Source organism: Scyliorhinus torazame, chromosome 6 (genome assembly GCF_047496885.1).
Source record: "Scyliorhinus torazame isolate Kashiwa2021f chromosome 6, sScyTor2.1, whole genome shotgun sequence".
In the NCBI taxonomy this organism is placed as follows: Eukaryota; Metazoa; Chordata; class Chondrichthyes; order Carcharhiniformes; family Scyliorhinidae; genus Scyliorhinus; species Scyliorhinus torazame.
The window spans coordinates 189186051-189330229 of NC_092712.1; positions in this window are offsets into that span (position 1 = coordinate 189186051).

A 144179-nucleotide genomic window follows, 5' to 3' on the forward strand; every position below is an offset into this window, starting at 1 on the left:
TAACCTTACAACCCACACCCTCCACCCATCGCCACACCCCAAGGATACAGTAGGATAAAGCAACCGTGGACAAATCCCACAAACAATATTCAGCTTAACATAATACAATTTGTTTAATTTAGGATAATTGATGGTAAAAGAGCTCAAAGAATTTACTACCCTGTAAGCAGATAAAATGAGAAGGTTAACAGACAACATCATGAGTATCCGGGGAGGAAAGTCCAGGATTACAACTGAGGAACAAGGTGGTGATCGGATAGGCGGTCAACAACAACCTTGGCTCCTACAGAGTGGGAGACAGCCCAGCCAGCTCAGGCGACCCCCACCCCTCTCAGCCGACACCAGGAACAGGACCACACAGAACGAGGAGGTCGGAAGGCAAGACCTCAACACTAGGCTTTGAATTCAGGATTAAATGGGCTGCATCGAATCTGAGCTTCTTTCTGTCCAGATTGAGATTGCCAAAACATGGCAGTCAGTTCTCAAATTTGGCCGGGAACTTCACACCATTTCACCCGAGACAACAGGCTCAGCAGGGCTCCATATGGGTTCCCTCTCATCCTCGTCCGCACCTCTCAGGATGGACAACAGGGCCTCAACAATATGTCGGCAGGTTCTCCCCAAGAACAATGCTCTCTCTGTCGGGTGAACCTCCTGATGCATCACCGCTACCTTCATACAGACAGCTTACACTTACTGAAACTGCCTTTTGGCATCCCGCAACGAGAAGTCAAGCCATTCAGACGAATGAACAAAACCACTAGCAGCCATCATCCTCTGGTGAAGACCGTACTGTCAGGGCGGGAATCGCCCCAAAGATAGCTACGTCAGCAAAGACAAGGTTCCACCCCACCTTCTTTCAGTTCATCACACTGCAAGGTAAGAGTCCACAGACAGGAAGGAAATGAGTGACCAGCATGCACAGCAAAAGGACTAGGCAGGCTGTGCAGGAATATCCTATGGCTGTTCCTAACTGACGTTACATCATCAGTGGCCAGGAACCACACATCAGCACCTTCCATCCTGTGATTTAATCGTAGGAGGTTTTGCTATTGCCAGGAGACTAGCATGGGGCCTCTCCTGCGATTAATGGGTCCTGTCACTATAGTTCCCATCATGATGGGCAGTTTTAAGTCCAGCCCTAAGTGTCCAGATTAGGTAGAGGAGCAGAAGGATGTGGAGATATAGATATGCCTATCATTAATAATAGGACTCAGGCTACTCATGTCATAAAAATGCAAGCAAAGCATTTCAAAAGAGACAAAAAAGAGATTGAACTGAAAGGCAGAGAAATGATTTTAAACTTGTATGGAACCTTGCTTATACCACACCTCAAGTGCTGAACACAGTTCTGGGGCAGGATTCTCCGTTGGTTGGTTGGTGGCGCAGTGGTCAGCACTGCTGTCTAGGGCGCTGAGGACCCGGGTTTGATCCCCGCCCCGGGACGCTGTCTGTGTGGTGTTTGCACATTCTCCCCGTGTTTGCGTGGGTTTCGCCCCCACAACCCAAAAGATGTGCAGGTCATGTGGATTGGTTACGCTAAATTGCCTCTTAATTGGAAAAATAAATAAGTGGGTAATCTGAGTTTATAAAATAAAAGATTCTCCGTTGGCTGATGCCAAAATTGGGAAACGCGATTGGGCGAGGAATCGGTGCTGACGCCGAAATCTCGGCGGGCTCCGGTTTGACGGCAAATTGCAATTGTCCGCCACCTCAACAGTGGCGTCAATGCCGTCCGGAATGGACATACAGTAAACTCCGTTTGTATATCATTAGCGGATCTGACCCGATATTCTCTGGGTCCTCCGCGAGTCTCCGCCTCCGATGGGCCGAGCTCCCAATGCCGCGGTTCACTTGTGCTTTTAAAACCTGTGAAAGTGGCTGATAAGGGAGAGAGAGGAGGTAGGTTACGGAGAGGAGGGACTGTGGGCTGCCGGGCTGGATACTGGCCGGGCTGGCTGGGGTGGGGAGGCCCTGGCAAGACTGGGGGAATGGGCCATGTGGCCAGGGTGAGCCCCCGCGGGACTGGGGCAGTGTCCAGGCACGGACCACCATTGCCACGGCCTGCAAGGCAGCCATCTTGCTGCGCACCCACCTTTGACTTTGGTTCTGCAGTGTGACACCGGCTGTATGGGTGCCCCCACCCATCACCCTACACTCAGCCATACCGTCCCCCCTTACCGGCCGCCACCCGCTGGTGGGGCATCACGTGGCCCACTCAAAGGCAACACCCACCTTAGCCCGTACGGGGGCGCAGGACGGGGGCCTTGGAGCATACCACTGGGAACGGCAGTGCCATATGATGGAACCCCGGCATCAGGGATGGGCAGCAGGGCCAGAGGCCCCGACAATGCCGGGCAATGATGGGGCCAGCGGTACAGAGATAGGGGGGATCATGCGGGGGCAGAGCCCGCTGTGCCAACCAGGGCCACCATGTAGCCCCGTGGACCTGGTTGGGCACGGGGGTATGCACCATGTCAGTCTTTCACCCCCCTGCAGACTATGGATATTGGAATTCAACCAGCAATGTTGGCCTTCCTGCTCGTCACCGCAACCCTGGGGAGATCCTCTGGCTGTACGAGCTGGAGCTGCTCATGGAGGAGGAAGCTGCAGCAGCGGAGCGTGCCCCAGAGGAACAGGAGGCAACTGCCCAGAATGGAGAGCCGACCACCCAACAAGCTGAGGAGAAGGAGGTGCAAAGGTGGTGCCACATGAGGCCTTGCGTATACCGACGAACCTCTCATTCGAGGACTTGCCATACTGGGCATGCGGTTGAAGAGTCCAGCTAAGCAGGGAGACAGTGTGACATTTCTGTCAGATAATGGAACACCTGGCACCGCGAGGGTATCGGGGAGGACACCCGCTCCCGGTGGCCATCAAGGTGACAGCTGCCCTAAGCGTTTACACCATGGGATCTGTCGTGTTGGGTGTTCTGGTTCACAAACAAGCCAACAATGCTGGAAGTGGTGTAACGCTATTTTATTAACTGTTCAACTATGCTAACATACTGTAAACGTGGGTATAAGCAATACCAGCTTAACTGTGGACCCTTTCCTATCACTAGCTATGGTGAGGCACTCAGCACATGGTGAATGTCTGTGTTGCAGGCTGTGAGCTCTGTGCTCAGAGCTGGCTGCTGCTAGAATGAGCGGGAACTCTCCTGTCCCCTGTCTTTATAGTGCGTGTGCTCTCACTGGTGATTGGCTGCGGTGATATGTATGCTGGTTGGTCCTACTGCATGTCCATCAGTGTGTGTATGTGATTGCACCATAATGTACTGATGTATATTATGACATCCCCCTTTTTTATAAAGAACATGTGCCTATGTGAGAATAAATAATGTGTAATGAGTGTATCTGACCATGTGTGTGCAGTATTTACATAACTATGGACATGAGGCTAGTCTATATACACGGGAAGGTGCCTGGTGCAGAGAAAAGAAAAATAAGATATTACACCAACAACAAAACTAATAACAAATGCTTGCAACAAACTAGTTAAATGCTGAAACAGGATGAAAGAACAAAGCATTGAGTCCAACATTGTAAGGCTCATAAGTCAAGTCTCTGAGGTGGGCGACGAATTTGGGTTGACCACCTCAAGGGTGGGTCAGGAGCCACCGGCTGAGGATCGGGCCGGGCCACGGCCAAGTGAGGAGGATGCAGAGTATCCAGAAGCTCTACAAAGTCCAGGTCAGGGACAACAGGAGGGCGTGGCACCGGTGGAGGATCGCGTAGTGAGCGTGGAACCAGACGAAGGGCACGCTGATTGCGGCAGCGAATGGAGTCATCAGGCAGACGAACCAGGAATGAGCGGGGAGCCACCAGCCAAAGAACCACAGCAGTCGCAGACCAGCCACCCTCCGGAAGATGGATTTGGACGTTGTCACCTGGCGCCAGAGCAGGAAGGTCAGTCGCTCGAGCGTCATGCGCCGCCTTGTGCTGCGCGCGAGACTGTTGCATCCGCTGAAGGACTGGATCGTGGTCAAGGTCTGGGACGTGAATGGATGGCACAGTGGTCCTGAGGGTGCGACCCATAAGCAGCTGGGCTGGTGACAGGCCCGTGGACAGTGGAGCCGAGCGATAGGCCAGCAAGGCGAGGCAGAAGTCAGATCCTGCATCAGCAGCCTTGAAAGGGGACCTCTTTACGATGTGGACGCCCTTTTGCCATTTGACTGGGGGTGCAGGGGACTGGACGTCACATGTACAAATTTGTACCTGCTGGCGAAGTTAGACCATTCCTGGCTCGCGAAGCAGGGGCCATTGTCCAACATCACAGTGAGTGGGATGCCGTGACGAGCAAAGGTCTCTGCAGGCACGGATAACAGCCGATGACGTGATGTCGTGCAGGCGTACAACCTTGGGATAGCTGGAAAAATAATCAACTATGAGAACATAGTCCCTGCCGAGCGCATGGAACAGGTCCACACCAACCTTAGACCAAGGGGATGTGACCAAATCATGGGGCTGAAGGGTCTCCCGTGGTTGGGCCGGCTGGAACCGCTGACAGGTGTGGCAATTGAGCACATTTTTGGCAATGTCCTCATTTATGCCAGGCCAGTAGACAGCCTCTCGGGCCCTCCGTCGGCACTTCTCTACGCCGAGATGGCCCTCGTGCAGCTGCTCTAAAACCAGGTGATGCATGCTGTGTGGGATCACGATGCGGTCCAGCTTCAGGAGGACGCCATCAACGATTGCCAGATCATCTTGAATATTATAGAACTGCGGACATTGTCCCTTGAGCCATCCGTCAGTCATGTGGCGCATCACACGTTGTAGCAGGGGGTCAGCCACAGTCTCACGGCGAATGTGGTTTAGGCGTTCTTCCGTGGCCGGCAGATTGGTGGCCGTGAAGGCCACATGGGCGTCGACTTGGCAAACGAACCCCTCTGGGTCGGACAGAGTGGTGACTGCCCTGGACAGAGCGTCGGCTATGATCAGGTCCTTACCCGGTGTGTACACGAGCTGGAAATCGTATCTCCGGAGCTTGAGCAGAATGAGTTGTCGGCGAGGGGTCATGTCATTGAGGTCTTTTTGGATGATGCCGACCAGCAGGCGATGGTCGGTCTCCACAGTGAACTGGGGAAGGCCACACACGTAGTCATGGAACTTGTCGACACTGGTCAACAGGCCTAGGCACTCCTTCTCGATTTGCGCATAGCGCTGCTCTGTGGGGGTCATGGCCCGTGACACATAGGCAACAGGGGCCCATGACGAGGCGTCATCTCGTTGCAGGAGCACCGCCCCTATGCCAGATTGGCTAACGTCCGTTGATATTTTTGTCTCCCTTGCAGGATCGAAAAACGCCAATACCGGGGTGGTGGTCAGCTTCACCTTGAGCTCCTCCCATTCACACTGGTGGGCAGGAAGCCACTGGAAGTCCGTCGTCTTCCTAATTAGGTTGCGGAGAGCCGTGGTGTGGGAGGCGAGGTTAGGGATGAACTTTCCTAGGAAGTTGACCATTCCTAAGAACCGGAGCACCGCCTTCTTATCCGCTGGCTTCTGCATGGCCATGATGGCTGCCACCTTGTCCGCATCCGGCCGCACACCCAACCGGGAGATGTGGTCTCCTAACAACTTGAGTTCGGTCTGGCCAAAAGAACATTTGGCTCTGTTGAGGCGCAGGCCTTGGTCCCGTATTCGCTTAAAAACGCATTGGAGGCGACTGATATGCTCCTGTGGGGTGGTGGACCAGATGATGATATCGTCCACATAGACGCGCATACCCTCGATGCGGTCCATCATCTGCTCCATGATGCGGTGGAACACTTCAGATGCTGATATGATTCCAAATGGCATTCTATTGTAGCAGCACCTGCCAAATGGGGTGTTGAAAGTACACAGCTTTCTGCTGGACTTGTCTAATTGAATCTGCCAGAAGCCCTTTGATGCATCCAGCTTGGTGAATATGTCGGCTCGAGCCATCTCGCACGTGATCTCCTCACGCTTTTGGATAGGGTAATGCTCCCGCATGATGTTACTATTTAAATCCTTCGGGTCGATACAGATCCGGAGCTCGCCGGAAGGCTTCTTGACGCACACCATGGAACTGACCCAGTCAGTTGGTTCCGTCACTCTGGAAAGCACTCCTTGGTCCTGGAGGTCCTGCAGCTGCTGCTTGAGGTGGTCCTTGAGGGGTGCTGGGACTCTGCGAGGTGCATGAACCACAGGCATGGCGTCCTGTTTGAGCAGGATTTTGTATGTGTAGGGAAGTGTGCCCATGCCTTAGAAGACATCGCAATGTTGAGTGATGATGGCAGTTAGATGCGCCCTGAAGTCCGCAGATGATGGCAATTAGATGCGTCTTGGAAGTCAGACGTGTCCTCTGGAGAGAGGAAATGTATGCGCTGCACAAGGTTGAGGAGCTTGCACGCCTGTGCGCCTAACAGGGAGTCCTTTGAGGAACCCACGATCTCGAAGGGTAGGGTGACTTTTTGCGAGTTGTGTGTCACCTCGAGTTGGCATGACCCGGTGGCGGGGATGACGTTACCATTATAGTCGACCAGTTGGCAATTGGATGGAAGAATTGTTGGTTTGACCCCCAGGGTTTGAAATGCTGACCATGCGAGGAGATTGGCGGAAGCATCAGTGTCCAGACGGAATCTGATCTGGGATCGGTTGACCGTCAGGGTGGCACACCACTCGTCGTCCAGATCAATGCTGTGCACCAACAGCGGCTGGTGCTTTCGATTCGGGGACAGCCTGTTCTTGGTTATGACAACGACTCGAAAAGGCTCCCTGTCCTCGGTGTCACTGGTCTGCATGAAGTCAGAATCGAACTCGGTGAAGGTGGGTTGGATTGCCCGAACATTCCTGCGAGGCTGGTTAAATCGTTGCGAGTTTGCAGGCTGGGCTGCTCGACAGCAGGCAGCATAGTGGCCAAGCCTGCCACAGCGTAGGCACTGTCGCGATTTTGCAAGGCATTGCCGCTTTAAGTGGGCGGAGCCACAGTTGCCGCACGTCGTGACGTCAGTACGTTCGTTGCGCCACCGCGCATGCGTGGTACGGTCTTGCGTAGTGCGGGCCTGCGCATCGCGTTCCTCCACGTCACCGTCCCCTCATTTTGGCGCGTACAAGCACGGGAGGCCTCGGAAAGCGCGCAAAATGGCCGCCCTCCTCCAGACGGCGGCCCAGGAGGTGTTCGATCGTTTGGGCCCGTTCCGCCTCATGGGGCCCTTGCCGCGCCGTTTCAGCTGCCTGTATGTAGGAGTACCGGCTGGTGGCATTTTCATGCAGGACACAGGTCTCGATGGCATTCGCTAGGGTTAGTGGCTTAACTTTAAGGAGCTGCTGACGCAGGGTGTCCGACATGACCCCAAAAACAATCTGGTTGCGTATCATGGAGTCGGAGGTGGGCCCGTAGCCGCAGGATTGCGCGAGGATGCGGAGGTGTGTTAAATAGGATTGGAAAGGCTCGTCCTTACCCTGAAAGCACTGCTGGAACAGGTACCTTTCGAAGCTTTCGTTGACTTCAACACTGAAGTGTGTGTCGAATTTGAGGAGGACCGTCTTGTACTTGGTCTTGTCCTCGTCGTCCATGAATGTGAGGGAGTTAAAGATGTGGATGGCATGTTGCCCAGCCGTGGTGAGAAGAAGGGCTATCTTCCTGCTGTCCGATGCATTATCCCTGTCCGTGGCCTCGAGGAAGAGCTGGAAGCGCTGTTTGAATATCTTCCAATGTACCCCGAGATTGCCAGCGATGCGGAGCGGCGGCAGTGGGTTGATGTTCTCCATGCTGTAGGATGCCGGAATGCTGAGAAGTTGCAGGTAGGTCTCACAAGTGCTAGATTGCAGCCACTCCTTGTACCATGTCGTGTTGGGTGTTCTGGTTCACAAACAAGCCAACAATGCTGGAAGTGGTGTAACACTATTTTATTAACTGTTCAACTATGCTAACATACTGTAAACGTGGGTATAAGCAATACCAGCTTAACTGTGGACCCTTTCCTATCACTAGCTATGGTGAGGCACTCAGCACATGGTGAATGTCTGTGTTGCAGGCTGTGAGCTCTGTGCTCTGAGCTGGCTGCTGCTAGAATGAGTGGGAACTCTCCTGTCCCCTGTCTTTATAGTGCGTGTGCTTTCACTGGGGATTGGCTGCGGTGTTATATATGCTGGTTGGTCCTACTGCATGTCCATCAGTGTGTGTATGTGATTGCACCATAATGTACTGATGTATATTATGACAGGGTCCTTCCAGGCACCAAGTGGGAACCTGTCTCGAATACCACAGACTTCAGTGCACAGGTGCATCCGCGCTGACATTGAGGCCTTGTATGCCCAGTCAGCTCAATGGGCTGAGTTCCCAATGCCACGGTTCATCTATTTCAATGTGGACTAAGCCCACCAGAATGCCCGAGCAGAGAGTTTGCCGCCATTGCCGACTTTTCCCGTGTCCAGGGGGTGATCGACAGGGTGCATATCCCCCCTACAAGCACCGCCGAGGTGCTGCGGTGTTCTGGCACCACCCCTGCGGGAGTCACCAACAGGGGCCCCATCACCTCCTCCTCCCTCGGGTGCCCGATGGCCCCCGGGCTACTCCATGGGATGGGGTGCATGTAGCGGTATCCCCTGACATTCCTGCGCCACCTGGCACTGCCATTCCTGGAGGCCCGCTCTGGTCTCAACCAGGGTATGCATGCTTGCGGTCATGGAGCACAGGGTGTGTAACATTTCCATCTGGGACTGCAACACATCAGCCAGTGACTGCGCCATCTCCCTCTGGGACTGGGCCTTCTTTCTCTGTGTCTGCACCACGTCGGCCAGCGCCTAGGCAATGATGCCGACATTCCCAGCCATGGCCTGCTGTTACTGGGCCATGCTAAGGTGTGCCGCTGCGATTTCCACGTGGCTCTAGCACATGACTGACTGCCTGTGAGGTGGCAACCCTGTTCTGGGCCTTGGCCAGTGCCTGCACAGAATGCCCCAGGCCTTGGGCAAGCTGATCCATAGCCGCAACTCTCACCCCCAAAACCTCACTGCAGACGCCGCCCATGCAGTGGTGGTTTGGGTTACACGCATGGCCATTACCACCTCCTGCTCATGCACGCGGTTGGGCTCCTCCAACTGCACCTGCAGGTGTTGGATGCCTGCCGACAACCCCTCATGTAGCCCCTGGCTCTGTGACGGCATCTCACCCTGACGACAATCAATAGGACTGTCTGTTTCCGATGCCCAAAACCCATCTGGATGGTACCTAGCTCATGGGGTAGGCCTGCTTTCCGACAGTCCACCCCCTCAGGAGTTCCCACCTCCACCTGCTGTACTGGATCTGCTGTGTGGTGATCACCAGATAGTATCCCAGGAGCCTCTTCACTAAAATGCCCAACTGAGGTAAGCTTCTCTGGGTTGGTGGAGGGTGCTGTGATGGGAAATCAGTGTCATCCTCAGACTCGAGCTCCGGGGTGTTCTTAGTCTTGGGTCGAGGGCTGCCGTCCAAGCTGCTGTCCTCGTCACTGCTCGGCTCATGGGCAGGGCTCCGACTGTGGCACTGGCTGGGGGCGGGGGGACACCAGATGGGCCTGCCCCATTGCCAGCACATCCTGCAAGACACAAGACAAGATGCATGATTAGATCGGGGGCCGTGGGGCGTTGGGGGTGAGAGTGGTGTGGGGGTGAAGGTGAAGGTGAGGGTGTTGTGGGGGTTTTCTTGGGGGTGAGAGTAGTGTGGGGGTGGTGTTGAGGTGGGGGGGTGGGGAGTTGACACAGGAAACGTCAGTGTTAGACAGACCGACACATGCAGCCCAGATGGTGGGTAGCTGGTGGCCTCAGTTGCCAGAGCACCCGGCCATGGCAGCCGGTATGGGTACATGCATATTGGGCAGGGTGGGAATTCGGCCGCCCTCCGGGGTTGGGTTACCGGTGTGCGGGATGTGGGTTGGTGCCAGAGGCACAGTGCTATCCACTCACCCTGACTGCACTGAGGAGGTAGTGCATTTTTTACAGCACTGCTGGCGGGTTTGCACGCGGTTGCTCACGACACTGACCACCCCTGCCACTTACACTCAGGTATGGCGGACAGCGGCACCTGGCAGCCTCCTTCCCAGGCCAGAGTACAGGGTCAACTGCCTCCCCTCCAATGCGCCCAGGATTATCTCCAGTTCAACGTCGGTGAATATTGGGGCCGTTCTGCTTGCTGTAATCTTGTTGGCTGGGATGGTGTGTGTGTGGGAAATGAAGTGTGTATATGCAGCTGCAGCTTGTCAGCCTCCTGAGTGTCAATCGCAAAACTGGAAAATCCGGCACCGTTTCTCATTGGAATCGACTGTGTTCCACGTGGCACCGGTTCTAGTTCCTCAACAGTCGTTGAATCGATCGTTGAATTGAACCAGATGCGGTGTCAGCTTTGCTGTCGTGGAACTCCACAATCCTATCCGGAATCAACACTTAGTCTCAGGAACAGAGAATCCTGCCATACATCTCCATATTGTCAAAAGGATAAAGAGGCATTAGAGAAGTTGCAAAATCGATTGAGCCTGTGGAAGGATACCAAAATTGAGAGGTTGTTGTCGTGTTATTCATCCTGGGGTAACACGGACTGCAACACGATGCAGATAAACGATAAAGCATACACCAAACGTAGGCGTTGGTTCAATAAGATTTATTGAACTTCTGTAACAAAGCACACAGCTGCCAGTGGGTTGACTCTCTACTACTCTAAGTAAACTAACTCTAACTATCTAGACAAGGCTAGCTCTGATCCACGTGTAGAAGGTGTTGAATGATATGTACACCCTGACTGTCACTACAGTTGTCACCAGCGGAAAGAGGCAGAGTGCTGATGCCTCGTGTGTTTATTAGTTGGAAGCTCCCCTCTGGTGTTCTGTCTGGTGATTGGTTGTGTTCTGTTCTGTATGTTGATTGGCTCACCTGGGTGTCTGGCACTGCCTGCTTTTACCTCATGATGTGCATGGATGCATATTATGACAGTGTATCTGTTAGGAAATATCGAACAAACTGGGGCTTGAGCCCCCCAATAAGAGAAGACAAGTGGTGACAAGATTGCAAAAGGATTTGACCTGCTTAAATGTAAAGAACACGTTTCCACTTGTGGGTGAGAACACAACTCGAGGCCATATGAGATAGCGAGTAATACATTCAATGAGTATTTCAGGAGAAACTCCTTCAGCTGGAGAGTGGTGAGAATATGGAATTAATTGGCACAAGGCTGTAGCCATCTGGGATGGCCATGTCCCGGTTAGAAAATGGACACTTGCAAAGAATGCAGGGAAAATTGGACAATACTAAGAAACAAGCAGGTGCAAGCTCTGTCCGTTGATCAGAACCTTAAACTCTCAGACAGGACAGAAACTACCAAGCAATCTACATACTAATGAGCCATCTCCGGGGACAAAAGGGAAACATTTAGATACACAATGTTAAGGCAGACACCCCGACGCCAGAAGAGACTAAAACAAAGCAGACCAACAGTCACCAGGATACGCCCAGCGATCGGAACCACCCCTCTATTGGAGGAAGATCGATACGACTGATTGGGAAAGACCCAATTAATTGAGGCCAAGTTCAAGGCCTGCCCAAAAGTGCGCAAAGCCCTTTTAAGTATAAAAGATATTCCCCAAGGGAGAATCTTCCTCCTTTGGCTTTGGCTCTCAGCGAAGAGAGAGACCAGCCTAGCAGCTACAGCAGACCAAGTAAGTTCCAAGTCAACGCACACTACGAGATAGACGTTCCTAATTGCTACCCTGTAAACAGCTCAACCCAGCAGCCTCAGAACCGAGCAACGGCCATTGTTCCTCTGACTGAGTGGGCACCCGAAGCTAAGTATAGGCTTAAGTAATAGTGGTAGTTTGTAGAGTTTATACATGAGTAGATTTGACTGTGTGTAAAGAAATGAGCATTGCTTTTGAACTTACTAACTGGTGTATCGAGTCATTGATCATTATTCGGTTCTGAACCTTGTGGCGGTGTCGAAAGATACCTGGCGACTCTTGAGCAAACATAATTAAACAGAGCCAAATTTAGAGCCAACCAAAGAGAGCAACATTTACTGTCGACTCTGCTGGGACTCGATTTAGAAGTGGCCTAACCACTCCGAGAGAACCCAAAATTTGAGTTGAGAATCCAATTGGGAACAGAAAGAAAAACCCCAAGCGTTAAGAGCAGTACTGATCAAGCCTCTGCGATTCGAAAGTGTGTTAATGCATGCGGACAAACAGGGATATAAGATAGACCTGAGAGATTTTGTTGTGTAAAACTGTCGGGGGTTTTGTAGGCCGGAAATTAGCGTAAGCCGTACCCATGTTTACATCACCACTTTATCACCCCCAGTTCCAAATTCAGTAGAGAACCTAGATAGAGAAAATGGCAATGAAAGCAATGGAACGCCTTATGAACCCCCAGGAATTCAAGGTCGCAGCGACCAGTAAAGTAGGACAGTGTCCCGTTTGGGAAGATGAGATCAGGAAATATCTCAAAGGGAAAAGATGGCCCCTTTGGAGTGAATTCTGCAATAATGAGGAAACAGGACATACTTGGTGGTAGAACCTGTCAGAGATCCACAAGAAGAGCTTAGGGAAAACTCGCAAGCCGATGGCAATCGTGTCCTGTTTGGCACAATTGCGAGGCACAGAGGAGGTCGTTAGGACACTCTGTAGAGAGATAGAGAAGAGAGACAGAACCAGTGAGGTAGACATGAGTGAGGTAGAGAAGGAGAATCGAGATTTAAAAGAGCAGTTAGCAGCAAGGGGCAGAGAGGTGGATGATGCCAAGTGGGCACATCAGTCTTGTCTCGCGCATTTGAACAGTTTTCAGACACAATACGATAAGGCCTATCAGGACACGCAACGTGCGGTCTTGGTAAGACAAGAAACAGAATAGCAAGTTGAGAAATTACAGAAACAATGCAATGATTTAAAAGCATCCCTATGAGCACTCCATACTTCCACAACGGAACAAAGGCAGAGCTCCGTAGACCAAGCAAAGTGCCGGAAGCAAATTGCAGAATTGCAATCTCTGCTTTCCGTTCAAAATGGATTTCAAAGTACGTTCGGACCCCAATTAGATCAAGAAAACGGCCCCGACTGGCAGGAATTGAATGAGACTGCCCATAGATACGTACAGGGGACATGTACGCAGGAAAAACCCCAGAAAAGGAAAGTGCCCCAACCCCCAACCGAACAGGCAGAACACACCCCCATGAACCCTGGAACCATACACTGCAGGGCCGCAGGAGAAGGAGAAGCAGATTTCCTTTACACAATCCCGTTAACCGTGACCCAATTACGGGACGCGTGTGGAAAAATTACACCGTTCCTTCCCACTTCAGACCCCCACCAATTTTTCGCGAAAGTCAAACAACATGCTGCCATGTACGCCCTGGATGCAAAGGAGCAAGTGAAGCTCACAGTTGTAAGCCTCGACCCTTCAGTCATGGCAGCCCTTCCTGACCCACAGAATGTAGGATGAGGCACACTCCAAGAGATGCACACAGCGATCCTTGATGCGATCGGCTTTAACAGAGGAGACCCTGTAGAAGGCCTAAATAAGTGTAGGCAAAAGAAGACAGAGCACCCCACAGCGTTTGCTGGACATTTGTGGATTCACTTCACCGCAGTTTTTGGAGAGTTGGCCGCGCCCATTTGTCCCCAGATAATATGGCCAAATGGATCCGAATTCTAGTCTCCCACGCCACAGAAGCAGGACAAAAAGCTTGCGCAAATTATGACCCCTCAGATGAGGTCCACAGTGAAAAATGGGTTTTGAAGAGATTGTCCCGCGCTTGGGAGCAATCAATTGCAGGCAAAACCGCATTTATAACACCCGATGAAGAGCAGGCAGAGATGAACCCAGTTAAAGCACAGCAGAATCCCGCATGGGTAAATGAGGGCAGGAACAGCCCGCCCAAGCCCAAAGCTCAGGAATTTAACAACTGTGGACAGCTAGGACACTTTGCACGAGAGCGCAATGCGCCCCAGAAGCAGCAGAGAAGCCAACAGACAGGCACTCTAAACAGGAATAGGGCAAAGCCGATCCATAGCATTAGCGCCCGTTCAGAGAATGCAGACATGAACTGCACCAACTGACGGTGTTCGGGCTCCCCAACTTGGGTCTGCGACACCCTTTGGCACAAGTCCGGTAGACCGGTAGTAGCAGGCAAAGTCCAGGGACAACTCGTAGAATTTCTTTGGGACACAGGAGGGTCCCGCACCACACTCAATTCCTCCACGATGTTACAGTGAGACACGTTACCCACAACAGACACCATCACACTCAGCGGTTTTACAGGCCATTTACAACAGGGACACATCACAGCCCCTGTAGCAATACAAATAGGGAACATCACAACTCAGCACCCCGTAGTTTTGATCTGCCCCAGACAGCAGAACATATCCTTGGGATTGATTTCATGAGCTCCCAAAACCTTTCTTTAGACCCAGTTAACAAGTGTGTATGGAAAATGGCAAAGGCAGCACGAGCCCTCGCCACGCTCACAGTAGGAGAATACGTAAACAGGATTAGCTCAGTAGGAGACTTCTGGTTCGACCCTCGAGGCATTAGTGCAGACAAACTGTTTAGGGCAGTCCTGCAGGAACATAAAGCAGCATTTGCACAGCACAAGCACGACTGTGGCTTTGTGAACATTACAGGTCCCGACCCTAAACCCCTGAACCAGTATGGATTTACCCAGGAAACAGAGGGAGAAATCTCCAAAGTAATAGAGAGTTTGTTGGATCAAGGCGTACACGATCAGTAGCCTCCACAAACAACGCACCGATTTGGCCCGTCAGGAAACCTGATGGATCATGGCGACTGACCATTGATTACCGGGAACTGAACAAAGTAACCCTAGCAGCAGCCCCCACTGTAGCTACGAGTCCCGAGACCATGCTCAAACAGGGACTCCAGTCAAAAAAAAATTCGGTTTTGGACATTAGTAATGGCTTTTGGTCCATTCCATTGGCTAAAGCGTGCCAGTACAAATTCGCCTTTACATTCCAAGGGCAACAATACACGTGGACGTGCCTTCCACAACTCCCCCTCCATTTTCCACCGACAGCTGGCAAATGGTTTAGTAAAGTTTTCCCGCTCCGATTGTCTGGTCCAGTATGTAGACGACTTGTTACTACAGACGGACACAAAGGGAGAATACATTTCGCTTCTCGCCGAACTCCTAGCACTCCTAAAAGAACTTGGTTGTAAAGTCAACGCCAAAAAGGCCCAGATTCTGAAAGAAAAAGTGATTTACTTGGGAACAGTGATCACTCATGGTAAACACGAGATTGAGCACAAGAGAATTGACTCGATTGTCAAATTGCCCCTTCCCCATAATGTCTCAGCCCTCCAGTCATTTTTAGGACTGGTTGGTTACAGCCAAAATCATATTGACGGTTTTGCCACTAAAGCAGCGCCCCTTTCCGAACTTCACAAGAAGCAGGCAACTTGGGAATGGCTTCCACAGCATACAGATGCCGTGGACGCTTTAAAAAGAGCACTCAGCACAGCCCCCGCACTACAGGTCCCAGATCCACTTTCCCCGTACGCAATCAAAGTTGCGAGCACTGACCGAACCCTTTCGGCCGCCTCCTCCAAGAACGCCACGACCAGTTACGCCTCACGCGTGTTAGACCCTATGGAGCAAAGGCACCTGTGAAAGGCACCTGCTCACTGTTTTTTGGGCAGTACAATACTTCGCTTACATTACAGGTCTCAACCCCATCACCATCCTCAGAGAACACACACCGACACAGCTATTGTTAGACGGCCGACTTAAAGATGGCACAGTCAGCCAAATTCGCGCAGCCCGTTGGACCCTTCTTTTGCAGGGACGGGACATCACGGTAAAGAAAACCAAAACCCACACATTCCTTGCCGATAATTTGCAGTATGCAGGCACCCCTCATGAATGTGAGATCATCACCACAAAACACAACACAGGCCCATTTATTCCCAAGACACCTCCCAGGAAAACAGGTAGTACACCCCAGAGACCCCAGCCCATAGACACGTGCGCACCCCTGAGGATTTATGTGGATGGCTCATCCACAGTGTTAAATGGAGAGAGAATTACCGGTTGCGGTATATATGTAGAGGATGCACAGGGACGCGCTCTAGATGAAATTTCATTGATGTTGCCAGGACACTTTGTAACACCAGTTACAAAATGGACTCTTGCAAAGAATGCAGGGAAAATTGGACAATACTAAGAAACAAACAGGTGCAAGCTCTGTCCGTTGATTAGAACCTTAAACTCTCAGACAGGACAGAAACTGCTAAGCAATCTACATACTAATGAGCCATCTCCGGGGACAAAAGGGGAAACATTTAGATACACAATGTTAAGGCAGACACCCCCGCGCCAGAAGAGCCTAAAACAAAGCAGACCAACGGTCACTAGGACACGCCCAGCGATCAGGGAACCACCCCTCTATTGGAGGAAGATCGATACGACTGATTGGGAAAGACCCAATTAGTTGAGGCCAAGTTCAAGGCCTGCCCAAAAGTGCGCAAAGCCCTTTTTAGTATAAAAGGTATTCCCCAAGGGAGAATCCTCCTCCTTTGGCTTTGGCTCTCACCGAAGAGAGAGACCAGCCTAGCAGCTGCAGCAGACCAAGTAAGTCCCAAGTCAGCGCACGCTACGAGATAGACGCTCCTAGTTGTTACCCTGTAAACAGCTCAACCCAGCAGCCTCAGAACCGAGCAACGGCCATTGTTCCTCTGACTGAGTGGGTAGCCGAAGCTAAGTATAGGCTTTAGTAATAGTGTTAGTTTAGTTTGTAGAGTTTATCCATGAGTAGATTTGACTGTGTGTAAATAAATGAGCATTGCTTTTGAACTTACTAACTGGTGTATCGAGTCATTGATCAGTATTCGGTTCTGAACCTTGTGGCGGTGTCGAAAGATACCTGGCGACTCTTGAGTAAACGTAATTAAACAGAGCCAAATTAAGAGCCAACCAAAGAGGAGAGCAACAAGGCAGAGTTGAGGTAATAGCAAGGATGGATTCAAAGTGAAGTACGATAAAGAAATGAGGGAGAAAAGAATAAAATTATATGGAACTGGAATTAGGTAAAGAAGGGTGATCAAGACTTGCATGGAGCGTTAACGTGATACTGTTGAACCAAATGGCCTCTTTCTATGTTGTAAATATCTACAATGTACTGTGGACTGAATTATGCAGGCGCTATGGTCCCTGTCCCACCCTCAACTGAAATGTCGTGGGGGGGTGGGAGAGAGAGGCATTCAGGGAAATATCGACTAACCCTTGGCCATTTACTGGTCAACTGGCCATTAATAAACAGCAGGTGGTGTTTCCACTCCCGAGGGACAGAAAGTCCCATTCAGAGAACTGTGGTCAATCGCCAAACAGAGGCCGTTCTTGATGTAACATTAACACCAGTGGGAGTGTTGGTCACTGCTGGTACTGCACTCGGTCAATGTTGAGGTGAGCTGTGATGGATCGGAACTTTATCAGTGTTTAGGGGTCAATGAGGAGGGGGGGGAGGGTGCCAGGGTTTAAGATACCATCGGGGAGGGCAACATAGAAGGGAAGAGGGGAGGGGGGTGTTACACCTTGAGATGACCTTCCAATGTTCCCTGGATTCCCATCAAGGTGCAACCAGCCCTGGCTGCCACAATCCCCGGGGTAAATCTGCTGGATGGCTGATTGGCATGGGTCTCTCCTGCCACCAGTTAAATGTAAGCTGCCATGGGGTGAGGCTGTTAACAGGGCATAAATTGTCCACAGTGTCACAGTGGTTAGCACTGCTGCCTCACAACGCCAGGGACCTGGGTTCGATTCTGACCTTGGGTGACTGTGTGGAGTTTGTACTTTCTCCCCATGTCTGCGTGGGTTTTGTCTGGGTGCTCCGATTTCCTCCCACAGTCCATAGATGTGCCGGTTAGGTGGATTGACCATGCTAAATTGCCCCTTTGTGTCCAAAGGTTGGGTGGGATTACTGGGATAGGGCAGGGAGTGGGCCTAGTTGGGGCGCTCTTCCAGACGGTTGGTGCATACGCGATAGGCTGAATGGGCTCCTTCTACACTGTAGGAATTCAATAATTCTATGATTCTAAAAGCCTCAATTGACCCACTGGCAGGGAGGCTGCCTGATATCACTCTCACCATTGACATAATTGCACCCTCACTCCCCACCCTGTACTCTGCCTTCAAAGCAATTGTCATGGGGATGATAAATCCAGCCCCATAATGCTTTTCTCAACATATTTCAAGCAGGAATAAGGAGCCAAGCAATTTTTTATCATTTGTGTTTTAATCAGTTCTGTTTATTTATATTTGTGTACCAAGTACTAGGGCAGCACGGTAGCATAGTGGTTAGCACAATTGCTTCACAGCTCCAGGGTCCCAGGTTCGATTCCCGGCTTGGGTCACTGTCTGTGCGGAGTCTGCACATCCTCCCCGTGTGTGCGTGGGTTTCCTCCGGGTACTCCAGTTTCCTCCCACAGTCCAAAGATGTGCGGGTTAGGTGGATTGGCCTTGATAAATTGCCCTTAGTGTCCAAAATTGCCCTTAGTGTTGGCTGGGGTTGCTGGGTTATGGGGATAGGGTGGAGGTGTTGACCTTGGGTGGGGTGCTCTTTCCAAGAGCCGGTGCAGACTCGATGGGCCGAATGGCCTCCTTCTGCACTGTAAATTCTATGATAATCTATGAAGTGTTCAGGAAATTTCAGTTGAAACCAAGTTTTCATCCAGCACTTATAGCGTTGTTCAGTTGGCACACACTTTCACAGGAATACTTCCCCCAGATGGGATGGTCATGCAGTTCTACTTCAAAACAATTAAATACTTTAGGAACAAGAGTTACTGCATGGACTGTGCCATCCAAGCACTTATTCTCATGCAATTAAAGACTATAAAACATTTACAGAGCATTAAAAAAAACTAAAACTGTTAACTTGGAAAATTAGTCAAAGTTGAACATCAGTTTCAAAACCAGCTAGAATCATAGAATCCCTAGAGTGCAAAAGGAGGCCATTCAGCCCATCAAGTCTACACTGACCCTCGAAAAAAGCACCCTACCGAGGCCCAATACCCAGCCTAATCCCTGTAATCCCACCTAACCTTTGGACACTTAAGGGCAATTTTGCATGGCCGATCAACCTAACCTGCACATCTCAGTTGAAAAAGAATGATTGGGGAAATTGTCAATGTCCATTCAAAATGATGTGAAGTCAGTGCAACGCCAAGCAAAGCCAATGTCGGGAGGCTCCAACCCAGTTTGGGAGTTACCTGAATGCAGCTGGCAAGCTGCCAGTGCCAAATGGGCACTTGCTGCAGCTCAATGATTGAATGAGGCTGAAAACCCAACCTGCTCCCCAGGCTGAGCCATCAGTTCAGGTATGAAGCGAGATGCCTATGTCAAAGGTGGGAGAGCATTGGCTGGCAGCAGACCACAGTACTTTGGCTCATCCAGAATACTCATTGCTGTTTCTCATGCGCCTGCTGCCCCCCAGCCTTGCTGCTAAAATAAACAAGAGATTTGAGGCCCTTACTCAGAGCAGAAACAAAAATTGTCCTTTTAAGGAAGCTCATCACCACAGTAGATGCTTAACCCATTTGTACCTCAAACATCGTGTTGGATTGCTACAACTATGACAGATAAGACACTTAAAATGGTCCTCCTCACACAGCAAAACCAAGCATTGTGACCATTTTGAGGTCCACTTAGAATTCACAATACATGGGTCTTGGCTATCCAAGGAATGGCTAAGGTTCCTCCCCATCTTTTCTTCTGCTCATTGTCCATGTTTTCAGGAGGCACTGGTTGAAAATCACAGGTCATCAGCCTAAAACAGCCCTGATCACAAGGGAGTAAGTGTGAAATCAAGGAATTAACCTTGGAAAGTGTTGGGGGACATTGGCTTGTAATGCAAGCTGCAGATCTGCAAGATCATTACCTCTGTCCACAATTATTTTGGACAGCAGCTTTGTAATGATTTTATTATTATCATTTATATCTCCCCTAAAGCCGCATTCTTTCTCTTGAGGAGTGCAAAGTATTATGGATGCTGTAAACATGAAACAATGCTGGAAATATTCAGCAGATCTCCAACATCGGGGGAGAGAGAAATAGAGTGACCCTTCGTTCAAACATTTTTTTTCGACGAAAGCCTACCATCCTGAAATGTTAACTATTGTTTCATTGTTTGTTCCATTACTATGTCCTTTGCCTTGCACTGCCATCCCCTTTGTCATTAATCTCTCCGGCCTTCCATCCCTTCCTGGGGATGTTTTTTGTTCTTTCCTCACCTCCTCCCTTTCTGTGCCTCTTTACTTGTTTAAATCCTGCTATATCTTAAAGTTATTCACCCATTACCCTTATGCCCACTGACCTACACTGGCTCCCAGTTAAGAAATGCATCGATTTTAAAATTCTCATCCTAAATTCATGGTCTTGTCCCTCCTTTCTTTGCAATCACCTCCAACCCCACAACCCTTTGAGCTAACTCCGCTCCTCTAATTCTAGTTTCTTGACCAACCATTTTTACAATAATTCCACCAGTAGTAGCTGTCCCTAAACTCTGGAATACCCTCCCTAAACCTCTTCATATTTCTACCATTCTTTCCTCCTTTCTTCCCTGAGGAGGGAGCTGCGCTCTGAAAGCTAGTGATTCGAAACAAACCTGTTGGACTTTAACCTGGTGTTGTAAGACTGCTTACTGTGCCCACCCCAGTCCAACACCGGCATCTCCACATCATTCCTCCTTTGAGATTTTCCTTCAAAACATCCCGTAAGGACTCCATCCCAATCTCCCAGTTCCTTTGCCTCCGTCATAAATGATCCGATGATGTCACTTTCCAAAATGGTGCATAATCATGGTTTCCCATCCACTGTGGCTCTCAACCATGTCCGATTTATCTCCTGCACCTTCTCCTCCCTCCTAGAACCAGGATAGGGTCCCTCCTGTCCTCACTTTTAACCCCACCAGCCTCCGCATTCAAAGAATTATCCTCTGCCAGTTCCGCCAACTCCAGCATGATACCACCACAAAACATATCTTCCCCTCACTCCCCCTGTCAGCATTCCATAGGGACCGCTCTCTCTGGGATAGCCTGGTCCACTCCTCCGTCACCCACAACACATCACCCTCTTCCCAGGGCACTTTCCCATGCAATCGTAGAAGGTGCAACACCTGCCCCCTCCTCCCTGCTTTTCATCCAAGGGCCTAAACACTCTTTTCAGATGAGGCAATCCTTCACATGCACCTCCTTCAATCTGGTCTATTGCATTTGTTGCTCCCAAAGTGTTCTTTGCTACATTGGAGAGACTAAACACAGACTAGGTGATTGCTTTGCACAGCACCTTCGATCTGTTGGTTGCCATTTCAACATGTCATCCTGTTCTCTTGCCCACATGCCCGTCGTTGGCCTGCTGCAATGTTCCAATGAAGCCCAGCACAAATTTGGGGAATAGCACCTGACCTTCTGATTCGGCACATTACAACCTTCCGGACTTAACATTGAGTTCAACAACTTTAGACTGTGAACTCTCTCCTTCACCTTCTCCCCATTTTTATTCTATCAATTTATTTTCATTTCTTCCATCGATCTTCTTTTCCCTCACCATTGCCCCCACCTCCCCCCCCCTCCCCCTACCCCACCCCATTTGGGCCATCTGTTCCAGTTCCAGGTTGGGTTCTAGGTTGTCCTTTGAAACACTGCTCACCTATGTTCTGTCATTAACACATTCTGATCTCTTAATGTGCCCCTATCAGCAGTCATTACCTTCGCTATTTTGTCTTTCCGTCCATGACATCGTGGTCGATGTCCATCTATTGTTGGCCCTCTATCCAGTCCCAGAGCTCCACCGCACGCCCCCCCCCCCAATAAATTATAAATCTGATCCTATTTCCAGTTCTCTCCAGCTTTGACAGAGAGTCATCCAGATTTGAAATATTAGCTCCCTTCTCTCTCCACAGATGCCGTCAGACCTGCTGAGATTGTTCAGCACTTTCTGTTTGTGTTTCAGTTTCCGGCATCCGCAGTAATTTGCTTTTGTATAAATTCAGGTGTTGTTTTCCCAGTTCTTATGAAAAGTCATTGACCTGAAACATTGGGTGGGATTTTCCGGCACTTTCCGTTGGTGGGATCTTATGGTATCCACTGAAAGTGACTCGCCCATGTTGGGTTTGCACACAACGGGGTGGGCAAGTCATGCAAAATACTGTGGACATCGGCTGGTCTAAAAGATTCCACCACTGGACAGTAATGAGTCACCTCTGCTTCTGGAAAATCTAGCCTATTAACTCTGTTTCTATCTCCACAGAAGCTGCCGACTTGCTGAGTGTTTCCAGCGTTTTTTTTATAACAAAATTGCTGACTTTGACAATCAAGGTAAATTGGAAATAAAATTGTAGAATTCAATTGGGTCATTAATCATAAGGAATGGATATTAAGAACCATTTGAAAATGTTTGCATACAAGTTCTAAATTGCAACCATCTGATTGTTATTCTACTAGAATCGGGCTTTACAGACAGATATTTGATGATTTCTGCATTTCTTTTGTGGAATAAAGAAAAAACATTAAAAGATAGGTGAACATTGGCCATACATATATGAACTGCCCTTCCTAGGTCTTTATTCAAATACAGGGCACTACTGCGACATTATTTATTGGTGAATTGCAGCTCACAACAAATCTTCACCTTTCCTTTCCTACAATCACTTAAAATGAGAAGAATAAAAATATTGTACCAATTACATTTCATCAAGATTCACAAGGTTTTAAAAAGCCCCTTAGGCAGGTTTTGTTTGATTACCAAAGTATTTGCACAATTATCACAATAAAACATAATTTGATGCTGCTCTAAAGTCTCTGTATATTTGAATAATCCAGAGGTTAGGCCCTGTGACTCTGATCCTTGGCTACCAACCAGTGTTTTGTCTGATACTGTGGAGTGTCCAGTACACTGAAGGTGCTCAATCATGTTTAGTGCCTTACTGTGGAAACCGCTGAAACTAGAAAAAGGGGCTTACAAAGATGAATAGCTAATTAGTTCCACTTATGTTAGGTTCTCTGAATTGGGGTAATTATTTTGGAGACTTTGGATAATTTAATTACTATGTATTCTTCATAAATTGTGAATGAAAGACATTATGTAAAATTAAATAAATGAAAACCAATGGTAACAAAGATCTATAGTAATCATTTTAGTCTAAATTAATATGTTATGCGAGGGAAAGTTGTTTTTAATGGGTAGTTTAGATTACTGTCCTCCAAAAATAAAGATCATCAAAGAGTTTAAATATTATAGTGTCGGGTGATCGTCTTATTGTGTTTCTTTTGGGAGGGACTAAATTAGTGAGGGATGAAAATTATTTCCACAATTGTGTGGCATGATACATATGACAGGATGAATTTGATATACTTTATTTCCAAACTAAAGGTCTATTGTGGTTACAAGGACATAATGACCTGGCTTTTGCCATTGTAACAACGGCAAAACTGTCAGCATGCGCTGACAGTGACTTTTGGCATTTGCACATGTGAAATCCAAAGGTTTCGGCCTGTGATTCTCCACTTCTCCATAGGATACGCAGCTGAAGTCTCCACAGATGGAAATCATCTAGAAATCAGTGAGTTAATTAATGTTAACTTCCACTTCAATGCTATTATTCTTGGTATAAAATCCCTTCAAAAGGTTTTCCCATTTGGATGATGTTTCATTGGGATTTTAATTATTAATGAAAGAACCTCTCTGGCCTTGAAAAATTTATATTATATTTGCGGAATGCAAATGTTTCCATTCCCCAGGAATTGGGGCCAATCCTGAAGGTGGATGCACTCCTCTTGGTGGGGTGGGGAATGTTTGGGTGTCCAATCCTCAGGTCTGGCTGAGAATATCAAAGATTTAAAGGGAGGGATTTGAAGCTTAGGGAGGGATCAGATGCCCAGGGTGGTAGCGATTTGACGGGGCGGGGGGGATGTCATAACCTAGATCTTGCGGAAGTCAATGGCATCAAGAATCTGGTCTTCCCAGAATAATATGCGCTTCCCCACTAAAGGGGCGGTGCTACCTCGAGCTTCTGGTATAAAAACGGGCAATCTAGAACTGGCCGGCACTCACTCGGTTGGTTAGCACTTGCTTGGGCTCTCTGCTTGTACTTAGAAATAAATCTCCTGTTTACCCTTGTAACTCGGTGTGGATTCCAACCTTTCTGGCGGACCTAACAGGAGAGTTATGAAGGTCAGGGATAAATCGGAGGCATCAGACATAAATTAAAGGCCTCAGGGGGTGAGAGGCCTCATAAGAAAGGTCAAGAGAGATGTCCCAATGGTAGGATGGAGGTGAGGTGCCTGATCATGGGAGTGCCTAGGTAGGCACACAGGGTCCAACAGTCAAACATAAAGGCACTCACCTCCTCAATCTACTACTCCTTGTCTTTATTTAACTGTCAGGTTCCTGAAGCTCAGGAACCTGCAGTTAAATTTCAAATTGGGAATATGCCCATTGTAGTATTTAAAGTGCCAAGCTCACTTCTTTGGAAGGGATTGGCCCCGTCTCTGTTAACATTTAACATTGGAAGGTTGGAAACAGGTATGTTTTTGGTTTCCGGTTTCTAACACTTTAATCTCCCAGCCAACCCAAACCACCTGTGTTAATGTTAAAGTTCAGAGTCGTACTTCACAGAAGAGACCCTTCGGCTCATTGTGTCGGCACTGCCAAAACTACATTAAATCTCCACTAACCCCACTTTCCAGCACTTGGCCCATTGCCTTGAATGATATGATATTGTAAGTGCTCACCCACATACTTTTTAAAGGTTGTGAGATTTCCTGCTTCTACTGCCCTCCCAGGCAGTGCCTTCCAGACTTTCACCACTCTCTGGGTGAATTTTAAAAAAAGTCAAATCAACTCTAAACATTCTACTTCTCATCTTAAAATTATGCCCCCTCATTATTGACCCTTCAACTAAAGGGAAGAGCTGCTTCCTATCCACCTTGTCCATACCCCTCAAAATCTGACACACCTCAATCGGTCCCCCTCAGCCTTCTCTGCTGTAAAGAGAACTGTCATAATATCCACTCATGTATATCATGAGATGCAGACAGGCAGTGATTGACACACAGGATAACCAATGAACACACACGACACATAACAACCAATCACCAGACAGGACACCACCACTATAAAGCACACAGGGCATTAAGACTCTCCCTCTCCCTGCAGGACACAGCTACTGAGATAGTAAGCGTGCACAAGCCAGTGAGCACTATCACCATGAGGTAGAGAGTTAGTCTGGTCAAGCCAGTCGGAGGTTATCAGTTAGATTGATAGAGTGTCAACTCACAGTAGACTATGTACAGTAATCAGGAAGTTCAATAAAACAGTGTAGGGCCATCTCCTGTGTCAGAAGCCTGTTTCTAGTTTCACAGCAACCAGTGCAGTCAACGTTGAACCAACTTACTTAACACATCATGGTACCAGAGTGCTATTAATCCTAAAGAACCTACCTCGAGTGCATCTGCAACGACCAGCAAGCAGCCATCCAGCGGCATGGAAAACATCCAGCCTCCTTCGCAACTCCGGATCTCCGGCAACCTCGGCGCCAACTGGAAAGTCTTCAAACAAAAGTTCCTCCTGTACATCGAGGCCTCCGACCTCGAGGCAGCATCGGATGCCAGAAAGGTTTTGCTGTTCCTGTCGACTACGGGGGATCACGCCATCCACATCTGTAACTCGCTTACGTTTGCCCATGGCGAAGACAAGACAAAGTTCAAGACAGTTCTGCTGAAATTCGACAGCCACTGCGACATTGAGGTGAATGAGAGCTTTGAACGGTACATCTTCCAACAGAGGCTTCAGGGTAAGGATGAACATTTTCAGTTCTTCTTGACCCATCTCCGCATCCTAGCGCAGTCATGTAATTATGACTCGACGACTGATTCCATGATCCGGGATCAGATCGTTTTCGGGTCCAGTCCGACCCCCGCGGGTGCAGCTGCTCAAAATCAAACAGTTGACCCTCTCTGTTGCCTTCGAAACGTGCGTTGTCCATGAGCATGCCGGAAATCGCTACTCCCACATCAGGGCGGCAGAAACTGCAAAACTGGCCTCCCACGAGGCAGAAAGGGTGCAGGTCATAGCGAAAATTCAAGGCCTGAGCATCGAGGAGATTGGCCGCTTTGCGCGCTTTTCCCGGGTTCCCACGCATGCGCGCCACAACCGGATGGATGATGAGGCCGAAGACCTTGAGGTGCATGTGCGAACGCCGGCCGACCGCACTGCGCATGCGCGATGGCGCACAGAACGTGCTGATGTCAGCGTCATGACATGTTCGAATTGTGGCTCCGCCCATTTAAAGCGGCAATGTCCAGCCAAAGGCAGGCGATGTCTACAGTGTGGAAAGCCTGGCCACTACGCGGCCTTCTGCAGGTCTGCTCCACCGAACAACAGCCAGCAATCCCAGCTGCAGCGCAGACATGTCCGCTGCGTACAACAAGGCATGCAGGATTCTGATCCAGACAGCCCAACGGACCCCAATGCTGACTGCCTCGAGTCTCCATATCAGGTGGGCATCATCACCACACGCAAGTGGGTCTTTACCATGCCTGCCAACTGCCTTTCAGTCCTCAGTGTGGGTCCTGACGACGAGTGGTGTGCCGTCATCACGGACAACCAGTCTCGCATCTGATTTAAATTGGACACTGGCGCGTCTGCGAACCTCATATCACAGTCGGACTTCGACAGCATCCGACACCAACCTAGCATTCTTCCACCAGCCTGCCAGCTCCTTGATTACAATGGTAATGCCATAGCTGCCAGTGGGTCGTGTCAGCTAGGTGTTTCTCACAAGGAAGCCAAGGCGACGTTGAGGTTCGAGATCGTCCGGTCTGACAAGGCATCCCTGCTCGGTGCTCGTGCATGCAAACTCCTAAATCTGGTACAGCGAGTTCATGCCTTGTCCTCGACACCGACGACGGCCTCGCCCAATGCGAATCTCCAGGCTGAGATAGACGACATTCTCACACAATACCACGTGTGTTTGATGGGATGGGCACGCTCCCATATCGCTACAAGATATTGCTCAAGCCGAATGCCACCCCAGTCATCCATGCACCACGCCGGGTGCCGGCTCCTCACAAGGATCGTCTGAAAACGTAGGTCCGAGAGCTCCAAGTCCAGGGCATCATCTCAAAGGTCATGGAACCCACAGACTGGGTCAGCTTCATGGTCTGCATCAAGAAACCCTCTGGCGAACTCAGCATTTGCATTGATCCCAAAGACCTGAATCGCAATATCATGCGAGAGCATTACCCGATCCCGAAGCGTGAAGAATTGACCTGTGAGATGGTTCACGGCAAATTCTTTACCAAGCTGGAGGCCTCCCGTGGCTTCTAGCAAATTCAGCTGGATGAGTCCAGTCGGGAGCTGTGCACTTTTAACACTCCGTTCGGCAGGTTCTGCTACAACCGCATGCCTTTTGGTATCATATCAGCTTCCGAAGTATTTCATCGCATAATGGGGCAAATGATGGAGGGCATCGAGGGGGTGCGAGTCTATGTGAACGACGTGATCATCTGGTCCACGTGCCCGAGGATCACATTGCTCGCCTCAAACTGGGTTTCCAGAGGATTCATGAAAATGGCCTCCAGCTCAACAGGGCCAAATGCTCGTTTGGGCGGTCCTCTATCAAGTTTTTAGGTGACCACATTTCACAGCAAGGTGTGCAATCTGACGCCGACAAGGTGCTGGCAATCAATGCCATGAAGACACCAGAGGACAAAAGGGCGGTCCTCCGCTTCCTCAGGATGGTAAATTTTCTCGGAAAATTCATTCCAAACATGGCATCCCACACCACGGCCCTCCAGCATCTCGTTAAAAAGTCAACAGTGTTCCAGTGGCTTCCCGCACATCAAGCAGAGTGTCTTGAGCTGAAGGCGAAGCTCACCACAGCCCCAGTACTGCCGTTCTTTGATCCAACCAAGGATACCAAGATATCCACAGACGCAAGCCAGGACTGCATTGGGGCGGTGCTCCTCCAGCGAGACGACTCCTCGTCCTGGGCTCCAGTGGCATATGCCTCCAGGGCCATGACTCCGACCGAACAACAGTATGCCCAGATCGAAAAGGAGTGTCTGGGTCTCCTGACAGGAATAGTCAAGTTTCATGACTCCGTATACAGTCTGCCGAAGTTCACGGTGGAAACAGACCACAGGCCTTTAATCCACATAATCCAGAAGGATTTAAATGACATGACACCTCGGCTGCAGCGAATTCTCCTTCGTCTCTGCCGATATGACTTTGAACTCGTCTACACACTGGGCAAGGAGCTGATTGTCGCGGATGCCCTATCCCGATCCATCACCGTGCCATGTGAACCGGGCGACTTCATTCGCCACATCGAGGCACAGGTGCAGTTGTGTGGCAGCAACCTCCCAGCCACTGATGAACGAGTTGTTCAGATATGCGAAGAAACTGCCAAAGATCGTCTACTGCAGCACGTGATGCAACACCTTGCCCATGGCTGGCAAAAGCGGCAGTGCCCCCAGTTCTTCAACGTTAAGGACGAGTTAACGGTTGTTGAGGGGATCCTTCTTAAACTAGATAGAATCGTCATTCTCCAAAGCATGCAAGCCATGGTACTCCGACAGATCCATGAGGGTCACCTTGGGGTCGATGCAGAGCTCGGCAGGCAGTCTACTGGCCTGGCATCAGCTAGGTCTTTGCCAACACGGTCCTCAACTGCACAACATGCCAGAAATTTCAACCAGCTCAGCCCAAGGAAACACTGCAACAGCACGAGATCGTGACTTCTCCGTGGTCCAAGGTGGGGATAGGCCTCTTTCACGCAAATGGGTGTGATTACGTGCTCTTGGTCGACTACTTCTCCAGCTACCCTGAAGTGGTGAAACTGTCGGACCTTACGTCCAAGTCAGTGATTAAAGCCTGCAAAGAGTTGTTTGCTAGGCACGGCATACCACTCACAGTAATGAGTGACAACGGCCCATGTTTCTACAGCCAAGAGTGGTCCGACTTTGCACGATCCTACCACTTCAGTCACATCACATCCAGTCCCCATTACCCGCAATCAAACTGGAAGGCCGATAAAGAGGTCCATATTGTCAAACGGTTGCTGTGCAAGGCTGCAGACTCAGCCTCGGACTTCAACCTGGCGCTGTTGGCATACAGGGCAACCTCTCTGTCGACTGGTTTGTCTCCGGCGCAGCTGCTCATGAACCGCAACCTGAGGACAACTGCTCCAGCCATCCATGTTCCAGACCTTGACCGCCTCACAGTGAGGCAGAAAGTGCAGCAATCCAGGGACCAGCAGCAGGTCACGTATGACACTCATGCCAAGGATCTACCTGCGCTGGCTCCAGACGATGTTGTTCATGTCCAGTTGCCTGAGGGAGGTTGGTCAGCCCCAGCTATTGTCGTCAGGCAGGCTGCCCCCAGGTCCTTCGTTGTTCAAATGGCTGATGGCTCCTTTCTACGGCGCAACAGGAGGGCGCTACGAAAAGTTCCCTGCCCACCGCCTGGCCGCACTTCTCTGCATGTCATCATGCCTTCTCCGGACATCTCGCAACACGAGGCCACCGATCTGGCAGAGATCCCCCTCTCCATGAGGCCACAGGGCATTAAGACTCTCTCTCTACAGGACACAGCTGAGATAGTAAGAGTGCACAAAGCCAGTGAGCACTATCACCATGAGGTAGAGAGTTAGTCTGGTCAAGCCAGTAGGAGGTTATCAGTTAGATTGATAGAGTGTCAACTCACAGCAGACTATGTACAGCAATCAGGAAGTTCAATAAAACAGTGTTGGATTATCTCCTGTGTCAGAAGCCTGTTTCTAGTTTCACTGCATCCAGTTGCAGTCAACGTTGAACCAACTTACTTAACACATTAAGGACAACCAGAGCCTTTCCAGCCTCTCTTCATCGCTCAAATGCTTCATCACAGGCAATATTCAGATAAACCTCCTCTGCATCCTCTCCAGTGCAGGCACATCCTTCCTATAGTGAGGTGACCAGAACTGCACACAGTACTCCATCTGTGGCCTGAACAAAGTACAGCTTTGTACAGCTCCAACATAACCGTCTTGGTCTTATAATCAATGCCACAACTATAAAAGGTAAGTGTTCCGTATGCCTTGTTAACTATCCTATTCACCTGTCTTGCTGCCTTCAGAAATATGTGGACAAGTACCCTGATCCTGCTGTTCCTCTGAGAGTCCTAGTGCAGGGATTTTCAAAGTGCGGGTCGCGACCCGTGGGTGGGTCACAGGTGGGAGTCGGGAGGGTCATGGAGCGATCAGTCACGGTGTTCCCGCGGTGATCCTGATTGCAGAAGAAGCATCCAATGGCTGCTACCAACATTTAAATTGAGAATGGTGGCATTTACTGGCTTTAAAATGAGAATGAAATGAGGCTGTGTGCAGTCTTCTGACCATAAGTGGCATCAGTGAGCCCGTCAGTGCACCCTGCCCGTACACTTGATGTCAAACGGCCTGTATGTACGTGCTTTTGGTGCGAAATCATGGAGGATAGCTTCTTCCATTTTCTAGATGCTAGCAAGCAAGGTAAGTGAACTGTGAACATGGATCATTTTGTTACAAGGAAGGGATGGCCAGAGATGCAAATAAGCAATATACTTCCTTGTCAGGATCTTACATTTGAATCTTCAGTAGAGAGCTGCTCAGGAGGGGCCACAGCAGGAGAGAGCAGTGCTAGTGATAACTCTGTACAGAGGTCCAGGGTCTCTGGTGAATAGCCTACAAAGAAGAAATTTAACTCCAGAACAAAGCAGTACAAAAATTATTTCTGAAGGTATGGTTTTGTCAATTCTGGCAATGCAATTAAGGATGCAAACCCCAGGTGTATTATATGCAAGGAAGTATTGGCAAATGAGAGAAGAAATTTCAGATTTTGTAAGAAAAATAGTGGGTGAAAAATTCCATTTGGGGCTGCGACGCCAGACTCATTTATTAAAATGCAGTGATTACAAATGAAAAGACTACGCTGCCGTACCTGACCTGTGACAGCACGCTAAAAAACGCCAAAAGTTCATGTGTCTGTCACATTCTGGAGTAGCATCATCCAAAAGTATCCACTGCTGAGTAAAACAAGCATTTTGTTGCTCTTGCCCTTCACGACGACCTGCATATGCGAGGTTGGATTTTCCGTTTTCAGAGCAATGAAGATGGCACAAACGATCTGGCTGAACACAGCACTTGATGTGCGCATTGCCTTCTCCTCCTGTAAACCTGATTAAAGTGAGATCAATAGGACAAAGCAGGCTCCCCTTTTGCATTAAAGTTAAACAAACGTGACGTATATTGCAAATGGTGGCTGGCGTAGATCACGATGGTCAGCCGGCGTGAGTCCAGAAGGTTGGTCAATTGGCAAAAGTGGGGCCCGAGGAAAAAAGTTTGAAATACACTGTCCTAGTGTTCTGCCATTGATTGAATACTCCCTTGTCTTATTACTCCTTTCAAAGTACATCACATTGCACTTTTTTGGGTTAAATTCTATCTGCCACCGATTTGCCCATCTGACCAACCCGTCTATTTCTTCCTGCAACCTAAGACCTCTTTCCTCACTTTTAATCACCCAACTTGGATCCAACTTGACAAGATACCTTCAATCCTATGAGCTTTTACTTTGTTTATCAGTCTCCTATATGAGACCTTGTCAAAGGCTTTGCTGAACTCCATATAAACGAGATCAACGACATTACCCTCATCTACACATCAAATCATTTCTTCGAAAAATTCTATCAAATTTGCTAGGCATAACTGAGTTTAATTCCGGCCTTGGGTGACCGTGGTGTTTGCATGTTCTCCCGTGTCTGTGTGGGTTTCCTCCAGGTGCACGGCTTTCCTCCCACAGTCTTAAAAAGTGCAGGTTAAGTGGATTGGCCATGCTATATTGCACCTTAATGTCCAAACATGTGCAGGTTAGGTGGATTGGCCCTAATCAATGCGCAGGGGTACGGGGATAGGGCGGGGGAGTGTCCCTAGGTGTACCTCTTCCGGAGATTTAGTGCAGATTCGATGTGCCGAATGCCCTCCTTCAGCTCTGTAGGTATTCTATGGAAAACCGTCCCATTCATCGCTCCCCCAAAGACCCATTCCTCTCAATGGCCTGTGGCTGTCCCCAAATAGGCTCTCAATCTAACCTGTCGCTAGACGGGAAGCAAAGGAAACATTTTTAATGAGATTCTCCCATTCAAATAAATTGGGTCTCCCACTCTCTCTTCACCACCCAGAAATATTGGGGCCTTTGTTACCACTATCACGGCAAGCTAATTATTAAACATTTCCTAAGTGATTAATAGAAGATATTTTAAAGGAGTCAGGATTTGTAAAGTGTGTTCCACAATATCAACTTTCGTCATGGTGGCATAGTAGTTAGCACTGCTGCCTCACAGCTCCAGGGAGCTGGGTTCAATTAGTGTTTAGCACTGCTGCTTCACAGCACCAGGGTCCCAGGTTCAATTCCCGCTTGGGTCACTGTCTGTGCGGAGTCTGCACGTTCTCCCTGTGTCTGCGTGGGTTTCCTCTGGGTGCTCCAGTTTCCTCCCACAAGCCCCGAAAGACGTGCTGTTAGGTAATTTGGACATTCTGAATTCTCCCTCTGTATAGCCGAACAGGCACCGGAATGTGGCGACCAGGGGATTTTCATTGCAGTGTTAATGTAAGCCTACTTGTGATAATAATAAAGATTATTATTATAAAAGGTTAGGTGGGGTTACGGGGATAGGTTGGAGGCATGGGCCTAAGTAGGGTGTTTTTTCCAAGTGCCACCTCAGACATGATGGGCTGAATGGCTTCCTTCTGCACTGTAGGGATTCTAAGATTCTACGATTCCTATCGTCTCAGGTTTCAAAACTCCACCAGTTAGGTGGAGCTGGTCAAATAATGAATCCCTTGGCATGTCGCTGTTACTTTACTTTGGAAGCATTCTGATCATGATATCTCATACATTAGCAGTTTGGATTCTGCCAGGAACATTCAACTACTTACCTAATTACATCCTTGGTCCAAACATGGACAAAAAGCTGAACTCAAGAGGTAAGGTGCGAGTGACTGCCCGAGACCTCAATGTAACGTTTGAACAAGAATGGCACCAAGCAATCCTTGAAAAATTGAAGTTAATGGAAATGGGAGGAAATTCTCCATTAGCTGAAGTCATATCTAACACTAAGGAAGATGGATACAGCTGGTGGATGCCAATCATTTCAACCTCAGCACATTACTGCAGGAGTTCCTTAGGGTGGTACCTTAGGCCACTTGATGCTTCAGCAATTACTTCCCCTCATCATAAAGTCAGAGTGTGGATAATTACTGATTATCATAGAATTTACAGTGCAGAAGGAGGCCATTTGGCCCATCGAGTCCGCACCGGCTCTTGGAAAGAGCACCCTACCCAAGGTCAACACCTCCACTCTTTCCCCATAACCCAGCAACCCCAGCCAACACTAAGGGCAATTTTGGACACTAAGGGCAATTTATCATGGCCAATCCACCTAACCTGCACATCTTTGAACTGTGGGAGGAAACCGGAGCACCCGGAGGAAACCCACGTACACACGGGGAGAACGTGCAGACTCCTCACAGACAGTGACCCAAGCCGGGAATCGAACGTGGGACCCTGGAGCTGTGAAGCAATTGTGCGATCCACAATGCTACCGTGCTGATGATTGTACAATGGTCAGTACCATTTGTAACTCCTCAGATATAGAAGCAGTCTGTGCCCACTTGGTGCAAACCCTGACAATATTCAGGATTCAGCTGATAAGTGACAAGTACCACTCACACAAGTGCCAGTCAATGACTGTCTTCAATAAGAGAGTATCTAACCATTTCCCCTTGATGTTCAGCAGCAATACCCACTATCAACATCTGAGGGGCTACAATTGACAGGAATCTTAACCAAACCAAGCATTTAAATATTGTGGATGAAATTCTCTGTTTGGGAAAAGTCCATTGACCTCGGACGGCATTCTCCAGCCACGCCCACCCAGCGACAGGAGAATCCTGCCCAAGGTCAATGGACTTTCCATTGTTCGAATCTTTCCCATGGTAATCTTGCGACGGGCAGGGAGGAAGAATCCAGCCCCAAGTGTTGACTCTGGATCTGAATTGTATGCAGTTTGTGTTCCCATTGGGGGGCGCTATATGTGGAGCAATTCAGGACATATCAATGGGCCAGCACTCTGCTGGCGTGTGAGTTCCAAGCAATTCTTAGCCCACCAGATGTTCTGACTGCTGGGGCCAGAGTTATCACCAAAAAGCCTGGCAGCTGGAGCTGTTTTTACTTACCACACACTTACCACACACTCACTGCAGCCACCAAGATGGCTCAGAAAAGACCTGCTCCCCATGGTAATGAGTCTGAGGTGGACACACAGCTCCATGCTATTGAAGAGAGCAGGGACACTCTCTTCCCCAGTGTGGGCCACAGACTCAAGCCTGCCTTGGAGGTGGTGGCAGAGGCAGTCAGTGTTGCCAATCTCACAGGAGAAGACAGCTGGTGAGCGTCACTGGTGAGTCCTCTGTCCTGAAAGGCTGCAATATAGGTGTCCTCTGGGAGGGGTGAGCTCTGCCGACCCCCTGCTTCCTCTGCAATGTGGCAGCACTTCTGAAGAGTGCAAACAGCTGGTGGGCTCCTGATCGAGCTTGGCCCTTGATGATACAGCTGGAGTATGAGGGTGACCAGAGGGGCGGCCTGCATAGGCTCCCAGATGACCAGAAGCCTTCTGATCAATTGAAGGACACAGGCAGCACTCAGCAGTGTGAGCAGCCAAGAACCTGTAAGTAGCACCAAAGGGGTGCATTTAAAAGACAGACTACAGCACAGGTGGTCTGAGCCATGCCATTCCGATCCCGAGGGGGGTACGCCAAGTGCACAGACTTGGCACCAAGTCATCACTTGCTACTGTCCCCAGCCCAAGCAGCCATCCTCCAGCAAGCCCAACAGTTTTCAATGGTGTTTGAGTGTGTTTTATACCTTCCCGCATCCCCTCCGCAGCCATGACGCCCAGTGCACATTTGTAAATACTTGTAGTAATTCATACCTATGAAGCCTCCACCTGAGAAGAGAGGAGCATCGTGGATGGATGGAGTATACTGTGTCCAACCCGCTAATCACATTTAAATGCATGCAAATGCCGGTTTTGCATTCTGCTGATGGTGCTGGGCGCAAACCTCATTATCGCCACCTATGACTGGCTGCCCGATTCTCCGCCAAATCACAGTTCACGTTTGCAGCATCGCAAGTTGGAGCATTTCAGCCTGTGGCTACAAGACCAGGTCAGATGCGAGATATTCTATGGCAAGTAACTCACCTCCTGCCTCCCCAAAGCCTTTCCACCACCTAGAAGTCAGGAGTGTGTTGGAATATTCTGCATTTGCCTGGATGAGGGCAGCTCCAACAACACTCAAGAAGCTTGACACCATCCAGGACAAAGCAGCCTGCTGCAGTACTCCATCCATCACCCTAAACGCTCGCTCCTTCCACAACCAATGCACAGTGGCAGTAGTTCCATCTTCAAGATGGACTGCAGCAAGTTGCCAAGACTTCTTCAACAGCACCTTCCAAGCCCATGAGCTCTGCCACCTCGGGGAGCTGATGCTTGGTAACACCATCACCTGCAAGTTTATCTCCATTCACACACTATCCTCACTTGGAAATATATCACCGTTCCTTCACTGCCACTGGGTCAAAATCTTGGAACTCCCTTCCGAAGAGCACTGTGGGTATGCCTATGTCAAACAGATTGCAGCGGTTCAAGAAGGTAGTTCAACACCACCTTCTCGGGGGCAACTCATGATGGACAACAAATGCTGACCTAGCCAGTGATGCCCAAACCCCATGACTGAATTTTAAATTGATGGCACACAAGAAGGGCATTACACAGCTATGCAATGCACCTTACTGCATTCCCTTACATTTGGAAAGCACCTTGTTATAAGTGTCATAATATCCACTCATGTATATAATGAGATGCAGACAGGCAGTGATTGACACATAGGATGACCAGGATGACCAGTAAGCATACAACACAGCACAGCCAATCACCAGATAGGACACTACCACTATAAAGCCAGAGGGCACTAGGTTTCCCGTTCTCTCGGGACCCAGCCACTGAGACAGTCAGAGTCCACGAGCTAGCAAGCACAAACACCATGTGGTAGCTAGTAAGTCTGGTCAGGCTACTACAAGGTCACTAGTCAGTTCAGTATAGTGTCGACCCACAGCTGAATATGTACAGCAGTTCATCTAGTTGAATAAAACAGTGTTGGATCTTCCCCTGTGTTAGATGTCTGTTTCTAACTTCCCTGCATCGAGTGCAGTCCACATCGAACCAACCTGCCTAACACATCATGGTACCAGAGTGATATTGATCTTGACGGACCTACCTCGAGTGAATCAGCATCGACCAGCAAGCAGTCATCCAGCGAAATGGAAAACATCCAGTCTCCTCCGCATCTCCGGCAACTTCAGCGCCAACTGGAAAATCTTTAAGCAAAAGTTCCTCTTGTACATCGAGGCCTCCAACCTTGAGACAGCATCGGATGCCAGGAAGATCGCGCTATTTCTCTCCACTGCGGGGGACCACGCCATCCATATCAACAATTCGCTTACGTTCGCGAAGGCAAAACGAAATTCAAAACAGTCCTGCTGAAGTTCGACAGCCACTGCGACATTGAGGTGAATGAGAGCTTTGAACGGTTCATCTTCCAGCAGAGGATTCAGGGTAAGGATGAACCTTTTCAGTCCTTCTTGACCCATCTCCGCATCCTAGTGCAGTCATGTAACTATGACTCGACGGCTGATTCCATGATCCGGGATCAGATCGTTTTCGGGGTCCACTCCGACTCCCTGCGGCAGCAGCTCCTTAAAATCAAACAGTTGACCCTCTCTGTCGCTATCGAGACGTGCGTTGTCCATGAGCATGCCAAGAATCGTTACTCCCACATCAGGGCAGCAGAAACTGCAAAGCTGGCCTCCCACGAGGCAGAAAGGGTGCAGGCCATTGCACAGATACAGGGCCTGAGCATCGAGGACAGTGGCCGTTTCGCTCGCTTTTCTCGGATTCCTGTCCATGCGCGCCACGACCGAATGGGCGACGAGACCGAAAACCCGACTGCGCAGGTGCGTACGTCGGCCAACCGCACTGCGCATGCGCGATGGTGCATGGATCGCGCTGACGTCAGCATCATGACGTGTCCGAATTGTGGCTCAGCCCACTTAAAGCGGCAAAAGGACGCCGATGTCTCCAGTGTGGCAATTTTGGCCACTACGCAGCCCTCTGCAGATCCGCTCCACCGCTCAGCAGCCAGCGATCCCAGCTGCGGTGCAGAAGTATCCACTCAATACAACAAGGCATGCCAGATTCTGATCCCGACAGCCCAACGGACCCTGATGCTGACTGCCTCAAGTCTCCATATCGTGTGGGCATCATAACCACACATGAGCTGGCCTCCACCACACCTGTGCAATGCATCTTGACCCTCAGTGTGGATCCCGACGACGAGTGGTGTGCTGTCCTCACAGTTAACAAGGCTCGCATCCGATTTAAACTGGACACCGGCGCGTCTCCTAACCAGCGAGTCCACACCATGTCATCGTCACCGACGACGGCCTCGCCCGATGGAAATTTGCAAGCCGACATAGACAACATTATCACGCAGTGTATTCGATGGAATGGGCATGCGACCGTACCGATACGATATCTTGACAAATACATGAATAGGATGGGAATAGAGGGATACGGACCCAGGAAGTGTAGAAGATTGTAGTTTAGTTGGGCAGCATGGTCGGCATGGGTTTGGAGGGCTGAAGGGCCTGTTCCTGTGCTGTACTTGTCTTTGTTCTTTGTTCTTTGTTCTTTGATACAAAATACGACTCAAGCCGAATGCCACTCCTGTAATCCATGCACCAAGCCGGGTGCCGGCGCCCCTCAAGGATCGTCTAAAAAAACAACTACAGGACCTCCAAGACCAGGGCATCATCTCGAAGGTCATGGAGCCAACAGACTGGGTCAGCTCCATGGTCTGCGCAGAGAAGCCATCAGGGGAGCTCCGCATTTGCATTGATCCCAAGGATCTAAACCGCAACATCATGCGGGAGCACCACCCGATCCCGAAGCGTAAAGAGTTAACCAGTGAGATGGCTCATGCCAAATTCTTCACTAAGCTGGACGCCTCCCGGGGTTTTGGCAAATACAGCTGGATGCATCTAGTCGCAAGCTGTGCACGTTCAACACCCCGCTCGGCCGCTACTGTTACAACCGCATGCCTTTCGGTATCAAATCTGCCTCCGAAGTGTTTCATAGCATCATGGAGCAGATGATGGAGGGCATAGAGGGGGTACGAGTATACGTCGACGATGTGATCATCTGGTCCACAACGCCCCAGGAACACATCGCTCGCCTCAAGCAGATCTTCCAGCGGCTTCATGAACATGGTCTCCAGCTCAACAGGGCCAAGTGCTCATTTGGTCAATCTGAAATAAAGTTTCGAGGCGACCACATCTCGCGGCAGGATATGTAGCCAGACGCTGACAAGGTCTTGGCGATCAACGCCATGAAGACCCCGGAGGGCAAGAAGGCGGTCCTCCGCTTCCTCGGGATGGTCAACTTTCTCGGGAAATTCATTCCCAATATGGCATCCCACACCACGGCCCTCCTCCATCTCGTCAAGAAGTCAACGGAATTCCAGTGGCTGCCCACACATGAAGCAGAATGGCGTGAGCTGACAGCAAAGCTCACCACAGCCCCAGTTCTAGCGTTCTTCATCCCAACCAAGGAAACCAAGATATCAACTGATGCAAGCCAGGACGGCATTGGGGCGGTGCTCCTCCAGCGAGATGACTCCTCGTCCTGGGCTCCAGTGGCATATACCTCCAGGGCCATGACGCCCACTGAGCAACGGTACGCTCAGACTGAGAAGGAGTGTCTGGGTCTCCTGACAGGAATAGTCAAGTTTCGTGACTACGTTTACGGCCTGCCGAAATTCACAGTGGAAACGGACCACAGGCCTCTAGTCCATATAATCCAGAAGGATTTAAATGACATGACACCTCGGTTACAGCGAATTCTTCTTCGACTCTGCCGCTATGACTTCGAACTTGTCTACACGCTAGGCAAAGAGCTGATCATTGCAGGTGCCCTATCCCAGTCCATCACCACACCGTATGAACAAGGTGACTTCATCTACCACATAGAAGCGCACTTGCAATTGTGTGCCACCAACCTCCCAGCGTCTGACGAACGGGGGTCCAAATTCGTGAGGAAACGGTCAGGGATCCTTTACTGCAGCGTGTGATGCAGCACCTTACCCATGGCTGGCAGAAGGGACAATGTCCCCAATTCTTTAATGTTAAAGACGAGCTGACGGTTGTGGAGGGAATCCTTCTGAAACTCGACAGGATCATTATTCCTCAAAGCATGCAGGCTATGGTGCTGGGTCAACTCCATGAGGGTCACCTTGGAGTCGAGAAATGCTGACGCAGAGCTCGGGAGGCGGTTTACTGGCCGGGCATTAACCACGACATTGCTGACACGGTCCTCAACTGCCCCACCTGTCAGAAGTTTCAACCGGCTCAACCCAAGGAAACACTGCAACAGCACGAGATCGTGACCTCTCCATTGTCCAAAGTAGGTGTCGACCTTTTCCACGCCAAGGGGCGTGACTACATACTCCTGGTCGCCTACTTCTCCAGTTACCCAGAAGTGGTGAAACTGTCCGACCTCACGTCGAAGGCGGTCATTAAAGCCTGCAAAGAAACATTCGCCAGGCACGGGATACCGCTCACGGTAATGACAACAACGGTCCATGCTTTTACAGACAAGAATGGTCTGATTTTGCACAGTCCTACAACTTCCGTCACATTACCTCTGTAGTCACCTAAGTTGGTCACTTCCCGACTTAAAATGGAGAACCGCAAAGGCTGAAGGGAAATTCAGCCAACACAGGCAAAAACTAGCAGGTGCATGTTTACTGTGTATTAGACTCTGCAGAAACCCAGACAGCATCAATACAAGCAGCCATCTGCATAATAATCGAGCAGCCATCTACATAGTAATGAGTGATCCCCGGGAACAATCGAAATGTTTTAAGGTAAAGAAGGCCAAGCCAGACTCCTCGGCACCAGCAGGAGCCAACACAAAAGAGGTTAACGGACACTTAAAGACCGCCCAACGATCAGGGAACCGCTCCAGTATTGGAGAAATCGAACCAAGTGATTGGAACAAAATCCAATCACTTGAAACCAGGTACGGGGTCCTCCCTGAAGGGCGGGAAGCCCCGGGGGACTATAAAATAAAGCCCCAAGTTCAAATCACCCTTCTTGACAGGGTCACTCAGCAACGCAAAGCAACCCCTGAGAGTGAACTGTCCAGCGGCCTACAAACAAGTAAGTCTCAAGTCAATGCTTGCTATGAGATTGGTGCTCCTAGCTACCAGTCCATACCAGCTTTTGAATCCTGCAGACTCAGAACCCGAACAAAAGGCCATTTGTTCCCCTGACCTGGTGGGCCAATCTGAAGCTATGTATAGGGCTGTTAGTGATAGAAATAGCCTAGAAAGTAGAGTTTATGCATGAGTAGCGATTTACTGTGTATAATAAATGTGTATTGATTTGAATCTTACTAATTGGTGTGTTGAGTTATTGAGCATTACTTGAACTTGAACCTCATGGTGGTATCATAAAGATACCTGGCGACTCTAGAGCAAAGGTTATAAAACAGAGCCAATTGGACCAACCAAAAGTTAGCAACATATTACTGGCGACATCCTGCCGGGACCCGATCGAGAAGTGGCTTAACCACTCCGGGAGAACCCAAAATTTGAATTAGAAATCCAATTGGGAACAGAAAAACCACAAGTGTTCAAGCAGTTCTGATCAATCGTCATAATTCGGAAGTGTGTTAATGCATGCGTAACTAACAGGGCTATAAGGTAAACTGATAGATTTTTGTTGCGACAAAACTGTCGGAAGTTTGTATTTCGGAAAATAGCGAAAGCTGTACCCGTATTTACAGCACCGCCTTAATGCCCCTTGTTCCAAATTTCAAGAGAAGTATTCAGAGAGGAAAAATGGCAATGCAGGCAATGCAATGCCTCATGAACCCCGAAGAATTCGTGGTCGCAGCGACCAGCAGTAGAATAGGACAGTGTCCCGTTTGGGAAGAGGAAATCAGAAAGTACCTCAAAGGGAAAGGATAGCCCCTTTGGTGCGAATTCTGTGAAAATGAGGAAACATGTCCCGGGAGTATAGGACATACTTGGTGGGAGAACCTGAGCGACATTCACAAGAAGAGCTTAGGAAAAGCTCGCAAGCCGATGGCAAATGTGCCCTGTTTGGCACAATTGCGAGGCACAGAGGAGGTCGTTAAGACGCTCCGAAAAGAGATAGAAGGCATACATCGAAAGGTCGATGTCAGTGAGGTAGAGAAAGAGAACGTAGAGTTAAGGAGGTAGTTAGCAGCAAAGGATGGAGAGGTGGATGATGCCAAGAGGGCACACCAGTCTTGTCTGGCACACCTAAGCAGCTTCCAATCCCAGTACGAAAAGGCTTATCAGGACACGCAACGTGCAGTCCTGGTACGAGAGGAAACAGAGAAGCAGGTAGAGGCATTGCAAAGGCAGTGTAGTGACCTGAAGGCAGCGTTAAGAGCACTCCGTGCTGCCACCACAGAGCAAAGACAATGCTCATTAGACCACGCAAAATGCCGGAAGCAGATTGCAGAACTGCAATCTCTGCTTTCAGTTCAAAAAGGATTCCAGGAAACCTTTGGATCACAGTTAGGTAAGGAAGACGGCCCTGATTGGGAAGAACTGAGTGAGACAGCGCAGAGATATGTTCAGGGAACATGTGCGCAGGGAAAGCCCCAGAAGAGAATAGCGCCACAACCCCCCACAGAGCAGATAGTTCAGGCTCCAATGAACCCAGTCACCACCCACCGCACAGCCACATCGGACGACGCGGAATTTCTGTACACCACCCCCTTAACAGTGATCCAATTGCGGGACGTGTGCGATAAAATCAAACCGTTCCTCCCCACCTCAGACCCCCACCTCTTCTTTGCCAGGGTGAAACAGCAGGTTACCATGCACAGCCTGGACGTGCGTGAGCACGTGAAGCTCACAGTTTTGAGTTTAGACCCTTCGGTCGTAGCAGCCCTTCCCGACCCACAGAATGTAGGAGGAGGCACTCTTGCAGAAATGCATACCGCGATCCTAGACACAATCGGGTATAACAGGGGTGAACCCGTAGATGGCCTCAATAAGTGCAGGCAAAAGAAAACCGAGCACCCCACAGCGTTTGCTGGACGCTTGTGGATCCAGTTCGCAGCAGTTTTCGCAGACTTAGACTGTGCCCATTTGTCCCCAGACAACATGGCCAAATGGACCCGCACCCTTATCTCCCATGCCACAGAAACAGGACAAAAAGCTTGTGCCAATTATGATCCCTCAGAGGAGGCTCATAGTGAGAAATGGGTTGTAAAAAGATTGTCGCGCTCGTGGGAGCAATCTGTTCAAAACAAACCCACGAATAAAAATCCCGAAGAACAGCAGGCAGAAAGCAGACATACACACAGTTAAGGCACACCAGAACCCCGCATGGGTAAATGAAGGCAGGAACAACCCCCACAAAAGCCACAGGAGTGTAACAACTGTGGACAGTTGGGACACTTTGCAAGAGAATGCAATGCCCCACAAAAGCAACAGAGAGCCCAGCAGACAGGCACTCTAAATAAAACCAGGACAAAGCCAATACGTAGCGTTAGCACCCGTTCAGATCAGACGGACCTGAATGGAACGGACTGACGGTGTTTGGGCTCCCCCAATTGGGTCTGCGACACCCTTTGGGATAGGTCCGGCCGACCAGTAGTTGCAGCAAAGATACGGGGTCAGCCCATCGAGTTTCTCTGGGACACAGGAGGGTCCCGCACCACAATCAATTCCTCCACCATGTTTCAAAAGGACACGTGGCCCACTACAGCCACCATCACCCTCAGCGGCTTTACAGGCCACTCACAGCAGGGACACATCACAGCCCCTGTACCCATTCAAATCGGCAACATCACCACCAGGCACCCCATAGTTTTAGTTGATCTACCTCACACAACAGAACACATTTTAGGCATAGATTTTATGAATTCCCACAACCTATCCTTTGATCCAGTCAACCAATATGTTTGGAGAATGGCAAAATCTGCAAGAGCCCCCGCAACGTTCACAATAGGAGAATATGCAAATAAGATTAGCGCAGTAGGTGAATTTTGGTTTGACCCAAAGAACAAACAAAGAACAAAGAAATGTACAGCACAGGAACAGGCCCTTCGGCACCCCAAGCCCGTGCCGACCATGCTGCCCGACTAAACTACAATCTTCTACACTTCCTGGGTCCGTATCCCTCTATTCCCATCCTATTCATGTATTTGTCAAGATGCCCCTTAAATGTCACTATCGTCCCTGCTTCCACCACATCCTCCTGTAGCGAGTTCCAGGCACCCACTACCCTCTGCGTAAAAAACTTGCCTCGTACATCTACTCTAAACCTTGCCCCTCTCACCTTAAACCTATGCCCCCTAGTAATTGACCCCTCTACCCCGGGGGAAAGCCTCTGACTATCCAAACCAAACCCGACCACAATTAGCACAGACAAGCAGGTTAGGGCAGTTCTGCAGAAGCACAGGACAGCATTCTCGACCCACAAACACGACTGTGGCCGGATGACTGGTTCCGTTCTAATCACAGGACCTGACCCTAGACCCCAAAAGCAATACGGATTTCCCCAAGAGGCAGAGGAAGAAATCGCAAAAGTTATTGACAGCTTATTAGAGCAGGGTGTACTCAGATCAGTAGCCTCCATTAATAATGCCTCGATTTGGCCAGTGAGAAAGCCCGATGGATCATGGCGACTGACCATTGATTACCGGGAACTCAACAAAGTCACCCCCGCAGCAGCCCCCACGGTAGCAACAAGTCCCGAGACCATGCTCAAACAGGGACTCAACTCACAATACTTTATGGTTTTGGACGTCAGTAATGGATTCTGGTCCATTCCATATACAAAAGCGTGCCTGTACAAATTTGCCTTCACTTTTAAAAATCAGCCGTACACGTGGACGTGCCTTCCTCAAGGATTCCACAACTCCCCCTCCATTTTCCACCGACAGTTGGCAAATGGTTTGTCAAAATTTTCTCGCCCCGAATGACTGGTCCAGTATGTGGACGACCTATTACTGCAGACAGACACCAAGGCAGAGCACATCGAGCTTCTGGCCGAATTCCTGGAACTCCTACAGAAAATTGGTTGTAAAGTCAACCCCAAAAAGGCCCAGATTTTGGAAAACAAGGTGATATATTTGGGTACAATTATCACACATGGTAAACGCGAGATCGAGCATAAAATAATTGACTTGATTGCTAAATTGCCCCTTCCCCAGAACGTTACAGCCCTCCGGTTGTTTTTAGGACTGGTTGGCTATTGCCGAAACCACATTGACGGTTTCGCCAGCAAGGCAGCACCCCTCTCAGACCTCCTAAAGAAAGGAGCCCCCGGGAATGGCTTCCGCAGCATACGGATGCTGTGGACGCTTTGAAAAGAGCACTACAAGTTCCAGACCCGCTTTCCCCCTATGCGATAGAGGTAGCAAGCGTGCTCCTCCAGGAACGGCACGAACAGTTAAGGCCCGTGGCTTACGCCTCCAGAGTCTTAGATGCTGTGGAGCAGGGATTTTCAGCCTGTGAAAGACACTTGCTCGCAGTTTTTTGGGCAGTACAATATTTTTCATACATAACCGGACTAAACCCCATCACAATCCTGTCGGAACCCCCCCCCCCCAACTTTTACTGGACGGACGACTTAAGGACTGTACAGTCAGTCAAATAAGAGCAGCCAGATGGACCATTCTTTTGCAGGCACGGGACATCACTGTTAAAAGGACCAAGACCCACACTTTCTTAGCAGATAACCTACAGTACCCAGGCACCCCCCACGAATGTGAAATCATCTCACCGCACCACAACACAGGCCCCTTTATTGCAAAGACACCCCGCAGAAAGATAGGTAGTTCACCCCAGAGCCCCAAACACACAGACACGTGCAAACCCGTAAGAATATATGTGGATGGATCTTCCACAATATTAGAAGGGAAGCGCATAACAGGATGCGGCATTTATGTTGCGGATGCGCAGGGACGCACCCTAGAAGAAATCGCAATAAAACTTCAGGAACACTTAGGCGCGCAGGCAGCAGAACTAGCAGCCGTGGCATACATTGTAGAACACCCAGATTCCTTACCCAGCCCAGCAGACATATGCGCGGACAGCCTCTATGTCTGCAATAGCCTTACAGCATTCCTACCCCTGTGGAAAGCAAGAGGATTTGTTTCCGCAGATGGAAGACCCCTCCCCTCAGCCCCATTGCTCCATCACATTTTAGAAAAAGCACAGGGCAGGACTTTTGGAATAGTTAAAGTTCGTAGTCACCATCGTTCCTCCCCCCCTGGAAATGTAAAAGCCGACGCACTGGCAAAAGTAGGTTCCAGGCATGGATATTTTTGGACACCCCCCTGAAAGCGCACCAGTAAATGCAGTTCAGGTCTCGCAGACTAATATCGAGGATTTAGTGCAGGCACAGAAGCAGGATAGCAATCTCAGGGAGATTTTGAAAGGAAAATTTACGGCACCTTATGATAGGTGTAGAAATGCACTAACCACACATGACGGTGTGGTGTTAAAAGACACCCTTTATGTGGTTCCTGAACAGGACAGGAATCAGCTCATTTGTTTGTTCCATGACAGTCATGGACATCAGGGAATTGATCCCACTACAGCCCACCTCAGGCAGCTCTGTTCGTGGCCCAGTTTAAAAGAAGACGTAACGCACGACGTTGAGAATTGCCTTATCTGTGCTCAGAACAACCCGGACAGATACGTCAAGAAAGCTCAACTTAGTCACACCCGCCCCGTTAACGGCCCCTGGACTAACCTCCAGATCGCTTATATAGGACCATTGCCCCCTTGCAGGAATGGTTATAAGTATGTACTCGTTGTGATAGACACATTTACAAAATGAGTAGAGGCATTCCCATCCAGAACGAACATGGCAAAGACCACAGCCAAGATCTTAACCCACCACATCTTTATGAGATGGGGACTCCCCCGCAGCATTGAATCCGACCAAGGTTCCCATTTTACGGGACGTGTCATGAAGAACGTCCTCACGATATTTGGCATTACCCCAAAATTCCACATCGCGTACCACCCACAGTCGAGTGGTATAGTGAAGCGCATGAATCGGACCCTAAAAGCTACCCTCCGAAAAATGGTCCAGCAAAACAACACCACTTGGGATTCAGTCCTCCCTTTTGCGCTGATGTTTTTGCGAAATACTGTTTCAACATCTACAGGTTACACCCCACACACCCTCATGACCGGGCGCCCCATGAAAGGCACAGAATTGTTATTGGGATTAGATTTGACCCCCGAAGTGACGGCCCTCACACATGAGAAAGCAGTAGAACAAATGGTAGAGAATGTTAAAACGGCTCAGCTAGCAGCCGCGGTACGATTAGGCACATAAAAGAAACAGAGCAAGGCCTGTTTCGATAAGACAGTACATGCGACTGAGTTCAGTGTAGGACAGCAAGTCATGCTCTCCATATACAACCCCAGCACATTCCTGTCACCTAAGTATTCGGGTCCGTACTCCATTGCGGACAAAGTAAGCCCTTCCGTCTACAAAATAAAGTACCCCAATGGAAAGACTGCGTGGTTCCATATCAACCAGCTTAAGGCATATGGACCACAGTCGAACCACGCACATCATGTCATGCTCGATGCAGCAGACCACGCCCCACCCACAGCCAACGTAACCCTACCCTCTCCCAACACGTCCAGCCCAGCCACGGACTCAACCCCGACTCCACCCCCGAACTATAGACTTCGCCCCGAACGCCCACAGACAGCAGCAGCGACAGCGACTGTGACTCAGACAACAGCCACAGCACGTCTCCCTACTATCCCCATGCAACAGGACCCACAACCAGCGAATCTGACCACGATTCGAGTGATCCCTTCCTCATCACGTTCCTCAATAAACCCCACCAAAGACCACCGCCCTACAATTACGACCCCTTAATCTTTGGCACCGCGACAACTCATACAGGCTCATCCGGAACGATGAGATGGATCCCAAATCGCACCATGCAGCCCTATCCGCCCTGATACATCCCAGAGTTTGGCATCCGGGAGAAGATGACGACTTTGAGTCTGACTCCCAAAGCGAGAACCCCTTTGCGACCCTGTTCGCAACCGATAACTGAGGTGTCCAGATGATATTTTAAAAAGGAAGCGCTTGGGAGAAAACGGTGTCCTTTCTGATGGAACCTGCAGCATGTTGTTTAATGTTGTTTGTAGTGGTATTGTTAAATGTTGTTTGTAAGATCGGAAATTTTTTCCACGGCCCCACGCCTTATTTTTCGGCCAAAACCTCTGAGAACTTGCCAGCACGCTCATCAGCAGAAACCTCTGAGAGCTTGCCAAACCCTCGTTCATAACTGACCTTCTGGTTCGAAGGTAGAACCAATACGGCAACCCCCCCACGATGACTACATTTTTGCCCGTCTTGTCGGTTGCTCAGGCAGTGGAGAAATGGCATTGGGACCCGCCCTGCCTGAGAACCCCCCTCTGGTCAGCTACGCTTGGGTAGAGCACACATGACATTGGTCGCCGTCCTACCCGGGGATTCCACCCAAATCTTACCCGTCGCTGCCCATACGCACCTCATTTCGGCACTTTTGGTTCAAAAAGTTTTGTTTTGTTTTCAGGCGACCCTTAGGTTGCTAACTCTATGCTATTTACATCCTCAAACATTTGGATGGTAAATCGCTCAGCCTGCGAGAGGGCTCGCACTGTTTCAGTATTTGTTAAGTGTGTCCTGTCCAGAATATTCGGTTTAAAAAAAAGAGGGAGTCACACACGGTGACAAATTGCAAAGGGAGAATTGGCACTGAAGGACAGACATACTAATAGACAAAATATTAAACAAAGATAGTAACAGACACTATGCTTGATCTCACAGAACCCCAGAAGCTCCAGGAAAAGAGACGAAACGGAAAGGAAAGAAGAGAAGAGAAAGAAGAAGAACCATAAGGACATCCTCCGTGTTGCTCATCACCCTAATGAACATTTGATTTCTTGAGGATAGTTAGAGGTACCGTTTTTTAAATTTTGTAATGCATGTCCCTGTTTTGACATAGCGCCACTTAGAATATTAGTTAAAATTTTCTTGCATAGTTATGATCAGTATAGAGGCCATAGAAGAGTGCTCACCAGGTCAGGGAATGAAGACAACGCAGTTATGTGATCCTTCACGCTTCACGTTAGGATCACAAGGAGGGTGTGTAACCACCTGAGTTGGCCACTTCCCGACTTAAAATGGAGAACCCGCAAAGGCTGAAGGGAAATTCAGCCAACACAGGCAAAAACTAGCAGGTGCAAGTTTACTGTGTATTAGACTCTGCAGAAACCTAGACAGCCTCGATACAAGCAGCCATCTGCATAGTAATGTAGCAGCCATTTACATAGTAATGAGCGATCCCTGGGAACAATCGAAACATTTTAAGGTAAAAAGGCCAAGCCAGACTCCTCGGCGCCAGCAGGAGCCAACACAAAAGAGGTTAACGGACACTTAAAGACCACCCAACGATCAGGGAACCGCTCCAGCATTGGAGAAATCGAACCAAGTGATTGGAATAAAATCCAATCACTTGAAACCAGGTACAGGGTCCGCCCCGAAGGGTGGGAAGCCCCTGGGGACTATAAAGTAAAGACCCCAAGTTCAAATCGTCCTTCTTGACAGGGTCACTCAGAGAGTGAACTGTCCAGCGGCCTCCAAACAAATAAGTCTCAAGTCAACACTCTCTACGAGATAGGCGCCCCTAGCTACCAGTCCATACCAGCTTTTGAATCCTGCAGACTCAGGACCCGAAAGAAAGGCCATTTGTTCCCCTGACCTGGTGGGCCAGTCCGAAGCTAAGTATAGGCCTGTTAGTGATAGAAATAGCCTAGAAAGTAGAGTTTATGCATGAGTAGCGATTTACTGTGTATAATAAATGTGTATTGATTTGAATCTTACTAATTGGTGTGTTGAGTTATTGATCAGTACTTGAACGTGAACCTCGTGGCGATATCACAAAGATACCTGGCAACTCTAGAGCAAAGGTTATAAAACAGAGCCAATTGAACCAACCAAAAGTTAGCAACACCTCCAGTCCACACTACCCGCAATCAAATGGGAAGGCCGAGAAAGGGGTCCATATTGTCAAGCGGTTGCTGTGCAAAGCTGCAGTCTCAGGCTCTGACTTCAACCTGGCGATGCTGGCATACAGGGCAACCCCGCTGTCCACTGGGTTGTCTCCAGCGCAGATGCTCATGAATCGCACTCTGAGGACCACAGTTCCAGCCATCGATGTTCCAGACCTTAACCAGCTCACGGTACTACAAAAGGTGCAGCAGTCCCGGACCCAACAGAAGGCCACATATGATGCTCATGCCATGGATTTACCTGAGCTGGCTCCAGCCGATCATGCTCGTGTCCAGTTGCCTGAGGGCGGTTGGTCAGCCACAGTTGTTGTTGTCGAACAAGTTGCCCAGAGGTCTTTCATTGTTCGCATGGCTGATGGCTCCGTGCTACGGCGCAACAGACGGGCATTGCAAAGAGTTCCACGCCCACCACCTGACCGCAGTGATCTGCCGGCTATCATGCTTCCTCCGGACGTACCTTGCCACGAGGCCCCCGATCTGCGATCCTGCCGGCCCACGAGACCACCGCAGTGACAGCAATCCCACCTCTCCACATGCAGGCGGCTTCTAATCCACCTCTGCGACGATCGACAAGAATTCATCACCCGCCACAAAGACTGAATCTGTAGACTTAACTTTTGTAAATTTTGAGACTGAATCCATCGACTTAACTCTTGTAAATATTGTTCAGTTTGCCATGTATCTGCACTATCGACACCTTCCCATGTATATACGTTTGTTCAAATGCCATTTGTATATAGTCAGGCATATATATATATATATATACATACATACCTCAGTATTTATTTAACTCAAAAAAAAGGGGAGATGTCATAATATCCACTCATGTATATAATGAGATGCAGACAGGCAGTGATTGACACATAGGATGACCAGTAAGCATACAACACAGCACAGCCAATCACCAGACAGGACACTACCACTATAAAGCCAGAGGGCACTAGGTTTCCCGCTCTCTCGGGACCCAGCTACTGAGACAGTCAGAGTCCACGAGCTAGCAAGCACAAACACCATGCGGTAGCTAGTAAGTCTGGTCAGGCTACTACAAGGTCACTAGTCAGATCAGTATAGTGTCGACCCACAGCTGAATATGCACAGCAGTTCATCTAGTTGAATAAAACAGTGTTGGATCTTCCCCTGTGTTAGATGTCTGTTTCTAACTTCCCTGCATAGAGTGCAGTCCACATCGAACCAACCTGCCCAACACATCAATAAGCACCTGCTCTGAAAGATTAGTGAGAAAGAACTACGATTTAGTTTTTGATCTTGCCTATTCTTTCCCACTTTCACTCTGTTGAAGACATTGATTCCAGATAGAGTGGATGATCAAGTACATGTTACACTTCTCTATCCTTTAACCTGTGTAGATAAGGCTTTGGGCAATGTCCTGTGACTATTCAGATTGGCTAACTCACTCAGGATTATATGGAGAGTTTTCTGTAGACAGGGTAGATTCTAAAGTTTGAAAATAGCATTTATTTTCCAGGAAAAATAAATGTTGACACAGCTGTATATGTTATTAATCAGAGGTATATAAATGTTATCACAAAGGCAGACTTTTTGTTTCACTATACACTGCCTGCCTTCAACTTAGGCTGAGGTATCACATACAGCTGAATTATTTTAAATACAAATATCATTGTTCCGAACACAATTTCTGTTTCGATATGTTGATGTCAGAATTCTTTTCAGATTATGGAACTTGTGTCCTTAAGTTTTATATTCCAGCTGTTTGATATCAAGGCACGTTTTCAAACATACTCATTTTGTTTTTAGCTGTAATTCATTTTTAGTCTCTTTAAGTCCAAAGCCTCTAAAGTCTTGCTTGCAAATTTTGAAGGCAGGTAATTATTGTGTATGCTAAAACTAAAATAGTTCAAGTGATATGCAGAATGGGTTTTTTGGGTAAAGAAAATACCTTAAAAATTAAGATTGTCCCTCTTATCATCTTCTTTGCTCTCATGCTTAATTCACACTATTATCTGCTTCAAGCTTTGCACAGACTTTCAAATTCATCGACATCAAAAGCAATTCAAGGGATGAATTTAACCTGAATTCTAGCCAATAAACTTTGCTTTGGTGTTTTTAAGTACTGTAGCTCGTAAACATGTCTGCAGGCAAACCTTATCTATCGCAGTATTATTTCTTGCTTTGGAGTTGCTAACTGATTCTTTAACTAGAGAAGAGAGGAGGTCCTGTTGAAGAGGACAAATACATTCCCTCCCCCAACTCAATCTTCTAAAATGTTTCAATTTGGGCCTCTTAGCCTCAAAGATCAGCAGCCTAGTAAAGAAAATAGATTAAGACATTTGATAAATAGGAAGGAAATAATATTATCACAGCATGCCATCTGTAAGTGGACACCAGTGAAATGGGGGAAATCTGTATGCAAATAGAAACTCAATTACAGGAAGATTTTCCACTTGTCACAAATAATTGTATCCCTCTCAGCAACATTTGAAGTCCAACACAAGGGCAAGATTGTCTGCTCTTGTTGACCACAGACAGGAACTGGAGAGAACAGATTTTTTTAAAAAACTTTCTTTCTGGAAATTATTATAATCAGAACTACCAGCACAAATGACATGTGAAAGTTTCTCCAATGATTATTTTGCCTCACTCATCCCTCATTTGGCACTTTCTCGTCTTTTTAATAGGTCAGTTTGCAATTGATTGCTGATCACAATTACTGGGGCTGTCAGTCAATCGATTCCATGTCAGACATAGGCTGCTAAATCATATATTTTTGATTAGCGATCCCCTTGCTGACATTAAGACTTAGAATAAAACACAACCACTTCAGAATGTCAGCAGCTGGATGCAATACAAGACTGTTGGGTGTACGCAGTGCAGCAAACTAAAGCCTCCATCTCAATGCCGCATTTGACAGTACATAAAAAAGTATTCGATCCTCTCCCACTCTCACACAGACCAATTGAACATGGCCTGAGGGTAAGTGCTGAAAAGATATGTCAGCCAATGTTAGTGGAGTCTGCAGTCCCAATGTGCTCTGGAGTAAAGCCAGGCTGAGTCCCCCTCCCCCAGCTCGCTCTCCGCTTTGGCAAGCACGCAATTGTGAAAGCTATCTTTTCAAAGGGATCACAAAGAAGATTGCAACTAACAAAATAAAGCCAAAGTCTAATAAAAGGTCAATTAAAGCTATGCAACAGTGAGAATTTTATGAAATGAGTGTCCAAGGAAGGGACTATAAATTTACCCAACTTCCCTAGGCCCATAGGCTTTGAAGTTTCCGTGATACTGTTGCCGTTTCCGTGATACTGTTGCCATCTATAAAAGAGTTTATTTATAACCTGCATGTCTTATTTCTTTTCCCACCATATCAACAGGCTTTTCAAGATTTTTTGGAACTAGAGCTGCAAAAGCTGTTTTAAAGCCCTGTCAAGCTTTGCTATCCCCCTGAGGAGACCAACCATCAAACAGCCTGTTTGCTATGACAGGCCTTCATATGAAAGCATTCAGGGAACTGACAGCCCTGGTGCCAGCGGCATTGTAACTGAAAGTGGAGTTTAACTCTAAAAAAATAACATTAGCAAATCAACTTATAATTGGCTTCCCCTTTTCTCAGTCCTTTCTGTGAGTTCTCATCAAAGACAGTGTTAAGAAAATAAACCATGGCACCTTCCATGGAGAAACGCTTTAATTAACCTTTGGAAAAGCTATATTCCTACTTTAAGGCAAAAAAAATTTAAACTTTCCAGTTCTATTTGCTATAAAAGTGAATATTGCTACTTTTGATTGAATTGTATTCAGTTGCACCATTTTCAAAACTATAACAACCTGGACAGACTTGCATCATAATATAAAGAGGATGCATCAAATGCGGTCTGTTTTAAATTGCCTTGTTGCAGGCTAATTCTTCCCCTGTTAAAGTACTAACAAAGTATGACAGAGAAATTCTGGAGGACAATCATTCAATGCTAAGGCAAAAGGTGCACAATTTGTTGATAAATCAACAGCACTTTGGCAAAGAAAACATTCATTCATTTATAACAATACAGTATAAACAATTTCTGACTGCAAGAATGCATTGCCAGAGATTGTAAGATATAATTTATCTCCCAGAAATGGTCTGACCTTAAAACTTATGACCAACAAATTCTCAAGTGAGTTATGGTCACCACCATAAGTGGAATATAAATTGCACCCGAAAACCTGTCATCACATACTTTGTTTTCAGCTTACCCCTTATAATAATGAGAATGAGAAGACTTATAACAACTTTACCACATAAATAATAAGATAATTCAAAGTTTGGGTAATTTTATTGCACTGCTACTTTGAAGGCACTTTAAGCACTGCTAAAACTCATCCACACTTCGCTATAGCTGGAATGGGGATAAATAATTGCTGGTAGTCGATTAAAAGCCAATTTAGCTAATTGGAAGGGGGAGGATCCAACCTAATAAAGCAAAATAATTCTGAATGCCCGGCCACACCAGTGTTCAAAGCCATAAATTAATTATAGTTTACGATATTGGAAAACTTAATTATTTTTCAGGTTCTTGTGCAGGAATTTTTAAAACATAAAATGAGTTTTTATTTTACCTTGTTGAATTAAGATTAGAACAAACGTTTTGTCAATCAGAACTGCTGTGAGTGAGTTGGGGAGGATATTGAGGAGGGGTCATGGTGTGAGGTGCTCCGGAGGGTGAATGCGTCAACTTTGTGCACGAGGTTGTGGCTGGTACATTTGAAGGTGGTGTACAGGGCGCACCTCACAAGGGCAAGGATGAGCCAACTTTTTGAGGGGGTGGAGGATGTTTGTGAACGGTGGGGGGGGGGAGTGGGGGTGTGGGAGGGTGGGGGGGCCGGGGGGGAAGTGGGGGGGTGGGAGGGTGGGGGGGTGGGGGGGTGGGGGGGGGGCGGAGGGCGGGGGGGCAGGGGGTGCGTGCCCACTAATCACGTTTATATGTTTCGGTCCTGTCCAAAACTGGAGGGGTATTGGAGGGAGGTCTTTAAGGTAATCTCGAAGGTGGTGCATGTGAGACTCGAACCGGATCCCCTAGGAGCCATATTCAGTGTGTCGGATCGGCCGGTGTTGGAAGCGGGTGCAGAGGCAAGTGTCTTGACCTTCACCTCACTAATCGCCCGAAGGCAGATTCTGTGGGGGTGGAGGTCGGCTTCTCCACCCTGTGCCTCGGCGTGGTGGGGGCACCTGCTGGAGTTTGTAACGCTCGTGAAAGTAAAGTTCGAGTTGAGGGAAGGATGAAAGGGTTTGACAACTCATGGGCCTTGTTCATCATACATTTTCATGAATTGGATGACATCGAACATTCGGGGAGGGGGTTGGGAGGGGGGGTTGGAATGTATAAGTTATCGATGTTTCTTTTTCATTGGTGTTCTGTATTCAAAATGTTGGAAGCTGTTTGAGGGTGGGTAGGATGAGGGGTTTGTTGGCTGGGGGATTGTCATTGTATGTGTTGTTGTTGATTATCTGTTGTACATTTTGATGAAAATGTGAAAAAGGAGAATAAAAATATTTATTAAAAAAAAGAACTGCTGGGTGTGACGTTTTGGCTGACGTTGTGACTTGAAGCATTCAAGACTTTGGTTTAAAAAGTGAAAATTTGAACCTCGATCCAGACACCCTTAGGAAGTGGAGATTCATGCCACTTTAACCATGAACTCCCATTATGATGCTCATGGGTGTGGAACGCTCTCTCTAACATATGTGATGGAAGAGTCCATGACATCCATCTCATATGAGGACTAATGACTGTATTGCGGCTATAAAGATGGTTATAAACATTGGTCACACCAGGAACACTCTTCCAATCAAACTATTAATTAACTTTCTGATCCTTCCATGACTTCACACTGTTTCTCATGGGAAGAATGTGAAGGTATGAAAACTAAACCCAGATTTGTATGGAAACCTCCATGTGATTTAATGCAAAATGTATAATAGGGCAAGGGGGTGAATGTGAATTTGCATGATGTGTCTTGCAAATCCATGCTACAGCATGCCAAATCATCTGGCTCATTTGTGAGCTATCACTTATCACCCCGCCCAAGGCCTCCAACCACCTTAACTCCCCTAGTTACCCTCCCCCAATCCACCTGACCATACATCTCTGCAGAGTAGAAAAGGTGCACTCTCCACAGTTGTTCCCCTGTGAAACACCTGCTTCTAAAAAATCACGATTAAAATTTTTTCAAAACTCCTCCAAAGTTCAATGTCCTCACACTCCTCCCGGCTCATTGTCCGTCACAAACTCCATCAATTTCTCCAGCATCCTTGCCATGTACACACCGGCCTCTGCACCTTCAATTCCTTCAGGCACACCGACAATCCTGAGGTTTTTGGAGCGATTCTCCAGATATTCCACTTTCCCCCTCAGCATCTTCTGGCTCTCTCGCATCACTCCCATCTCTGCCACCAATGAGGCCAACTGGTTTTCATGCTCCCCCACTGCCTCTTCCACTTTCTGAATCGCCTGGCCCTGAGACTCCAGCCTCTGCTCCACTCAATCCCAGATTTAAGCAGTTCCACCACCTTGGCTAGGTCTTCCAGGGTCTTTTTACTCTGCAGCCAAAACGTATCATTGAGGAAGTCTATCAACTGCTCCATCGATCACTGGGCAGGCAGCACAGTCCCCTTGCCCTCCGCCATCTTATCCTGTGGCGCACCACAAAGGCTCTCCTGTTCCAGCAGCTCTTTCCTTCTTGCACCACTCCTGGTCCACCAACCACACCAGAGGAAGAAAACCTCCCCCGTGCACTCCTGCACCTTTTGCCCTCAAATGCTTTGACCCCCGAGTGAAAAATCCGCCTTGAGCGGGAGCCACTATATGTGTGACAGCTCACTCCATGGTCGTTAGCCAGAAGTCCGTGAAAGCCTTTTTTGAAAACCTCATTTGAGAAAGTAGCTAAACAATTGAATTGGCCAAATACCACGTGGGTATTGTTGGCGCAATCAAAATTGGGAGGGAGAGCGAGTGAAGTCTTTGCATCATTATCGGAGGAGATATCTAGGGATTCTGATGAGCTGAGAAAAGACATTTTAAGTGCAGATGAACGAGAGTCAGAAGCCTAAAGACAGAAGTTTAAAAATCTAAGGAAAGACCCAGGACATATATAGAATTTGAAAGAAACAAACAAAATAATTTTGATAGGTGGATAAAAGTACTACAAATAGGCCAAATGTATGAAGCTATTAGGGAAATGATTATTCTGGAGGAATTTAATTTTAATATAAATATTTGTATTGAATTTTACATTTATACACTATACAGGAGATGATTGAAATGGTTCTTATTTACAATTTACCTGTTTTTTCTTTTATTTGGCACCCCCTCTCCGCCCACCTTGTTCTACCCTGTACCCCAGACTGGGCAGGAGGTCGCCAACCACTGCCGCACGCCGGGCCTGGGTGCAGGTGGCAGATGCCTTGAGCGCCTTGGGCCCCACCGCATGGACGGATAGCAGTGCCACAAAAAACTGCGCAAACTCCTCAGGGCGGCCAGGGCGAATAGGCAGCACTGTCCCACTGGCACCAACCCCTGTCCACATACCCGTAACCACCCCCCCCCCCCCAACCCAGTGGGCTACCGAACTCCACCCACCGGCAGTGTATGCATTCCCCACCCTACACCTCATGCCAGCACCCATACCGGCCGCCATGACCAGGTATCCTAGACACGAAGGCCACCAGCTACACACCTCCTTTGCTGCATGCTTCCGACTGCTAACACTCTGTGCTTTCTGTGTCCAACAGCGAGGAAAAGGAAACGCACAGCGATGGAAGCCCTTGAACCGCAGCCCGAGACACCCCAGAGCACCAGTCCCAGGACGACACTGACTTCGCGACACAGCTATCTTGAACACCCTCCACCATCCCAGAGACATTCATCTCGGTTGGGCACCTTAGCAAAGAAGCTCCTGGGGCACTATCTGGTGTACATCACACGTGTGCTGTGGTACATCAGGTGGAGGGAGGAACCCTCTAGTGGGTGGATGATTGGAGGGCGGCCCGACCCCAGGGACTAGCTGCCGTCTGGACGGGTCTCGGACTTTTAGAAAGGGCAGTCCCATCGATTATGGAGATGCAGACACAGAGCCAGGGACTACATGACATGTTGTCGGCGAGCATCCACCACCTGCAGGTACAGTTGGAGGGATCCAACTGCGGGCAGGAGCAGGAGGTGATGCCGACCATGTGTGCCACCCAGGCCAGCACCACACGGGTGACATCCGCGGTGGAGGCCTTGAGGGCGAAGGTAACGGCCATGGGTCATGATGTCCAAGGCCTGGAGCACTCTGTGCGAGCGCTGGCCGAGGCACAGGACAAGGCAGCCATGTACCAGGGCCATCTGGACATTGCAGTGGTACTCCAGAGCGTGGTCCAGTCACAATGGGTGATGGATGAAGGCATCGGCAGCATTACCAAGGCACTGGCTGACCTGAGCCAGGCACAGAGGGAGGTGGCACAGTCACTGGCTGAAGTGGCACAGACCAAGAGGATGGTGGCACAGTCACTGGGTGATGTGGCACAGTCCCAGAGGGAGGTTGTCCTCTCTCTGTGCTCCATGGCTGCGAGCAGTGAGAGCCTGGTCGAGATGGGAACAGGCTGGCAGCGCTAGGTGGCGGGGGAGCTTCAGTTGTTAGCTGCGCTTGCACCCCATCCCAAGTAATAGTCCGGGGGCCATCGGGCTACCAAAGGGAGGAGAAGGTAATGGGGCCCGTGCCGGTGACTCCCCCAGGGGTGGTGTCAGAACACCGCAGCATCTTGGACTCCCCCCCCCCCCCCCCCCCCCCCCCCCCCCACCTGTTCCTGGTGCATCTTATGAGCGGTGGGCAGAACAGGGCAGCACAATGCCAACTTGGGACACCCGAGCAGCAGCTGGGCCCATCCAGGCCCTGTCGCCCCAGAAGACAGGTATCAAAGGGAACCCAGGTCACAAGGCAGGAACCACCTCCACTCCTGATGCACTGCCCGGGATCCACCTAGGCTGAACGTTAGAGCCCATAAGGCCGGAAAGGTAGACACCAGTTAAGTTGACATGGGTACAGGGCACAGTCTAGCGTTAGCGGCTAGGGCACAAACCTGTCCATAAATGTTCACTGTTTCACAATAAACACCTGTTTACAACGTTTCAACCTGGATTGATGTTCTGTCAAAAGGGTGTGCGGATGGGCTGGGCTGTGCTGGCTGCAGGGTGGGTGCTGAGGGAAGGGGCGGGGTAGATGCCGACTAGTAGCGCTGCTGAGGCTTCAGAGCTGCCAGCCCTCTGATTGGGTCCGAGCATCATGCACCTGCCCACTATAAAAGTGTCGAGCCAGTCCTGATGCCAGCAGGTGCAGGCTTCTGACTCACTTTTCACCCTGAATTTGGAGCCCTGACGCTTATGGTAAAATGCAGGCCTTTGTCTTTACTGACGTTGAACAGTACATAGAACAAGAGATATACAGAATCAAAACGATAGGGCAGCACGTTGGGCAGTGGTTAGCACTGCTGCCTCACGAAGCTGAGGACCAAGGTTCAAACCTGGCCCCGGGTCACTGTCCGTGTGGAGTTTGCACATTCTCCCCAGTGTCTGAGTGGGTCTCACCCCTACAGCCCAAAGATGTGCAGGATAAGTAGATTGGCCATGCTAAATTGCCCCTTAATTGGGTAAAAAATAATTGGGTACTCTAAAATTATTTTTAAAATCTCAGAATCAAAACGATAACAGATGCTGCCAGACCTGCTGAGTTTTTCCAGCATTTTCCATTTTTATTTCAGCTTACCAGCGCCCTCAGTATTTTGCTTTAAGTTAAGCTTCCAAATGACTTCAAAACAAGCCGGAAGATAATTTTCAGAAGCATTTATGAATGAATGTTTTGCATGAAAATTGTTTTCAATTTCTTCATTACTTCAGTTGGGTTAGCTCAGAAAAAGACAAAGGAAGTCGATTTCTGGGCACCTGGATTACCAAATAATCATTTTTTATGTAAAAATCTAATCCTGTACCATCTGCACTGCTGCAAAGCTCCCGCATACCCAAGGTCTCCTTGACCCCACTCTAAGTTGCGTGGCTGCACAGCAATCAAGAATATGCCCGGCATTGGACAAATAAGTTGTGCATCTGCAACCCCTTTAAGATGTGCACATGTGCAGCTGTGTGGCATTCTCAAAGGATCGCACATGGCAACAAATGCGACGAGTACAACAAAGGGAAATTAGAGGCAACATTGCAATTCAAACACATAACTCCCACTCCAATGCTGCTAAATATCAGGATATTCCTCTTGTGCTCACAAATCTTTGTTTTTAAATATTTTTATTCAAGGCATTTAACAAATATACACAGAATATCAGAAGAACAGCACATCAACCCAAGAAATAACCACAACCCTCCAACCCGCCTGACAAAAACACCCTGCCACATCCCACCTTGCCCATTTTAACCCCCCTACCCCCCTTGCTGACACCGCAATTCTCTTTGAAGATGGGGCGGTATGTGGCACAGTGGTTAGCACTGGGACTGCGGCGCTGAGGACCCGGGTTTGAATCCCTGCTCTGAGTCACTGTCCGTGTGGAGTTTGGACATTTTCCCCATGTCTGTGTGGGTTTCACCCCCACAACCCAAAGATGTGCAGGTTAGGTGGATTGGCCACGCTAAATTGCCCCTTAATTGGAAAAAAAATAATTGGGGGCTCTAAATTTTTTAAAAAATTTCTCTTTGAAGAAAAATCAATGAACGGTTTCCTCCTCTGGGTGAATCCCTCTACCGACCCCCGCAGAGCGAACGTAACCTTTTCCAACTTCAGGAATTCTGTCAGGTCACTCACTCACACCCCTGCTTTCAGCGGCTCCGAGTCCCGCCAGTAAAATCTGCCTCCAGGCTGCTAGGGAGGCAAAGGCCAATACATCGGCCTCTCTCCACACCTGGACCCCCGGGTCTTCCGACACATTAAATATCACCACCTCTGGACTTGGAACCAACTCCCCACCCAGCACCTCGGACACCAACTTCAAAAGTGTCTCCTGTAAAAACGCCACATCCGCTTTCACACTCTTTCGCCGGAATTCTCCAATCATGGGGCTATGTCCCCACGCCTGCCAGAAAACGGGCGCGAATCACTGCGGACTTTTTTCTAAAAAGTCCGGAGTTATTCTCCGACTTTAAGGGAGCTTGCATGGCCCCGGCGTGCGCCATGCAGCTCCTACTGCTGATACGAGGCCCTGCACTTCTGGCCGCGGGTCCGTACATGCACGCGGCGGCCGCCTGCGGAGCCGGCCCACTGTGTGGGTCCGCCATGTCGTGTGGGGTACCAAAGCAGGTAGGCCACCCCCCAGATTGTGCCCGCCCACCGACCGGTGGCCACCGATCATGTGCCTGGCCATCGTGGAGGCCAACCCCCCCCCCCCCTCCCCAGAGACTGATGGCCCCGGCCCCCCCACCAGGACAGCACCGCAGCTGCGATGCCGAGCTCCCGCCGGGTGGAACCATACGAGAACCACGCCAGTGGGAACTCGGCCGGTCGACCACGGAGAATCACCGTGGAGACCTCTTTCAACGGCCCCTGACCGGCGCCGCGCTGGCCACGCGCGCGACTGGCGGCGATTCTCCGTTCGCCGGAGAATCGCGCATTGGCGTCGCGGGTCCAATGCCCCATTCTCCTCCCCCGCGCCGGGCGCGATTTCGGCGTGGAGGCTCGGAGAATCCCAGCCATAGGGGCGTGAACACATGGGACCATTTAACTGGCCCATTCAACCTCCTCACATTCCATGTTAACAGCCTGGTCAAGGGGCTTCCCGCCCCCCCACCCCTGCTGATCAGACATATCCTTTTTTGAGCCAGCACCCGGCCCACACCACGCACCCCTCCAGATCTGCCCTAGATGTCCGCTGTCATGTTTCCCTTCCCAACTGCGCCACACCAACCACACCCATGTCAGTAACCCTCCCTTCCCCCAAGCACCATCAAACAAAGAACCAACCCCATCCACATTCCCCCCACGCCTTCGTTCTGACAACTCCCACTTACTCCTGCCAACTAGCCTGCCCAGCTAGCATGGCCGCCACCGGAGGTCTGTGCCCTCCAAAATGGCAGATTTCCCGACGGCGAGGGTCTCTCATGGTCTCATCCGTCGGGAACTCAGCATGGTGGCTGCGGACTCAGTCCAGAGCCTCCACAGTCGGGGGAGTGACGATTTGCAGGTCTTCGGGGCTGGGGGCACTGTGGGGGGGGGGGGGTCCAGCCAAAGGGGGGGGACACTATTTCACGTGCCGGGTCTGCGGGCTGCGTCCGCCATGAAGCACGGCATGGCCGCTGTAGGCCGTCGTGCACATGCTCGACCACGGACCCGGCAATTCTCTGGGCCGTTTCGGCAGCTGGTGCAGGGTGCTCTACACTTCCAGCGTGCTAGCCCCCAGTAAAATGGGGAATCAGTGGCCGTTTTGTACCAGCTTTTCTGGGTAAAGCGCCACCGTTCCCACACCGGCATGGGGACATAACTCTAGAATCGGGGAACCCAGCCCTATGTCTTATGGGGCTTGTGGGAGGAAACATTGAGCACCCGGAGGAAACCCACGCAGACACGGGGAGAACGTGCAGACTCCGCACATACAATGACCCAAGGCAGAAATTGAATCCGGGTCCCTGGCGCTGTGAAGCAACAGTGCTAACCACTGGGCTACTGTTTGATGGTGTCACTGGCGGGATGTCTGCCGTGCGAGGGCCACTGTGCCAGGTAGGGTGCCAACGGCCACGGTTCATGCATCCACCAGTCGGTGCATAATGCACAGCCCCCTGCTGTCCCTGCAGTGGAACAATGCCTCAGATGGTTTATAGAGTTGAGCCAACACCTGGTGGGCCATGGTCTGCTGAGCCACGCCCATCTTGTTGATGGGTCGGGTGGGGTCTGTGGGCCTGGGGGGAGGGTGTTGGCTGGGGTCACCCACATGGCCAGTGACGCTCTGCGCAACCATGTCCACGGTGAACAGTCAGTGGGTGTGCAGCTAGATAGCTGCCTGGCAGGCCGTGACAATTGTGGTCCGTGTCTGGGCACCCCATTTCCCGGGAGACAATCCGACCCCATGGCCCATCTTCTGGTCACCCCGCTACTCCCCTCCCCCCCCCCCCCCCGGCCCTGGCAGATGCCTTCCCAGCCAGCAGCATAACTGGCAGCCCACGGTTGTGCCTTTGGAAACATGTCTTACTTTGTCTCTCACCCTCAATAGCCACCGTACCTGTTACTCAATTTTAAATGCCAGAGAGTACACAGGAAACAGAGTTGTATGGAGAGACTGGAGTAGGTGACAACGTGGAGCTAGCTGTGAGTTTCACATAGCTAAATAGTTAGGTGCTTTCAATAAACACCACTGTTCAACATTACTTAATCTCTCAGTGAGACCTGGTGAACCCTTTTCCAGGGTTGCAGCTCATGAACATGTCCAGAACCAAAGAAGCTCGTGAAGGACCCAAAATCTGAAAAACTAAAGGACCAGCATGCTGACCTGACGGAAGTGCCCCTAAGCCGAAGGCATAGCTAGAGATCACTGAAAAAAAAGCTCCACTGCAGATGTGGAGGCTGGGGGATAGAAGAAAAATCTACTGTGCAGCTAAAGGGTCCCACCAGAGCACCAGGAGGGCCATTATAAATCCTTATTGTTTGCAGAGACAAGGGACCTCGCAAAGGTGAGCAAGAAATTCAGTTCTACGCCTGGACTAGTCTTGAAACATCTTCAGGCGATTAATTAGTGAGAGCACTCTGCTTCATTCATCACCATAGACAGCCCGGGTTCCAAGGTGATGTTTTCCATGTGGCAGCCGATCTCCATTTAAAAAAGCGAAGTTTAAAAACTTGACCAAAGCCAGTAATTACCTTTTAATCACCCTGACTTCCTCTAAAAATGTTCTAAAGGTCAAATCTTTGATTAAAAGACTTGCTGCAAAATCTAGATCCCTTTGAAATCGGATCTGTGATCACCGTGGGAGCCAGCCAAAACCCAACAAACACGGAAAGAAGCAGTGAAAACATTGGTTATTGCAATGCCATCTTTATTGGAGAAGCAACAGTCAAATCTATAGTCCCTATGCTGTAGACATCTATGGACAGTAAATCAACCCTACCATATCAATGTGGGCTCACACAAGGCCCAAACCAGATTCAAAATTGAATGCCATGGTGAGGAAAATTTTTAAGTTACCAATGTACAACAGGATTAAGTCGAAAGTCAGCGGGAGCTCAAGGCAATACATTTTTATACTTAAATAAAAGCAAAATAATGCGGATGTGGAAAATCTGAAATATAAACAGAAAATGCTGGAAATACTCAATTGCAGCAGTTGTGGAGGGAGAAAATAGAGTAAACATTTCAAGTCCAGCTCTGAAGAAAAGTCATATGGACTTATGGATAAAGGTAACTCCATTTTCTCTCTCCAAAGATGCTGTCAGACCTGCTGAGTTTTTCTAGCATTTTCTGTTTTTAAGTTTTTATACTTCTTTGGCGAAGTTGCTGATGAAGCAATCCGAATGTAAGACATTGATGAATCCTTAGCCAGTTTTGAGGAGATAGTAAAGGCCTTTGACAAATATGTAATGTTCAAGTGGTGGGATAAAATAACCCCAATAAAGCAATGAACGGGAAAAATACAATACCCAAGCAAACCACATGATGGTGACAGTCACATCTTGTGATGTGGTGCAGAAGTTAAAGAATTTAATGCAGAGGCCAAATCAGCCAGACCCCTCACACCCGGCTTAACTCTTCCAACTTCTGCCATCGGGCAGGAGAGACAAAAGTCTGAGAACACACACAACCAGATTCAAAATCAGCTTCTTCCCCACTATAACCAGACTCCTAAATGACCCTCTTATGGACAGACCTGGGGCGGGATTCTCCCCTACCCGTCAGGGCGGCTGTACCGGTGGCGAGGAGTGGCATGAACCACTCCGGCGTCGGAGTGCCCGGAAGGTGTGGAATCCTCCGCACCTTCAGGGGCTAGGCCAGCGGTGGTGGGGTTGGCGCCGTCCAACTGGCGCCGAAGGGCCTCCGCCAGCCGGCCCGAGTTGGCACATGCGCGGGAGTGCCAGCGTGTGCTAGCGTCATCCCAGCGCATGCGCAGGGGGGGTTCTTCTCCGTGCCGGCCATGGCGGAGATTGACAGCTGATGGCGCGGAGGGAAAGAGTGCCCCCACGGCACAGGCTCGCCCGCGGATCGGTGGGCACCAATCACGGGCCAGGCCACCATGGGGACACCCCCCGGGGCCAGATCCCCCCCCCCCCCCGCCCCCCCGAGGAATCTGCAGGCCGCCCGTAGAGCCAGGCCCCGCTGGTATGGAACTGGTTTGATTTACGCCGGCGGGACAGGCCGAAAACGGGCGGCCATTCGGCCCATCGCGGGGCGGAGAATCGCTGGGGGGCCACTGTCAGCGGCCACCGACCGGCGCGGCACAATTCCCGCACCTGCCAAAACCCCGGTGCCGGGGAATTCAGCAGCCGGCGTCGGGACGGGATTCACGCCGCCCCCCCCTGGCGGTGGGGTCAGAGAATCCCGCCCCAGATCTCTTCACACATCTCCTCTACTGAGTAGTACTGCACGGCATGCTTCATCCGATGCCTGTGTCTGTGTATTTACATTGTGTATTTATGTTTGCTCTGTTTTTTTTCATATATGGAATGATCTGTGTGCACTGTACGCAGAACAATGGTCGGGATTCTCCCATTCGGTGGCGGAGTGTCCACGCCGTCGGAAACGCCTCGACGGCATGAACGGGCCATTGGGAGTACCGATTCTGGCCCTTATAGGGGGCCAGCATGGTGCTGGAGTGGTTCACGCCAATCCAGCCTCCCATCCCGGCGCGAACTGTGCGCCGCAGTGGCACCGGCGCCCACTCGCGCATGCGCTGTGGCCTCCCTCAACGCGCCAGCCCCGACGCAACATAGCGCGAGAGTTCAGGGGCCGGCGAGGGAGAAAACAGGCCCGGGAATGAGAGGCTGGCCCGCCAATTGGTGGGCCCTGATCACAAGCCATGCTTCATAGGAGGCCCCCCCCACCGGGGTCGGAGCCCCCCTTAACCCCCCCCCCACCCACAGGCCGCCCCCCCGACCCTGCGCGCAGAGTTCCCGCCGGCTGCGACCAGGTGTGAACGGCGCCGGAGAGAATCTTTGCCTTTTAGAGCGGCCGCTCGGCCCATCCCCGGGCTGGGAGAATCCTGCCCAATATTTTTCAATGAACCCCGGTGTCAATAAACAAATCCAATCCAATCCAATCTTTTTCTTTTGGATTGGATTTGTTTATTGTCACGTATACTGAGGTACAGTGAAAAGTATTTTTCTGCGACCAGCTCAACAGATCATTAAGTAGGTGAAAAGAAAATACATAACAGAGCAACACACCGTACACATTGTAACGACATAATACCAACATCGGGTGAAGCATACTGGGGTGTAGTGTTAATCAGGTCGGTCCATAAGAGAGTTGTTTAAGAGTCTGGCTGTTTTTGAGTCTGTTCGTGCGTGTTCTCAGACTTTTGTATCTCCTGCCTGATGGAAGAAGTTGGAAGAGTGAGTAAGCCGGGTGGGAGAGGTCTTTGATTATGCTGCCCGCTTTCCCCAGGCAGCGGGAGGTGTAGATGGAGTCAATGGATGGGAGGCAGGTTTGTGTGATAGACTGGGCTGTGCTCACGACTCTCTGAAGTTTGTTGTGGTCTTGGGCCGAGCAGTTGCCATACCAGTCTGTGATGCAGCCCGATAGGATGCTTTCTTTTCTTTGATAAATTTAGTGCACCCAATTATTTTTTTTCCAATTAAGGGGCAATTTAGCATGGCCAATCCACCTAACCTGCACATCTTTGGGTTGTGGGGGTGAAACCCACGCAGACATGGGGAGAATGTGCAAACTCCACATGGACAATGACCTCGGGCCGGGATTCGAACCAGATAGATGCTTTCTATGGTGCATCTGTAAATGTTGGTAAGGGTTAATGTGGACATGCCAAATTTCTTTAGTTTCCTGAGGAAGTATAGGTGCTGTTGTGCTTTCTTGGTGGTAGCGTCGACATGGGTTGACCAGGACAGAATTTTGGAGATGTGTACCCCTAGGAATTTGAAGCTGCTAACCATCTCCACCTCAGCCCCATTGATGGTGACAGGGGTGTGTACAGTACTTTGCTTCCTGAAGACAATGATTAGCTCTTTAGTTTTGCTAGCATTGAGGAATAGATTGTTCTCTCTGCACCACTCCACTACATTCACTATCTCCCTCCTGTGTTCTAACTCGCCGTTATTCGAGATCCGGTCCACTGTTGTCGTATCGTCAGCAAACTAGTCGATGGAGTTGGAACCAAATTTTGCCACACAGTCGTGTGTGTACAAGGAGTATATTAGGGGGTTAAGTACACAGCCTTGCGTGGCCCCAGTATTGAGGACTATTGTGGAGGAGGTGTTGTTGTTTAATCTTACTGATTGTGGTCCGTGGGTTAGAAAGTCGAGGATATAGTTGCAGAATGAGGTGCCAAGTCCTAGGTTTTGAGCTTTGATATGAGCTTGGCTGGCAAGGCAGAGCTGTAGTCAATAAATAGGAGTCTGATGTAGGAGTCCTTGTTGTTGAGATGTTCTAGGGATGAGTATAGGACCAGGGAAATGGCATCTGCTGTGGACTGGTTGCGGCGGTGTGCGAATTGCAGTGGATCAAGGCGTTCTGGGAGTATGGAGGTAATGCGCTTCATGACCAACCTCTCGAAGCTCTTCATTACGACTGAAGTCAGGGCCACCAGACGGTAGTCATTGAGGCATGTTGCGTGATATTGCCTGTTCTTGTAGACTCGTAGAAGATTTTATTATCAGTTGTTATGTTTGTTGCTAATTTTCCCACACACTCCAATTGATCCCTCTTTATTATTTTTTTTAGCCACACTTTGCTGGTTTCGAAAATGTTCCCAATCTGCTGGGCTACCAAGAATCTTTGCAGCATTTTATGTATTTTGGATTGGATTTGTTTATTGTCACGTGTACCGAGGTACAGTGAAAAGTATTTTCCTGCGAGCAGCTCAACAGATCATTAAGTACATGCGAAGAAAAGGGAATAAAAAAAAATACATAGGAGGACAACACAAGGTATACAATTGGGGCGATTCTCCATTATTGGGCCCAAGAGTTTGCCCCGTCGTGAATGCCGTCGCGTTTCACGACGGCTCGAACCGGGTTTGGTTACGTCCGATTCTGGCCCCCCACAGGGGGCCAGCACGGCACTGGAGCGGTTCACACCGCTCCAGCCTCCGTGGGATTGGGCGAGCTCAATCCTGCGCATGCGCAGTTGGACCGCGCCATTCTGCGCATGCGCGGGGGACTTCTTTAGCGCGCCGTCCCCGACTCAAGATGGAGTCGGTGTTCAGGGGCCGGCCGCCCCAGAAAGTAGGCCGGGGGGGGGGGGGGGGGGCGGCCCGCCGATCAGTGGGTCCCAATCACGGGCTAGATCCCTTCGGAGGCCTCCCCGGTAAAGGAGCCCCCCCTCCTCCCCGCATTCTAGCGGCCCGCGGCCAGCGCCTGCCAGCGCGAATGGAGCCGATTCTCCGCACCTTGGAGAATCGCGTGCCGGCGCCGGGGCGCAGTTGCGGCGATTCTCCGGCCCGGCACAGGACTTGGAGAATCGCCCCAATGTAACTACGTAAGCACCGGCATCGGATGAAGCTTACAGGGTGTTGTGTTACTGAGGTCAGTCCATATGAGGGTCATTTAGGAGTCTGGTAACAGCGGGGAAGAAACTGTTTTTGAATCTGTTCGTGTGTGTTCTCAGACTTCTGTACCTCCTGCCCGATGGAAGAAGTTTTGAGAGTGAGTAAGCCGGGTGGGAGGAGTCTTTGATTATACTGCCCGCTTTCCCCAGGCAGCGGGAGGTGTAGATGGAGTCAATGGATGGGAGGCAGGTTTGTGTGATGGACTGGGCGGTGTTCACGACTCTCTGAAGTATCTTGCGGTCCTGGGCCGAGCAGTTGCCATACCAGGCTGTGATGCAGCCAGATCGGATGCTTTCTATGGTGCATCGGTAAAAGCTGGTAAGGGTTAATGTGGACATGCCAAATTTCCTTAGTTTCCTGAGGAAGTATAAAGAACAAAGAAATGTACAGCACAGGAACAGGCCCTTCGGCCCTCCAAGCCCGTGCCGACCATGCTGCCCGACTAGACTACAATCTTCTACACTTCCAGGGTCCGTATCCCTCTATTCCCATCCTATTCATGTATTTGTCAAGATGCCCCTTAAATGTCACTATCGTCCCTGCTTCCACCACCTCCTCCGGTAGCGTGTTCCAGGCACCCACTACCCTCTGCGTAAAAAACTTGCCTCGTACATCTACTCTAAACCTTGCCCCTCCCACCTTAAACCTATGCCCCCTAGTAATTGACCCCTCTACCCTGGGGAAAAGCCTCTGACTATCCACTCTGTCTATGCCCCTCATAATTTTATATACCTCTATCAGGTCTCCCCTCAACCTCCTTCGTTCCAGTGAGAACAAACCGAGTTTATTCAATTGCTCCTCATAGCTAATGCCCTCCATACCAGGCAAAATTCTGGTAAATCTCTTCTGCACCCTCTCTAAAGCCTCCACATCCTTCTGGTAGTGTGGCGACCAGAATTGAACACTATACTCCAAGTGTGGCCTAACTAAGGTTCTATACAGCTGCAACATGACTTGCCAATTCTTATACTCAATGCCCCGGCCAATGAAGGCAAGCATGCCGTATGCCTTCTTGACTACCTTCTCCACCTGTGTTGCCCCTTTCAATGACCTGTGGACCTGTACTCCTAGATCTCTTTGACTTTCAATACTCTTGAGGGTTGACCATTCACTGTATATTCCCTACCTGCATTAGACCTTCCAAAATGCATCACCTCACATTTGTCCGGATTAAACTCCATCTGCCATCTCTCCGCCCAAGTCTCCAGACAATCTAAATCCTGCTGTATCCTCCGACAGTCCTCATCGCTATCCGCAATTCCACCAACCTTTGTGTCGTCTGCAAACTTACTAATCAGACCAGTTACATTTTCCTCCAAATCATTTATATATACTACAAAGAGCAAAGGTCCCAGCACTGATCCCTGTGGAACACCACTGGTCACAGCCCTCCAATTAGAAAAGCATCTCTCCATTGCTACTCTCTGCCTTCTATGGCCTAGCCAGTTCTGTATCCACCTTGCCAGCTCACCCCTGATCCCGTGTGACTTCACCTTTTGTACTAGTCTACCATGAGGGACCTTGTCAAAGGCCTTACTGAAGTCCATATAGACAACATCTACTGCCCTACCTGCATCAATCATCTGAGTGACCTCAAAAAACTCTATCAAGTTCGTGAGACATGACCTCCCCTTCACAAAACCGTGCTGCCTCTCACTAATACGTCTATTTGCTTCCAAATGGGATTAGATCCTGTCTCGAAGAATTCTCTCCAGTAATTTCCCTACCACTGAAGTAAGGCTCACCGGCCTGTAGTTCCCGGGATTATCCTTGCTACCCTTCTTAAACAGAGGAACAACATTGGCTATTCTCCAGTCCTCCGGGACATCCCCTGAAGACAGCGAGGATCCAAAGATTTCTGTCAAGGCTTCAGCAATTTCCTCTCCAGCCTCCTTCAGTATTCTGGGGTAGATCCCATCAGGCCCTGGGGACTTATCTACCTTAATATTTTTTAAGACACCCAACACCTCGTCTTTTTGGATCACAATGTGACCCAGGCTATCTACACCCCCTTCTCCAGACTCAACATCTACCAATTCCTTCTCTTTGGTGAATACTGATGCAAAGTATTCATTTAGTACCTCGCCCATTTCCTCTGGCTCCACACATAGATTCCCTTGCCTATCCTTCAGTGGGCCAACCCTTTCCCTGGCTACCCTCTTGCTTTTTATGTACGTGTAAAAAGCCTTGGGATTTTCCTTAACCCTATTTGCCAATGACTTTTCGTGACCCCTTCTAGCCCTGCTGACTCCTTGCTTAAGTTCCTTCCTACTTTCCTTGTATTCCACGCAGGCTTCGTCTGTTCCCAGCCTTTTAGCCCTGACAAATGCCTCCTTTTTCTTTTTGACGAGGCCTACAATATCACTTGTCATCCAAGGTTCCCGAAAATAACCGTATTTATCTTTCTTCCTCACAGGAACATGCCGGTCCTGTATTCCTTTCAACTGCCACTTGAAAGCCTCCCACATGTCAGATGTTGATTTGCCCTCAAACATCCGCCCCCAATCTATGTTCTTCAGTTCCCGCCTAATATTGTTATAATTAGCCTTCCCCCAATTTAGCACATTCATCCTCGGACCACTCTTATCCTTGTCCACCAGTACTTTAAAACTTACTGAATTGTGGTCACTGTTACCGAAATGCTCCCCTACTGAAACATCTACCACCTGGCCGGGCTCATTCCCCAATACCAGGTCCAGTACCGCCCCTTCCCTAGTTGGACTGTCTACATATTGTTTTAAGAAGCCCTCCTGGATGCTCCTTACAAACTCCGTCCCGTCTAAGCCCCTGGCACTAAGTGAGTCCCAGTCAATATTGGGGAAGTTGAAGTCTCCCATCACCACAACCCTGTTACATAGAATTTACAGTGCAGAAGGAGGCCATTCGGCCCATCGAGTCTGCACCAGCTCTTGGAAAGAGCACCCTACCCAAGTCCACACCTCCACCCCATCCCCATAACCCAGAAACCCCACCCAGCACTAAGGGCAATTTTGGACACTAAGGGCAATTTAGCATAGCCAATCCACCTAACCTGCACATCTTTGGACTGTGGGAGGAAACCGGAGCACCCGGAGGAAACCCACGCAGACACGGGGAGAACGTGCAAACTCCGCACAGACAGTGACCCAGCGGGGAATCGAACCTGGGACCCTGGAGCTGTGAAGCAATTGTGCTAACCACCATGCTACCATGCTGCCCTGTTGTTTTTACTCTTTTCCAAAATCTGTCTACCTATCTGCTCCTCTATCTCCCGCTGGCTGTTGGGAGGCCTGTAGTATACCCCCAACATTGTGACTGCACCCTTCTTATTCCTGATCTCTACCCATATAGCCTCACTGCCCTCTGAGGTGTCCTCTCGCAGTACAGCTGTGATATTCTCCCGAACAAGTAGCGCAATTCCACCTCCCCTTTTACATCCCCCTCTATCCCACCTGAAACATCTAAATCCTGGAACGTTTAGCTGCCAATCCTGCCCTTCCCTCAACCAGGTCTCTGTAATGGCAACAACATCATAGTTCCAAGTACTAATCCAAGCTCTAAGTTCATCTGCCTAACCCGTAATGCTCCTTGCATTAAAACATATGCACTTCAGGCCACCAGACCCGCTGTGTTCAGCAACTTCTCCCCGTCTGCTCTGCCTCAGAGCCACACTGTCCCTATTCCCTAGTTCTCCCTCAATGCTCTCACCTTCTGACCTATTGCTCCCGTGCCCACCCCCCTGCCATACTAGTTTAAACCCTCCCGTGTGACACTAGCAAACCTCGCGGCCAGGATATTTATGCCTCTCCGGTTTAGATGCAACCCGTCCTTCTTATACAGGTCACATCTGCCCCGGAAGAGCTCCCAGTGGTCCAGATAATGGAAACCCTCTCTCCTACACCAGCTGTTTAGCCACATGTTTATCTGCTCTATCTTCCTATTTCTAGCCTCACTGGCACGTGGCACAGGGAGTAATCCCGAGATTACAACCCTCGAGGTCCTGTCTTTTAACTTTCTGCCTAGCTCCCTGAACTCCTGCTGCAGGACCTCATGCCCCTTCCTGCCTATGTCGTTAGTACCAATATGTACAACGACCTCTGCCTGTTTGCCCCCCCCCCCCTTCAGGATGCCCTCTACCCGTTCGGAGACATCCTGGACCCTGGCACCAGGGAGGCAACACACCATCCTGGAGTCTCTTTCACGTCCACAGAAGCGCCTATCTGTGCCCCTGACTATAGAGTCCCCTATTACTATTACTCTTCTGCGCTTTGACCCTCCCTTCTGAACATCAGAGCCAGCCGTGGTGCCACTGCTCTGGCTGCTGCTGTTTTCCCCTGATAGGCTATCCCCCCCGACAGTATCCAAAGGGGTATATCTGTTCGAGAGGGGGACAACCACAGGGGATTCCTGCACTGACTGCCTGCCCTTTCTGGTGGTCACCCATTTCTCTGCCTGCACCTTGGGTGTGACCACATTTACATAACTGCGATCTATGACGCTTTCCGCCACCTGCATGCTCCTAAGTGCATCCAATTGCTGCTCCAACCGAACCATGCGGTCTGTGAGGAGCTCCAGTTGGGTGCACTTTCTGCAGATGAAGCCATCCGGGACGCTGGAAGCCTCCCGGACCTGCCACATCTCACAGTCAGAGCACAGCACCCCTCTAACTGACATTGCGTCAATTAATTAAAATTAAAATTTGTCTTTTTTTAAATAATTTTTTTTTTTTAAATTTCAAAGTTACTGTCAACTATCTGTTTCCTAGCACTAGATTTCTAATAGAAATGCGATAGCTAACTATAGTACTCTCCGATCTCTGGCTTAGATATCCCTCTAAATTATAATTAAGTTATTATGTTTAATTAGTTACCAAATACTCACATTTTTTTAAAATTTAGGGTAGAATCCCAACGCTGCTGTTGTGCTTTCTTGGTGGTAGCGTCGATGTGGGTGGACCAGGACAGATTTTTGGAGAAATGCACCCCATGGAATTTGAAACTGCTAACCATCTCCACCTCGGCCCTGTTGATGCTGACAGGGGTGTGTACAGTACTTTGCTTCCTGAAGTCAATGACCAGCTCTTTAGTTTTGCTGGCATTAAGAGAGAGATTGTTGTCGCTGCACCACTCCACTAGGTTCTCCCTCCTGTATTCGGACTCGTCGTTATTCGAGATCCGGCCCACCATGGTCGTATCGTCAGCAAACATGTAGGTGGAGTTGGAACCAAATTTTGCCACGCAGTCATGTGTGTACAGGGAGTAGAGTAGGGGGCTAAGTATGCAGCCTTGCGGGGCCCCGGTATTGAGGATTATTGTGGAGGAGGTGTTGTTGTTCATTCTTACTGATTGTGGTCTGTTGGTCAGAAAATCGAGGATCCAGTTCCAGAGTGGGGAGCCAAGTCCTAGGTTTTGGAGCTTTGATATGAGCTTGGATGGGATTATGGTGTTGAAGGCGGAGCTGTAGTCAATAAATAGGAGGCTGATGTAGAAGTCCATGTTGTCGAGATGCTCTGGGGATGAGTGTAGGGCCAGGGAAATGGCGTCTGCTATGGACCGGTTGCGACGCTATGCGAATTGCAATGGATCAAGGCGTTCTGGGAGTATGGAGGTGATGCGCTTCATGATCAACCTCTTGAAGCACTTCATTATGACTGAAGTCAGGGCCACCTGACAGTAGTCATTGAGGGACATTACCTGGTTATTCTTTGGCACCGGTATAATGGTAGTGTTCTTGAAGCAGGTGGGGACCTCGGAGTGGAGTAGGGACAGATTAAAGATGTCCGCGAACACCTCTGCCAGCTGGTCCGTGCAGGCTCTGAGTGCATGACCAGGGATCCCGTCCGAGCCCGTCGATTTCCGAGGGTTCACTTTCAGGAAGGCTGATCTGACTTTGGAAGCTGTGATGGTGGGTATGGGTGAGTTATGGGCTGCTGGGGCACTCGACAGCGGATTGTTGGTTACCTGCTCGAACCGAGCATAGAATGCATTGAGTTCATCGGGGAGGGGTGCGCTGCTGCCGGAGATACTGCTCGGCTTCGCTTTGTAGCCCGTTATGTTGTTTAGTCCTTGTCACAATCGCTGAGAGTCTGCCTGTGAGTCTAGCTTGGTTTGATATTCTCTCTTGGCATCCCGGATTGTTTTGCGGAGGTCGTACCTGGATTTCTTGAATAGATCAAGGTTATCTGACTTGAACGCCTCAGATCTGTCCTTCAGTAGGGAGTCAATCTCGTGATTGAGCCATGGTTTCCAGTTGGGGAACGTACGTACTGCTTTTTTGGGCACGCAGTCGTCCACACATTTGCTGATGAAGTCTGTGATGGTGGTGGCATACTCATTTAAGTTGGTCGCTGAGTTCTTAAATATGGACCAGTCCACTGTCTCTAAGCAGCCACGTAAGAGCTCTTCTGTTTCCTCGGACCAGCACTGCACGGCCTTCTTAGCTGGATTCTCCCGCTTGAGTTTCTGCTTGTATGCCGGGAGAAGGTGCTTGTGGTCTGATTTCCCAAAGTGCGGTCGGGGGATGGAACGGTAGGTGCCCTTGAATTTTGAGTAGCAGTGGTCAAGAGTGTTGTCACCCCTGGTGGGACAGGAGATGTGCTGGTGGAATTTTGGCAGTCCACTCTTGAGGTTGGCCTTGTTGGAGTCTCAGGCCACGATGAACAAGGCCTCCGGGTGTTCTGTTTCGTAGTTGTTTATAACTGTGTACAGTTCATCCAGGGCCTTCCTCACTTCTACCTGGGGGTGGGATGTAGACTGCTGTGATAATGGCTGAAGTGAACTCTCGTGGAAGATAGTATGGGCGGCACTTCACAGTCAGGTATTCCAGGTCCAGGGAGCAGTAGGTCGCCAGGGTCGCCACATCCAAGCACCAGGAGGAGTTGATGAGGTGGCAAACCCCTCCACCCTTCGCTTTGCCTGATGACGCGGTGCGATCCGCCCGGTGAATTGAGAAGCCTTCAGGTTCTATGGCAGAGTCCGGAGAGGCGGGGGTGAGTCATGTCTCTGTGAAACAGAGCACACAGCAGTCTCTTACTTCCCTCTGAGAGGTAAGTCTGGCGTTAAGTTCATCCAGCTTGTTTTCGATCACTTGGACAATTGCCAGGAGTCTGCTGGGGAGAGGGGTCTTGAAGCCACGTTGCTTCAGTCTAACCTGCAGACCACCACATTTCCCTCGCTTCCTTGGTCGGCGGCTGTGGCTGGATGATTCTGGGATCCGATGGGAGAGTCTGACTTTGTGAAGGTAGGTGGTTGCGTCTGGTGGGGTCCAGGGCACTGGTTACGTTTCTGGGGTCGCGTCTGGCAGGGTCCCGGGCGAGGTTGCTAGGGGGGCATGTTTACGATCAGGATGGGTCCCGGCGTTCTGTGGGCACGTGAATACCTTGCAGCGCGTTCGGGTCCTCGCGCGGGGTCTCTACCACTTTGGGTGTCCTGGGTCGTGGGCAGGGGCTTCCTGAGGCAGGTTGGGCTGAGTCCTGTGGTCTGCTCCCTCCCTGGGCGCTCCTGGGATCGGGTCTTGAAGTAGGCCCAGTCGGGCCTCCACGTGGATTTTTCTTTCCTCCAGCTCCAGGTAGGTCGGGTTGCTGGGTGGGCCTCCCCGGGTCGGGTTGGTGGGCGGGTCGCTCGAGGTCGAGTTGGGCCGGGTCTCGCCGTCGGGGGTCGGGAGCTCCAGGGACTGGGCCGGGCGATCCGGGGGATGGCGTCAGTTGTTAGGCCGGATTGGGAGCTTCGAGGTCCGGGTGGGCTCCAAATCGAGGTCGGGGCTTCACTTCCGGTTTGGGCCCGATCCACTTCCAGGTCGTGGAGGTCAGGTCGGGTCAGGTCAAAAGGTCTCCACGGGCCTCGGAGGATGTTCAAGCCTGCAAGAAAAGATAAAATGTTGGTAATAATGTTAGTCTTAGAATTAAATTTTAAAAGATTATAATGAGTATAAGTTAAGTAAAAAGTGGATCTGTTGCGGAGAGCTCGCAGAGAGTCGCCTCACTCCGGCGCCATCTAGAGGATCCTAGATTTTCTCTCAATTTATACCATTGTAATGACACCCTGGGAAATTTAGTGGACAATTCCAGAACAATTGTCTCTGAGTCATAACATGAGTGAATTATCCAATAATTCTTGTAAGAATTTCCAAGATCTTTGGCCCTTAGCTGCCCAATAATTACAGTCAACAGGTTTGTAAATTAAATCATAATTACTGTTTATTTATAATAGGAATAATGATGAAATATGCAGTAAATGCAACTGGATAACAACAGGGATAACTATTACCCCCGTTAACTGTTTCACCCTCTGCCCCCACACACAAGGTAGATAAATACAGAGGGGGGGGGGGGGGATGGGGGGAGTGGTAAAAATAATAAGGTTGAAGGTCAAAAGTCAAGAGTCTTTGTTTCAGGTGGTAGATCTTTCAGTAGATTCAAAATCAGGGGCGTCATTCTTCGACCCCCTGCCGGGTCGGAGAATGGCCGTTGGCCGCCGTGAATCCCGCCCCCGCCGAAGTCTCCAGTACCGGAGATTGGGCGGGGGCGGGAATCGGGCCGCGCCGGTTGGCGGGACCCCCCGCTCAATTCTCCGTAAATCAAAGCTGGTATTTACCGGCGGGACCAGGCGGCGTGGGCGGGCTCCGGGGTCCTGGGGGGTGCCCCCACGGTGGCCTGGCCCACGATCGGGGCCCACCGATCCGCGGGCAGGCCTGTGCCGTGGGGACACTTTTTCCCTTCCGCCTCTGCCACGGTCTCCACCATGGCGGAGGCGGAGGTGACTCTCCCCACTGCGCATGCGCGGGAAACTGTCGGCGGCCGCTGACGCTCCCGCGCATGCGCCGCATTTCCGCGCCGGCTGGCGGGGCACCAAACGCCATTTCCGCCAGCTGGCGGGGCTAAAATCCCTCCGGCGTCGGCCAAGCCCCTCAATGTTGGGGCTCGGCCCCCAAAGATGCGGAGCATTCCGCACCTTTGGGCCGGAGCGATGACCGTCTGATTGGCGCCGTTTTTGGCGCCAGTCGGCGGACATCGCGCCGTTGGGGGAGAATTTCGCCCCAGCTTCTTACCCGCTGTTACCAGACTCCTAAATGATGCTCTTACGGGCTGATCTGATCTCTAAATACAGGGGGGGGGGAGGGGGGGGGGGGGAGTGGTCAAAATAATAAGGTTGAAGGTCAAAAGTCAAGAGTCTTTGCTTCAGGTGGTGGATCTTTCAGTAGATTCAAAATCAGCTTCTTACCCGCTGTTACCAGACTCCTAAATGATGCTCTTATGGGCTGATCTGATCTCTTCACACATCTTCTCTACGGAGTGGTACAACACTCCTGTATGCTTCACCCAATGCCTGTGTCTATGAATTTACATTGTGTATTTATGTTTGCCCCATGTTTTTTTCATGTTTGGAATGACCTGTCTGAATTGTATGCAGAACAATATTTTTCACTGTACCTCGATTCATGTGACAATAATCAAATCCAATCCAAAGCAATCTTTTTGAATATACCTACACATGGATCTTTTTGAATATACCGATACATTATCCAAATTGCAGCAGGAGCAGGAAGTGCTAATGAATCAGAACGGTTTGTTGAATGCAGAATGAGAATCCAAAACTGATTAAGTTATGGAACGATTAGCAAATGCAGAGCTATTAAGCACAGATTGATTCCCACGGATAATGGCCAGCATGGAGCCCCTCCATTGGTGGGGAACCTGGACCTAGGCACGCTGTGTTTCTCTGTACGTCTGTCACTGGCTCTGCTGTTCCACTCACACTCTCTCTGTTAATAACCCCCTGCTCCTCTCACACTCTCTCTCTGTTAATGAACCCCTGCTCCTCTCACTCTCTCTGTTAATGACCCACTGCTCCTCTCACTCTCTCTCTCTGTTAATGACCCACTGCTCCTCTCACTCTCTCTCTGTTAATGACCCACTGCTCCTCTCACTCTCTCTCTGTTAATGACCCACTGCTCCTCTCACTCTCTCTCTCTGTTAATGACCCACTGCTCCTCTCACTCTCTCTCTGTTAATGACCCACTGCCCCTCTCACACTCTGTGTTAATGACCCACTGCCCCTCTCACTCTCTCTCTCTGTTAATGACCCACTGCTCCTCTCACAATCTCAGTGTTAATGACCCACTGCTCCTCTCACAATCTCAGTGTTAATGACCCACTGCTCCTCTCACTCTCTCTCTTTGTTAATGACTCACTGCTCCTCTCACTCTCTGTTAATGACCCACTGCTCCTCTCACTCTCTCTCTTTGTTAATGACTCACTGCTCCTCTCACACTCTCTGTTAATGACCCACTGCTCCTCTCACACTCTCTCTGTTAATGACACCCTGCTCCTCTCACACTCTCTCTCTGTTAATGACCCACTGCTCCTCTCACTCTCTCTCTGTTAATGACCCACTGCTCCTCTCACTCTCTCTCTCTGTTAATGACCCACTGCTCCTCTCACTCTCTCTCTGTTAATGACCCACTGCCCCTCTCACACTCTGTGTTAATGACCCACTGCCCCTCTCACTCTCTCTCTCTGTTAATGACCCACTGCTCCTCTCACAATCTCAGTGTTAATGACCCACTGCTCCTCTCACAATCTCAGTGTTAATGACCCACTGCTCCTCTCACTCTCTCTCTTTGTTAATGACTCACTGCTCCTCTCACTCTCTGTTAATGACCCACTGCTCCTCTCACTCTCTCTCTTTGTTAATGACTCACTGCTCCTCTCACACTCTCTGTTAATGACCCACTGCTCCTCTCACTCTCTCTGTGTTAATGACTCACTGCTCCTCTCACACTCTCTCTGTTAATGACCCACTGTCCTCTCACTCTCTCTCTCTGTTAATGACCCACTGCTCCTCTCACTCTCTCTCTGTTAATGACCCACTGTCCTCTCACTCTCTCTCTCTGTTAATGACTCACTGCTCCTCTCACACTCTCTCTGTGTTAATGACTCACTGCTCCTCTCACTCTCTCTCTGTTAATGACCCACTGGTCCTCTCACTCACTCTCTCTGTTAATGACCCACTGTTCCTCTCACACTCTCTCTGTTAATGACCCACTGCTCCTCTCACACTCTCTCCGTTAATGACCCACTGCTCCTCTCACACTCTCTCCGTTAATGACCCACTGCTCCTCTCACACTCTCTCCGTTAATGACCCACTGCTCCTCTCTCACTCTTTCAGTGTTCATGACCCACTGCTCCTCTCACACTCTCTCCATTAATAACTCACTGCTCCTCTCACACTCTCTCTGTGAATGACCCACTGCTCCTCTAACACTCTCTCTGTGTTAATGATCCACTGCTCCTCTCACACTCTCTGTGTTAATGACTCACTGCTCCTCTCACACTCTCTCTGTTAATGACCCACTGCTCCTCTCACTCTCTCTCTCTCTGTTAATGACCCACTGCTCCTCTCACTCTCTCTCTCTCTGTTAATGATCCACTGCTCCTCTCACACTCTCTCTGTGTTAATGACCCACTGCTCCTCTCACTCTCTCTGTGTTAATGACCCACTGCTCCTCTCACACTCTCTCCGTTAATGATCCACTGCTCCTCTCACAATCTCTCTGTGTTAATGACCCACTGCTCCTCTCACTCTCTCTCCCTCTGTTAATGACCCACTGCTCCTCTCACTCTCTCTCTCTCTGATAATGACCCACTGCTCCTCTCACTCTCTCTCTCTCTGTTAATGACCCACTGCTCCTCTCACACTCTCGCTCTCTGTGTTAATGAGCCATTGCTCCTCTCACACTCTTTCTGTGAATGACCCACTGCTCCTCTTACACTCTGTGTTAATGACTCACTGCTCCTCTCACACTCTCTCTGTTAATGACCCACTGCTCCTCTCACTCTCTCTCTCTCTGTTAATGATCCACTGCTCCTCTCACACTCTCTGTGTTAATGACCCACTGCTCCTCTCACTCTCTCTGTGTTAATGACCCACTGCTCCTCTCACACTCTCTCCGTTAATGATCCACTGCTCCTCTCACACTCTCTCTGTTAATGACCCACTGCTCCTCGCACTCACTCTCTCTGTGTTAATGACCCACTGCTCCTCTCACACTCTCTCTGTTACTAACCCCCTGCTCCTCTCACAATCTCTCTGTGTTAATGACCCACTGCTCCTCTCACTCTCTCTCTGATAATGACCCACTGCTCCTCTCACACTCTCGCTCTCTGTGTTAATGAGCCATTGCTCCTCTCACACTCTTTCTGTGAATGACCCACTGCTCCTCTAACACTCTCTGTGTTAATGACCCACTGCTCCTCTCTCACTCTCTCTCTGTTAATGACCCACTGCTCCTCTCACACTCTCTCTCTGTTAATGACCCATTGCTCCTTTCACACTCTCATTGTTAATGACCCACTGTGTAGCACTGTCAATGTGACTCGAGGCAGGTTGAGGTAATGTCAATTGAAGGCTTTATTAAGCAGAACTTTATCCCCAGCAGCATGGTTCCATAATGCAACTGCTGAGGGAAATGGAGGGAAAAACTGGGTTCTTATACCGGCATTTCTGGGTGGAGTCCAGTAGGTGGCAGATCCTATCAGGACCTGGCATCCCTCCACCAATAGCCTGTCGACACGTGGTGTACCGTATTACCCCTAATACATACCACCACACACTGCTCCTCTCACTCTCTCTGTTTATGATGCACTGCTACTCTCACTTTCTCTCTGGTAATGACCCACTGCTCCTCTCACTCTCTCTCCTTCTGTTAAGGACCCACTGCTCCTCTCACTCTCTCTCCCTGTTAATGACCCACTGCTCCTCTCACACTCTCTCTCTGTTAATGACCCACTGCTCCTCTCACACTCTCTGTTAATGACCCACTGCTCCTTTCACACACTCTCTGTTAATGACCCACTGCTCCTTTCACACTCTCAGTGTTAATGACCCACTGTTCCTCACACTCTCTCTCAGGGTTAATGACCCATTGCTCCTCTCACTCTCTCTCTGGTCATGACCCACTGTTCCTCTCACAATCTGTCCGGTAATGACCCACTGGTAATCTCACCCTCTCTCTCTGATAATGATCCACTGCTCCGCTCACTCTCTCTCTCTGTTAATAACCCACTGCTCCTCTCACACTCTCTATGTTACTGACCCTCTGTTCCTCCCACAATCTGTCCGGTAATGACCCACTGGTAAACTCACCCTCTCTCTCTGTTAATGACCCACTGCTCCTATCACACTCTCTCTGTTAATGACCCACTGCTCCTCTCTCTCTCTGTTAATGATCCACTGCTCCTCTCACAGTGTTCATGACCCACTGCTCCTCTCACTCTCTCTCTCTGTTAATGACCCACTGCTCCTCTCACACTTTCTCTGTGTTAATGACCCACTGCTCCTCTCACACTCTCTCTGTTAATGACCCACTGCTCCTTGTCTTGTTGGGTGTTCCAATACACAAACGAACCAACATGGTTCAACTCTTTTTTATTATTCTGTACAATAATAACTATTAACTTCTGTCTGTGGTTCGTACTTCACCAGCTAACCTGTGGACCCAGCCCTAGCACTATCTTAGAGAGGCACTCAGCACATGGTGTATGTCTGAGAGGCAATCTGTGAGCTCTGTGCTCTGAGCTATCTCCTGGTAGAATGAGCTGGGAACTGTGGTGTTCCCTGTATTATAGTGCGTGTGCTCCACTGGTGATTGGCTGCGATATTGTGTGTGTGTTGGTTGGTCCAGGTACCTGTCCATCAATGTGTATGTTTTATTGCACCATGATATGTTAATGTGGATATCCTGACATCCCCCCCTTTTCACAAGGATATGTGCCTACATGGTAATAAATATTGGTGTGTACTGATGCATCTGAGTATGTGTGCGCAATATTTACAACATGTACATGAGGCTAAACTATATACATAGGAAGGTGTCAGGTGTAACAGAGCAACGAAGTTGTACCACTAACAAAACAAGTGCAATCATCAAATATCAAAAGAGAACTTCTGGAACGACAAGAAAGAAACAAGTTAGCAGTATTGTAAAACAATTCAGTGAGTCCAATGTGCAAACAGGCTCATAAGACCAGTCTATTAGGTGGGCGACGAATTCGGGTTGACCGCCTCAAGGGCGGGTCAGGATCCACTGGCTGAGGAATGGGCCTGGCCACAGGCGAGAGAGGAATCGGCAGAGTGGCAGGAAGCTCCACAAAGTCGACATCAGGAACAACAGGAGGACGTGGCACCGCTGCACAATCACGTCGCGAGTGAGGAAGCAGCCGGATGGCCCGCCGATTGCACCGGTGAATGGAGCCATCAGGCAGGCGAACCAGTAACGAGCGGTGAACCACGCGGCGGAGAACCTTGACGGTAGCTACCTGTCCATCAATGTGTGTGTGTGATTGCACCATGATATGTTAATGTGGATATCATGACACTCCTCTCACTCTCTCTCTGTTAATAACCCACTGCTCCTCTCACTCTCTCTGTTAATGACCCACTGCTCCTCTCACTCTCGATCACTTGGACGATTGCCAGGAGTCTGCTGGGGAGAGGGGTCTTGAAACCACGTTGCTTCAGTCTAACCTGCAGACCACCACATTTCCCTCGCTTCCTTGGTCGGCGGCTGTGGCTGGATGATTCTGGGATCCGATGGGAGAAGTCTGACTTGGTGGAAGGTAGGTGGTTGCGTCTGGTGGGGTCCAGGGCACTGGTTACGTTTCTGGGGTCGCGTCTGGCACTCTCTCTGTTAATGACCCACTGCTCCTCTCACTCTCTCTGTTAATGACCCTCTGCTCCTCTCACACTGTTAATGACCCACTGCTCCACTCACTGTCTCTGTTAATGACCCACTGTTCCTCTCACACTGTTAATGACCCACTGCTCCTCTCACAGTCTGTGTTAATGACCCACTACTCCTCTCACACTCTGTTAATGACCCTCTGCTTCTCTCTCTCGCTCTCTGTTAATGACCCACTGCTCCTCTCACACTGTTACAAACCCACTGCTCCTCTCACACATTTAATGACCCACTGCTCCTCTTTCTCTGTTAATGACCCACTGCTCCTCTCACACTATGTTAATGACCCCCTGCTCCTCTCACTCCCTCTGTGAATGGCCCACTGCTCCTCTCACACTCGCTCTCTGTTAATGACCCACTGCTCCTCTCACACACTGTTAATGACCCCCTGCTCCTCTCACACTCTCTCTGTTAATGACCCACTGCTCCTCTCACACTCTCTCTCTGTTAATGACCCACTTCTCCTCTCACACTGTGTTAATGACCCACTGCTCCTCTCACACTCTCTCTCTGTTAATGACCCACTGCTCCTCTCACACTCTGTTAATGACCCACTGCTCCTCTCTCTCTGTTAATGACCCACTGCTCCTCTCACTCCCTCTCTGTTAATGACCCACTGCTCCTCTCACACTCTCTCTGTTAATGACCCACTGCTCCTCTCACTCCCTCTCTGTTAATGACCCACTGCTCCTCTCACACTGTCTCTGTTAATGACCCACTGCTCCTCTCACTCCCTCTCTGTTAATGACCCACTGCTAATCTCACACTCTGTTAATGACCCACTGCTCCTCTTTCTCTGTTAATGACCCACTGCTCCTCCCACTGTGTTAATGACCCCCTGCTCCTCTCACTCCCTCTGTGAATGACCCACTGCTCCTCTCAATCTCTCTTTGTTAATGACCCACTGCCCCTCTCACACTGAGTTAATGACACACTGCTCCTCTCACACTCTCTGTTAATGCTCCACTGCTCCTCACACTCTGTTAATGACCCACTGCTCCTCTCACTCTCACTGTGTTAATGACCCCCTGCTCCTCTCACTCTCGCTCTCTGTTAATGACCCACTGCTCCTCTCACACTCTCTCTGTTAATGACCCACTGCTCCTCTCACTCTCACTGTGTTAATGACCCCCTGCTCCTCTCACACTCTGTTAATGACCCACTGCTCCTCTCACACTCTCTCTGTTAATGACCCACTGCTCCTCTCACACTCTCTGTTAATGACCCACTGCTCCTCTCACTCCCTCTCTGTTAATGACCCACTGCTCCTCTCACACTGTCTCTGTTAATGACCCACTGCTCCTCTCACTCCCTCTCTGTTAATGACCCACTGCTCCTCTCACACTGTCTCTGTTAATGACCCACTGCTCCTCTCACTCCCTCTCTGTTAATGACCCACTGCTCCTCTCACACTCTCTGTTAATGACCCACTGCCCCTCTCACACTCTGTTAATGACCCACTGCTCCTCTCTCTCTCTCTCTCTGTTAATGACACCCTGCTCCTCTCACACACTCTCTCTGTTAATGACACCCTGCTCCCCTCACACACTCTCTCTTTTAATGACCCACTGCTCCTCTCACTCTCTCTGTTAATGACCCACTGCTTCTCTCACACTGTGTTAATGACCCACTGCTCCTCTCACTCTCTCCCTGATAATGACCCACTGCTCCTTTCACACCCTCTCTGTTAATGATCCCCTGCTCCTCTCTTTCTGTTAATGACCCACTGCTCCTCTCACACCCTCTGCTAATGACCCACTGTTCCTCTCTCTCTCTCTCTCTCTGTTAATGACCCACTGCTAATTTCACTCTCTCTCTGTTAATGACCCACTGCTCCTCTCACTCTGTTAATAACACCCTGCTCCTCTCACACACTCTCTCTTTTAATGACCCACTGCTCCTCTCACTCTCTCTATTAATGACCCACTGCTTCTCTAACACTCTCTCTGTTAATGACCCACTGTTCCTCTCTTTCTCTCTCTCTGTTAATGACCCACTGCTCCCCTCACTCCCTCTCTGTTAATGACCCACTGCTCCTCTCAGTCTCTCTGTTAATGACCCACTGCTCCTCTCACACCCTCTGTTAATGACCCACTGCTCCTCTCACACCCTCTGTTAATGACCCACTGCTCCTCTCACTCTCTCCTTGTTAATGACCCCCTGCTCCTCTCACTGTTAATGACCCACTGCTCCTCTCACTCTCTCCCTGTTAATGACCCCCTGCTCCTCTCACTCTCTGTTAATGACCCGCTGCTCCTCTCACTCTCTCTCTGTTAATGACCCACTGCTAATGTTACTCTCCCTGTTAATGACCCCCTGCTCCTCTCACACTCTCTCCCTGTTAATGACCCCCTGCTCCTCTCACACTCTTTGTTAATGACCTACTGCTCCCCTCACACTCTCTGTTAATGACCCACTGCTCCTCTCTCTCTCTGTTAATGAGCCACTGCTCCCCTCACTCCCTCTCTGTTAATGACCCACTGCTCCTCTCAGTCTCTCTGTTAATGACCCACTGCTCCTCTCACACCCTCTGTTAATGACCCACTGCTCCTCTCACACCCTCTGTTAATGACCCACTGCTCCTCTCACTCTCTCCTTGTTAATGACCCCCTGCTCCTCTCACTGTTAATGACCCACTGCTCCTCTCGCACCCTGTTAATGACCCACTGCTCCTCTAACTCTCTCTGTTAATGACCCACTGCTAATCTTACTCTCCCTGTTAATGACCCCCTGCTCCTCTCACTCTCTGTTAATGACCCGCTGCTCCTCTCACTCTCTCTCTGTTAATGACCCACTGCTAATGTTACTCTCCCTGTTAATGACCCCCTGCTGCTCTCACACTCTCTCCCTGTTAATGACCCCCTGCTCCTCTCACTCTCTGTTAATGACCCGCTGCTCCTCTCACTCTCTCTCTGTTAATGACCCACTGCTAATGTTACTCTCCCTGTTAATGACCCCCTGCTGCTCTCACACTCTCTCCCTGTTAATGACCCCCTGCTCCTCTCACACTCTTTGTTAATGACCCACTGCTCCCCTCACACTCTCTGTTAATGACCCACTGCTCCTCTCTCTCTCTGTTAATGACCCACTGCTCCTCTCACACTCTCTCCCTGTTAATGACCCACTTGCTCCTCTCTCTCTGTTAATGGCCCCCTGCTCCTCTCACTCCCTCTGTGAATGACCCACTGCTCCTCTCACTCTCTCTCTGTTAATGACCCACTGCTCCTCTCACACTCTGTTAATGACCCACTGCTCCTCACACTCTGTTAATGACCCACTGCTCCTCTCTCTCTCTCTCTCTGCACTAATGAACCACTGCTTCTCTCACTCTCACCGTTAATGACCCACTGCCCCTCTCACTCTCACTGTGTTAATGACCCCCTGCTCCTCTCACTCTGTTAATGACCCACTGCTTCTCTCACTCTCACTGTGTTAATGACCCCCTGCTCCTCTCTCTCGCTCTCTGTTAGTGACCCACTGCTCCTCTCACTCTGTTAATGACCCCCTCCTCCTCTCACTCTCTCTCTCTCTGTTAATGACCCCTTTGCTCCTCTCACTCCCTCTGTGAATGACCCACTGTTCCTCTCACTCGCTCTCTGTTAATGACCCACTGCCCTGCTCACTCTCTCTTTGTTAATGACCCACTGCTCCTCTCACACTGTTAATGACCCACTGCTCCTCTCACTGTCTCTCTTAATGACCCACTTTTCCTCTCACACTCTGTTAATGACCCACCGTTCCTCTCACACTGTTAATGACCCTCTGCTCCTCTCACTCTCTCTCTCTCTGTTAATGACACACTGCTCCTCTCTCACCCTCTCTTAGTGACCCACTGCTCCTCTCACTCTCTCTGTTAATGGTCCTCTGCTCCACTCACTCTCTGTTAATGACCCCCTGCTCCTCTCACTCCCTGTGAATGACCCACTGTTCCTCTCACACTCTCTCTGTTGCTAACCCAATGCTCCTCACACACTCTCTCTGTTAATGACCCACTGTTCCTCTCTCTCTCTGTGTTAATGACCCACTGCTCCTCACACTCTCTCTCTGTTAATGACCCACTGCTCATCTCACTCTCTCTCTGTTAATGACCCACTACTCCTCTCACTCCCTCTGTTAATGACCCACTGCTCCTCTCACACTGTCTCTGTTAATGACCCACTGCTCCTCTCACTCCCTCTCTGTTAATGACCCACTGCTAATCTCACACTCTGTTAATGACCCACTGCTCTTCTCACTCCCTCTCTGTTAATGACCCACTGCTCCTCTCACTCTCTCTGTTAATGACCCACTGCCCCTCTCACACTCTGTTAATGACCCACTGCTCCTCTCACTCTCTCTCTCTCTGTTAATGACACCCTGCTCCTCTCACACACTCTCTCTGTTAATGACACCCTGCTCCTCTCACACACTCTCTCTTTTAATGACCCACTGCTCCTCTCACTCTCTCTGTTAATGACCCACTGCTTCTCTCACACTGTGTTAATGACCCGCTGCTCCTCTCACTCTCTCTCTGTTAATGACCCACTGCTAATGTTACTCTCCCTGTTAATGACCCCCTGCTCCTCTCACACTCTCTCCCTGTTGTTAATGACCCCCTGCTCCTCTCACACTCTTTGTTAATGACCCACTGCTCCCCTCACTCTCTGTTAATGACCCACTGCTCCTCTCTCTCTCTGTTAATGACCCACTGCTCCGCTCACACTCTCTCCCTGTTAATGACCCACTGCTCTTCTCTCTCTCTGTTAATGGCCCCCTGCTCCTCTCACTCCCTCTGTGAATGACCCACTGCTCCTCTCACACTCTCTCTGTTAATGACCCACTGTTCCCCTCACACTGTCTCTGTTAAAGAATCACTGCTCCTCTCACTCTCTCTCTCTGTTAATGACCCACTGCTCCTCTCTCTCTCACTGTGTTAATGACCCCCTGCTCCTCTCACTCTCTGTTAATGACCCACTGCTCCTCTCACACTCTCTCTGTGAATGACCCACTGCTTCTCTCACTCTCACTGTGTTAATGACCCACTGCTCCTCTCACTCTCACTGTGTTAATGACCCCCTGCTCCTCTCACTCTCTGTTAATGACCCACTGCTCCTCTCACACTCTCTCTGTTAATGACCCACTGCTTCTCTCACTCTCACTGTGTTAATGACCCACTGCTCCTCTCACTCTCTCTGTTAATGATCCACTGCTTCTCTCACTCTCACTGTGTTAATGACCCCCTGCTCCTCTCTCTCGCTCTCGGTTAGTGACCCACTGCTCCTCTCACTCTCTCTCTCTCTGTTAATGACCCCTTTGCTCCTCTCAATCCCTCTGTGAATGACCCACTGTTCCTCTCACTCCCTCTCTGTTAATGACCCACTGCTCTGCTCACTCTCTCTTTGTTAATGACCCACTGCTCCTTTCACTGTCTCTCTTAATGACCCACTTTTCCTCTCACACTCTGTGAATGACCCACCGTTCCTCTCACACTGTTAATGACCCTCTGCTCCTCTCACTCTCTCTCTCTCTGTTAATGACACACTGCTCCTCTCTCACCCTCTCTTAGTGACCCACTGCTCCTCTCACTCTCTCTGTTAATGGTCCTCTGCTCCACTCTCATTCTCTCTCTGTTAATGACACCCTGCTCCTCTCTCACTCTCTATCTGTTAATGACCCACTGTTCCTCTCACACTCTCTGTTGCTAACCCAATGCTCCTCACACACTCTCTGTTAATGACCCACTGCTCCTCACACTCTCTCTCTGTTAATGACCCACTGCTCCTCTCACTATCTCTCTGTTAATGACCCACTGCTCCTCTCACTCCCTCTCTGTTAATGACCCACTGCTCCTCTCACACTGTCTCTGTTAATGACCCACTGCTCCTCTCACTCCCTCTCTGTTAATGACCCACTGCTAATCTCACACTCTGTTAATGACCCACTGCTCTTCTCACTCCCTCTCTGTTAATGACCCACTGCTCCTCTCACTCTCTCTGTTAATGACCCACTGCCCCTCTCACACTCTGTTAATGACCCACTGCTCCTCTCACTCTCTCTCTCTCTGTTAATGACACCCTGCTCCTCTCACACACTCTCTCTTTTAATGACCCACTGCTCCTCTCACTCTCTCTGTTAATGACCCACTGCTTCTCTCACACTGTGTTAATGACCCACTGCTCCTTTCACACCCTCTGTTAATGATCCCCTGCTCCTCTCTTTCTGTTAATGACCCACTGCTCCTCTCACACCTTCTGTTAATGACCCACTGTTCCTCTCTCTCTCTGTGTTAATGACCCACTGCTCCTCTCACACTCTCTCTGTTACTGACCCACTGATCCTCTCACACTCTCTCTCTGTTAATGACCCACTGCTAATTTCACTCTCTCTCTGTTAATGACCCACTGCTCCTCTCACTCTCTCTCTCTGTTAATGACACCCTGCTCCTCTCACACACTCTCTCTTTTAATGACCCACTGCTCCGCTCACTCTCTCTATTAATGACCCACTGCTTCTCTCACACTGTGTTAATGACCCACTGCTCCTCTCACTCTCTCCCTGTTAATGACCCACTGCTCCTTTCACACCCTCTGTTAATGACCCATTGCTCCTCTCACACCCTATGTTAATGACCCACTGTTCCTCTCTCTCTCTCTCTCTGTTAATGACCCACTGCTAATTTCACTCTCTCTCTGTTAATGACTCACTGCTCCCCTCACTCCCTCTCTGTTAATGACCCACTGCTCCTCTCACACCCTCTGTTAATGACCCACTGCTCCTCTCACACCCTCTGTTAATGACCCACTGCTCCTCTCACTCTCTCCTTGTTAATGACCCCCTGCTCCTCTCACTGTTAATGACCCACTGCTCCTCTCTCTCTCTGTTAATGACCCACTGCTCCCCTCACTCCCTCTGTTAATGACCCACTGCTCCTCTCAGTCTCTCTGTTAATGACCCACTGCTCCTCTCACACCCTCTGTTAATGACCCACTGCTCCTCTCACACCCTCTGTTAATGACCCACTGCTCCTCTCACTCTCTCCTTGTTAATGACCCCCTCTCACTGTTAATGACCCACTGCTCCTCTCACTCTCTCTCTGTTAATGACCCACTGCTCCTCTCGCACCCTCTTAATGACCCACTGCTCCTCGAACTCTCTCTGTTAATGACCCACTGCTAATCTTACTCTCCCTGTTAATGACCCCCTGCTCCTCTCACTCTCTCCCTGTTAATGACCCCCTGCTCCTCTCACTCTGTTAATGACCCGCTGCTCCTCTCACTCTCTCTCTGTTAATGACCCACTGCTAATGTTACTCTCCCTGTTAATGACCCCCTGCTCCTCTCACACTCTCTCCCTGTTAATGACCCCCTGCTCCTCTCACACTCTTTGTTAATGACCCACTGCTCCCCTCACACTCTCTGTTAATGACCCACTGCTCCTCTCTCTCTCTGTTAATGACCCCCTGCTCCTCTCACTCCCTCTGTGAATGACCCACTGCTTCTCTCACTCTCTCTTTGTTAATGACCCACTGCCCCTCTCACACTCTCTCTGTTAATGACCCACTGTTCCCCTCACACTGTCTCTGTTAAAGAATCACTGCTCCTCTCACTCTCTCTGTTAATGACCCACTGCTCCTCTCACACTCTTGTTAATGACCCACTGCTCCTCACACTCTCTGTTAATGACCCACTGCTCCTCTCTCTCTGCACTAATGAACCACTGCTTCTCTCACTCTCACCGTTAATGACCCACTGCCCCTCTCACTCTCACTGTGTTAATGACCCCCTGCTCCTCTCACTCTCGCTCTCTGTTAATGACCCACTGCTCCTCTCACACTCTCTCTGTTAATGACCCACTGCTTCTCTCACTCTCACTGTGTTAATGACCCACTGCTCCTCTCACTCTCTCTGTTAATGACCCACTGCTTCTCTCACTCTCACTGTGTTAATTACCCCCTGCTCCTCTCTCTCGCTCTCTGTTAGTGACCCACTGCTCCTCTCACTCTGTTAATGACCCCCTCCTCCTCTCACTCTCTCTCTCTCTGTTAATGACCCCTTTGCTCCTCTCACTCCCTCTGTGAATGACCCACTGTTCCTCTCACTCCCTCTCTGTTAATGACCCACTGCTCTGCTCACTCTCTCTTTGTTAATGACCCACTGCTCCTCTCACACTGTTAATGACCCACTGCTCCTCTCACTGTCTCTCTTAATGACCCACTTTTCCTCTCACACTCTGTTAATGACCCACCGTTCCTCACACTGTTAATGACCCTCTGCTCCTCTCACTCTCTCTCTCTCTGTTAATGACACACTGCTCCTCTCTCACCCTCTCTTAGTGACCCACTGCTCCTCTCACTCTCTCTGTTAATGGTCCTCTGCTCCACTCACTCTCTGTTAATGACCCCCTGCTCCTCTCACTCCCTCTGTGAATGACCCACTGCTCCTCTCTCACTCTCTATCTGTTAATGACCCACTGTTCCTCTCACACTCTCTGTTGCTAACCCAATGCTCCTCACACACTCTCTCTGTTAATGACCCACTGCTCCTCACACTCTCTCTCTGTTAATGACCCACTGCTCCTCTCACTCTCTCTCTGTTAATGACCCACTGCTCCTCTCACTCTCTGTTAATGACCCACTGCTCCTCTCACTCTCTCTGTTAATGACCCACTGCTCCACTCTCTCTGTTCATGACCCACTGTTCCGCTCACAGTCTGTGTTAATGACCCACTGCCCCTCTCACTCTCTCTCTGTTAATGACCCACTGCTCCTCTCACACCCTGTTAGTGACCCACTGCTCCTCTCACACTGTTAATGACCCACTGCTAATCTCACTCTCTCTCTGTTAATGACCCACTGCTCCTCTCACTCTTTCTCTCTGTTAATGACCCACTGCTCCTCACATTCTCTGTTAATGACCCACTGCTCCTCTCACTCCCTCTCTGTTAATGACCCACTGCTCCTCTCACTCTCTCTCTGTTAATGACCCACTGCTCCTCTCACACTCTGTAAATGACCCACTGCTCCTCTCACTCTGTGTTAATGACCCACTGCTCCTCTCACACACTGTTAATGACCCCCTGCTCCTCTCACACTCTCTCTGTTAATGACCCACTGCCCCTCTCACTCTCTCTCTGTTAATGACCCACTGCTCCTCTCACACTCGCTCTCTGTTAATGACCCACTGCTCCTCTCACACACTGTTAATGACCCCCTGCTCCTCTCACACTCTCTCTGTTAATGACCCACTGCCCCTCTCACTCTGTTAATGACCCACTGCCCCTCAATCTCTGTTAATGACCCACTGCCCCTCTCACACTTTTGTTAATGACCCACTGCTCCTCTCACACTGTTAATGACCCACTGCTCCTCTTTCTCTGTTAATGACCCACTGCTCCTCCCACTCTGTTAATGAACCCCTGCTCCTCTCTCTCTGTGTTAATGACCCACTGCTCCTCTCACTCTCTGTTAATGACCCACTGTTCCTCTCGCACTCTCTCTGTTAATGACCCACTGCTCCTCTCACACCCTCTGTTAATGACCCACTGCTCCTCTCACTCCCTCTGTTAATGACCCACTGCTCCTCTCACTCTCTCTCTCTCTGTTAATGACACCCTGCTCCTCTCACACACTCTCTCTTTTAATGACCCACTGCTCCTCTCACTCTCTCTGTTAATCACCCACTGCTTCTCTCACACTGTGTTAATGACCCACTGCTCCTCTCACTCTCTCCCTGTTAATGACCCACTGCTCCTTTCGCACCCTCTCTGTTAATGACCCATTGCTCCTCTCACACTCTCTCTCTCTGTTAATGATCCCCTGCTCCTCTCTTTCTGTTAATGACCCACTGCTCCTCTCACACCCTATGTTAATGACCCACTGTTCCTCTCTCTCTCTCTGTGTTAATGACCCACTGCTCCTCTCACACTCTCTGTTACTAACCCACTGCTCCTCTCACACTCTCTCTCTCTGTTAATGACCCACTGCTAATTTCACTCTCTCTCTGTTAATGACCCACTGCTCCTCTCACTCTCTCTCTGTTAATGACCCACTGCTCCTCTCACACACTCTCTCTTTTAATGACCCACTGCTCCTCTCACTCTCTCCTTGTTAATGACCCCCTGCTCCTCTCACTCTCTGTTAATGACCCATTGCTCCTCTCACTCCCTCTCTATTAATGACCCACTGCTCCTCTCACTCTCTCTCTCTCTGTTAATGACACCCTGCTCCTCTCTTTCTGTTAATGACCTACTGCTCCTCTCACACCCTATGTTAATGACCCACTGTTCCTCTCACACCCTCTGTTAATGACCCACTGCTCCTCTCACACCCTCTGTTAATGACCCACTGCTCCTCTCACTCTCTCCTTGTTAATGACCCCCTGCTCCTCTCACTCTCTGTTAATGACCCACTGCTCCTCTCACTCTCTCTCTGTTAATGACCCACTGCTCCTCTCGCACCCTGTTAATGACCCACTGCTCCTCTCACTCTCTCTGTTAATGACCCACTGCTAATCTTACTCTCCCTGTTAATGACCCCCTGCTCCTCTCACACTCAGTGTTAATGAGCCACTGCTCCTCTCACTCTCTCCCTGTTAATGACCCCCTGCTCCTCTCACTCTCTGTTAATGACCCGCTGCTCCTCTCACTCTCTCTCTGTTAATGACCCTTTGCTAATGTTACTCTCCCTGTTAATGACCCCCTGCTCCTCTCACACTCTCTCCCTGTTAATGACCCCCTGCTCCTCTCACACTCTTTGTTAATGACCCACTGCTCCCCTCACACTCTCTCTGTTAATGACCCACTGCTCCTCTCTCTCTCTGTTAATGACCCACTGCTCCTCTCTCACTCTCTCCCTGTTAATGACCCACTGCTCCTCTCACACTCTCTCCCTGTTAATGACCCACTGCTCCTCTCTCTCTCTGTTAATGACCCACTGCTCCTCTCACTCTCTGTTAATGACCCCCTGCTCCTCTCACTCTCTCCCTGTTAATGACCCCCTGCTCCTCTCACACTCTGTTAATGACCCACTGCTCCTCTCTCTCTCTGTTAATGACCCACTGCTCCTCTCTCACTCTCTCCCTGTTAATGACCCACTGCTCCTCTCACACTCTGTCCCTGTTAATGACCCACTGCTCCTCTCTCTCTCTGTTAATGACCCACTGCTCCTCTCACTCTCTGTTAATGACCCCCTGCTCCTCTCACTCTCTCCCTGTTAATGACCCCCTGCTCCTCTCACACTGTGTTAATGACCCACTGCTCCTCTCACTGTCTCTCTGTTAATGACCTACTGCTCATCTCACACTCTGTTCATGACCCACTGCTCCTCTCACTCTCTCTCTGTTAATGACCTACTGCTCATCTCACACTCTCTCCCTGTTAATGACCCACTGCTCCTCTCACTCTCTTTTAATGACCCCCTGCTCCTCTCACTCTCTCCCTGTTAATGACCCACTGCTCCTCTCACTCTCTGTTAATGACCCACTGCTCCTCTCACTCTCTCTCTGTTAATGACCCACTGCTAATCGTACTCTTCCCTGTTAATGACCCACTGCTCCTCTCACTGTCTCTCTGTTAATGACCTACTGCTCATCTCACACTCTGTTAATGACCCACTGCTCCTCTCACTCTCTCTCTGTTAATGACCTACTGCTCATCTCACACTCTCTCCCTGTTAATGACCCCCTGCTCCTCTCACTCTCTCCCTGTTAATGACCCACTGCTCCTCTCACTTTCTGTTAATGACCCCCTGCTCCTCTCTCACTCTCTCCCTGTTAATGACCCACTGCTCCTCTCACTCTCTTCCTGTTAATGACCCACTGCTAATCTTACTCTCTCCCTGTTAATGACCCCCTGCTCCTCTGACACTCTCAGTGTTAATGACCTACTGCTCCTCTTCCACTCTCTCCCTGTTAATGACCCACTGCTCCTCTCACTCTCTGTTAATGACCCCCTGCTCCTCTCAGACTCTCTCCCTGTTAATGATCCACTGCTCCTCTCACTCTCTGTTAATGACCCACTGCTAATCTTACTCTCCCCCTGTTAATGACCCCCTGCTCCTCTCTCACTCTCTCCCCGTAATGACCCCTGCACCTCCCACACTCTCACTGTTAATGACCCACTGCTCCTCTCACACTCTCTCACTGTTAATACTTAGATACATAAATACATCGAAGATCGGAGCAGGAGGAGGCCTTTTGGCCCTTCGAGCCAGCTCCGCCATTCATCACGATCATGGCTGATCATTCAACTCAATAGCCTAATTCTGCTTTCTCTCCAAAGACTTTGATCCCATTCTCTCCAAGTGTTATATCCAGCTGTTGAATATATTCAAAGTGTTAGCATCAACTACTTCCTGTGGTAATGAATTCCACAGTCTCACTACTCTTTTTGTGAATAAGTGTCTCCTTATCTCTGTCCGAAATGGTTTACCCTGAATCCTCAGTCTGTGACCTCTGGTTCTGGACACACCTATCACTGGTAACATCTTGCCTGAATCTACCCTGTGTAGTCCTGTTAGAATGTTATAAGTCTCTATCAGATCCCCCCCTCATTCTTCTGAACTTCAGCGAGAACAATCGCAACCTAATCAATCTCTCCTCATATGACAGTCCCGCCATCCCTGGAATCAGTCTGGTAAACCTTCGCTGCATTCCCTGGAGAGCAAGAACATCCTTCCTCAGAGAAGGAGACCAAAACTGTGCACAATACTCCAAGTGTGTCCTCACCAAGGCCCTGTATAATTGCAGCAACATATCTCTGCTTCTATACTCAAAACCTCTTGCAATGAAGGCCAACATACCATTAGCCCTCTTTACCGCCTGCTGCACCTGCATGCTTACCTTCAGTGACTGATGCACAAGGACACCCAGGTCCCGCTGCACACTTCCCTCTCCCAATTTACAACCATTCAGGCAGTACTCTGCCTTCCTGTTTTTGCTTCCAAAATGAATAACCTCACACTTATCCAAATTATACTACAACTGCCATCGGTTTGCCCACTCACCCAACCTGTCCAGGTCTTGCTGTAGGATCCCTGCATCCTTGTCGCAATTCATCCTCCCACCTAATTAGGTATCATCTGCAAACTTTGAGAGGTTAAATTTTGTTCCATCATCCAAATCATTAATATATATATATATAATCGGAGTGACATGAGCTACCCTCCAATCTGCAGGGACAGTTCCAGAGTCTATAGAATCCCAGAAGATGACCACCAATGCATCCACTATTTCCAGAGCCACTTCCTTAAGCACTCTGGGATGCAGATTCTCAGGCCCTGGGGATTTATCTGCCTTCAATCCCATCAGTTTTCCCAGCACCATTTCTCTACTAATGTTGATCTCCCTCAGTTCTTCCCTCTCACTAAACCTTTCATTCTCCAACATTTCTGGGATCTGATTTGTGTCCTCATTTGTGAAGACAGAACCAAAGTATGTATTTAATTGCTCCGCCATTTCTTTGTCCCTTATCATGCATTCCCCTTTTTCTGTCTGCAGTGGGCCTCCATTTCTCTTCACCAATCTCTTTCTCTTCACATATCTGTAGAAACTCTTAGTGTCAGTCTTTATGTTCCCTGCAAGCTTCCTTTCGTACTGTACGTTCCCCTTCTTAAGCAATCCCTTTGTCCTACTTTGCTGAATTCTAAACTGCTCCCAATCCTCAGACCTATTATTTTTCTTGGCCAATCTGTATGCTTCTTCCTTGGATCGGGTGCTATTTCTAATTTCCCTTGTAAGCCATGGATTGGCTCTCTTACCCCCTTTGCTTTTGTGCCAGACAGGAATTGCTGTAGTTCCTCCATGCGTCCCTTGAGTGTTTGCCATTGTCCATCCCTTCAAGTAACTGTCCCCAATCTATCAAGGCCAACTCATGCTCCATATCCTCATAGTTCCCTTTATTAAGATTCAGCCACCCTAGTCTCCGAATCAACTACTGCACTCTCCACCTTGATAAAAAAAATTGATCATGTTATGGTCGCTCATTCCCAAGGGGTCTCGTACAGCCAGATTGGCAATAATTCCCTTTTCATTACACAGTACCCAGTCTAAGATGGCCTGCTCTCTAGGTGGTTCCTTCACATATTGGTCAAGAAAACCATCCCGTATACACTCCAGGAATTCCTCCTCTACGGCATTGTGGCTGATTTGATTTGCCCAATCTATGTGAAGATTAAAATCACCCATAATTACCGATATTCCCTTATTATCCATCACTAATTTCTTGTTTAATGCCATTCCCAATGTCAGCACTGCAGTTTGGGGGTCTATATATGACACCCACTAATGTTTTTTGTCCCTTGGTATTTCTCAACTCGACCCATACAGATTCCACATTGTCAGAGCTAATATCCTTTCTCACTATTGTGTTAATTTCCTCTTTCACCAGCAGTGCCACTCCACCACCTTTTCTTTTCTGCCTGTCCTTCCTAAATACTGAAAACCCTGGGACATTCAGTTCCCATCCCCCTGCAGCCATGTCTCCGTAATCCCAATTATATCAGACCCATTTATATCTATCTGTGCGATTAGTTCATCCACTTTATTGCAAATGCTCCGTGCATTCAGGCAAAGAGCCTTTGAGTTTGTCTTTTTCACAATGCTTGTCTTGTTCCCAATATTTTTCTCCACTGCCCTGTTTGAATTTTGTCTTTGGTTTCTCTGCCTATCACTTTTCTTATTCCCTTTTCTACCTTTTGCTTTTGTCCTTGCTCCCTCTTTCTCTGACTCCTTGCATAGGTTCCCATCCCCCTGGCATTTTAGTTTAAACCCTCCCCAACTGCTCTAGCAAATAGCCCACCTAGGACATCAGTTCCAGTCCTGCCCAGGTGTAACCCGTCCAGTTTGTACAGGTACCACTTCCCCCAGAACCGGTCCCAATGCCCCAGGAATCTGAAACCCTCCCCCTGACACCATCTCTTCAGCCACATGTTCATCCGATATATCCTGTCATTTCTACTCTGACTAGCACGTGGCACCGGTAGTAATCCTGAGATCACTACCTTCGAGGTTCGATTTCTTAACTCCCTTCCTAACTCCCTGTATTCTGCCTTTAGGACCTCATCCCTTTTTTTAACCTATGTCGTTTGTACCGATGTGTACCATGACCACTGGCTGTTCACCCTACCCCTCCAGAATGTCCTGTACCAGCTCTGCGACATCCTTGACACTAGCACCAGTGAGGCAACATACCATCGTGGAGTCTTGTTTGCGGCCACAGAAACGCCTGTCTATTCCCCTAACAATTGAATCCCCTGTAACTATTGCACTGTCACACTTATCACCCCTCCCCTCTGCAGCAGAACCAACCATGGTGCCATGGGTTTGGCTTTTGCTGTTTTCCCCTGAGAGGCCATTCCGCTCAACAGTATTCAAAATGGTATATCTGTTCTGCAGGGGAATGGCCACAGGAGATTCCTGCACTACCTGCCTCGCTCTCTTGCTCTCTTGGTGGTCACCCATTCCCTTCCTGCCTGTGGAGTCTGAGCCTGCGGTGTGACCACCTCTCTGTATGTGCTATCCACGATGCTCTCCGACCCGCGGATGCTCCACAGTGTCTCCAGCCGCCGCTCCAGCTCTGAAACTCGAGCTTCCAGTAGCTGTAACTGGAGACACTTCCTGCACACATGCTGACCCTGGGGACTGGAACTGTCCCCAGCCTGCCACATGGAGCAAGAGGAGCAGACAATGCCGTGGAGCTGTCCTGCCATGAGTTATTCCTTTAAATTAAACTTTTGAAATTTAACTTTGGAAAATTGTTTTGGGGTCAGATTAAATCCAATCCCCGTACACTATTTAATTGGATAAATTGAGTATTTATCCCTCTTGATCTGACAACAAATTAAAAATAGTTATTTAATGACCCGCTGCCCCTCTCACACTCTGTGTTAATGACCCACTGCTCCACTCATACTCATTCGCTCTTAATAGCCGTGCTGCTCTTCTTGCCCTTTCTTACTTTTATTCTACGTATATTTCAAGTAATTCTGTTAACTGAGAAAGTCCCATTTCCGTCACATTCTTCAGAGAGCATGGTAGGATCCTGCAAAATCAGTCGTCATGATGGTTTACCCCTTATGCTGAGTTGTTAATTGATGGGACAACTCTACAACAATGTCCCCAGGTGACGCAATGCTTTTATACCATAATCAGAAGCCACATTTTAAAACAGCAGATATCATTCTGTGAGGCTGTTTTTTAATTAAATATATGAGTTATTTTTCCTTTCCTTGATAATTTGTTCAAACCTATTGCTTCCAAATGTTACCAAGTCTTTTCCTTTGTATTTTTTACATTGATTCCAGATAAAGTTGAGATGGATATTTTTGTAATTGGGTCTCATTGAGGGTTTCTTTAAATCTCAAATGCCTCCAACTTAATTAATCATCTGAATCATGGGTTTGTTTCACTTTAGATTCTGGTTTGGTTGAGCTATTTACTGTAAATAATTTGCACCATCAATAATATCAGACTCTACCTCCCATTTGCTCTGTATGTTGTTCTGTTTCTTCACATTCCAAAGTATTGATTAACCACATAGAATTTATAAGCATTTGAGGGGTTTGTGGGTCGATGTGGTTGAAATTATGACGTAATTTTATTAAAGTGATGCACAGCTCTTCTGCAGTCATTACTTTGGCTTAATTTCTCTTTCAAAGACTTCCAGAAGAAACGCCCTTATTTTTAAATGAAATTGTACATCAGCTTGTTAAGAAGAAAGTATGAAGCCGAAAATAAAGGCCCTTCCAAGGCACTCATTCCATCAGCCTTTCCAAGGACAGCAGCGAAGGATGCATCAGGAACTCACAACACTGCAAGTTGTTTTGTTGTGTCTCTCGGAGGATGCTGCCATTTATTTGTAATGGTGGTGACCAAATAAGTGGTTGAAGACTGTGCTAGAATCTTTTACCATAAAGACCACTGGGGGCAGTTTCAGTTCAAAACACTTTCAGAGAGTGACCTAATGCCCTTTTCATTGGATAGTTGAGGAGGAATAGAATGTCTCCCCTCTTTTCCCACTTCTCAATTGATCATAGCAGCTGCAGGATTCTCCCGCTGCAGGCTATGTCCTCCCGCTGGAGTTGAATTGCATCTGATTTGTGCTCCCAAGAAGCGATTTCCAATCCTTTGCCTTTGCGAGGTATCCCCGAGGAAATCCCACCATCGGGCCACCATTTTGAGCAGGTGGTCTGATAGGGAAGTTCCTTGGTGGGGCTCCCATCCCCCCACAATGTTATTTATCCTCCCCTCGTGATTTTCTGGGTCACCACCTGCCCCCCCATCCCCCAGTGTGGGGGGGTATGTGCTTTCCACTCATCTCCCTTCACCGTTGAGTGACTTTGAAGTGGCCCAGGGGTTGCCAATCAAAGCTTGGTGTTTATAAACATTGCAATTAGTTTCACAGCTGACCATCTCAACGTTACTCAACCGTGAAGGGAGATGAATAGAACAATGTAGACAGCTGTGTGTGTGTGAAAGCTGTCAATCACAGCCTAGTGAAATCAATATCAAAGAGAAGTGAATGGCTTGCAGATCAAAGATCCGAGGTTTTAAAAAAAAAATTCATTTACGGGATATGAGAATCGCTGGTTAGGCCAGCACTTATTGCCCAACCCTAGTTCCCTTCAGAAGGTGGTAGTGAGTTGCCTTCTTGAACCGCTGCTGTCCCTGAGGTGTAGGTGTACCCACTGTGCTGTTAGGGAGGGAGTTCCAGGATTTTGACCCAGCGACAGTGAAGGTACAGCGATATATTTCCAAGTTGCGGTGGTGAGTGGCTTGGTGGTGTTTCCAGGTATCTGCTCCTCTTAATAAAAGCAAATTATTACAGATGCTGGAATCTGAAACCAAAAGAGAAGATGCTGGAAAATATCAGCAGGTCTGGCAGCATCTGTAAGGCAAGAAACGAGTGAATGTTTTGAGTCCAGATGACCCTTTGTCAAAATTAAAAGTATAGAAAGTGGGAGATATTTATACTGTTGGGTGAGGGAATGAAAGATGAGTCATAACCATAGAAACCAAGGGAAAAGAGTGCAAATGGCAGTCCCCAGAGAAAATAAAAGGTATGAATGGCCAAACAACAGAGAAATTAAAATCAGAGGATAAGCTGTGACAGATGTAGATGTGCGGGGGGGGGGGGGGGGGGGGGGGAGGTACATGGGTGGGAGAGAGGTAAAATGAGAAAAAAGGAGGAAGGGGAAGCAAAGGGTGGAAAAGGTAAGCTTTGCACAAGTGAAGTTCGACACAGCCTGAGTGAGTGAGACAGCCAGAGTGGGGATTGGAATTTGGCAATTTGGAACAGTGTGGTAATTCGGTGCAGAGTGGGAGGAGGTGCTTTTTTCCCCTTTTTGTTTTGTTTTCTTTCTTCTGGCTTTGTTACTGTTAATGTGCAGGGAGAGACCCAGAGAGCATCCTGGGAAGGTAAGTGATACAAAGACCTTTTCAAATTGTGCGCGTGTGTGGGGGGGGGGGGGGGGGGGTGCGGAGCTGAAGTGACATCATAGTAAAGCTGAGACCTGATTGGCTGGTAGGGAATCTGTTAAATTTGAAAAAGAAAACATTGAAAAAAAACTAATTAAAACATATTTATTAACTAGATAGAGGAGTAACTAAACCTGAGGGCAGAGATTAGTATTTAGCATTTAATTTACAGTAAAAATCTAGCACCGGTGCCATGTAGTTAATTGTAACTTAATCTAACAATAATTTAATTATTTATTTTAAATTAATTAACTGACATTTAAATGTCACTCAGCGGGGTGCAGTGCTCTAACTGTGAGATGTAACAGAACTGTGAAGCTTCCAGTGTTCCGATTGATTACGTCTGCAGCAAGTGTAACCAATGGCAGCTCCTCACAGGCCACGTGGTTCGGTTGGAGTCGCAGTTGGATGCACTTAAGAGCATGCAGGTGGCAGAAAGCATTGTGGGTAGGAGTTATAGAGATGTGGTCACACCCAAGGTACAGGCAGACAGATGGGTGACTGCGAGAAAGGGCAGGCAGTCAGCGCAGGAACCCCCTGTGGCTGCCCCCTCTCTAACAGGTATACTGTTTTAGATACAGTTGACGGGGGTAGCCTATCAGGGGAAAACAAGAGCAGGAAGAGCGGTGAGGTCCTGAAGAAGGAGTTGAGGGAGTTAGGCAGTAAGCTAAAAAGCAGGACCTCTAGGGTTGTAATCTCAGGATTATTCCCTGTGCCACGTGCCCGTGAGGCTAGACATAGGATGATAGTGCAGCTAAACACGTGGCTAAACTGATGATGTAGGAGGTAGGGTTTCAGATTTCTGGACCATTGGGATCTCTTCTGGGGGAGGTGGGACCTGTACAAGAAGGACCGGTTGCATCTAAACTGGAGGGGCATCGATATTCTGGCTGGGATGTTTGCTAGAGTTACTCGGGAGGATTTAAACTAGTATGGCAGGAGGGTGGGAACCAGAGTGTGAGCTCAGAAGGTGTAATACTGAAGGGGAAATAGATAACAAAAATAAGAGAACAACATCACCCTCAGGCAGATCAAAAAAGGTGACAAGTGTGAGAAGATCAATGCAGGATTGAGGGTGTTGTAAGTAATTGCACGCAATATATGGAACAAGGTAAATGAGCTTGTTGCGAACATTGAAATTGGCCGGAAAACTGTTGAGGGCATCACAGAGATGAGGCTCCAAGGGGATCAGGGCTGGGATCTAAATATACAAGGATATGTGTCCTATTGAAAGGACCGGCAGATGGGCAAAGAGGGGCGGGGTTGCACTGTTAGTGAGGTATGAAGTTAAATCGATAGCAAGGAACAATATAGGATCAGAAGGCATAGAATCTCTGTGGGTAGAGTTGAGGAATCGCAAAGGTAAAAAGACCCTGATGGGAGTTACGTACAGGCCCCTTAGCAGTAGTCAGGGTGTGGGGCAGAAAATAAATCAGGAGATAGAAAAGGCAATATTACAATAATCATGGGGAACTTCAATATGCAGATGGACCGAGAAAATCAGGTTGGTAGTGGATCCCAAGAAAAGGAATTTGTGGAATGTCTAAGAGATGTTTTTTTGGAGCAGCTTGTGACAGAGCCTACTAGGGATTCGGCAATTCTGGATTTAGTGATGTGTAATGAGGTAGACTTGATTAGGAAACTTAAGGTGAAGGAAACCTAAGGGAGCAGTGACCACAATAAGATAGGATTTACCTGCAGTTTGAGAGGGAGAAGCTGCAATCAGATGTAACGGTATTACAATTAAAAAAGGGTAACTACAAAGACATGAGGGAGGAGCTGGCCAGAGCTGATTGGAAAAGAAGACTAGCTGAGGAGATTGTGGAGGCATTGGTGGTGATCTTTCAAGAATCACTGAAGGCAGGAAGGGTTCCAGAAGACTGGAAAGTGGCTAATGTAACACCACTGTTTAAAAAGGGAGGGAGGCAGAAGATGGGAAATTATAGGCCAAAGACGGGAAATTATAGGCCGGTTAGCCTGACTTCGGTCATTGGTAAGATTTTTGAGTCCATTATTAAAGATGAGATCGTGAAGTACCAGGAAGTGCATGATAAAATAGGACTGAGTCAGCACGGCTTCGTCAAGGGGAGGTCATGTTTGACAAATCTGTTCGAGTTCTTTGAGGAGGTAACAAGGAAGTTAGACAAAGGAGAACCAGTGGACATGATTTATTTAGATTTCCAGAAGACCTATGTCAAGATGCTGCATAGGAGACTGTTAAATAAGTTAAGAGCCCATGGTGTTAAGGGTAAGATCCTGGCATGGGTAGAGGGTTGGCTGACTGGCAGAAGGCAGAGAGTGGGGATAAAAGTGTATTTTTCAGGATGGCAGTCGGTGACTAGTGGTGTGCCTCAGTGGTCGGTGCTGGGACCTCATCTTTTCACAATATACATTAATGATCTGGAAGAAGGAACTGAAGGCACTGTTGCTAAGTTTGCAGATGATACAAAGATTTGTAAGGGACAGGCAGTATTGAGGAAGCAGGTGGGCTGCAGAATGACTTGGACTGGCTAGGAGAGTGGGCAAAGAAGTGGCAGATGGAATACAATGTGGAAAAGTTTGAGGTTATGCACTTTGGAAGGAGAAATGGAGACATAGACTATTTTATAAATGGGGAGATGCTTAGGAAATCAGAAACAAAGAGACTTGGGAGTCCTTGTTCATGATTCTCTTAAGATTAACGTGCAGGTTCAGTGGGCAGTTAGGAAGGCAATTGTAATGTTAACATTGAGATGGCTAGAATACAAGAGCATCTCATGTTGAGATGGCTAGAATACAAGAGCAGGGATGTACTTCTGAAGCTGTATAAGGCTCTGGTGAGACCCCATTTGGAGTATTGTGAGCTGTTTTGGGCCCCGTATCTAAGGAAGGATATGTTGGCCTTGGAAAGGGTCCAGAGGTGGTTCACAAGAATGATCCATGGAATGAACAGCTTGTCGTATGAGGAACCGTTGAGGTCTCTGGGTCTGTACTCGTTGGAGTTTAGAAGGATGAGGGGGGATCTAATTGAAAGTTACAGGATACTGCGAGGCCTGGATAGAGTGGACGTGGAGAGTATGTTTCCACTTGTAGGAAAAACTAGAAGCAGAGGACACAATCTCAGACTAAAGGGACGCTCCTTTAAAACAGAGATGAGGAGCAATTTCTTCAGCCAGAGGGTAGTGAATCTGTGGAACTCTTTGCCACTGAAGGCTGTGGAGGCCAAATCACTGAGTGTCTTTAAGATAGGTTCTTGATTTTAAAAACAAATATTTTTATTCTTCTCCTTTTTCACATTTTCTCCCACATTTACACCCCTCAACGATAAACAATAATCAGCAAGATATGTCAATCCCCATAATAACAACGATCCCATCGCCCACCAACCCCCAAACATCAGCCCGCATGTTTACATAAACAAATGACAAAAAGGAATCAGGGATTACCCATAGTCACCCTTAATCTACACAGCCCCCCCCCCCCAACTAATGTTCGATGTTATCCAGTTCTTGAAAGTGCATAATAAATAGTGCCCATGACTTGTAGAACCCCTCCGAGCTTCCCCTCAGTTCGAACTTAACCTTCTCAAGGGTCAAATATTCCAACAGGTCCCCCCGCCACGCCAGGGCACTGGGTGGAGAGGCTGCTCTCCATCCCAGCAGGATCCGCCTTCGGGCGATCAACGAGGTGAAGGCTATGATATCTGCCTCCGCTCCCGTTTCCAACCCTGGCTGGTCCGACACCCCGAATATGGCCTCCTGGGGACCCGGGTCCAGTTTCACATGCACCACCTTGGAAATTACCCTAAACACCTCCTTCCAGTACTCCCCTAGCTTTAGACAGGACCAAAACATATGAACGTGATTCGCGGGGGCCCCCTCGCAACGCTCACACACATCCTCTACTCCTTCAAAAAATCGGCTCATCCTCGCCCTCGTGAGGTGCGCTCTATATACCACCTTCAGCTGTATCAGACCCAACCTCACACATGAGGTGGAGGCATTCACTCTCCGGTGCACCTCACACCAGACCCCCTCCTCTATAACCTCTCCCAGCTCTTCCTCCCACTTTGCTTTGATCCCTTCCAGTGGTGCCTTATCCACTTCCAGAATAGCTCCGTACACCGCTGACACTGCGCCCTTCTCCTGTCCCTTGTCGTCAACACCTCCTCCAGCAATGGGGAGGCCGGTTCCTCTGGGAAGCTCTGGATCTCCTTCCTGGCAAAATCCCGAACCTGCATGTACCTAAACACGTCTCCATGCTCTAGCCCATACTTCGCTTCCAGCTCCCTCAATCCTGCAAACCGACCCCAAATAAACTAATCTTTTAGCGTCTTAATCCCTTCTCTTCCCATTTCCGAAAACTTCCATCCCACCTCCCTGGCTCAAATCTGTGGTTCCCCTGAATCGTCATTTCCCTTGACCCTAAACCCAACCTGAAGTGTTGGCGAAACTGCCTCCAGATTTTCAATGAAGCTATTATTACCGGACTCACTGAATATTTCCCCGGAGTAATCGGGAGTGGCGCTGTTGCAAGTGCCTTCAGCCCCAACCCCCTGCACAAACTCTCCTCCATTCTGACCCACTGAGAATCCACCCCTCTGACCCAGCTCCGCACTTTCTCCACGTTCGCCGCCCAGTAGTAGTACAACAGGTTCGGGAGACCCAAACCCCCTGCCTGCCTTCCCCTCTGTAGCAGCACCTTTCTCACTCTGGCTACCTTCCCTCCCCATATGAATGAGGTAATCCTTGCCTCAATCTCCCTGAAAAAAGACTTTGGCAGGAAAATCGGTAGGCATTGAAAAATAAACAGGAATCACTGCAACACATTCATTTTAACCGCCTGTACCCGACCCGCCAGTGACAGAGGAAGACCGTCCCACCTTGCCAGATCAGCTTTCACTCTCCCCACCAAACTAGTGATGTTGTACCTGCGAAGCCTCCCCCATTCCCGGGCAACCTGCACCCCCAGATACCTAAAATGAGTCCCTGCTCTACGGAATGGCAGCCCCCCTACCCCTGCCCCCACCCCCGGCCGAGACACCACAAAGTACTCACTCTTGTCCAGGTTCAACTTGTACCCCGAGAAAGACCCAAATACCCGCAGTAGCTCCAATATTCCTCCTATCGACGCACCCGGCTCCGACACATACAGCAGCAAGTTGTCGGCATATAAGGACACCCTATGCTCTATCCCCCCCCCTCCCTTTCCATGCTCCCGAACTTCTCAATGCGATGGCCAACGGCTCAATCGCAAGTGCAAACAGGAGGGGGGACATAGGACATCCCTGTCTCGTCCCACGGTGGAGAGAAAAGTATCTCGAACTGATGTTATTTGTGCCGACACTCGCCTTCGATTCCTTATATAATAGCTTTACCCAGTTCACAAATCTTGGTCCAATCCCAAACCGCTCCAGCACTGCCATCAGGTACCCCCATTCTACCCGATCAAACGGCTTCTCGGCGTCCAATGCCACAACTACCTCTGTTTCCTTTCTTTCCGCCGGTGCCATAACAACGTTCAAAACCCTCCTAATGTTCGAAAACAGCTGCCTCTCTTTCACGAACCCCGTCTGATCCTCCCCTATCACCTTCGGAAGGCACTCCTCCAGCCTACCCGCCAGTACCTTCGCCAATACCTTTACGTCCACATTCAGAAGTGATATGGGCCGATACGACCCACACTCCGTCGGATCCTTATCTTTTTTTAGTAACAGGGCAATTGATGCCTGCCCCAAGGTTTGCGGCAACACCCCCTTCCCTATCACCTCCTCAAACATCCCCACCATCAGGGGTGCCAACCTATCCTTAAATTTTTTATAATATTCCACCGGAAACCCATCCGGCCCTGCCACCTTCCCCGACAGCATCCTCCCAATCGCATCCTTTATCTCCTGCTCCACTATTGCTCCTTCTAATGTAGCTCTGTCCCCCTCCCCTAGCCTCGGGTACTCCAACCCATCTAGAAATTCCTGCATCTCACGGTCTCCCCCGAGTGGCTCTGACTTGTACAACCTCTCATAAAACTCCTCAAAAACCTTGTCAATCAGCACTGGGGCCACCACCAACTTCCCTGCCCTATCCTTCACCTGAAGAATTTCCCTTGCCGCTGCCTCCCTCCGGAGCTGACCTGCCTTATCTCCATGTTCATAAACTGCACTCCTTGCTCGTCTCGGTTGGCGCACCGCCTTCCTGGTGGACAGTCGGTCGAAGCTCGCCTGTAGTTCCTTCCTTTTTTCCAGCTTCGCCGGGTCCCCATCCTCTGCATACCTCCTATCTACCTACAGCATCTCATCTATTACCCTCTGCCACTCCAACCTCTCCTCTTTATCCACCCTGGCCTTAAACGAAATTACCTCACCTCTCACCACCGCCTTTAGAGTCTCCCAGACGACTGCCTTCGACACCTCACCCGTACAATTGAAACCTACATATTTCTTCATTACCTTTTCAATTTTCTCACAGAACACTTGGTTCCCCAAAAGCCCCACATCCAGTTTCCACCCCGGTCTCTGCGCTGCCCCCTTCTCCAGCACCATATCCACCCAATGTGGAGAGTGATTTGACACTGCAATTGCAGAGTATTCCGACCCCTTAACCCCAGCCAGCAAAGCCTTCCCCACCACAAAAAAGTCGATCCGCGAGTCTACCTTATGGACCACTGAGAAAAACGAATACTCCCGTTCCCTTGGGTGCAGGAACCTCCAAGTGTCCACCCCTCCCATTTCCACCATTAGCCCAGCCAGCGCCTTCGCCCCCCCTGATGGGACCAGCGAGCGCGGCCGTGATCTGTCCAACCTTGGCTCCTGCACCAAGTTCCAGTCCCCCTCCCCCCCCCAATCAGCTCATGCGTGTCCAAGTCGGGAATAGCCCCAAACACCTTCCTCGCGAATCCCACATCGTCCCAATTGGGACCGTATACACTTAACAGCGCCACTAATGTCCCCTCCAGTGCCCCTGTCACAATCACATATCTACCCCACTGATCTGCCACAACCTTCTCCATCTGGAAGCGTACCCTTTTGCTGACCAGCACCGCTACCCCTCGAGCCCTTCCATCAAATCCGGAGTGAAACATTTGGCTAACCCAGCCCTTTTTAAGTCTCACCTGGTCCTTCACCCTCAAGTGAGTCTCCTGCAGCATTGCGACATCGGCTTTCAAACTTTTAAGATGTGCAAGCACCCTTGACCTCTTGACCGGACCTCTTAGCCCTCTCACGTTCCACGTGATCATCCTTACTGGGGGTCTCTCACCCCCCCCCCCTTTCTTATCCACCATCACCATACCACCGGGCCCTGCCCCATAAGCCTGACCTGCCCCTGTCCATTGTTAACATTGAACCCCTTCCCCCCCTCCCAAGAACCCCCCCTACAAAAACATCCCCCAACATCCATCCCTCCACCCCCTCTTGCTCGCCTCGTAGGCCCATTGAAGCCTGCTATCCAGGCTCCAATGTCCGCAGTCCTCCTCTCACCTCACCCCCATTCACTAACTGACTTTAGTTAGCTAGCGCGGGTGGCTCCCCCCGCCAAGACCTCTCGCCCCCTTCCACCCAGTCCCAGAGAAAGAAACCAGATAGGTTCTTGATTAATAAGGGGATTGGGATGATGGGGAGAAGTCAGGAAATGAAATGAAAATCGCTTATTGTCACAAGTCGGCTTCAAATGAAGTTACTGTGAAAAGCCCCTAGTCACCACATTCCGGCACCTGTTCGGGGAGGCTGGTTCGGGAATTGAACCGTGCTGCTGGCCTGCTTTAGTCTGCTTTAAAAGCCAGCGATTTAGCCCCTGTGCTAAACCAGCCAGAATGGAAATGAGAAAAATATCAGCCATGATTGAATGGCAAAGCAGACTCGATGGGCCGAGTGGTTTAATTCTGCTCCTATGTCTTATGGTCTTATGGTAAGGAAAGGGGGGATAAGATAGGGGGAAAGAGTGGGGGAAAAATATATATAAGAAAGGCAAGAAAGAAATAAAAGTTAAAAGAGAGTTAAAATGAAATGGAATGAAAACAAAAGGGTCGAGGTGGGGTAGAGCTACTCACCTGAAGTTGTTGAATGATGTTGAGACCGGAAGGCCGTAGCGTGCCTAACCGAAAGATGAGATGCTGTTCCTCCAGTTTGCATAGAGCTTCATTGGAACATTGCAGTAGGCCAAGGACAGGCATGTGGGCATGGGAGCAGGGTCTGGTGTTAAAATGTCAAACAACGGAAATTCAGGGTCTTGAATGCACACAGACCGAAGCTGCTCGGCAAAGCAATCACCCAATCGATGTTTGGTCTCTCCGATATAGAGGAGACAACATTGGGAGCAGCGAATGCAATAGACCAAATTGAAAGAGGTGCAAGTGAAACGGTGCGTAACCTGGATTAAGAGTTTTGGGCCTCCGTGCCCACTTCTTTGGGAAAGAGTCCTCCCCTCGTTTCACAGATCCTTTCTTTTTTTTTAATAAATAATTTTTATTAGGATTTTCACAAAATATCAACAACAGAATGAAAAAGAAACCCAATAGAATTAAATACAAAGCAAAGTAAAACAACCCCCGTGCCCCCCTCCCCCTGTACATAAATAATAAATTAACACCCCGAGTTAACACAAAGCAACCATACAAATATATACACCCCCTCAGATCCCCCAGGGTAAAGAAACAAAAATAAAACTGCCTCCCCTTTACGAATCCCGTCTGGTCTTCGTGGATCACCTACGGCACACAATCCTCAATTCTCGTGGCTAAGACCTTCGCCAGCACTTTGGCATCTACATTTAACCACAAAATCGGCCTGTAAGACCCACACTGCAGGGGATCCTTGTCCCGCTTCAGGATCAAGGAGATCAGTGCCCGGGACCAGCCTCTCCCTCTCCCTCTGCTCTCTCCTCTCCTTGTAGGCCCTAATGGAGATCAGCTCTCCCCTAACCACCGCCTTCAGCGCCTCCCATACCATCCCCACTCGGACCTCCCCGTTATCGTTGGCCTCCAGGTATCTCTCGATGCTTCCTTGGACCCGCTCACTACCCTCCTCGTCCGCCAACAGCCCCACATCCAAGTGCCACAACGGGCGCTGGTCCCTCTCCTCCCCCAGCTCTAGGTCTACCCAATGCGGGGCGTGGTCCGAAATGGCTATCGCCGAGTACTCGGTATCCTCTACTCTCGCTATCAGCGTCCTACTCATAATAAAGAAGTCGATCCGGAAATAAGCCTTATGAACATGCGAGAAGAATGAAAATTCCCGAGCCGCGGCCTTGCAAATCTCCAAGGGTCCACCCCTCCCATCTGGTCCATAAACCCCCTCAGCACCTTAGCCGCCGCCGGCTTCCTACCCATCCTAGACCTGGAGCGATCCAGTGCCGGATCCAACACCGTGTTAAAGTCCCCCCTCCATTATCAGGCCCCCCACTTCCAAGTCCGGATCCGACCCAACATGCGGCGCATAAATCCCGCATTGTCCCAGTTTGGGGCATACACATTGACCAGCACCACCCTCGCCCCTTGCAGCTTACCACTTACCATTACGTACCTGCCGCCATTGTCTGTCACAATGCTCAACGCCTCGAACGACACCCTCTTTCCCACCAAGATCGCCACCCCCCGATTTTTGGCATCCAACCCTGAGTGAAGAACCTGACCTACCCACCCCTTCCTCAATCTTACCTGGTCTGCCACCTTCAGGTGTGTCTCCTGGAGCATGACCACACCCACCTTCAGCCCCTTCAGGTGCGCGAACACCCGGGCCCTCTTGACCGGCCCGTTCAGTTCCCTGATATTCCAGGTTATCAGCCGGATCGGGGGGCTACCCGCCCCGCCGACTAGCCCTGACCCCTCCTTGGCCAGCCACGCGCCCGCACCCCACGCCCGGCCCATTCCCCACAGCGGCAGACCCCCGTCCCAAACCCCTCTACTCGCTCCAGCTCCCCCTTGACCATAGCAGCAGCAACCCGTTTTCCCCCTCCCCCCCACGCCAGCTCGGATCCCTCCTAGCTGCTTTACTCCCCCCATTGCACTCCCGCAAGTCAGCTGACTCCTGCTGACCCCTGCTACTCCCGCCTCTCTTTCGACTCCTCCCATTGTGGGACATACCCTCCTCCTCCATTACCCATCCACAGGCTCTCTGCCTCCCCCTTCTATCCCAAGCGTGGGAAACAACCCTCGCTTCCCCGCCCCAGCCCCGCCCCCTCCAGCCTTCAGCGCAGGAAAAAGCCCGCGCTTTCCACCTGCCCGGCCCTGCTACCTCTGTCGCCGCTCCTTTTACAGGCCCAGTCCCCTCACCCCCGACTCGGGCCTCCCCCTCCCCCGCGGGGCCCCATCCCCCGTACTGGCCATCCACCCCTACTCCATTTACTTACCCCCCTCCAAAAGCCCACCCGACAGACCCAACCAAAACAGTGCCCAACCCACCCTAACCACCCTTATCGAACCAAACAGAAATAAGAGCAAAGAACCCCCCTCAAAGTGTAACACCCCAACAGCAATCCCCGACCACCCATCCCGACCCTCAGTTTATGTCCAGTTTCTCGGCCTGAACAAAGGCCCACGCCTCCGCCGGAGACTCAGAATAATGGTGCCGGTCCTTGTAGGTGACCCACAGCCGCGCCGGCTGCAGCATGCCAAACTTCACCCCCTTTCTGTGCAGCCTTCGCCCGATTGTACCCAGCCCTCTTCTTCGCCACCTCCCCACTCCAGTCCTGGTATATTCGAACCTCCGCATTCTCCCACCTGCTGCTCCTCTCCTACTTGGCCCACCTGAGCACGCACTCCCGATCAGCGAACCGATGAAACCTCACCAGCACCGCCCGCGGCGGCTCGCTAGACTTGGGCCTCCTCGCCAGCACTCTATGGCCCCCTTCCAGCTCCAGGGCCCCCTGGAAGGACCCCGCTCCCATCAGCGAGTTTAGCATGGTGACCACATAGGCCCCCACGTCTGACGCCTCCAGCCCCTCCGGGAGGCCCAGAATCCGCAAATTCTTCCGCCTCGACCGATCCTCCATCTCCTCGAACCGTTCCTGCCATTTCTTGTGGAGTGCCTCGCAAGCCTCCACCTTTACCGCCAGGCCTAAGATCTCATCCTCGTTGTCGGAGACCTTTTGTCGGACCTCGCGGATCGCCACCCCCTGGGCCGTCTGGGTCTCCAGCAGCTTGTCGATAGAAGCCTTCATCGGTTCCAGCAGGTCCGCTTTAATCTCCCTAAAGCAGCGCTGGATAACCTCCTGCTGCTCCTGCGCCCACTGCATCCACGCTGCCTGGTCCCCGCCCACCGCCATTTTGCTCCTCCTCCCTCGCACCTTCTTTGGTTTTTTAGTCGCCCCGCTCCTGGTCCAAGCCATACACTGTCGGGGAACTATTGCGATCTCCTTCCCACACCGGGAAACGTTGAAAAAATGCCGTTAGGGCTCTGAAAAGAGCCCAAAAGTCAGTTTTTAGCAGGAGCTGCCGAATGTGCGACTTAGCTCCGCATAGCCGCAACCGGAAGTCTCCCACAGATCCTTTCATGTGCCTCCAACATTCTGCCTCCAATTTGACACCCCTGCCGGGTTAATTACCTGCCCTCGATTTTTTTGTTGCGAACTGTTGACGGGACATCGGCCATCTTAGTTTTTCTGTCCCCCTCACCATTTCCAATCTCTGTTCTTACAAAGAGATTGGGAGGGTGAGGAATGAGAGAAGTAGGGTGCTTTCTGCTCTTCACTCTGTCAGGTCCAACCCCAACTTTCTCATCAAACCTGCTGACAAAGGGGATGCTGTTGTCATCTGGCGCACTGACCTCTACCTTGCAGAGGTTGAGCGCCAACTCTCAGATACTTCCTCCTACCTCCCCCTGGACCATGACCAGACCACTGAACTTCAAGCCATTATCTCCAGTACCATTAGCGACCTAATTTCCTCCGGATGCCTTCCCCCTACGGCTTCCAACCTCATAGTCTCCCAACCCCAGCCGAATGCCCTTAAAATCTCCATAATCCCTCCAATTCTGCCCGCCAGGTGCAAGATATATAACAAATAGTCCACATATAGCGAGACTCGATGCTTGGCATCCCCCGCTCAATCCTTTTCCAACCCCTCGATGCCCTGAGCGCACTGCCAATGGCTCCATCATCAAGACAAAAAGCAACAGGGAGAGCGAGCACCCCGTCTCTTCCCACGATGTAGCCCGAAGTATCCTTAACTCATCCAGTTCATCTGAATGCTTGGCACCGGTGCACTGTACAACAGCCGGACCCATTCCACAAACACACCTGGATAATTTTCCACATTGCTAGATAGATGCCAGTGCTGTAACTGTACTGGAACATCTTGGTTAGGGGTGTGGCAGGTTCTGGCGCATGTCTTCAGTGCGTTTGTCGGAATATTGTTAGGGTCCATAGCCTTTGCAGTATCCAATGCATTCAGCCATTTCACGATATCATGTGGAGTGAATCGTATTGTCTGAAGCCTGACATCTGTGATACTGTGGGCCTCCAGAGGAGACCGAGATGGATCATTCACTTGGCATTTCTGGCTGAAGATTGTTGTGACTGCTTCAGCCTTGTCTTTTTCACTGATGTGCTGGGATCCTCCATCATTGAGGATGAGGATATTTGTGGAGCCTCCTCCTCCAGTGAATTGTCCACCACCATTCACATCTGGACATGGCAGGACTGCAGAGCTTAGATCTGATGGGTTTGTTGCACAATTGCTTAGTTCTGTCTATTATTTACTGCTTATACTGTTTGGCACCCTAGTAGTCCTGTGTTGTAGCTTCACCAGGTTGACACCTTATTTTTAGGTATTCTTGTCTTGCTCCTCACATGCTCTCCTGTATTCTTCATTGAACCAGGGTTGATTCCCTGGCTTGGTGGTAATGGTAGAGTTGGGGGATTTGCTGGGCCATAGGTTACAGATTGTGATTGAATTTTATACAATTCTGCTGTTGCTAATGGCCTACAGTGCCTCATGGATGCTATGTCTTGAGTTGCTAGATCTGTTCAAAGTATATCCCAGTTAGAATGGTGTAGTGCCACACAACCTGACTGACTAATTTTCTCTTTCCAGGAATTGAATTAGTAAGGATAAACAACAACACCTCTCCATGATAGTCCTCAATACCGGGGCCTCGCAAGGCTGCAGATTTAGCCACCTACTACATTCCCTATACACACATGATCGGGTGGCAAACTATGACTCCAACTCCATCTGTAAGTTTGCTGATGACACAACTGTAGTGGATTGGATCTTGAACAACAAAGAGTCAGAGTACAGGGGGGAGATAGAGAACCTAGTGGCGTGGTGTAACGACAACAATCTCTCCCTCAATGTCAGAAAAACTAAAGAGCTGGTCATTGACTTCAGGAAGCAAAGTATCGGACACAACTCTGTCTACATCAATGGTACTGAGGTGGAGATGGTTGACAGCTTCAAATTCACCAACAATTTGTCCTAGTTCACCCACATCGACGCTACGACCAAGAAAGCACAACAGCGCCTATACTTTCTCAGGAAACGAAGGAAATTTTGCATGTCCACATTGACTCTTACCAATTTTTACAGATGCACCAGAGAAAGCATCCTATCTGGCTGCATCGTAGCCTGGGTTGTGTCATGGGCAAGGCGTTTTCAGAACCCCAAAATGTATCATGGAGTTCAACCCTTTAATGTATTTGTTGCTTTTCCTAGCACACGGCTTTTTCCCTAGGTGTGGGATTACAATTATGGACACGTGGGTTTTTAAACACAAAACACTGTTTATTCCATGAACTCAACTTAACATCGTGAATAAACATTGGATCTCTTAACACCCCTTACTTCAAAGATAACTCAGAAAATATTGCAACAGTAAATAATTCCTTAAAATGTTCCTTCAAACTTCCAAGAGACTTAACACCTTTAAACAAATCAGGTTAAAGGATATATATATTTTCTGTAGAATGGCAGAGATATATTAGCTTGGTTGACTTCAGCTCCAGCACCTTTCTTTCTTCCTGCAGCTCTCTGGAAACACACAGACACACACCAACTGCTTTTTCCAACTGCAAAACTAAACTGCGAAATGGCTGACCTGACCTCAGCTCCACCCACTCTCTGACATCACTGTTTTCTTAAAGGTACATTGCTTAAACATCCATGTCTTAAAGGTACCCTCACATGACAGTTGGCAGCTGCAAAGGTGTACACTTCTGTGAGAAAAATTAAAATAACCTCAACAAATCTAGTATGATGCCTCTGGCAGGCCAACCATCAATCCCTTTCCCCATTTTCCCAGACCTGCCTTCCCGTCCTCCACCCAACATGCCTTGCCCACACAACCCAGTCGCGGACATGTGCCCGGGGCTGGGGTCCATTCCCTGGCTGTTCGGAGGTTGGCTGTTGCATCTCTAGTGTTGCCTCCCCAGTGTTCAAGCATAGTGTCCATGCACCAAGGTGCGATTGCAATGCTAAGCAATGAGACACACATGCTACATGGCCCACCCACCAATGGCAATCCACTTGGGATGTGTAAACTGTGCACTTAACCATGATTGCAAATTACTTATTTGCAATAGACTTCAGCCGCACGGCCAGAGGCCTCCGCGGTCAGTGGGAGTTATGGGTGATCGGTGGGCAGGCATGCAGGGTCTAGTGTGGCCCCCTAGTACGGGAACACACGGTACAAGGGTTGGCATGAGACATCCGCGCTCCACCCAAACACCCGCAGGGCCTCCCCCAGCCCCGATAACCCCAGCAGCCCCCCCCCCCCCTCCCATGGTGGCCCACCCCCAACCAGGGCTGCAGTCCCTGCTCCTCCCCAACCCCGAGCACCGGAGCAGCATGCCCAGTGTCACCAGGCTCTTTGCCAGTGAGCGAAGATAACCGCTCACCTCCTCGGCTTTCTGCGGAAGCCCATCTACCAAGTTCATGTTTTTCAAAAGGCGTATTAATCAGCGCCAGCGTGACCACTTGCTGGGGAGGCCGCTGAATGACAGGGGACCATTGGATATGAAGTGGCTCCCGTCAATTGTATGGAAATAGGGCTTAAGTGGCGATAATTGATTTCTTGCCATGCTAAGGCGTGATCCCGATTTCACCTACAGGACCGGGTCGGTTGCATCGCAAACGGTTTGGTGCCTGGCGCGGTTCCCATTTTCTGCCTCTCCCGCTATTCACCAGCCTTGGCATTGGCATGAGAGCGGGTGGAGAATCGTGCCCATTCGCAACAAAATAGCACAGTAAAAACAACAGCAAAGTATCAAGATTTCATTCTCTGCAACCGTTCAAATTTGTTTTTTAAAATTGAAGTGACAGTATTACATGCTAGGAATTGGCAGAATATCAAGCATCATAACACCACAGGCCTTACCTCAACTGCTGTAGAACATACAGTTCCCCAACAGTAAGTAAAAATATTTTTTAAAATCAGCAAGAAAATACATTAAAGCTAACAGCTGTCACATGCCTCACTTCATAAAATTTTCAAATGTCATGTCAAAAAAAGATTCCTTCATCCAAATGAAATGTGTTACAGGGTAAAATCTTCATTGCTGTAAAATAATAAGCTGGGGGTAACTTCGAGCTAATTTTTCATGTGTAGGCATTTGAATCTGTTGACTAACACATGCACAGCAAAAGATACAGAAGCCAAAAATCTGTTGAGATGTGCCTCCCAACGTAAATGCCAGGGTTCATTCCACTGAGACCTCCCAGCTGGATGCAGGGGCAGCGAGAACTCCCATTATTTGAACAGTAGGTGCCCATGCCACCCGATGACTGCTCACAAAACTTACCTCAATGGTTGTAGAAAGGGAACTTGCCAGAGGAAGGACATTTCAAAACCCTTGTTTCATATTGAAAATGACTTTATTTCTTGAGTGATTTAAAACCACGAGATAAGACTGAACAACGGGGCGGCACGTGGCACAGTGGTTAGCACTGGGACTGCGGCGCTGAGGACCCGGGTTTGAATCTTGGCCCTGGGTCACTGTCCGTGTGGAGTTTGCACATTCTCCCTGTGTCTGCGTGGGTTTCATCCCTACAACCCAAAGATGTGCTGGTTAGGTGGATTGGCCATGCTAAATTGCCCCTTAATTGGGAAAAAAAATAATTAGGTGCTCTAAATTTAAAAAAAAAGGCTGAACAACCGCATTTCAAAAGACTTCAACAGCAACTTCCAAGATGGTACTGTGGTGTTGAGCGTTCTGACACACAGATGAGCCAACACAGTTGTATTTGGTACAACGCTGTTTTATTCAAATTTACTATCTACAGTTTTGTCTTGATACTCTGCAGTGGGGACTCCCTGTCTGTGATGTTAAAACAGGTCTTGTCGTTGTCCTTGTCCCCAGATCTACTGCCCACCAGGTGTCATGTTTGTCCTTTTATACTGTCCCTGTCTTTGTCTGTGATTGGTTGTGGTGTTGTGTGTTCTGATTTGTCTGTTGGTGTGTCTATCATGATGTGTGTGTTTGAATATCATGACATCCCCCCTTTTTACAAAGATATGTGCCTATGTGGTTATAAATATAATCATGGGTAGTGAGTGCATCTAAGAGTGTGTTGTGTACAGCATGTGCATATGACGTAACTATTTACATGGGGCGATGTCGGGTGCGTCATGCTAACGAGGTTGTACCATAACAAAACATGAATGCGAAAAAAAACTTTGAATAGTGGTCCGGTCAAACGATATCTGGAACGATAAACAACAACAGGTTATAATACAGTAGTGTTTAACTTTTTAAACGTATGAACAGTGTTATAAGTCCAGTCTAATGGGTGTGCGACGAATTCGGGTTGACCGTTAGGGTGGCACTCCACTCATCGGCCGGATTGATGGCGTTGACCCTGTTTACATCGATGACGGAAACCCGGAAGGCATCCTGGTCATCTGCATCATTTAGCTGGAAGTCTTGATGCGTGGGCTGGACGGTCCTGACGTGTCTGCGAGGTTGTCGGAGATGTGTAGGATCCATGGGTTGAGCCGCACGACAGTAGGCAGCATAGTGGCCTATCTTGCCACATCGGAGGCACTGTCGGTTTTTAGCAGGACATTGCCCTTTTAAGTGTACAGCTCCACAGTTGCCGCACGTCATGACGTCACGGCGTTCGTTGCGCCACTGCGCATGCGCAGTGCGATCTTGCATTGGGCGCGCCTGCGCGGTGCGTCCCTCGATGTTGCCGTTGGTTTTGGCGCGCACAAGCGCGGGAGACCACGAAAAGCGCGGGAAGCGGCCGCTCTCGTCGGGGCCGCGGATCGGGAGATAATCGATGGCCTGGGTGCGTTCGGCGTCGTGGGCGGCCTGGCTTGCCGATTCGACGGCTGGGGACCCCCTCCGTGCCAATTCGGACGCCTGAAATCGGGTAAAACGGCTGGTTGCATTCTCGTGGAGGACACAGGCTTCCACTGCAGACGCTAAGGTGAGGCTTTTGATTTTAAGAAGCTGCTGGCGTAGGCCACTGGAGGCAACGCCAAAAACAATCTGGTCCCTGATCATGGACTCTGAGGCGTTGCCGTAACCGCAGGACTGCGCTAGAATTCGGAGGTGCGTCAAAAAGGGTTGAAAAAGCTCCTCCTTACCTTGCAGGCGTTGCTGAAAGAGATATCTTTCAAAACTTTCATTCACTTCAACATTAAAGTGCTGGTCTAGCTTGAGGATGACTGTGTCATACTTGGATTGGTTTTCGCCTTCTTCGAACACCAGTGAGTTGAAGACATCGATGGCGTGCTGACCTGCGTAGGAGAGGAACATTGCAATCTTTGTTTTGTCCGAGGCACTCTGTTTCTCGTTGGCTCGGATGTACAGGTCGAATTGCTGCTTGAAGAGCTTCCAATTGGCACCAAGGTTCCCCGCGACTTGCAATGGCTGTGGTTTATTGGTGAGGTCCATGTCCAGAATGGCAGGTTAGTCGGCAGGTATCGATCCACTCCTGTACCATGTGGTGTTGGGCGTTCTGACACACAGATGAGCCAACACAGTTGTATTTGGTACAACGCTGTTTTATTCAAATTTACTATCTACAGTTTTGTCTTGATATTCTGCACGTGGGGACTCCCTGTCTGTGATGTTAAAACAGGTCTTGTCGTTGTCCTTGTCCCCAGATCTACTGCCCACCAGGTGTCGTGTTTGTCCTTTTATACTGTCCCTGTCTTTGTCTGTGATTGGTTGTGGTGTTGTGTGTTCTGATTTGTCTGTTGGTGTGTCTATCATGATTTGTGTGTTTGAATATCATGACAGGTACAAGTTTCAAGAAACTGCTTTACTCCAGGCCAGTCTGAAGAAGAAGGGAGGCAGTCTGAGCGTAAGACCAGAAAGACCCCCCGAGTGCACTTTCTGTCCAGCCATCCTGAACGCTTGTGCACTGCCTGCTGTTTGACCATCCACACACCACTGATAGTATCTTCAGATTCAACCCAGAAACTGCTGACCCCAGGATAAAAGATAGAGATCATCCATCAACATCTTTAAAACATCTCGATGTAGAATCTGGAAAAGCCATCGAGACCAGTCTGAAACCATCCAAATCATCAATCCACAATATCCATGTACTACTGACCTAATGGGACTCTTACACAATTTAATCTACCCTTCCACTCTGTAACTTACATCTGAGTGTGTCTGTGTGTGAACTCTTGAATGCAAGTATGAGTGAGAATTGGAGTATTATTTTTAGATCAGTTGGTAAGAATAAATCCTATTTCTTTTTCATACAAAAACTTACAAGAAAACCTGTCTGTGTCTGTGTATTTTACAGCCACAGAACTTAAACAGTTAAACACTCACTGACTTGGCAAGTTAATCATTTTCAATGATTGTCTGCCTCACGCCGCCGGTAGTGGAGTTCCCAATGCGGTGGAGAATCCAGCGTCGGTGAGAAAACAGGGGAGCTGATCCATTTCTAACGCTCCGGCCCCCCCACAGATGTCAGGATCGAGATTCGCAGCCTGCGCCAATGGCAGGTTGCAAATGGGTCATTAAGACTCATTTGCATCCTATTACCGGGCCGGGCACCCTATTCTCCGGTCCTCTTGGGCTGGAAATCACGTGGGCGAGGATTGGTGCTGGTGTTAACAAGTGTGGTCCTGACGTGATGGACCTTATAGTGGGCCAAGGGAGTAACTCTTGAAGTGAGTTGCCCCCAAAGTCCATCAGAGGGCCACCCTACCTGCACCAACCCTCCTGCCCCTCCCCCACCTGAGATAATTAAAGAGACCCCCCTACAGAGATGTCCTAAATAACGAGACCCCCACAGGCCCCCTAAATAAAGAGAAACTCAGCGACCCCCTAAATCAAGAGACCCCCACAAGCCCCTAAGTAAACAGACCCTCCCAACAGAGCCCCCCCACAGCCCCCTAACTAAAGAGAACCCAATAGACCCCCTAAATCAAGAGACCCCAACAAGCCCCCTAAGTAAAGAGAACCCCAGAGACCTCCTAAATAAAGAGAGTAGGTTTGAGTAATACTTTCTTGATTGTAGCATTGATGTGGGTGGACCAGGACAGATTGTTGGTGATGTGCACACCTAGGAATTTGAAACTGCAAGCAGCTCCACCTCAGCACAATTGATGAAGACAGGGGCATGTAAGATACTTTGCGTCCTGAAGTCAATGACCAACTCCTTAGTTTTGCTGACATTGAGAGAGAGCTTGTTGTTGTTCTAGGTTCTCTATCTCCCTCCTGTTGTTCGAGATCCGACCTACTATGGTCATGCCATCAGCAAACCTGTAGATAGAGTTGGAGCCACATTTTGCCACTGTCGGGAGTATAGTAGTGGGCTAAGTACGCAGCCTTGCAGGGCCCCGGTATTGAGGACTGTCATGGAGAGGTGTTGTTGTTTATCCTTACTGATTGTGGTCTATGGATAGGGAAGTCGAGGATCCAGTTGCAGAGGGAGGAGCCAAGTCCTAGGTTTTGGAGTTTTTAAATGAGCCTGGCTGTGATTACGTTGGAGGTGTAGTCATTGAATAGGAGTCTGACATAGGAATTCTTGTAGTCAAGATGCTCCAATCCCTGGTGTAGGGCCAGGAGATGGCATCTGCTGCGGACCCGTTGTGGTGGCATGTGAATTGCAGTGGATCCAGGCATTCTGTAAGATAAATGTGGAGTAAAAACCTGGGTTTGAGTAGCTGGCAAACAACCTTAAGATAATTACCATTCAAAGATGATCCCTGTTTACTTAAAGGGGTTCAACCTTTGAAAACTACAAAATACAGGTGGTTCTCTCTTAGTTTTGTAATGGAGCAAACGATGTGGTAAGATTATAATTTCCCCATTAGAGTTAAATGTTATTCATATAAGATCCCCGCATGTAAGCAAAGACAGCATGGAGACAGCCCGCTCCATATCAGCCCACCCACAACCATAAATGCATTGCGGGTGGACTAAATAGGCTGCCTGTTGGACTTCCACTCCTTACTGGGGAGGAGGTTTCATCCTCACGAGCTGCCGACTGATCCACCCCCCTTCTCACTGCCTCCATCCTTATTATGGGGGTTAGCTCGGGGGTGGACAGGCTGGTGATGGAGTTGACATCTATTGTATTTTATGTGTCCCCACACCAAAGTCACGCTGGGTGGAGCACGCATAATCCAGCAATTTATCAGTTCATTTGGCTGGAATTTCACTTTGGTTTGCTAAACTTCAGATCTCTGGGGCTGGGGAGGTCTTGGCGTCTCAAATGTTAGACTGTATCTACTGGCTTCACACCTTAGATTCATAAGGGATTGAGTTAGGAAGGATCCTACATCAATTTGGCTTGATATTGAGCAGTCCAGTTTGCTTACCCTATACAGGTTTTGCTATTTTATGGAGACATTAAGGCAGGTTCTGCTAAACGTGATCATCCTATTATTATTCCTACTCTTAGAGCCTGTAGATTGATCCACCAGCTAGAAGGGAGATCTAAACTGACTTCTCTCTCTCCCATCCAGATCAGTCCAGACTTCCTACCCAGTCTAATGGACCATGGATTCGACACATGGAGGGAGAGAGACATTTGCAGGTTGGGAGATATGTTCAGAGATGCTTCCTTGTCATCGGTCATTTGAGCATTTGTGCCAACAATTTGTCACCCCAAGACACTCCTTTTTTCAGGTATTTATATCTGAGAGACTTTAGCCTTAATTAAAACATGTTGTGTCTTGGCATGTGTATTTCCCTGATGGAAAAAAATCCTGAATTCTGTGGAGCCTAAACAATCAATCAGCAGCTTCTATAATATCAGATTCTTCATTAGCACATTGGGTGCCTTGCAGTCTTGGGAAAAGACTTGGCAACTAACATTACTGAGGAGACATGGCGTTGCACCAATCAAACTTCTGTTTATAATAAAATGAAGGAGATTCAGTTTAAAATATCACTCCTAGTCTTAGGCACAAGTTATATCAGGTTATATCATTGATGTGCCTAAAGTGCCTGGTAATCGAGGGTGATGTGTACACTGCATATGGAGGTGTTGAACAGGTCCTCAAGGGTCATAATCTCTGGATTACTGCCCGAGCCACGTGCAAATTGGCATAGGGAGTCAAGAATAAGGGAAGTTAACACGTGGCTGAAAGAGTGGTGTGGGAATGAGGGGTTCCTTTTCATGGGAAACTGGCATCAGTTTTGGGACAGGGGGGACCTATACCATTGGGATGGTCTCCACCTGAACCGAGCTGGGACCAGTGTTCTGGTGAAAAGAGTAAATAGGGTGGTCAATAGGACTTTAAACTAAAGATTGGGGGGGAAGGGAAAGTCAGGGAACCAAGAGGTGAAGTAATCAGCGGGGAGCGTAGCTGCTTAGGAATACAAAAAAAACACGAACAGACAAAACTCAAAAGTGGTTACGATTGTCCACATCCCACAAAATATGACACAGTGTATGGAAAGGCTCAGTAAACCAAGGTCCACCACACTAAGAAAACAAAAAGGGACGGTCAATAGAGAATTAAAGGTGCTATATTTAAATGCGCGCCGTGTACGGAACAAGGTCGATGAGCTTGTGGCCCAGACTGTGACTGGCAGGTATGATGTGGTAGGCATCACAGAGACATGGTTGCAGTGGGTTCAGGACTGGCATTTAAACATCCAGGGATTCACAACCTATCGAAAAGACAGAGAGGTGGGCAGAGGAGGCGGGGTTGCCTTGTTAATTAGGAATGAAATTAAATCAATAGCACTAAACGACATAGGGTCAGATGATGTGGAGTCTGTGTGGGTAGAGTTGAGGAACCACAAAGGCAAAAAAACCATAATGGGAGTTATGTACAGGCCTCCTAACAGTGGTCAGGACCGGGGGCACAAAATGCACCACAAAATAGAAAGTGCATGTCAGAAAGGCAAGGTCACAGTGATCATGGGGGACTTCAATATGCAGGTGGACTGGGTAAATAATGCTGCCAGTGTACCCAAGGAAAGGAAATTCATTGAATGTTTACAGGAGGGCTTTTTGGAACAGCTTGTGATGGAGCCCACGAGGGAACAGGCCATTCTGGACTTAGTGTTATGTAATGAGCCAGACTTGATTAAAGATCTTAAAGTAAGGGAGCACTTAGGAGGCAGTGATCATAATATGGTCGAATTCAATCTCCAATTTGAAAGAAAGAAAGTAGAATCAGATGTAAAGGTGTTACAGTTAAATAAAGGTAACTACAGGGGGATGAGGGAGGAACTGACAAAAATCAACTGGGAGCAGAGCCTAGTGGGAAAGTCAGTAGAACAGCAATGGCAGGAGTTTCTGGGAGTAATTGAGGACACAGTATAGAGGTTCATCCCAAAGAAAAGAAAGGTTATCAGAGGGGGGATTAGGCAGCCATGGCTGACAAAGGAAGTTAGGGAATGCATCAAAGCAAAAGAGAAAGCCTATAATGTGGCAAAGAGTAGTGGGAAGTCAGAAGATTGGGAAGACTACAAAAACAAACAGAGGATAACAAAGAGAGAAATAAGGAAAGAGAGGATCAAATTTGAAGGTAGGCTAGCCAGTAACATTAGGAATGATAGCAAAAGTTTCTTTAAATACATTAAAAACAAACCCGAGGCAAAAGTTGACATTGGGCCGCTCCAAAATGACGCTGGTAATTTTGTGATGGGAGACAAGGAAATAGCTGAGGAACTGAATAAGTACTTTGCGTCAGTCTTCACAGTAGAAGACATGAGTAATATCCCAACAATTCCGGAGAGTCAGGGGGCAGAGTTGAATATGGTAGCCATCACAAAGGAGAAATTGCTAGAGAAACTAAGAGGTCTAAAAATTGATAAATCCCCAGGCCCAGATGGGCTACATCCTAGAGTTCTAAAGGAGATAGCTGAAGAAATAGTGGAGGCGTTAGTTATGATCTTTCAAAAGTCACTGGAGTCAGGGAAAGTCCTAGAGGATTGGAAAATCGCTGTTGTAAACCCCCTGTTCAAGAAGGGAACAAGGAAAAAGATGGAAAATTATAGGCCAATTAGCCTAACCTCGGTTGTTGGCAAAATTCTAGAATCCATTGTTAAGGATGAGATTTCTAAATTCTTGGAAGTGCAGGGTCGGATTAGGACAAGTCAGCATGGATTCAGTAAGGGGAGGTCGTGCCTGACAAACCTGTTAGAGTTCTTTGAAGAGATAACAAATAGGTTAGACCAAGGAGAGCCAATGGATGTTATCTATCTTGACTTCCAAAAGGCCTTTGATAAGGCGCCTCACAGGAGACTGCTGAGTAAAATAAGGGCCCATGGTATTCGAGGCAAGGTACTAACATGGATTGACGATTGGCTGTCAGGCAGAAGGCAGAGAGTTGGGATAAAAGGTTCTTTTTTGGAATGGCAACCGGTGACGAGTGGTGTCCCGCAGGGTTCAGTGTTGGGGCCACAGCTGTTCTCTTTATATATTAACGATCTAGATGACGGGACTGGGGGCATTCTGGCTAAGTTTGCCGATGATACAAAGATAGGTGGAGGGGCAGGTAGTATGGAGGAGGTGGGGAGGCTGCAGAAAGATTTAGACAGTTTAGGAGAGTGGTCCAAGAAATGGCTGATGAAATTCAACGTGGGCAAGTGCGAGGTCTTGCACTTTGGAAAAAAAAATAGAGGCATGGACTATTTTCTAAACGGTGACAAAATTCATAATGCTGAAGTGCAAAGGGACTTGGGCGTCCTAGTCCAGGATTCTGTAAAGGTAAACTTGCAGGTTGAGTCCGTAATTAAGAAAGAAAATGCAATGTTGTCATTCATCTCAAGAGGCTTGGAATATAAAAGCAGGGATGTACTTCTGAAGCTTTATAAAGCATCAGTTAGGCCCCATTTAGAATACTGTGAGCAATTTTGGGCCCCACACCTCAGGAAGGACATACTGGCACTGGAGCGGGTCCAGCGGAGATTCACATGGATGATCCCAGGAATGGTAGGCCTAACATACGATGAACGTCTGAGGATCCTGGGATTATATTCATTGGAGTTTAGGAGGTTGAGGGGAGATCGAATAGAAACTTACAAGATAATGAATGGCTTAGATAGGGTGGGTGCAGGGAAGTTGTTTCCATTAGCAGGGGAGACTAGGACCCGGGGGCACAGCCTTAGAATGAAAGGGAGTCACTTTAGAATAGAGATGAGGAGAAATTTCTTCAGCCAGAGAGTGGTGGGTCTGTGGAATTCATTGCCACAGAGAGCGGTGGAGGCCGGGACGTTGAGTGTCTTTAAGACAGAAGTTGATAAATTCTTGATTTCTCAAGGAATTAAGGGCTATGGAGAGAGAGCGGGTAAATGGAGTTGAAATCAGCCATGATTGAATGGTGGAGTGGACTCGATGGGCCGAATGGCCTTACTTCCGCTCCTATGACTTATGGTCTTATGGTTTTATGGACCTGTGTTAAGATTCAATCCTATTGGTCTGGCATAGTTAGAGAACTGGGGAGGATTTTAGATAGAGCCTGACAATTTAATCCTATGTTCCTACTTCTGGCTATTCTAAATGGGAGAATCGCTGATGCTAATGAAAAAGGGCTGTGCAATATCATCGATCTTGCAGCTCATAAGAGTATCTGATGCTCCTGGATCAGCAACAAATATCCTTCAACTCATAACTGGCATAGACTAATAATGGAATGCATTCCTATTGAATTCCTGACTTTTGTGATCCGTTCTAAATACGATACATTCCATAAAGTATGGGACCCCAATCTTAAATTTATATGCTCCACCCTGTCTGACTTGCTCCTTATGGGCTTTCCATGAGCCATTCTATTTTGTTAGTTTTGACCTGAACTGTTATCCTTTATATGGTTTTGCCCTCCTTTCCCCCTAATCCCTTAATCTGTTATTGGATTGATCAGGTAATAAAACTGGAAGCACTGGTTCCTTAAGTATATTGTTCCAAATTTACCCTGTATTGCTTGTTCCTATGTTTGCAATAATTGTTGCTCTTTTTTGTATATTTTTTGCACTGATAATTTTTTTAACATTTTGTTGCATTAGTTGTAAAACATGCACGTTGTGGTGTTACCACGCCCTGCTGGCATTGTCCTTCAAGGAGGTAGAGGTCAAAGGTTTTGAAGATGCTGTCAAAGTGATTTTGCGAGTTGCTGCTGTACACCTTACAGATGCCATACCCCACGCCACCCCAGTTCTGAAAAAGAGTGAATGTGATGGACGGGGTGCCAATCAAGTAAGTTACTGTGTCCTGGATGTTGTTGAATGTCTTGAAGTTAGTGGAACTTTGCCCATCCAAGCAGGTGGAAATTATTCATTATCCCCCTGACCTGTGTTTGTAAATAGTGCACTAGCTTTGGGGAGTTAAGAGGTGAGTCACTCACCATATCATACCCAGTTTCTGGCAAATCCTTGTAGCCGCAAACTTAAGTGGTTAACTCAATTAGATTTCTGGACCCCCATGATGGCGTCAAATTAGACAATATTGTCAAAGGCAGGAGTTAGAATCTCTTTGTTTGGAAATTGTCATTGCTTGACAAAAGGGGAGAAAAATAACTTGGCAATTGAATCAAAGAATCATAGAATTTACAGTGCAGAAGGAGGCCATTCGGCCCATCGAGTCTGCACCGGCCCTTGGAAAGAGCACTCAATCCAAGCCCACATCTCCATCCCATCCCCGTAACCCAGTAACCCCATCTAACCTTTTATGGACACTAAGGGGCAATTTAGCATGGCCAATCTACCTAACCTGCACATCTTTGTACTGTGGGAGGAAACGAGAGCACCCGGAGGAAATCCACGCAGACACGGGGAGAACGTGCAGGACCGCACAGACAGTGACCCAAGCCGGAATCGAACCTGGGACCTGGAGCTATGAAGCAACTGTGCTAACCCCTGTGCTACCATGCTGCCCCAATTGCACACAAGTCAGTTTAATTCAGTGGTTGGAAACCATTTAGAAACAACATTCCACGAGAAAATTAACAGCCACTTAGACAAGTATAGACTAATTAAGAAGAACCAACCTAGATTTGCTTAGGCAAATTATGTTAGATTATATAACAGAGATGGTGGATGAATGTATGTTGTTGGTGTTGTGTATCGGGAATTTCAGTAGGCTTTTGGTAAAGTACCACCATGTGAAAAGAGGGAGTAGAAGCATGGATACAAAACTGGCTAAGGAATAGCAACAGAAAATTATGGAGAATGATTTGTTCCAAACCCTAATGCTACATCTCCTCCATACTTTCTTCATTCATATTTAAATACAACCCCACTTACCCCCAAGTCTCAGATAGCGCAGATTGAATATGTCAAGAGGCTTCACAACTCTTCTTAATTGTGTTTGTGTCAGACATGAAAGATCAGTAGCCTCAGTCAGAACTCTTTTTGCTTGACTTGGATAGTCTTTATTGAGATGTGGGGCGTCATTCTCCGACCCCCCGCCGTGTCGGACAATGGCCGTTGGCCGCCGTGAATCCCGCCCCCGCCCCCGCCGAAGTCTCCGGTACCGGAGATTGGGCGGGGGCGGGAATCGGGCCGCGCCGGTTGGCGGGACCCCCCGCTCAATTCTCCGGCCCGGATGGGCCGAAGTCCCGCCCAGAAATTGCCTGCCCCGCCGGCGTAAATCAAAGCTGGTATTTACCGGCGGGACCAGGCGGCGTGGGTGGGCTCCGGGGTCCTGGGGGGGGGGCGCGGGGCGATCTGACCCCGGGGGGTGTCCCCACGGTGGCCTGGCCCGCGATGGGGGCCCACCAATCCGCGGGCGGGCCTGTGCCGTGAGGGCACTCTTTCCCTTCCGCCTCAGCCACGGCCTCCACCATGGCGGAGGCGGAAGAGACTCTCCCCACTGCGCATGCGCGGGAAGCTGTCGGCGGCCGCTGACGCTCCCGCGCATGCGCCGCATTTCCGCGCCAGCTGGCGGGGCACCAAATGCCATTTCCACCAGCTGGCGGGGCAACAAACGCCATTTCCGCCAGCTGGCGGGGCGGAAATCCCTCCGGCGCCGGCCTAGCCCCTCAATGTTGGGGCTCGGCCCCCAAAGATGCGGAGCATTCCGCACCTTTGGGCCGGCGCGATGCCCGTCTGATTGGCGCCGTTTTTGGCGCCAGTCAGCGGACATCGCGCCATTGGGGGAGAATTTTGCCCCTTGTTCTTCCAAATGTATGACTGACTCTTGTCTTTGATGATAAGGAATAAGATTTGTTTGATATCTACATATACTACAGTCTGATCTATGTGCTAAATCAGTTCTCTGTCGATTGTCTTCTATCAGATTGTTACTGATTCTTTTCCTTGATGCAACTTCTGGATCTTGACTTGATCCTTTCTTCTTCTTTTTACTGATCACATTTCCCTCTCTCTTTATTTGATTTTCAGTAATATGCCTCTCTTTGTGTTTTGCATGCTTCCTATACTTGCTTCTTGAACTTGCCCCCTTTCCTTTGTTTGTTTCTTTTCTTTCCTTCCACACATCTGGAGTGTTGACTCCTTGTAGTTTCTCATTCTTGAACTCTCAGATAGTCCTGGACTTTCAGCCTAGGAAGTAATTCTTTGGGTAGCATGGGAAGCTGCCCAGGAATTAACCTGATCAATGTCTTGGTTTCACTCAAAATTCAGCAGATCTGACTTATCAATAAGTTCACTTTCTTCCTACATAAAAAAGGCAGACATTGCATGGCTCAGTTCCATGTCTCTCTTTTGACTTCTTTGACTGCTAGCATCATTGATGACCACTTTTGGTGGATGAATAGGTGTAGATGTACTTTGTGGAAGGTCACTACTGTTGGATGAATGTGTATTTGAATAGAGGATTATGACACAGAGTTCTGCAACTTCATGAATAATCTTATGAATGAATACCTTTTCTTTGAAGTTAGAGGTTGTGATGCTGTGATGTTAGAGGTTTTACTTCAGCACATCTTCCCGAAATGGCCAATTATTCTGCAGAGAAAGTATTCTGTAATGTTTGCCGGGCACTGTTTGTGCTTGTGGGAGTTTTTGGCAACATAGCACTGACAGGGCATCATGGTGTCTTCTACTTTCCCTCCAGATTACATTCTCTTTTCATATGTTTATTTTATATTCCTGGGTTGAAGGAACTGTATGGTCAATGGAGGTTTCCTGAGCCAAAGGTTTTCCTCATCTCCCAGTATTGCTGTGTTCTGTTTTCGGACCTCTGTTTGCCTTACCAACTCTATTGCTTTTTCTAAGGTGAGGTCTTCTTAGATTGCAATAAATCTGCCTACAAAGTTCATTAATAAAAACATCTACTGGCTGACGTGGTTTCTGGCCACTTTTGTTGAATTTGACCCTTTCCAGAATATTATTGCTCCTCAGGTTAAAGTAGTTACCAAAGGTTTTTAAGACACCCTCAGATTTATCAGAGGTCTCACTGATACATTGTCTTGCTACTGTTCCTCGAGAATAAAATACAGTGTTGACCTGCTCAACTTCAGACTTAAATCCTGAAGCAATTTGGAACTCCAGAATCTTTTTCTCCAAAGTGCTCAGTTTTAAGTTTGGTTTTGTCCTTCTATGTGTCCAAACCTCTCAGTTAGAATACATTCACGATCCATGGCTTTTCTAAGCTTTTAGGTAGTTTACCTGAAGTTTAACATTTTTCTTCCAGTATTTGAAGAAGTTGTCCCATGCTGTTCAGCATCTCACATTCTTTTCTCCTGGGGATCCCTCAGCTACAATTAATATTTATTTCTTAAATGCTGCAAATCTGTTCAGAACTGCTTTGCTGTAAATTATTTCAATAATCTCTTCATTCCCTTCCACTGGAGTCGTTTTAGTCACTTTTGTTTTTTCTTTGTTTAGTGCTGCCTTGGGTTTGCCTGGAGCTGACCTTGGACTGCAAGGTTTACCCAAATTGCGGGGGATGAGTTTTTCCAGATCTGCCTGCCGAGTGCACCGTTAAAATCAATGTTTATCCTATTTTGAGGGTGCTCACCAGTTCCATAATCTCTGCCTGGTTCTCTGAATTGAAGCCTATGACCAGTGGATCGGGATTACCTTCACAGATCACCATGTGGTGTAGCCCTTGGTTGATTTTATGACTCTTCCTCTTTCCACTTTGTATATGGAACAGCTTTGGAGCTCTTCAACTGTGTTCAGCACAGAGTTCTGCAGCTTTGGTGATACTATTACAGGCCTGACATCTGATCACCTTTAAAGGTTAATTTTCAGTTTTAAGGGATCCATCATTGCTGCCACCTCTGTTACCATCATGTTGTATGTTGGTTAGTGTGGTAAACCACTGTTGCACCTCTGTTAGGTGATGTATGGTAGTACCTGCTTGCTGGCTCTGCCCAGTAGGCGGAGTATAAATATGTGTGTCCTCCATGCTGCAGCCATTTCGCCAGCTGCTGTGGGAGGCCACACATCCTAGAGCAATAAAGCCTCAGTTGTACCCAACTCAAGTCTTTGTGCAATTGATCGTGAATCAATTTATTGCTCTAAGATTTTCAAAAGATGGACCTTCGTATCAAACCGGATCGCCTGCAGCTGGATCTGCATTCAAGCGACGCCAAAAAGGACTTTCAACACTGGCTAGCTTGTTTCGAGGCGTACATCAACTCGGCTTCCATCCCTGTCTCGGAGGCTCAGAAGATACAGATCCTGTACTCAAGGTTGAGCTCCAGCGTCTTTCCGCTAATCCAGGACGTGCCGAACTACGCCGAAGCCATGACGCTTCTCAAGGAGAATTCCGCTCAGAAGACGAACACGCTCTTTGCCAGGCACGTACTCGGCACTCGCTCTCAACTCCCTGGTGAATCCATAGGAGACTTGTGGCGGGCCCTAATCCCCCTCGTCCGGGACTGTGACTGTCAGGCCGTTACGGCCACTGAACATTCAAACCTCCTCATGCAGGACGCGTTTGTTACGGGGATTGGGTCGGACCTCATACACCAGCGACTGTTAGAAGGGGCCACGCTCGACCTAGCAGAGACAAAGAAACTAGCGCTCTCCATGACAGTCGCCTTGCTCAACGTTCAGGCCTACACCCCCAGCCGCGCGGCCCACCCCTCCTACGCGTCGTGGACCCCACAGGCGGCCGCCCCGGTGGGGGCTTTACCCAGCCAATATGCCTGCACCACGCGCCAGCCAGCAAACCCCGGGGGTCCCCGATGTTATGTCTGCGGCCAGCAGAAACACCCTCGCCAACGCTGCCTGGCCCGCGCTGCCCTTTGTAAGGCTTGCGGCAAGAAGGGGAACTTCGCCGCGGTGTGCCAGGCCAGTGCAGTCACCGCTATCGCCCCCACCACCTTCATTTATGAACAATGGGCGATGCCATCTTCACCTCCCCGGATCATGCGCGGCCAGTGGGCGCCATCATCTTCTCTCCCTCAGAGCAAGCGCGGCCAGTGGGCGCTGCCATCATCCCCCCCGAGCAACACGTGCAGCCCATGGGCGCCACCATCCTGTTTAACCCCTGCCACGTGCGACACATGGGCGCCGCCATCTTGTACTCCTCTAAATCTTCAGCCGCCATTTTGTCCTCCTCGAGATCTTCAGGCGCCGCCATCTTGTCTCCCCCACGGCACATGGGCACCGCCAGCGTTCCAGGACTAGGGCCCCCGCGGCTCCCCGTCATCCTACACCAACCGACCACGACTCGCCTCAGTGACCATTGACCAGTCTCGTCCGCATAACCTGGCAACCGCATCGACCAGCGCTAAAATCAACGGACACGTGACCTCTTGCCTGCTGGACTCCGGGAGCACCGAAAGCTTCATCCACCCGGATACGGTAAGGCGCTGCTCCCTTGCGGTACACCCCGCCAACCAAAGAATCTCCCTGGCCTCCGGATCCCATCCCGTGGCGATCCGGGGGTACTGTATGGTCACACTCATGGTCCAGGGCGTAGAATTCAACGTCTTCCACCTCAACGCCCTCCCTAACCTCTGCGCTGCACTACTACTCGGCCCTAACCATCGCCACTAGGAGCAGACGGTACAGCACACAGGACAGGACCTTCATCAGGTCCGAGGTCCAGCGGCTGCTTCGGGAAGGCATCATCGAGGCCAGCAACAGCCCCTGGAGAGCCCAAGTGGTAGTAGTTAAAACTGGGGAGAAACACAGAATGGTCGTGGACTACAGCCAGACCATCAATCGGTACACGCAGCTCAACACGTACCCCCTCCCACATATATCTGATATGGTCAATCAGATTGCACAGTACCGGGTCTTCTCAACGGTAGACCTCAAATCCGCCTACCACCAGCTCCCCATTTGTAAATCGGACCGTCCATACACTGCCTTCGAGGCAGGCGGCCGCCTCTATCACTTCCTCAGGGTTCCCTTCGGTGTCACCAACGGGGTCTCGGTCTTCCAAAGGGAGATGGACCGAATGGTCGATCGGTACAGTTTGCGGGCCGCCTTTCCGTACCTAGACAACGTCACCATCTGCAGACAAGATCAGCAGGACCACGACGCCAACCTTGCCAAATTTCTCCGCACCGCCACTCTCCTAATCCTCACCTAGAACAAGGAGAAATGCGTGTTTAGCACAACCCACTTAGCCATCCTCGGCTATGTGGTCCAGAACTGAGTTCTGGGGCCCGATCCCGACTGCATGCGCCCCCTCATGGAGCTCCCCCTCCCCCACTGCCCCAAGGCCCTCAAATGCTGCCTGGGGTTCTTTTCGTACTACGCTTAGAGGGTCCCAAACTATGTGGACAAGGCCCGCCCACTCATACAGTCAACCTATTTTCCCCTGACGGCCGAGGCACAACAGGCCTTTGCCCGTATCAGAGCAGATATCGTCAATGCCGGGATGCACGCAGTAGACGAGACACTGCCCTTTCAAGTAGAGAGCGACGCATCAGACATCGCCCTATCCGTCACCCTCAATCAGGCAGGCAGGCCCGTGGCATTCTTTTCCTGCACCCTTCATGCCTTAGAAATTCGGCATTCACCCGTCGAAAAAGAGGGCCAAGCTACGTTGAAGCTGTGTGGCATTGGAGGCATTACCTGGCCGGCAGGAGATTCACTCTCCTCACTGACCAACGGTCGGTAGCCTTCATGTTCAATAACACACAGCGGGGCAAAATCAAGAATGATAAAATCTTGAGGTGGAGGATCTAGCTCTCCATCTACAATTACGAGATTTTGTATCGTCCCGGTAAGCTCAACGAGCCCCCCAGACGCCCTCTCCTGAGGTACATGTGCCAGCGCACAGATAGACCGACTCCGGAACCTGCACGACAGTCTTTGTCACCCGGGAGTCACACGGTTGCACCATTTCTAAAAGGCCCGCAATCTGCCCTTCTCCGTCGAGGAAGTACAGACAATCACCAGGGACTGCCAGGTCTGTGCGGAGTGCAAGCCGCACTTCTACCGGCCGGACCGTGCGCGCCTGGTGAAGGCCTCACGCCCCTTTGAGCGCCTCAGTATGGATTTCAAAGGGCCCCTCCCCTCCACCGACCGTAACACGTATTTTCTCAGTGTGGTCGATGAGTACCCCAGATTCCCCTTCGCCATCCCATGCCCCGACATGACATCTGCCACCTGATGTGTTGGGGGCTCTGGATCCGTGGAACACATGTAGGCCACCAACACTTAAAATAGTGCAACACTATTTTATTATGTTAGAAACTGTTGAACATACTTTCACTGTGGGTTAACACAATGTTAGATTAAACTAAAGACCTATGCCTTTTCCTAACCAGTCTATGCACTCAGCACATGGTGAGGATCTGTGCTGCAAGCTGTAAGCTCTGTCCTTCTAAGAGACTGCATCCCGAATGAGCGGGAACTCTGATGCCCCCTGTCTTTATAGTGTGTGTGCTCTAACTGGTGATTGGCTGTGGTGTTGTGTGTGTTGATTGGTCCCGCTGTGTGTCCATCAGTGTGTGTGTATCTGCACCATGATATACTGGTGTATATTATGACACCACCGTCATCAAAGCCCTCAACACAATCTTCGCTCTGTTCGGTTTCCCCTCCTACATCCACAGAGACAGGGGATCCTCATTCATGAGTGATGAGCTACGTCAGTTCCTGCTCAGCAGGGGTATCGCCTCTAGCAGAACGACAAGCTACAACCCCCGGGGAAACGGACAGGTAGAGAGGGAGAATGGGACATTATGGAGGGCCGTCCAACTGGCCCCACGGTCCAAGAACCTCCCGGCCTCCCGCTGGCAGGAGGTCCTCCCTGATGCACTACACTCCATTCGGTCACTACTGTGCACCGCCACTAACAACACACCCCATGAACGTCTCTTTGCCTTCCCCAGGAAGTCCACATCCGGGGTGTCGTCCCGACTTGGCTCACAGCTCCAGGACCAGTCCTGCTCCGTAGGCACGTCCGACTCCACAAGGCGAACCCGTGGGTGGAAAGGGTGCAATTGCTTCATGCAAACCCCCAGTATGCCTACGTGGCAAACCCCGATGGCCGCCAGGACACTGTCTCCCTCAGGGACCTGGCACCAGCAGGTTCCACACACACACACACCCCTCCGGCCCGGCGCCACCCTCCCCTCCCCTGGCGCTCCCAGCGTTAACCCCACCAGGACCATCCGTCCTTCCCCTGCCCACGCCCGAGGATGAAGAGGATTTCGGCACGCTCCCGGAGTCACCGAACATCGGGCCAGCCTTGACATCGCCGCCACCACTACGTCACTCCCAGCGGCACATCAAGGCACCGGACCGGTTAAACCTCTAACTGGTTCGCCGGACTTCAAAAGACATTTTTTTTCTGCTCAAATACTGTAAATATAGATTCATTGCTGTATATAGTTCTCCACCACCCCCGCCGGACTCAATTTTAACAGGGGGTGAATGCGGTAAACCACTGTTGCACCTCTATTAGGTGATGTATAGTAGGACCTGTACTACAGGTACGTTGGTAGTCCCTGCCTGCTGGCTCCGCCCATTAGGTGGAGTATAATTATGTGTGTCCTTCATGCTGCAGCCATTTCGCCAGCTGCTGTGGGAGGCCACACATCTTAGAGCAATAAAGCCTCAGTTGTACCTAACCCAAGTCTTTGTGCAATTGATCGTGCTTCAGTTAGTCTAGCGGAGGAATGATTGCGGAGATGTTGGTATGTCCAAACAATAACTAGTTTATTACATGTACCTGAAAAATGTACAGATATATATGCCTACGTGTTCCACTGCTGAAGCCATGAACATTCTCCCTCTCAACACCTGGTCACATGTTCTCATATCTTATTGCTATGGGAGATGCTATTTTCACAGTCCCACACATTAACCCTTACAAACCCTAATAATATACTAAATAGTATAATTTTAAAGATCATGTAGAAACAAAGATTTGTGCACAAATCTTTTAGGGTTGGCAGAGTTGTCAATAACGTGTATGGTATCCTGAGCTTTATAAATAGAGGCGCAGGACTAAAAACACAATTGTGATGCACGATAAACATGCATCCAATCAAAATAATACAAAGGGGTATCGCGTAAATGCCGATTCTCCGTCCCCGCGCCAAGTGCGATTTTGCTGCGGGGCTGTGGAGAATCCAGCCCAAGGTACTTCTAAAAGCAGCCAGAGACTGATTAACCCTTTCCAATAAAGACAGAGGGACATAATGGTCATCATATCTCAATAGGTCCTGTGAGTAATGCCTAGACAGAATTGTGGATTCGCCATCCATTTGGAATATACAAATAATTGGTTTAAAGCCAGCAAAGAAAGCTGCCCAGCATTTGGCTGTATGTGTTCTGTGAGGATAAGCAGCTGGACGTTTTTCACACGGAAGTGACAGAAGCAGCCAGCAGTGCCCCTGCAAAATAATAACTTTTGCAGGTATATCTTGAATCTCTCTCTCTCTCTGACTGTGGAAATCAGCCACAGCCATTTGTAAGGATCATGGCTGTAAAGATAACTGGGGAATTTCTCTGCCTAACCACAGAACCCTGGAATCAAAGAACCAACTATTCGCCTGCTGAAGCCAATTTTACTTGATTCTCAAAATTGACTATCTACCAAAGTCAACTGTGCTGGAATCTCGATTCATAGTGGCCATACACTACATCATCTATTCCTCATGAGTCAAGGACTGTTCTGTATGCCTTTTGATTCGTATTTACTTAATTTGGACTCAATTATCACTTCTAATCTGTTTGAATATATGAGCATTTTTTTAACCAATTTTCTCCTTGCCTTTTTAGAAGTTAATAAACTCACTTTATCTTAACTCAAGAAATCCTGGTTAAATTGGCTCCTTTTAACAAATAACTATTGGTTCTGGGAAAGGTACCCACCGGAATGGGAACCTTGTTAGAGTAAACCTTGTATCTATCAATGGAGAGGGAATAGCATTGAATAAAGACAGGGAGCCAATTCATTGCTGCCCACCCTGGTTTGTAAAGATGTGGGGGTATCCCAGCTGGCTGGTGAGAAATTGAGGGGTCTCGCCTGGATCAACAACTTCAGGGAACCTCACCTGGGAGGTGGTCATAACATAGGGGAGCATGAAGGTCTAGATGAACAGAATGCTGGTGATGAAAGAAACACCACTTACACTTGTAGCCAATGGCTCTGATGGTGACACAGTTGGTGGAATTTACTCATCCCAAATCTGTATCAGGGTATCTGAAATGGCGGCATAACGGTCCCTCATGCATAATGGTCTCTACTCTCATCAATGGCTATTTTGATTTGCATGGGAAAGGGCTGGATCACAAGCCCGTACACACCACTCTCCACCTTGCTGCCTCTGTAGCAGGGATGGGCATTTTAGACCCCCTGCTGTTTTCATAGAGAATGACCAAATCTTGAAGGTGACATAGCTCAGGTGTTGTGAACCATGGAGGCACCCGAATCTGTAGTTGGAAACATTTTGACAGCTAAGTTCAAAACATGTTGTCACATGTCATAATGTAATGCTGTATGATAAGTTAAATATGGTTTCAGTATATTCATTGATGATACGGCTTTCTTCTTAACATGTAAGTGACCATTAAATTGACCAGGATTGTGAAATTAGAAATGTCTTCAGATGTATTAGATGATATATCTATTGGGTAAAGTGGTCTTCTATATTGAACGGTATTGATATTCAGACTTGTCTGTGTCAAATTTCCCCTGTAATTAATCTTTGAATTGAATGACAGCTCAGGCATCTGTTGTCCTGTTTTCAAGCTTGTACAGATAGCCAAACTCTTTCAATTACTGCAAAGAATCATAGAATCAATGTATTTAGTTTTGGTGGATTTGTTCATTCAACTGTGCAATGAAATCCAAATATGAACGCGTGGCTGAGCACCAAACCCCATGAATGGATTCAGCCCAGCAGGGCTTGTTGATACAGTCATTAAATCTCACTCATGGATTCAGCTCAGAAGGGACCGTTGTCACAGCTGTCAAGCAGCCTGTGAGTTTATTTATTTTGACAGTTTTATAACCATTTAAGAAGATTCCATTTTTTGAATGACTGTTATTGTGACAGTTTCATGAGCATTTTGAGGATTTCCCAAGGTCTGAAGTATATGGTAGATACTTGTGTGAGTGCGCATGGGATGTGAAGAGATGAGGGGATAATGCATGGCCTTCTGAGTACGGGGTAGTGTGGTGAAGGTTCGGGGGCTTCACATTCATCTGCAGACCTGGGCCGATGTCCCGGTGAATCTAGTCAGGCCTTCTAAATTGGCACCTAGGCATCTGCCCACCTCCATTTCTGCCTCTGCACTGATTTTGGAGACTGTGATCTCACTCTAGATCAGCCCCAAAACTGAGAGGGAATAATAGGGCGGGTGGCACACCCACTCAGGAAGTTGGATTACAAAATTGGGGAACGGTCTGTATCCCAATTCCCACCTCAAAGGGAAAATTGGCCTTGTGCGTATTTTGGAGAGTGGCATGGAGGTGGGATCTGCATGTGCTGAGTCACCAGACACGAGTGGTCTGCGGACAGGGAGGGTGAAATGAACGTGCAGAAATCAGCTTGCAGGACTGAAAAGTCACATGTTCTCCACAGCGGCCTCAGATAGAGACTTCAATGAGGTGGCATGCACAAAAAGGCTGATGGGTATGCACACTGAATGGCTGTCCTGCAAAAGCCTGCATTCATTGTCAAGGAACACGGGGGATTTTAATTCTAACTTGGCAGAGGGTTTGTACACAGCTTGGAGTTCATACTTTTCAACGTGGAAGTGGCTGTCAACTTCATGACACTGCTCAAGATGGCAGCTATCTCAGCTTCCATTGCTGCGCAATGTCTGAGTGACGCGGAGGTGGATGTAAGGCTCAGGCAGCTGACATCATGGTTGAGAATGCTAGTGTTCAATTGTCTTAACAGTCCAGCATTCTTCCCCTTCAAATGATGACTGGGATTGTTGAGGCAACAGGATAGTGTTCACGGGAATCATAATCAAATGAGACAATCGTGGACAATCCTGCGATAATACAATTTTTAAAACAATTCGTTTACAGGATCTTGGCACCGCTGGTTATGTTTATGCCCATCCCCAGTTGCCTTCGGAAGGTGGTGGTGAGTTGCCTTCTTGAACCGCTTCAGTCCTTCAGGTGCAGGTACACCCACAGTGCTGTTAGGGAGAGAGTTCCACGATTTTTTTCCCCAGCGACAGTGAAGGAATGGCAATATATTTCCAAGTCAGGGTGATGAGTGACTTGATTGGGAACCTCCAGGTGGTGGGGTTCCCAGGTATCTGCTGCTCTTGTCCTTCTAGATGGTAGTGGTTGTGGGTTTGAGGGTGCTTTCTCAGGAATATTGGTGAGTTACTGCAGTGCATCCTATGGATGATGCACACGGCTGCCACTGTTCATCAGTGGTGGAGGGTTCGAATGTTTGTGGAAGGAGGAGCAATCAACCGGGCTGCTTTGTCCTGAATCGTGTTAAGCTTTTTAAGTGTTGTTGGAGCTGCATTCATCCAGGCATGTGAAGAGTATTCCATTTCACTCCTGACTTGTGCCTTGTAAGGGGTGGACAGGCTTTGGGGGTTCAGGAGGTGAGCTATTCGCTGTATGATTCCTAGTCTTTGACCTGCCCTGGTAGCCACAGTATTAATACGGCTAGTTCAGTTCAGTTTCTGATCAATGGTAACCCCCACAATGTTGATTGTGGGGGACTCAGTGATGGTAAATCCATTGAATGTCAAGGGACGGTGGTTAAATCCTCTCTTGTAGGAGATGATCATTTCCTGGCACTTGTGTGGCACGAAAGCAACTTGTCATGTGTCATCCCAAACCTGGATATTGTCCAGGTCTTGCTGTATTTGGACGTGGACTGCTTCATTAAGTCAGAAGTCACGAATGGTGCTGAACATTGTGCAGTCATCTGCAAACATCCCTACTTCTGAGCTTATGATGAAGGAGAGGTCATTGATGAAGCAGCTGAAGATGGTTGTGCCGAGGACAATTGCCAGCTCCAACTTGTGACAATAAAAAGATTATTATTATGATGTTTGTGCCTAGGACACTACCCTGAGGAACTCCTGCAGTGATGTCCTGGAGCTGAGATGCAGTGATGTCCTGGAGCTGAGATGCAGTGATGTCCTGGAGCTGAGATGATCGACCTCCAACCACCACAGTCATCTTTCTTTGTGCCAGGTATGACTCCAACCAGTGGTGAGTTTACCCCTCATCCCCATTGACTCCAGTTTAGCTAGGGCTCCTTGATTCCATACTCTCTCAAATGCTGCCTTGATGTCAAGGGCAGTTGCTCTCATCTCACCTCTGGCATTCAACCCTTTTGTCCATGTTTGAATTAGATCAGGAGCTGTGTGACCTTGGCGGAACACAAACTGAGCATCTGTGAAATGAAATGAAATGAAAATCACTTATTGTCACAAGTAGGCTTCAAATGAAGTTACTGTGAAAAGCCCCTGAGCAGGTTATTGCTGAGTAAGTGACACTTGATAGCACTGTTGATGATTCCTCCCATCACTTTGCTGATGATGGAGAGTAGACTGATAGGGCAGTAATTGGCTGGGTTGGATTTGTCCTGTTTCTTCTGTACAGGAAATACCTGGACAATTGTCCACATGGCCGGGTAGATGCCATTGTTGTAACTGTACTGGAACAGCTTGGCGAAGGGTGTGGCAAGTTCTGGAGCACAAGTCTTCAGTACAATTGCCAGAATATAATCGGGGCCTTTGCAGTATCCAGTGCCTTTAGCCGTTTCTTGATATCAGATGGAGTGAATCGTATTGGCTGAAGACTGGGGATTTTCACATTGCCTTCATTGCAGTGTTAACTGAAGCCTACTTGTGACAATAATAAAGATTATTATTAATATTATCTGTGATGCTGGGGACCTCCGTTCTTTCTTCTTCTCACCTTCCTCTTTCTCTTCCAGTTCCTCCTGATGCCCTCACTGAATCCTTGGTGGCAACTGCTATGCGTTCATGAAGGTCATGTTGCAGACCACCGTGGGTCAGTTTGTTTACACTGGTGAGTACGAGGGGGCTTCTCCAGAGCAGTTGAGGGAGCAGAATTATTGCTTCAGCACTCCAGTGGTCTGCTCTATGATGTTTTGCATGGCAGCATGGCTCTCATTCTATGCAGGCTGAGTATGTGTGGCTGGAATAGGAAGCAGGAATTAAGTGGACAGCATTTGTTGTACAGCCAACATGCCCTGGCAGCTGAAAGATAAAGGGAGCAATGGACGAGTGCGGTATGAAAGGATTGTGACAGCTACCAGGATAATTGGCATTCTCCAGCATAATGTCCTCAGCCTGGTCACACACAAACTCTACGTTCAGTGAGTGGTAAACTTTGTTATTGTGATATATCTCAGCTGTGTGATGTGTTGCCCACAAAGCCATGTGTGTGCAGTTGACTGTACCCTTGGGGAAGCAGCCTATCCTGGCAAAACCGCTTCACTTACTTCCTTCTGGTCAGAGAGACCACAATGGGAGCGATTCAATGGAAACATTTCTAAGTGTCATTTTGGCCGTGTTTCTCAAAGGACGATTTGGCGAGATTGTGGCCATATTTAGCTCAGTGGGCTAGACAGCTGGTTTGTGATGAAGTACAAGGCCAGCAGCGCGGGTTCAATTCCCGTACCAGCTGAGAATTCTGACTTCTCCCTCTGTGCACCCGAACAGGCGCTGGAATGCGGCGACTAGGGGCTTTTCACAGTAACTTAATTGCAGTGTTAATGTAAGCCAACTTGTAACAATAAAAAGATTATTGTTATTATTATTATATTCAACAGCAGTTCGTGGCAAAAATGAGCCCCCATGAGATTCTCGCCATTACAGGCTGTCTCGCCATTTGATCCCCCAGATTCGCGCCTCAGCTTTTCACTGCTAACAAGACGGAGCTGCTTTCAAACTCTCCATCACCACTCAGCCCCAGTCAATGCAGAAGCAAGAACTGATCCTCACTTTGGGGATGCCGACCTCACAAGGCTGCTCGACGAGGTGAATGTGAGGTGGGGCACCCTGTTCCCCCTGAGAGGGTCAGAAGACGAGAAGCACGGTCAGCAATTCCACCTGGGAGGCAGAGGCAGCAGCTCTCAGTGCGAGCAGCATCACCAGGAGGACCAGCATCCAATATCAGAAGAAGACCAATGACCTCCATTGAGCTGCAAGGGTAAATTACCACCACTCTCCTGGCATCAGATCAGTTTGCCAGCACTCAAAACCCCACAAATCACTGGCTGACCCCTCACACCCTCCCCACATTCGATCTTCATGTTTGTTCCTCAGAACCCCCTGGCACCCACCTGCACAACCCTTTCATGTCCATGTGCTATGCCCATACATGCCACCCTGGAAAGGCCCCCCTTACCCATCAAGTGTTCTGCTCACAATGCCCTCTCTTTGTCTACGCAGGACAAGATAGCCCACAATAGGTGGGAAAGGGCCAAGATAAGGGGCAGGATTCCAGAGATCTGAGTCCCACCTCCTATGAGGACAGCTCCTGGAGATTGCAGGTTTGACCAAGGAGAGAGCAGTCACAGACAGCGAGGCTGGCCTGCACCGCAGAGGTGAGGATCCACAGCCTCTTCACCCACATGACTGTCTCAGGCGAGTAGTTCAAGCCAGACAGAATGATCTTTCCCTCTCACTGATCTCATGTCCATTGTCTCGCAGGATCTCCATCTGATGAGCCGGGACCATCCTGAGTCATGCCCGCCGCCACCCAAGAAACCACCTCAGTGGAAGCTCCAAGGAGACCAACATCGAGGCATTACAGCTGTCACGCCACCTTCCCCCAGCGCAGAGGCACACACCTCGGTTGGCGACTTTTGTGCACAGGCTTCTGGGGCACAATCTGGTGAGCACCACAAAGTTGCTGATACACATCAGACGGAAGCAGGAAGATCAAAGGGAGACAGCAGTCAGAGGCCTGCTGGATCCCAGGACTCAGTTGGGTACCGGTCAGATGCCGAGCCTCTGGACAAGGTTCTCCCAGAGCTGATGCAACCTGTCCAAGTCCTTCTGCAGCCTCCTTGCTTCCTCAACACTACCTGTCCCTCTACATATTTTTGTATCATCTGCAAACCTAGCAGCAATACCCTCAGTTCCTTCTTCCAGATTATTAATATATATTGTGAATACTTCTAGTCCCAACACTGACAACTAAGGATGCCATGGTGGCATAGTGGTTAGCACTGCTGCCTCACAGCGTCAGGGACCCCGAGCTTGATTCTGACCTCGAGTGACTGTATGGAGTCTGCACATTCTCCTCGTGTCTGTGTGGGTTTCCTCTGGGTGCTCTGGTTTCCTCTCACAGTCCAAAGATGTGTGGGTTACGAGCATTGGCCATGCTAAAAATTACTCCCAGGGGTGGGGTGCAGGAATAGGGCAGGGTATTGGGCCCAGGTAGGGTGGTTTTTCGAAGGGTCAGTGCAGACTCAATGGGCCGAATGGCCTCCTTCTGCACTGTTGGGATTTTATGATCCCTGCGGAACACCAGTAGTCAACACCTGCCATCCTGAAAAAAAAACCTTTAACCCCATTCTGCCAGTCAGCCAATCCTCTATCCATGCCAGTCTCCTGCCCCTAACACGATGGGCTTTTATCTTATTTATCAACCTCCTTTACAGTATCTTGTCAAAGGCCTTCTGGAAATGCAAATAGATCACGTCACTGGCTCTCCTTTGTCTAACTGCGTCGTTACCTCCTCAAAGAATTCTAACAGCTTTATCAGACATGAACTCCCCTTGACAAAGCCATGCTGACTCAATCCTATTTTACCTGGTATCATCTGGTTCTAACATTGCTAGATCCCTAGCTGTCCTATTGTAGTAATGCTGTTGAGTGTGCTTGTTCTGCTTCATTTTCTTTACAGCATCATCATGATCAGAATCTGCTGTTGGTAAGTATGGTCACGTTGTACGTAGCTGTCGATTCATCAGCAGTTAAGCTGGTGACAAAACTGTAGCTAATGGTGTAGCTCGGGAGCTGAGTCGAGCTAAGAATGGATCACTTCCTGAATCCAGTGATTGCTTTGCTGTGTGAACACCTTTTTCAACTTTCCCATTTGATTGTGGATGTAATGGGCTTGAAGTATTATGTTGAAAATCGTACTTTTGTTAAAATTCCGTCCAAACACAGCTGTCAAAACATGGACCGTTATCTGTTATGACAGTAAATGGGATTCCGTGTCTTGCAAGTACCTCTTTGGTTGCTTTAATGACCGTTTTCGAACGAGAATTGGGCTATTTGATCACTTCGGGGTAGTTTGAGAAGTAATCTGTGATTAGTAGATAATCCTTACCATGGAAGTAGAATAGATCAATGCCAACCTTTGACCCTGGAGTCTTGACCAGTTGATGCATCGTCAATGTTTCTTTTTGTTGCTGT